Genomic DNA, 138,588 nt, shown 5'->3' on the forward strand with positions numbered 1-138,588 from the left:
TCCAGTTGCATGTGGGGCTGCGTAAAGGCTCCCCTGGGGAGTTCTCTTGTACGCAAAACCTTCCTCTGGGGGCACTTCTGGATGGTCGAATGGGGCTTGAAACGCTTTTTCTGTGGCCCGAGTTTTCAGTCTTCTGCCATGCTGGCTAGGGTTATATTTAGGGTTGCTGTGAAAGAGCGAATACGGAGGGTCCAGTTGCATGTGGGGCTGCGTAAAGGCTCCCCTGGGGAGTTCAGATGTACCCAAAGCCTTCCTTTGGGGGCACTTTTGGATGGGCGAATGGGGCTCGTAACACATTTTCTGTGGCCCGAGCTTTCAGTCGACTGCCAGGCGTGCTAGGGCTATATTTAGGCTTGCGATGAAAGAGTGAACCCGGAGGGTCCAGTTGCATGTGGGGCTGCATAAAGGCTCCCCTGGGGAGTTCACTTGTACCCAAAGCTTTCCTTTGGGGGCACTTCTGGATGGGTGAATGGGGCTTGAAACGCATTTTCTGGAGCCCGAGTTTTCAGTCTTCTGCCATGGTGGCTAGGGGCATATGTAGGGTTGCTCGTAAACAGTGAACAAGGAGGGTCCAGTTGCATGTGGGGCTGCGTAAAGGCTCCCCTGGGGAGTTCAATTGTACCCAAAGCCTTCCTTTGGGGGCACTTTTGTATGGGCGAATTAGGCTTTTAACGCATTTTCTGGGGCCCGAGTTTTCAGTCGACTGCCAGGCGGGCCAGGGCTATATTTAGGGTTGCTGTGAAAGAGTGAACCCGGAGGGTCCAGTTGCATGTGGGGCTGCATAAAGGCTCCCCTGGGGAGTTCACTTGTACCCAAAGCCTTCCTTTGGGGGCACTTCTGGATGGGTGAATGGGGATTGAAACGCTTTTTCTGGAGCCCGAGTTTTCAGTCTTCTGCCATGCTGGCTAAGGTTATATTTAGGGTTGCTGTAAAGAGCGAACACGAACGGTCCAGTTGCATGTGGGGCTGCGTAAAGGCTCCCCTGGGGAGTTCAGATGTACCCAAAGCCTTCCTTTGGGGGCACTTTTGGATGGGCGAATGGGGCTCGTAACACATTTTCTGTGGCCCGAGCTTTCAGTCGACTGCCAGGCGTGCTAGGGCTATATTTAGGCTTGCGGAGAAAGAGTGAACCCGGAGGGTCCAGTTGCATGTGGGGCTGCATAAAGGCTCCCCTGGGGAGTTCACTTGTACCCAAAGCCTTCCTCTGGGGGCACTTTTGGATGGGCGAATTAGGCTTTTAATGCATTTTCAGGGGCCCGAGTTTTCAGTCGACTGCCAGGCGGGCCAGGGCTATATTTAGGGGTGCTGTGAAAGAGCAAATACGGAGGGTCCAGTTGCATGTGGGGCTGCGTAAAGGCTCCCCTGGGGATTCCAGTTGTACCCAAAGCCTTCCTTTGGGGGCACTTTGGGATGGTCCAAGGGGAATTGCAATGCGTTTTCTGAGGCCCGCTTTTTCAGTGTTCTCCCATTGCGCTGAGGGATATATTTAGCCTTGCGGTGAAAGAGTGAACCCGGAGGGTCCAGTTGCATGTGGGGCTGCATAAAGGCTCCCCTGGGGAGTTCACTTGTACCCAAAGCCTTCCTTTGGGGGCACTTCTGGATGGGTGAATGGGGCTTGAAACGCATTTTCTGGAGCCCGAGTTTTCAGTCTTCTGCCATGCTGGCTAGGGGTATATTTAGGGTTGCTCGTAAACAGTGAACAAGGAGGGTCCAGTTGCATGTGGGGCTGCATAAAGGCTCCCCTGGGGAGTTCACTTGTACGCAAAGCTTTCCTCTGGGGGCACTTTTGGATGGGCCAATTAGGCTTTTAACGCATTTTCTGGGGCCCGAGTTTTCAGTCGACTGCCAGGCGGGCCAGGGCTATATTTAGGGTTGCTGTGAAAGAGCGAATACGGAGGGTCCAGTTGCATGTGGGGCTGCATAAAGGCTCCCCTGGGGAGTTCACTTGTACCCAAAGCCTTCCTCTGGGTTCACTTCTGGATGGCGAAAGGGGCTTGAAACGCTTTTTCTGTGGCCCGAGTTTTCGGTCTTCTTCCATGGTCGCTTGGGTTATATTTAGGGTTGCTGTAAAGAGCGAACCCGGAGGGTCCAGTTGCATGTGGGGCTGCGTAAAGGCTCCCCTGGGGAGTTCAGATGTACCCAAACCCTTCCTTTGGGGGCACTTTTGGATGGGCGAATGGGGCTCGTAACACATTTTCTGTGGCCCGAGCTTTCAGTCGACTGCCAGGCGTGCTTGGGCTATATTTAGGCTTGCGGAGAAAGAGTGAACCCGGAGGGTCCAGTTGCATGTGGGGCTGCATAAAAACTCCCCTGGGGAGTTCAGTTGTACCCAAAGCCTTCCTTTGGGGGCACTTTTGGATGGGTGAATGGGGCTTGAAACGCATTTTCTGGGGCCCGAGTTTTCAGTCTTCTGCCATGGTGGCTAGGGGTATATTTAGGGTTGCTTGTAAACAGTGAACAAGGAGGGTCCAGTTGCATGTGGGGCTGCATAAAGGCTCCCCTGGGGAGTTCACTTGTACCCAAAGCCTTCCTTTGGGGGCACTTCTGGATGGGTGAATGGGGCTTGAAACGCATTTTCTGGAGCCCGAGTTTTCAGTCTTCTGCCATGGTGGCTAGGGGCATATGTAGGGTTGCTCGTAAACAGTGAACAAGGAGGGTCCAGTTGCATGTGGGGCTGCGTAAAGGCTCCCCTGGGGAGTTCACTTGTACCCAAAGCCTTCCTCTGGGGGCACTTTTGGATGGGCCAATTAGGCTTTTAATGCATTTTCTGGGGCCCGAGTTTTCAGTCGACTACCAGGCGGGCCAGGGCTATATTTAGGGTTGCTGTGAAAGAGCGAATACGGAGGGTCCAGTTGCATGTGGGGCTGCATAAAGGCTCCCCTGGGGAGTTCACTTGTACCCAAATCCTTCCTCTGGGTTCACTTCTGGATGGCGAAAGGGGCTTGAAACGCTTTTTCTGTGGCCCGAGTTTTCAGTCTTCTGCCATGGTCGCTTGGGTTATATTTAGGGTTGCTGTAAAGAGCGAACCCGGAGGGTCCAGTTGCATGTGGGGCTGCGTAAAGGCTCCCCTGGGGAGTTCAGATGTACCCAAAGCCTTCCTTTGGGGGCACTTTTGGATGGGCGAATGGGGCTCGTAACACATTTTCTGTGGCCCGAGCTTTCAGTCGACTGCCAGGCGTGCTTGGGCTATATTTAGGCTTGCGGAGAAAGAGTGAACCCGGAGGGTCCAGTTGCATGTGGGGCTGCATAAAAACTCCCCTGGGGAGTTCAGTTGTACCCAAAGCCTTCCTTTGGGGGCACTTCTGGATGGGTGAATGGGGCTTGAAACGCATTTTCTGGGGCCCGAGTTTTCACTCTTCTGCCATGGTGGCTAGGGGTATATTTAGGGTTGCTTGTAAACAGTGAACAAGGAGGGTCCAGTTGCATGTGGGGCTGCATAAAGGCTCCCCTGGGGAGTTCACTTGTACCCAAAGCCTTCCTCTGGGGGCACTTTTGGATGGGCGAATTAGGCTTTTAATGCATTTTCAGGGGCCCGAGTTTTCAGTCGACTGCCAGGCGGGCCAGGGCTATATTTAGGGTTGCTGTGAAAGAGCGAATACGGAGGGTCCAGTTGCATGTGGGGCTGCGTAAAGGCTCCCCTGGGGATTCCAGTTGTACCCAAAGCCTTCCTTTGGGGGCACTTTGGGATGGTCCAAGGGGATTTGCAATGCGTTTTCTGAGGCCCGCTTTTCAGTGTTCTCCCATTGCGCCGAGGGATATATTTAGGCTTGCGGTGAAAGAGTGAACCCGGAGAAACCAGTTGCATGTGGGGCTGCATAAAGGCTCCCCTGGGGAGTTCAGTTGTACCCAAAGCCTTCCTTTGGGGGCACTTCTGGATGGGTGAATGGGGCTTGAAACGCATTTTCTGGAGCCCGAGTTTTCAGTCTTCTGCCATGGTGGCTAGGGGTATATTTAGGGTTGCTTGTAAACAGTGAACAAGGAGGGTCCAGTTGCATGTGGGGCTGCATAAAGGCTCCCCTGGGGAGTTCACTTGTACCCAAAGCCTTCCTTTGGGGGCACTTCTGGATGGGTGAATGGGGCTTGAAACGCATTTTCTGGGGCCCGAGTTTTCAGTCTTCTGCCATGCTGGCTAGGGGTATATTTAGGGTTGCTCGTAAACAGTGAACAAGGAGGGTCCAGTTGCATGTGGGGCTGCATAAAGGCTCCCCTGGGGAGTTCACTTGTACGCAAAGCTTTCCTCTGGGGGCACTTTTGGATGGGCCAATTAGGCTTTTAACGCATTTTCTGGGGCCCGAGTTTTCAGTCGACTGCCAGGCAGGCCAGGGCTATATTTAGGGTTGCTGTGAAAGAGCGAATACGGAGGGTCCAGTTGCATGTGGGGCTGCATAAAGGCTCCCCTGGGGAGTTCACTTGTACCCAAAGCCTTCCTCTGGGGGCACTTCTGGATGGGCGAAAGGGGCTTGAAACGCTTTTTCTGTGGCCCGAGTTTTCAGTCTTCTGCCATGGTCTCTTGGGTTATATTTAGGGTTGCTGTAAAGAGCGAACCCGGAGGGTCCAGTTGCATGTGGGGCTGTGTAAAGGCTCCCCTGGGGAGTTCAGATGTACCCAAAGCCTTCCTTTGGGGGCACTTTTGGATGGGCGAATGGGGCTCGTAACACATTTTCTGTGGCCCGAGCTTTCAGTCGACTGCCAGGCGTGCTAGGGCTATATTTAGGCTTGCGGAGAAAGAGTGAACCCAGAGGGTCCAGTTGCATGTGGGGCTGCATAAAAACTCCCCTGGGGAGTTCTGTTGTACCCAAAGCCTTCCTTTGGGGGCACTTTTGGATGGGTGAATGGGGCTTGAAACGCATTTTCTGGGGCCCGAGTTTTCAGTCTTCTGCCATGGTGGCTAGGGGTATATTTAGGGTTGCTTGTAAACAGTGAACAAGGAGGGTCCAGTTGCATGTGGGGCTGCATAAAGGCTCCCCTGGGGAGTTCACTTGTACCCAAAGCCTTCCTTTGGGGGCACTTCTGGATGGGTGAATGGGGCTTGAAACGCATTTTCTGGAGCCCGAGTTTTCAGTCTTCTGCCATGGTGGCTAGGGGCATATGTAGGGTTGCTCGTAAACAGTGAACAAGGAGGGTCCAGTTGCATGTGGGGCTGCGTTAAGGCTCCCCTGGGGAGTTCAGTTGTACCCAAAGCCTTCCTCTGGGGGCACTTTTGGATGGGCCAATTAGGCTTTTAATGCATTTTCTGGGGCCCGAGTTTTCAGTCGACTGCCAGGCGGGCCAGGGCTATATTTAGGGTTGCTGTGAAAGAGCGAATACGGAGGGTCCAGTTGCATGTGGGGCTGCATAAAGGCTCCCCTGGGGAGTTCACTTGTACCCAAAGCCTTCCTTTGGGGGCACTTCTGGATGGGTGAATGGGGCTTTTAACGCATTTTCTGGAGCCCGAGTTTTCAGTCTTCTGCCATGCTGGCTAGGGTTATATTTAGGGTTGCTCGTAAACAGTGAACAAGGAGGGTCCAGTTGCATGTGGGGCTGCATAAAGGCTCCCCTGGGGAGTTCACTTGTACGCAAAGCTTTCCTCTGGGGGCACTTTTGGATGGGCCAATTAGGCTTTTAACGCATTTTCTGGGGCCCGAGTTTTCAGTCGACTGCCAGGCGGGCCAGGGCTATATTTAGTGTTGCTGTGAAAGAGCGAATACGGAGGGTCCAGTTGCATGTGGGGCTGCATAAAGGCTCCCCTGGGGAGTTCACTTGTACCCAAAGCCTTCCTCTGGGTTCACTTCTGGATGGCGAAAGGGGCTTGAAACGCTTTTTCTGTGGCCCGAGTTTTCAGTCTTCTGCCATGGTCGCTTGGGTTATATTTAGGGTTGCTGTAAAGAGCGAATACGGAGGGTCCAGTTGCATGTGGGGCTGCGTAAAGGCTCCCCTGGGGAGTTCAGATGTACCCAAAGCCTTCCTCTGGGGGCACTTTTGGATGGGCGAATGGGGCTCGTAACCCATTTTCTGTGGCCCGAGCTTTCAGTCGACTGCCAGGCGTGCTAGGGCTATATTTAGGCTTGCGGTGAAAGAGTGAACCCGGAGGGTCCAGTTGCATGTGGGGCTGCATAAAAACTCCCCTGGGGAGTTCAGTTGTACCCAAAGCCTTCCTTTGGGGGCACTTTTGGATGGGTGAATGGGGCTTGAAACGCATTTTCTGGGGCCCGAGTTTTCAGTCTTCTGCCATGGTGGCTAGGGGTATATTTAGGGTTGCTCGTAAACAGTGAACAAGGAGGGTCCAGTTGCATGTGGGGCTGCGTAAAGGCTCCCCTGGGGAGTTCACTTGTACCCAAAGCCTTCCTCTGGGGGCACTTTTGGATGGGCGAATTAGGCTTTTAACAGTTTTTCTGGGGCCCGAGTTTTCAGTCGACTGCCAGGCGGGCCAGGGCTATATTTAGGGTTGCTGTGAAAGAGCGAATACGGAGGGTCCAGTTCCATGTGGGGCTGCGTTAATGCTCCCCTGGGGAGTTCAGTTGTACCCAAAGCCTTCCTCTGGGGGCACTTTTGGATTGGCGAATTAGGCTTTTAATGCATTTTCTAGGGCCCGAATTTTCAGTCTTCTGCCATGCTGTCTAGGGATATATTTAGGGTTGCTCGTAAACAGTGAACAAGGAGGGTCCAGTTGCATGTGGGGCTGCGTAAAGGCTCCCCTGGGGAGTTCACTTGTACCCAAAGCCTTCCTCTGGGGGCACTTCTGGATGGCGAAAGGGGCTTGAAACGCTTTTTCTGTGGCCCGAGTTTTCAGTCTTCTGCCATGGTCGCTTGGGTTATATTTAGGGTTGCTGTAAAGAGCGAACCCGGAGGGTCCAGTTGCATGTGGGGCTGCGTAAAGGCTCCCCTGGGGAGTTCAGATGTACCCAAAGCCTTCCTCTGGGGGCACTTTTGGATGGGCGAATGGGGCTCGTAACCCATTTTCTGTGGCCCGAGCTTTCAGTCGACTGCCAGGCGTGCTAGGGCTATATTTAGGCTTGCGGTGAAAGAGTGAACCCGGAGGGTCCAGTTGCATGTGGGGCTGCATAAAAACTCCCCTGGGGAGTTCAGTTGTACCCAAAGCCTTCCTTTGGGGGCACTTTTGGATGGGTGAATGGGGCTTGAAACGCATTTTCTGGGGCCCGAGTTTTCAGTCTTCTGCCATGGTGGCTAGGGGTATATTTAGGGTTGCTCGTAAACAGTGAACAAGGAGGGTCCAGTTGCATGTGGGGCTGCGTAAAGGCTCCCCTGGGGAGTTCACTTGTACCCAAAGCCTTCCTCTGGGGGCACTTTTGGATGGGCGAATTAGGCTTTTAACAGTTTTTCTGGGGCCCGAGTTTTCAGTCGACTGCCAGGCGGGCCAGGGCTATATTTAGGGTTGCTGTGAAAGAGCGAATACGGAGGGTCCAGTTCCATGTGGGGCTGCGTTAATGCTCCCCTGGGGAGTTCAGTTGTACCCAAAGCCTTCCTATGGGGGCACTTTTGGATTGGCGAATTAGGCTTTTAATGCATTTTCTAGGGCCCGAATTTTCAGTCTTCTGCCATGCTGTCTAGGGTTATATTTAGGGTTGCTCGTAAACAGTGAACAAGGAGGGTCCAGTTGCATGTGGGGCTGCGTAAAGGCTCCCCTGGGGAGTTCAGTTGTACCCAAAGCCTTCCTTTGGGGGCACTTTTGGATGGGCGAATGGGGTTCGTAACACATTTTCTGTGGCCCGAGTTTTCAGTCGACTGCCAGGCGTGCTAGGGTAATATTTAGGCTTGCGGTGAAAGAGTGAACCCGGAGGGTCCAGTTGCATGTGGGGCTGCATAAAGGCTCCCCTGGGGAGTTCACTTGTACCCAAAGCCTTCCTTTGGGGGCACTTCTGGATGGGTGAATGGGGCTTGAAACGGTTTTTCTGTGGCCCGAGTTTTCAGTCTTCTGCCATGCTGGCTACGGTTATATTTAGGGTTGCTGTAAAGAGCGAACACGGAGGGTCCAGTTGCATGTAGGGCTGCATAAAGGCTCCCCTGGGGAGTTCACTTGTACCCAAAGCCTTCCTCTGGGGGCACTTTTGGATGGGCGAATTAGGCTTTTAATGCATTTTCAGGGGCCCGAGTTTTCAGTCGACTGCCAGGCGGGCCAGGGCTATATTTAGGGTTGCTGTGAAAGAGCGAATACGGAGGGTCCAGTTGCATGTGGGGCTGCATAAAGGCTCCCCTGGGGAGTCCAGTTGTACCCAAAGCCTTCCTTTGGGGGCACTTTGGTATGGTCCAAGGGGAATCGCAATGCGTTTTCTGAGGCCCGCTTTTTCAGTCTTCTCCCATTGCGCCGAGGGATATATTTAGGCTTGCGGTGAAAGAGTGAACCCGGAGGGTCCAGTTGCATGTGGGGCTGCATAAAGGCTCCCCTGGGGAGTTCAGTTGTACCCAAAGCCTTCCTCTGGGGGCACTTCTGGATGGTGGAATGGGGCTTGAAACGCATTTTCTGGAGCCCGAGTTTTCAGTCTTCTGCCATGGTGGCTAGGGGTATATTTAGGTTTTCTCGTAAACAGTGAACAAGGAGGGTCCAGTTGCATGTGGGGCTGCATAAAGGCTCCCCTGGGGAGTTCACTTGTACGCAAAGCCTTCCTTTGGGGGCACTTCTGGATGGTCGAATGGGGCTTGAAACGCTTTTTCTGTGGCCCGAGTTTTCAGTCTTCTGCCATGCTGGCTACGGTTATATTTAGGGTTGCTGTGAAAGAGCGAATACGGAGGGTCCAGTTGCATGTGGGGCTGCGTAAAGGCTCCCCTGGGGAGTTCAGATGTACCCAAAGCCTTCCTCTGGGGGCACTTTTGGATGGGCGAATTAGGCTTTTAACAGTTTTTCTGGGGCCCGAGTTTTCAGTCGACTGCCAGGCGGGCCAGGGCTATATTTAGGGTTGCTGTGAAAGAGCGAATACGGAGGGTCCAGTTGCATGTGGGGCTGCATAAAAACTCCCCTGGGGAGTTCAGTTGTACGCAAAGCCTTCCTTTGGGGGCACTTCTGGATGGGTGAATGGGGCTTGAAACGCATTTTCTGGAGCCCGAGTTTTCAGTCTTCTGCCATGGTGGCTAGGGGTATATTTAGGGTTGCTTGTAAACAGTGAACAAGGAGGGTCCAGTTGCATGTGGGGCTGCATAAAGGCTCCCCTGTGGAGTTCACTTGTACCCAAAGCCTTCCTTTGGGGGCAATTCTGGATGGGTGAATGGGGCTTGAAACGCATTTTCTGGAGCCCGAGTTTTCAGTCTTCTGCCATGGTGGCTAGGGGCATATGTAGGGTTGCTCGTAAACAGTGAACAAGGAGGGTCCAGTTGCATGTGGGGCTGCGTAAAGGCTCCCCTGGGGAGTTCAGTTGTACCCAAAGCCTTCCTCTGGGGGCACTTTTGGATGGGCCAATTAGGCTTTTAATGCATTTTCTGGGGCCCGAGTTTTCAGTCGACTGCCAGGCGGGCCAGGGCTATATTTAGGGTTGCTGTGAAAGAGCGAATACGGAGGGTCCAGTTGCATGTGGGGCTGCATAAAGGCTCCCCTGGGGAGTTCACTTGTACCCAAAGCCTTCCTTTGGGGGCACTTCTGGATGGGTGAATGGGGCTTTTAACGCATTTTCTGGAGCCCGAGTTTTCAGTCTTCTGCCATGCTGGCTAGGGTTATATTTAGGGTTGCTCGTAAACAGTGAACAAGGAGGGTCCAGTTGCATGTGGGGCTGCATAAAGGCTCCCCTGGGGAGTTCACTTGTACGCAAAGCTTTCCTCTGGGGGCACTTTTGGATGGGCCAATTCGGCTTTTAACGCATTTTCTGGGGCCCGAGTTTTCAGTCGACTGCCAGGCGGGCCAGGGCTATATTAGGGTTGCGGTGAAAGAGCGAATACGGAGGGTCCAGTTGCATGTGGGGCTGCATAAAAACTCCCCTGGGGAGTTCAGTTGTACCCAAAGCCTTCCTTTGGGGCACTTTTGGATGGGTGAATGGGGCTTGAAACGCATTTTCTGGGGCCCGAGTTTTCAGTCTTCTGCCATGGTGGCTAGGGGTATATTTAGGGTTGCTTGTAAACAGTGAACAAGGAGGGTCCAGTTGCATGTGGGGCTGCATAAAGGCTCCCCTGGGGAGTTCACTTGTACCCAAAGCCTTCCTTTGGGGGCACTTCTGGATGGGTGAATGGGGCTTGAAACGCATTTTCTGGAGCCCGAGTTTTCAGTCTTCTGCCATGGTGGCTAGGGGCATATGTAGGGTTGCTCGTAAACAGTGAACAAGGAGGGTCCAGTTGCATGTGGGGCTGCGTAAAGGCTCCCTTGGGGAGTTCAGTTGTACCCAAAGCCTTCCTCTGGGGCACTTCTGGATGGGCGAATTAGGCTTTTAATGCATTTTCTGGGGCCCGAGTTTTCAGTCGACTGCCAGGCGGGCCAGGGCTATATTTAGGGTTGCTGTGAAAGAGCGAATACGGAGGGTCCAGTTGCATGTGGGGCTGCATAAAGGCTCCCCTGGGGAGTTCACTTGTACCCAAAGCCTTCCTTTGGGGGCACTTCTGGATGGGTGAATGGGGCTTTTAACGCATTTTCTGGAGCCCGAGTTTTCAGTCTTCTGCCATGCTGGCTAGGATTATATTTAGGGTTGCTCGTAAACAGTGAACAAGGAGGGTCCAGTTGCATGTGGGGCTGCATAAAGGCTCCCCTGGGGAGTTCACTTGTACGCAAAGCTTTCCTCTGGGGGCACTTTTGGATGGGCCAATTAGGCTTTTAACGCATTTTCTGGGGCCCGAGTTTTCAGTCGACTGCCAGGCGGGCCAGGGCTATATTTAGGGTTGCTGTGAAAGAGCGAATACGGAGGGTCCAGTTGCATGTGGGACTGCATAAAGGCTCCTCTGGGGAGTTCACTTGTACCCAAAGCCTTCCTCTGGGGGCACTTCTGGATGGCGAAAGGGGCTTGAAACGCTTTTTCTGTGGCCCGAGTTTTCAGTCGACTGCCATGCTGGCTAGGGTTATATTTAGGGTTGCTCGTAAACAGTGAACAAGGAGGGTCCAGTTGCATGTGGGGCTGCGTAAAGGCTCTCCTGGGGAGTTCGCTTGTACCCAAAGCCTTCCTTTTGGGGCACTTTGGGATGGTCCAAGGGGAATTGCAATGCGTTTTCTGAGGCCCGTTTTTTCAGTGTTCTCCCATTGCGCCGATGGATATATTTGGGCTTGCGGTGAAAGAGTGAACCCGGAGGGTCCAGTTGCATGTGGGGCTGCATAAAGGCTCCCCTGGGGAGTTCAGTTGTACCCAAAGCCTTCCTTTGGGGGCACTTCTGGATGGGTGAATGGGGCTTGAAACGCATTTTCTGGAGCCCGAGTTTTCAGTCTTCTGCCATGGTGGCTAGGGGAATATTTAGGGTTGCTTGTAAACAGTGAACAAGGAGGGTCCAGTTGCATGTGGGGCTGCATAAAGGCTCCCCTGGGGAGTTCAGTTGTACCCAAAGCCTTCCTTTGGGGGCACTTCTGGATGGGTGAATGGGGCTTGAAACGCATTTTCTGGAGCCCGAGTTTTCAGTCTTCTGCCATGGTGGCTAGGGGTATATTTAGGGTTGCTCGTAAACAGTGAACAAGGAGGGTCCAGTTGCATGTGGGGCTGCATAAAGGCTCCCCTGGGGAGTTCACTTGTACCCAAAGCCTTCCTTTGGGGGCACTTCTGGATGGGTGAATGGGGCTTGAAACGCATTTTCTGGAGCCCGAGTTTTCAGTCTTCTGCCATGGTGGCTAGGGGAATATTTAGGGTTGCTTGTAAACAGTGAACAAGGAGGGTCCAGTTGCATGTGGGGCTGCATAAAGGCTCCCCTGGGGAGTTCAGTTGTACCCAAAGCCTTCCTTTGGGGGCACTTCTGGATGGGCGAAAGGGGCTTGAAACGCTTTTTCTGGAGCCCGAGTTTTCAGTCTTCTGCCATGGTGGCTAGGGGAATATTTAGGGTTGCTTGTAAACAGTGAACAAGGAGGGTCCAGTTGCATGTGGGGCTGCATAAAGGCTCCCCTGGGGAGTTCAGTTGTACCCAAAGCCTTCCTTTGGGGGCACTTCTGGATGGGTGAATGGGGCTTGAAACGCATTTTCTGGAGCCCGAGTTTTCAGTCTTCTGCCATGGTGGCTAGGGGAATATTTAGGGTTGCTTGTAAACAGTGAACAAGGAGGGTCCAGTTGCATGTGGGGCTGCATAAAGGCTCCCCTGGGGAGTTCAGTTGTACCCAAAGCCTTCCTTTGGGGGCACTTCTGGATGGGTGAATGGGGCTTGAAACGCATTTTCTGGAGCCCGAGTTTTCAGTCTTCTGCCATGGTGGCTAGGGGTATATTTAGGGTTGCTTGTAAACAGTGAACAAGGAGGGTCCAGTTGCGTATGGGCCTGCATAAAGGCTCCCCTGGGGAGTTCAGTTTTACCCAAAGCCTTCCTCTGGGGGCACTTTTGGATGGTCGAATGGGGCTTGTAGCACGTTTTCTGTGGCCCGAGTTTTCAGTCGTCTGCCATGCGGGCCAGGGTTATATTTAGGCTTGCGGTGAAAGAGTGAACCCGGAGGGTCCAGTTGCATGTGGGGCTGCATAAAGGCTCCCCTGGGGAGTTCACTTGTACCCAAAGCCTTCCTTTGGGGGCACTTCTGGATGGGCGAAAGGGGCTTGAAACGCTTTTTCTGGAGCCCGAGTTTTCAGTCTTCTGCCATGCTGGCTAGGGTTATATTTAGGGTTGCTGTAAAGAGCGAACACGGAGGGTCCAGTTGCATGTGGGGCTGCATAAAGGCTCCCCTGGGGAGTTCACTTGTACCCAAAGCCTTACTTTGGGGGCACTTTTGGATGGGCGAATGGGGCTCGTAACACATTTTCTGTGGCCCGAGCTTTCAGTCGACTGCTAGGGGTGCTAGGGATATATTTAGGCTTGCGGTGAAAGAGTGAACCCGGAGGGTCCAGTTGCATGTGGGGCTGCATAAAGGCTCCCCTGGGGAGTTCACTTATACCCAAAGCCTTCCTTTGGGGGCACTTCTGGATGGGTGAATGGGGCTGGAAACGCATTTTCTGGGGCCCGAGTTTTCAGTCTTCTGCCATGGTGGCTAGGGGTATATTTAGGGTTGCTCGTAAACAGTGAACAAGGAGGGTCCAGTTGCATGAGGGGCTGCGTAAAGGCTCCCCTGGGGAGTTCACTTGTACCCAAAGCCTTCCTCTGGGGGCACTTTTGGATGGGCGAATTAGGCTTTTAACAGTTTTTCTGGGGCCCGAGTTTTCAGTCGACTGCCAGGCGGGCCAGGGCTATATTTAGGGTTGCTGTGAAAGAGCGAATACGGAGGGTCCAGTTGCATGTGGGGCTGCGTTAAGGCTCCCCTGGGAGTCCAGTTGTACCCAAAGCCTTCCTTTGGGGGCACTTTTGGATGGTCCAAGGGGAATCGCAATGCGTTTTCTGAGGCCCGCTTTTTCAGACTTCTCCCATTGCGCCGAGGGCTATATTTAGGCTTGCGGTGAAAGAGTGAACCCGGAGGGTCCAGTTGCGTATGGGCCTGCATAAAGGCTCCCCTGGGGAGTTCAGTTGTACCCAAAGCCTTCCTCTGGGGGCACTTTTGGATGGGCGAATGGGGCTTGTAGCACGTTTTCTGTGGCCCATGTTTTCAGTCGACTGCCATGCGGGCCAGGGTTATATTTAGGCTTGCGGTGAAAGAGTGAACCCGGAGGGTCCAGTTGCATGTGGGGCTGCATAAAGGCTCCCCTGGGGAGTTCACTTGTACCCAAAGCCTTCCTTTGAGGGCACTTCTGGATGGGCGAAAGGGGCTTGAAACGCTTTTTCTGTGGCCCGAGTTTTCAGTCTTCTGCCATGCTGGCTAGGGTTATATTTAGGGTTGCTGTAAAGAGCGAACACGGAGGGTCCAGTTGCATGTGGGGCTGCGTAAAGGCTCCCCTGGGGAGTTCAGATGTACCCAAAGCCTTCCTTTGGGGGCACTTCTGGATGGGTGAATGGGGCTTTTAAAGCATTTTCTGGGGCCCGAGTTTTCAGTCGACTGCCAGGCGGGCCAGAGCTATATTTAGGGTTGCTGTGAAAGAGCGAATACGGAGGGTCCAGTTGCACGTGTGGCTGCGTTAAGGCTCCCCTGGGGAGTCCAGTTGTACCCAAAGCCTACCTCTGGGGGCACTTTTGGATGAGCGAATTAGGCTTTTAACGCATTTTCTGGGGCCCGAGTTTTCAGTCGACTGCTAGGCGGTCCAGGGCTATATTTAGGGTTGCTGTGAAAGAGCGAATACGGAGGGTCCAGTTGCATGTGGGGCTGCGTTAAGGCTCCCCTGGGGAGTCCAGTTGTACCCAAAGCCTTCCTTTGGGGGCACTTCTGGATGGGTGAATGGGGCTTTTAACGCATTTTCTGGGGCCCGAGTTTTCAGTCGACTGCCAGGCGGGCCAGGACTATATTTAGGGTTGCTGTGAAAGAGCGAATACGGAGGGTCCAGTTGCATGTGGGGCTGCGTTAAGGCTCCCCTGGGGAGTCCAGTTGTACCCAAAGCCTTACTTTGGGGGCACTTTTGTATGGTCCAAGGGGAATCGCAATGCGTTTTCTGAGGCCCGCTTTTCAGTCTTCTCCCATTGCGCCGAGGGCTACATTCAGGCTTGCGGTGAAAGAGCGAATAGGGAGGGTCCAGTTGCATGTGGGGCTGCGTTAAGGCTCCCCTGGGGAGTTCAGTTGTACCCAAAGCATTCCTCTGGGGGCACTTTTGGATGGGCGAATTAGGCTTTTAATGCATTTTCTGTGGCCCGAGTTTTCAGTCTTCTGCCATGCTGGCTAGGGTTTTATTTAGGGTTGCTGTAAAGAGCGAACACGGAGGGTCCAGTTGCATGTGGGGCTGTGTAAAGGCTCCCCTGGGGAGTTCAGATGTACCCAAAGCCTTCCTTTGGAGGCACTTTTGGATGGGCGAATGGGGCTCGTAACACATTTTCTGTGGCCCGAGCTTTCAGTCGACTGCCAGGCCTGCTAGGGCTATATTTAGGCTTGCGGTGAAAGAGTGAACCCGGAGGGTCCAGTTGCATGTGGGGCTGCATAAAGGCTCCCCTGGGGAGTTCAGTTGTACGCAAAGCCTTCCTTTGGGGGCACTTCTGGATGGGTGAATGGGGCTTGAAACGCTTTTTCTGTGGCCCGAGTTTTCAGTCTTCTGCCATGCTGGCTAGGGTTATATTTAGGGTTGCTGTAAAGAGCGAACACGGAGGGTCCAGTTGCATGTGGGGCTGCGTAAAGGCTCCCCTGGGGAGTTCAGTTGTACCCAAAGCCTTCCTCTGGGGGCACTTTTGGATGGGCGAATTAGGCTTTTAATGCATTTTCTGGGGCACGAGTTTTCAGTCGACTGCCAGGCGGGCCAGGGCTATATTTAGGGTTGCTGTGAAAGAGCGAATACGGAGGGTCCAGTTGCATGTGGGGCTGCGTTAAGGCTCCCCTAGGGAGTCCAGTTGTACCCAAAGCCTTACTTTGGGGGAGCTTTTGGATGGTCCAAGGGGAATCGCAATGCGTTTTCTGAGGCCCGCTTTTTCAGTCTTCTCCCATTGCGCCGAGGGCTATATTTAGGCTTGCGGTGAAAGAGCGAATAGGGAGGGTCCAGTTGCATGTGGGGCTGCATAAAGGCTCCCCTGGGGAGATCAGTTGTACCCAAAGCCTTCATTTGGGGGCACTTCTGGATGGGCGAATTAGGCTTTTAACGCATTTTCTGGGGCCCGAGTTTTCAGTCGACTGCCAAGCGGGCCAGGGCTATATTTAGGCTTGCGGTGAAAGAGCGAACCCAGAGGGTCCAGTTGCATGTGGGGCTGCATAAAGCCTCCCCTGGGGAGATCAGTTGTACCCAAAGACTTCCTTTGGTGTCACTTCTGGATGGGTGAATGGATCTTGAAACGCATTTTATAGAGCCCGAGTTTTCAGTCTTCTGCCATGCTGACTAGGGATATATTTACGGTTGCTCGTAAACAGTGAACAAGGAGGGTCCAGTTGCATGTGGGGCTGCGTAAAGGCTCCCCTGGGGAGTTCAGTTGTACCCAAAGCCTTCCTCTGGGGGCACTTTTGGATGGGCGAATTAGGCTTTTAACAGTTTTTCTGGGGCCCGAGTTTTCAGTCGACTGCCAGGCGGGCCAGGGCTATATTTAGGGTTGCTGTGAAAGAGCGAATCAGGAGGGTCCAGTTGCATGTGGGGCTGCGTTAAGGCTCCCCTGGGGAGTTCAGTTGTACCCAAAGCCTTACTTTGGGGGCACTTTTGGATGGTCCAAGGGGAATCGCAATGCGTTTTCTGAGGCCCGCTTTTTCAGTCTTCTCCCATTGCGCCGAGGGCTATATTTAGGCTTGCGGTGAAAGAGTGAACCCGGAGGGTCCAGTTGCGTATGGGCCTGCATAAAGGCTCCCCTGGGGAGTTCAGTTTTACCCAAAGCCTTCCTCTGGGGGCACTTTTGGATGGTCGAATGGGGCTTGTAGCACGTTTTCTGTGGCCCGAGTTTTCAGTCGTCTGCCATGCGGGCCAGGGTTATATTTAGGCTTGCGGTGAAAGAGTGAACCCGGAGGGTCCAGTTGCATGTGGGGCTGCATAAAGGCTCCCCTGGGGAGTTCACTTGTACCCAAAGCCTTCCTTTGGGGGCACTTCTGGATGGGCGAAAGGGGCTTGAAACGCTTTTTCTGGAGCCCGAGTTTTCAGTCTTCTGCCATGGTGGCTAGGGTTATATTTAGGGTTGCTGTAAAGAGCGAACACGGAGGGTCCAGTTGCATGTGGGGCTGCATAAAGGCTCCCCTGGGGAGTTCACTTGTACCCAAAGCCTTCCTTTGGGGGCACTTTTGGATGGGCGAATGGGGCTCGTAACACATTTTCTGTGGCCCGAGCTTTCAGTCGACTGCTAGGGGTGCTAGGGATATATTTAGGCTTGCGGTGAAAGAGTGAACCCGGAGGGTCCAGTTGCATGTGGGGCTGCATAAAGGCTCCCCTGGGGAGTTCACTTGTACCCAAAGCCTTCCTTTGGGGGCACTTCTGGATGGGTGAATGGGGCTGGAAACGCATTTTCTGGGGCCCGAGTTTTCAGTCTTCTGCCATGGTGGCTAGGGGTATATTTAGGGTTGCTCGTAAACAGTGAACAAGGAGGGTCCAGTTGCATGTGGGGCTGCGTTAAGGCTCCCCTGGGGAGTTCAGTTGTACCCAAAGAATTCCTCTGGGGGCACTTTTGGATGGGCGAATTAGGCTTTTAACAGTTTTTCTGGGGCCCGAGTTTTCAGTCGACTGCCAGGCGGGCCAAGGCTATATTTAGGGTTGCTGTGAAAGAGCGAATCAGGAGGGTCCAGTTGCATGTGGGGCTGCGTTAAGGCTCCCCTGGGGAGTCCAGTTGTACCCAAAGACTTCCTTTGGGGGCACTTTTGGATGGTCCAAGGGGAAAAGCAATGCGTTTTCTGAGGCCCGCTTTTTCAGTCTTCTCCCATTGCGCCGAGGGCCATATTTAGGCTTGCGGTGAAAGAGTGAACCCGGAGGGTCCAGTTGCGTATGGGCCTGCATAAAGGCTCCCCTGGGGAGTTCAGTTGTACCCAAAGCCTTCCTCTGGGGGCACTTTTGGATGGGCGAATGGGGCTTGTAGCACGTTTTCTGTGGCCCATGTTTTCAGTCGTCTGCCATGCGGGCCAGGGTTATATTTAGGCTTGCGGTGAAAGAGTGAACCCGGAGGGTCCAGTTGCATGTGGGGCTGCGTAAAGGCTCCCCTGGGGAGTTCACTTGTACCCAAAGCCTTCCTTTGGGGGCACTACTGGATGGGCGAAAGGGGCTTGAAACGCTTTTTCTGGAGCCCGAGTTTTCAGTCTTCTGCCATGCTGGCTAGGGTTATATTTAGGGTTGCTGTAAAGAGCGAACCCGGAGGGTCCAGTTGCATGTGGGGCTGCGTAAAGGCTCCCCTGGGGAGTTCAGATGTACCCAAATCCTTCCTTTGGGGGCACTTTTGGATGGGCGAATGGGGCTCGTAACACATTTTCTGTGGCCCGAGCTTTCAGTCGACTGCCAGGGGTGCTAGGGCTATATTTAGGCTTGCGGTGAAAGAGTGAACCCGGAGGGTCCAGTTGCATGTGGGGCTGCATAAAGGCTCCCCTGGGGAGTTCAGTTGTACCCAAAGCCTTCCTTTGGGGGCACTTCTGGATGGGTGAATGGGGCTTTTAACGCATTTTCTGGGGCCCGAGTTTTCAGTCGACTGCCAGGCGGGCCAGGGCTATATTTAGGGTTGCTGTGAAAGAGCGAATACGGAGGGTCCAGTTGCATGTGGGGCTGCGTTAAGGCTCCCCTGGGGAGTCCAGTTGTACCCAAAGCCTTCCTCTGGGGGCACTTTTGGATGGGCCAATTAGGCTTTTAACGCATTTTCTGGGGCCCGAGTTTTCAGTCGACTGCCAGGCGGGCCAGGGCTATATTTAGGGTTGCTGTGAAAGAGCGAATACGGAGGGTCCAGTTGCATGTGGGGCTGCGTTAAGGCTCCCCTGGGGAGTCCAGTTGTACCCAAAGCCTTCCTTTGGGGGCACTTCTGGATGGGTGAATGGGGCTTTTAACGCATTTTCTGGGGCCCGAGTTTTCAGTCGACTGCCAGGCGGGCCAGGGCTATATTTAGGGTTGCTGTGAAAGAGCGAATACGGAGGGTCCAGTTGCATGTGGGGCTGCGTTAAGGCTCCCCTGGGGAGTCCAGTTGTACCCAAAGCCTTACTTTGGGGGCACTTTTGGATGGTCCAAGGGGAATCGCAATGCGTTTTCTGAGGCCCGCTTTTCAGTCTTCTCCCATTGCGCCGAGGGCTACATTCAGTCTTGCGGTGAAAGAGCGAATAGGGAGGGTCCAGTTGCATGTGGGGCTGCATAAAGGCTCCCCTGGGGAGATCAGTTGTACCCAAAGCCTTCCTTTGGGGGCACTTTTGGATGGGCGAATTAGGCTTTTAACGCATTTTCTGGGGCCCGAGTTTTCAGTCGACTGCCATGCGGGCCAGGGCTATATTTAGGGTTGCTGTGAAAGAGCGAATACGGAGGGTCCAGTTGCATGTGGGGCTGCATAAAGGCTCCCCTGGGGAGTTCACTTGTACCCAAAGCCTTCCTCTGGGGGCACTTCTGGATGGGTGAATGGGGCTTGAAACGCATTTTCTGTGGCCCGAATATTCAGTCGTCTGCCTTGCGGGCCAGGGTTATATTTAGGGTTGCTTGTAAACAGCGAACACGGGGGATCCAGTTGCGTATGGGCCTGCATAAAGGCTCCCCTGGGGAGTTCACTTGTACCCAAAGCCTTCCTTTGGGGGCACTTTTGGATGGTCGAATGGGTCTTGTAGCACGTTTTCTGTGGCCCGAGTTTTCAGTCTTCTGCCATGCTGGCTAGGGTTATATTTAGGGTTGCTGTAAAGAGCGAACATGGATGGTCCAGTTGCATGTGGGGCTGCGTAAAGGCTCCCCTGGGGAGTTCAGATGTACCCAAAGCCTTCCTTTGGGGGCACTTTTGAATGGGCGAATGGGGCTCGTAACACATTTTCTGTGGCCCGAGCTTTCAGTCGACTGCCAGGCGTGCTAGGGCTATATTTAGGCTTGCGGTGAAAGAGTGAACCCGGAGGGTCCAGTTGCATGTGGGGCTGCATAAAGGCTCCCCTGGGGAGTTCACTTGTACCCAAAGCCTTCCTTTGAGGGCACTTCTGGATGGGTGAATGGGGCTTGAAACGCATTTTCTGGAGCCCGAGTTTTCAGTCTTCTGCTATGGTGGCTAGTGGTATATTTAGGGTTGCTCGTAAACAGTGAACAAGGAGGGTCCAGTTGCATGTGGGGCTGTGTAAAGGCTCCCCTGGGGAGTTCACTTGTACCCAAAGCCTTCCTCTGGGGGCACTTTTGGATGGGCGAATTAGGCTTTTAACAGTTTTTCTGTGGCCCGAGTTTTCAGTCGACTGCCAGGCGGGCCAGGGATATATTTAGGGTTGCTGTGAAAGTGCGAATGCGGAGCGTCCAGTTGCATGTGGGGCTGCGTTAAGGCTCCCCTGGGGAGTTCAGTTGTACCCAAAGCATTCCTCTGGGGGCACTTTTGGATGGGCGAATTAGGCTTTTAACGCATTTTCTGGGGCCCGAGTTTTCAGTCGACTGCCAGGCGGGTCAGGGCTATATTTAGGGTTGCTGTGAAAGAGCGAATACGGAGGGTCCAGTTGCATGTGGGGCTGCTTTAAGGCTCCCCTGGGGAGTTCAGATGTACCCAAAGCCTTCCTTTGGAGGCACTTTTGGATGGGCGAATGGGGCTCGTAACACATTTTCTGTGGCCCGAGCTTTCAGTCGACTGCCAGGCCTGCTAGGGCTATATTTAGGCTTGCGGTGAAAGAGTGAACCCGGAGGGTCCAGTTGCATATGGGCCTGCATAAAGGCTCCCCTGGGGAGTTCAGTTGTACCCAAAGCCTTCCTCTGGGGGCACTTTTGGATGGGCGAATTAGGCTTTTAATGCATTTTCTGGGGCACGAGTTTTCAGTCGACTGCCAGGCGGGCCAGGGCTATATTTAGGGTTGCTGTGAAAGAGCGAATACGGAGGGTCCAGTTGCATGTGGGGCTGCGTTAAGGCTCCCCTAGGGAGTCCAGTTGTACCCAAAGCCTTACTTTGGGGGAACTTTTGGATGGTCCAAGGGGAATCTCAATGCGTTTTCTGAGGCCCGCTTTTTCAGTCTTCTCCCATTGCGCCGAGGGCTATATTTAGGCTTGCGGTGAAAGAGCGAATAGGGAGGGTCCAGTTGCATGTGGGGCTGCATAAAGGCTCCCCTGGGGAGATCAGTTGTACCCAAAGCCTTCCTTTGGGGGCACTTCTGGATGGGCGAATTAGGCTTTTAACGCATTTTCTGGGGCCCGAGTTTTCAGTCGACTGCCAAGCGGGCCAGGGCTATATTTAGGCTTGCGGTGAAAGAGCGAACCCAGAGGGTCCAGTTGCATGTGGGGCTGCATAAAGCCTCCCCTGGGGAGTTCAGTTGTACCCAAAGCCTTCCTTTGGGGTCACTTCTGGATGGGTGAATGGATCTTGAAACGCATTTTATAGAGCCCGAGTTTTCAGTCTTCTGCCATGCTGACTAGGGATATATTTACGGATGCTCGTAAACAGTGAACAAGGAGGGTCCAGTTGCATGTGGGGCTGCGTTAAGGCTCCCCTGGGGAGTTCAGTTGTACCCAAAGCCTTCCTCTGGGGGCACTTTTGGATGGGCAAATTAGGCTTTTAACGCATTTTCTGGGGCCCGAGTTTTCAGTCGACTGCCAGGCGGGCCAGGACTATATTTAGGGTTGCTGTGAAAGTGCGAATACGGAGGGTCCAGTTGAATGTGGGGCTGCGTTAAGGCTCCCCTGGGGAGTTCAGTTGTACCCGTAGCCTTCCTCTGGGGGCACTTTTGGATGGGCGAATTAGGCTTTTAACGCATTTTCTGGGGCCCGAGTTTTCAGTCTACTGCCAGGTGGGTCAGGGCTATATTTAGGGTTGCTGTGAAAGAGAGAATACGGAGGGTCCAGTTGCATGTGGGGCTGCATAAAGGCTTCCCTGGGGAGTTCAGTTGTATCCAAAGCCTTCCTCTGGGGGCACTTCTGGATGGGTGAATGGGGCTTGAAACGCTTTTTCTGTGGCCCGAGTTTTCAGTCTTCTGCCATGCTGGCTAGGGTTATATTTAGGGTTGCTGTAAAGAGCGAACACGGAGGGTCCAGTTGCATGTGGGGCTGCGTAAAGGCTCCCCTGGGGAGTTCAGATGTACCCAAAGCCTTCCTTTGGAGGCACTTTTGGATGGGCGAATGGGGCTCGTAACACATTTTCTGTGGCCCGAGCTTTCAGTCGACTGCCAGGCGTGCTAGGGCTATATTTAGGCTTGCGGTGAAAGAGTGAACCCGGAGGGTCCAGTTGCATGTGGGGCTGCATAAAGGCTCCCCTGGGGAGTTCACTTGTACCCAAAGCCTTCCTTTGGGGGCACTTCTGGATGGGTGAATGGGGCTTGAAACGCATTTTCTGGAGCCCGAGTTTTCAGTCTTCTGCCATGGTGGCTAGGGGTATATTTAGGGTTGCTCGTAAACAGTGAACAAGGAGGGTCCAGTTGCATGTGGGGCTGCGTTAAGGCTCCCCTGGGGAGTTCAATTGTACCCAAAGCCTTCCTCTGGGGGCACTTTTGGATGGGCGAATTAGGCTTTTAACGCATTTTCTGGGGCCCGAGTTTTCAGTCGACTGCCAGGCGGGCCAGGGCTATATTTAGGGTTGCTGTGAAAGAGCGAATACGGAGGGTCCAGTTGCATGTGGGGCTGCATAAAGGCTCCCCTGTGGAGATCAGTTCTACCCAAAGCCTTCCTCTGGGGGCACTTTTGGATGGGCGAATTAGGCTTTTAACGCATTTTCTGGGGCCCGAGTTTTCAGTCGACTGCCAGGCGGGCCAGGGCTATATTTAGGGTTGCGGTGAAAGATTGAACCCGGAGGGTCCAGTTGCATGTGGGGCTGCATAAAGGCTCCCCTGGGGAGTTCACTTGTACCCAAAGCCTTCCTTTGGGGGCACTTCTGTATGGGTGAATGGGGCTTGAAACGCTTTTTCTGTGGCCCGAGTTTTCAGTTTTCTGCCATGCTGGCTAGTGTTATATATAGGGTCGCTTGTAAACAGCGAACACGGGGGGTCCAGTTGCGTATGGGCCTACATAAAGGCTCCCCTGGGGAGTTCAGTTGTACCCCAAGCCTTCCTCTGGGGGCACTTTTGGATGGACGAATGGGGCTTGTAGCACGTTTTCTGTGGCCCGAGTTTTCAGTCTTCTGCCATGCTGGCTAGGGTTATATTTAGGGTTGCTGTAAAGAGCGAACATGGAGGGTCCAGTTGCATGTGGGGCTGCGTAAAGGCTCCCCTGGGGAGTTCAGATGTACCCAAAGCCTTCCTTTGGGGGCACTTTTGAATGGGCGAATGGGGCTCGTAACACATTTTCTGTGGCCTGAGCTTTCAGTCGACTGCCAGGCGTGCTAGGGCTATATTTAGGCTTGCGGTGAAAGAGTGAACCCGGAGGGTCCAGTTGCATGTGGGGCTGCATAAAGGCTCCCCTGGGGAGTTCACTTGTACCCAAAGCCTTCCTTTGGGGGCACTTCTGGATGGGTGAATGGGGCTTGAAACGCATTTTCTGGAGCCCGAGTTTTCAGTCTTCTGCTATGGTGGCTAGGGGTATATTTAGGGTTGCTCGTAAACAGTGAACAAGGAGGGTCCAGTTGCATGTGGGGCTGTGTAAAGGCTCCCCTGGGGAGTTCACTTGTACCCAAAGCCTTCCTCTGGGGGCACTTTTGGATGGGCGAATTAGGCTTTTAACAGTTTTTCTGTGGCCCGAGTTTTCAGTCGACTGCCAGGCGGGCCAGGGATATATTTAGGGTTGCTGTGAAAGTGCGAATACGGAGGGTCCAGTTGCATGTGGGGCTGCGTTAAGGCTCCTCTGGGGAGTTCAGTTGTACCCAAAGCCTTCCTCTGGGGGCACTTTTGGATGGGCGAATTAGGCTTTTAACGCATTTTCTGGGGCCCGAGTTTTCAGTCGACTGCCAGGCGGGTCAGGGCTATATTTAGGGTTGCTGTGAAAGAGCGAATACGGAGGGTCCAGTTGCATGTGGGGCTGCATAAAGGATTCCCTGGGGAGTTCAGTTGTACCCAAAGCCTTCCTTTGGGGGCACTTCTGGATGGGTGAATGGATCTTGAAACGCATTTTATAGAGCCCGAGTTTTCAGTCTTCTGCCATGCTGACTAGGGATATATTTACGGATGCTCGTAAACAGTGAACAAGGAGGGTCCAGTTGCATGTGGGGCTGCGTTAAGGCTCCCCTGGGGAGTTCAGTTGTACCCAAAGCCTTCCTCTGGGGGCACTTTTGGATGGGCAAATTAGGCTTTTAACGCATTTTCTGGGGCCCGAGTTTTCAGTCGACTGCCAGGCGGGCCAGGACTATATTTAGGGTTGCTGTGAAAGTGCGAATACGGAGGGTCCAGTTGAATGTGGGGCTGCGTTAAGGCTCCCCTGGGGAGTTCAGTTGTACCCGTAGCCTTCCTCTGGGGGCACTTTTGGATGGGCGAATTAGGCTTTTAACGCATTTTCTGGGGCCCGACTTTTCAGTCTACTGCCAGGCGGGTCAGGGCTATATTTAGGGTTGCTGTGAAAGAGAGAATACGGAGGGTCCAGTTGCATGTGGGGCTGCATAAAGGCTTCCCTGGGGAGTTCAGTTGTATCCAAAGCCTTCCTCTGGGGGCACTTCTGGATGGGTGAATGGGGCTTGAAACGCTTTTTCTGTGGCCCGAGTTTTCAGTCTTCTGCCATGCTGGCTAGGGTTATATTTAGGGTTGCTGTAAAGAGCGAACACGGAGGGTCCAGTTGCATGTGGGGCTGCGTAAAGGCTCCCCTGGGGAGTTCAGATGTACCCAAAGCCTTCCTTTGGAGGCACTTTTGGATGGGCGAATGGGGCTCGTAACACATTTTCTGTGGCCCGAGCTTTCAGTCGACTGCCAGGCGTGCTAGGGCTATATTTAGGCTTGCGGTGAAAGAGTGAACCCGGAGGGTCCAGTTGCATGTGGGGCTGCATAAAGGCTCCCCTGGGGAGTTCACTTGTACCCAAAGCCTTCCTTTGGGGGCACTTCTGGATGGGTGAATGGGGCTTGAAACGCTTTTTCTAAGGCCCGAGTTTTCAGTCTTCTGCCATGGTGGCTAGGGGTATATTTAGGGTTGCTCGTAAACAGTGAACAAGGAGGGTCCAGTTGCATGTGGGGCTGCGTTAAGGCTCCCCTGGGGAGTTCAGTTGTACCCAAAGCCTTCCTCTGGGGGCACTTTTGGATGGGCGAATTAGGCTTTTAACGCATTTTCTGGGGCCCGAGTTTTCAGTCGACTGCCAGGCGGGCCAGGAATATATTTAGGGTTGCTGTGAAAGAGCGAATAGGGAGGGTCCAGTTGCATGTGGGGCTGCATAAAGGCTCCCCTGTGGATATCAGTTCTACCCAAAGCCTTCCTCTGGGGGCACTTTTGGATGGGCGAATTAGGCTTTTAACGCATTTTCTGGGGCCCGAGTTTTCAGTCGACTGCCAGGCGGGCCAGGGCTATATTTAGGGTTGCTGTGAAAGATTGAACCCGGAGGGTCCAGTTGCATGTGGGGCTGCATAAAGGCTCCCCTGGGGAGTTCACTTGTACCCAAAGCCTTCCTTTGGGGGCACTTCTGTATGGGTGAATGGGGCTTGAAACGCTTTTTCTGTGGCCCGAGTTTTCAGTTTTCTGCCATGCTGGCTAGTGTTATATATAGGGTTGCTTGTAAACAGCGAACACGGGGGGTCCAGTTGCGTATGGGCCTACATAAAGGCTCCCCTGGGGAGTTCAGTTGTACCCCAAGCCTTCCTCTGGGGGCACTTTTGGATGGACGAATGGGGCTTGTAGCACGTTTTCTGTGGCCCGAGTTTTCAGTCTTCTGCCATGCTGGCTAGGGTTATATTTAGGGTTGCTGTAAAGAGCGAACATGGAGGGTCCAGTTGCATGTGGGGCTGCGTAAAGGCTCCCCTGGGGAGTTCAGATGTACCCAAAGCCTTCCTTTGGGGGCACTTTTGGATGGGCGAATGGGGCTCGTAACACATTTTCTGTGGCCTGAGCTTTCAGTCGACTGCCAGGCGTGCTAGGGCTATATTTAGGCTTGCGGTGAAAGAGTGAACCCGGAGGGTCCAGTTGCATGTGGGGCTGCATAAAGGCTCCCCTGGGGAGTTCAGTTGTACCCAAAGCCTTCCTTTGGGGGCACTTCTGGATGGGTGAATGGGGCTTGAAACGCATTTTCTGGAGCCCGAGTTTTCAGTCTTCTGCTATGGTGGCTAGGGGTATATTTAGGGTTGCTCGTAAACAGTGAACAAGGAGGGTCCAGTTGCATGTGGGGCTGTGTAAAGGCTCCCCTGGGGAGTTCACTTGTACCCAAAGCCTTCCTCTGGGGGCACTTTTGGATGGGCGAATTAGGCTTTTAACGCATTTTCTGGGGCCCGAGTTTTCAGTCGACTGCCAGGCGGGTCAGGGCTATATTTAGGGTTGCTGTGAAAGAGCGAATACGGAGGGTCCAGTTGCATGTGGGGCTGCATAAAGGATTCCCTGGGGAGTTCACTTGTACCCAAAGCCTTCCTTTGGGGGCACTTCTGGATGGGCGAAAGGGGCTTGAAACGCTTTTTCTGTGGCCCGAGTTTTCAGTCTTCTGCCATGCTGGCTAGGGTTATATTTAGGGTTGCTGTAAAGAGCGAACATGGAGGGTCCAGTTGCATGTGGGGCTGTGTAAATGCTCCCCTGGGGAGTTCAGATGTACCCAAAGCCTTCCTTTGGGGGCACTTTTGGATGGGCGAATGGGGCTCGTAACACATTTTCTGTGGCCCGAGCTTTCAGTCGACTGCCAGGCGGGCCAGGGCTATATTTAGGGTTGCTGTGAAAGATCGAATACGGAGGGTCCAGTTGCATGTGGGGCTGCATAAAGGCTCCCCTGGGGAGTTCACTTGTACCCAAAGCCTTCCCTTGGGGGCACCTTTGGATTGGAGAATTAGGCTTTTAACGCATTTTCTGGGGCCCGAGTTTTCAGTCGACTGCCAGGCGGGCCAGGGCTATATTTAGGGTTGCTGTGAAAGAGCGAATACGGAGGGTCCAGTTGCATGTGGGGCTGCATAAAGGCTCCCCTGGGGAGTTCAGTTGTACCCAAAGCCTTCCTTTGGGGGCACTTCTGGATGGGTGAATGGGGCTTGAAACGCTTTTTCTGTGGCCCGAGTTTTCTGTTTTCTGCCATGGTGGCTAGTGTTATATTTAGGGTTGCTTGTAAACAGCGAACACGGTGGGTCCAGTTGCGTATGGGCCTGCATAAAGGCTCCCCTGGGGAGTTCAGTTGTACCCCAAGCCTTCCTCTGGGGGCACTACTGGATGGTCGAATGGGGCTTGTAGCACGTTTTCTGGGGCCTGATTTTTCAGTCGTCTGCCATGCGGGCCAGGTTTATATTTAGGGTTGCTGTGAAAGAGCGAATACGGAGGGTCCAGTTGCATGTGGGGCTGAATAAAGGCTCCCCTGGGGAGTTCACTTGTACCCAAAGCCTTCCTCTGGGGGCACTTCTGGATGGGCGAAAGGGGCTTGAAACGCTTTTTCTGTGGCCCGAGTTTTCAGTCGACTGCCAGGCGTGCTAGGGAAATATTTAGGCTTGCGGTGAAAGAGTGAACCCGGAGGGTCCAGTTGCATGTGGGGCTGCATAAAGGCTCCCCTGGGGAGTTCACTTGTACCCAAAGCCTTCCTTTGGGGGCACTTAAGCATGGGTGAATGGGGCTTGAAACGCATTTTCTGGAGCCCGAGTTTTCAGTCTTCTGCCATGGTGGCTAGGTTTATATTTAGGGTTGCTCGTAAACAAAGAACAAGGAGGGTCCAGTTGCATGTGGGGCTGCGTAAAGGCTCCCCTGGGGAGTTCACTTGTACCCAAAGCCTTCCTTTGGGGGCACTTTTGGATGGGCGAATTAGGCTTTTAACTCGTTTTCTGGGGCCCGAGTTTTCAGTCGACTGCCAGGCGTGCTAGGGCAATATTTAGCCTTGAGGTGAAAGAGTGAACGCGGAGGGTCCAGTTGCATGTGGGGCTGCATAAAGGCTCCCCTGGGGAGTTCACTTGTATCCAAAGCCTTCCTCTGGGGGCACATTTGGATGGGCGATTTAGGCTTTTAACGCATTTTCTGGGGCCCGAGTTTTCATTTTTCTGCCATGCTGGCTAGTGTTATATATAGGGTTGCTTGTAAACAGCGAACACGGGGGGTCCAGTTGCGTATGGGCCTGCATAAAGGCTCCCCTGGGGAGTTCACTTGTACCCAAATCCTTCCTTTGGGGGCACTTTTGGATGGACGAATGGGGCTTGTAGCACCTTTTCTGTGACCCGAGTTTTCAGTCTTCTGCCATGCTGGTTAGGGTTATATTTAGGGTTGCTGTAAAGAGCGAACCCGGAGGGTCCAGTTGCATGTGGGGCTGCATAAAGGCTCCCCTGGGGAGTTCAGATGTACCCAAAGCCTTCCTTTGGAGGCACTTTTTGATGGGCGAATGGGGCTCGTAACACATTTTCTGTGGCCCGAGCTTTCAGTCGACTGCCAGGCGTGCTAGGGCTATATTTAGGCTTGCGGTGAAAAAGTGAACCCGGAGGGTCCAGTTGCATGTGGGGCTGCATAAAGGCTCCCCTGGGGAGTTCACTTGTACCCAAAGCCTTCCTTTGGGGGCACTTCTGGATGGGTGAATGGGGCTTGAAACGCATTTTCTGGAGCCCGAGTTTTCAGTCTTCTGCCATGGTGGCTAGGGGTATATTTAGGGTTGCTCGTAAACAGTGAACAAGGAGGGTCCAGTTGCATGTGGGGCTGTGTAAAGGCTCCCCTGGGGAGTTCACTTGTACCCAAAGCCTTCCTCTGGGGGCACTTTTGGATGGGCGAATTAGGCTTTTAACGCATTTTCTGGGGCCCGAGTTTTCAGTCGACTGCCAGGCGGGCCAGGGCTATATTTAGGGTTGCTGTGAAAGAGTGAACCCGGAGGGTCCAGTTGCACGTGGGGCTGCATAAAGGCTCACCTGGGGAGTTCAGTTGTACCCAAAGCCTTCCTCTGGGGGCACTTTTGGATGGGCGAATGGGGCTTGTAGCACGTTTTCTGGGGCCCGAATATTCAGTCGTCTGCCTTGCGGGCCAGGGTTATATTTAGGGTTGCTTGTAAACAGCGAACACGGGGGATCCAGTTGCGTATGGGCCTGCATAAAGGCTCCCCTGGGGAGTTCACTTGTACCCAAAGCCTTCCTTTGGGGGCACTTTTGGATGGTCGAATGGGGCTTGTAGCACGTTTTCTGTGGCCCAAGTTTTCAGTCTTCTGCCATGCTGGTTAGGGTTATATTTAGGGTTGCTGTAAAGAGCGAACATGGATGGTCCAGTTGCATGTGGGGCTGCGTAAAGGCTCCCCTGGGGAGTTCAGATGTACCCAAAGCCTTCCTTTGGGGGCACTTTTGAATGGGCGAATGGGGCTCGTAACACATTTTCTGTGGCCCGAGCTTTCAGTCGACTGCCAGGCGTGCTAGGGCTATATTTAGGCTTGCGGTGAAAGAGTGAACCCGGAGGGTCCAGTTGCATGTGGGGCTGCATAAAGGCTCCCCTGGGGAGTTCACTTGTACCCAAAGCCTTCCTTTGAGGGCACTTCTGGATGGGTGAATGGGGCTTGAAACGCATTTTCTGGAGCCCGAGTTTTCAGTTTTCTGCTATGGTGGCTAGGGGTATATTTAGGGTTGCTCGTAAACAGTGAACAAGGAGGGTCCAGTTGCATGTGGGGCTGTGTAAAGGCTCCCCTGGGGAGTTCACTTGTACCCAAAGCCTTCCTCTGGGGGCACTTTTGGATGGGCGAATTAGGCTTTTAACAGTTTTTCTGTGGCCCGAGTTTTCAGTCGACTGCCAGGCAGGCCAGGGCTATATTTAGGGTTACTGTGAAAGTGCGAATACGGAGGGTCCAGTTGCATGTGGGGCTGCATAAAGGATTCCCTGGGGAGTTCACTTGTACCCAAAGCCTTCCTTTGGGGGCACTTCTGGATGGGTGAATGGGGCTTGAAACGCTTTTTCTGTGGCCCGAGTTTTCAGTCTTCTGCCATGCTGGCTAGGGTTATATTTAGGGTTGCTGTAAAGAGCGAACACGGAGGGTCCAGTTGCATGTGGGGCTGTGTAAAGGCTCCCCTGGGGAGTTCAGATGTACCCAAAGCCTTCCTTTGGAGGCACTTTTGGATGGGCGAATGGGGCTCGTAACACATTTTCTGTGGCCCGAGCTTTCAGTCGACTGCCAGGCGTGCTAGGGCTATATTTAGGCTTGCGGTGAAAGAGTGAACCCGGAGGGTCCAGTAGCATGTGGGGCTGCATAAAGGCTCCCCTGGGGAGTTCACTTGTACCCAAAGCCTTCCTTTGGGGGCACTTCTGGATGGGTGAATGGGGCTTGAAACGCTTTTTCTGTGGCCCGAGTTTTCAGTCTTCTGCCATGCTGGCTAGGGTTATATTTAGGGTTGCTGTAAAGAGCGAACACGGAGGGTCCAGTTGCATGTGGGGCTGCGTAAAAGCTCCCCTGGGGAGTTCAGTTGTAACCAAAGCCTTCCTCTGGGGGCACTTTTGGATGGGCGAATTAGGCTTTTAATGCATTTTCTGGGGCACGAGTTTTCAGTCGACTGCCAGGCGGGCCAGGGCTATATTTAGGGTTGCTGTGAAAGAGCGAATACGGAGGGTCCAGTTGCATGTGGGGCTGCGTTAAGGCTCCCCTAGGGAGTCCAGTTGTACCCAAAGCCTTACTTTGGGGGCACTTTTGGATGGTCCAAGGGGAATCGCAATGCGTTTTCTGAGGCCCGCTTTTTCAGTCTTCTCCCATTGCGCCGAGGGCTATATTTAGGCTTGCGGTGAAAGAGCGAATAGGGAGGGTCCAGTTGCATGTGGGGCTGCATAAAGGCTCCCCTGGGGAGATCAGTTGTACCCAAAGCCTTCCTTTGGGGGCACTTCTGGATGGGCGAATTAGGCTTTTAACGCATTTTCTGGGGCCCGAGTTTTCAGTCGACTGCCAAGCGGGCCAGGGCTATATTTAGGCTTGCGGTGAAAGAGCGAACCCAGAGGGTCCAGTTGCATGTGGGGCTGCATAAAGCCTCCCCTGGGGAGTTCAGTTGTACCCAAAGCCTTCCTTTGGGGGCACTTCTGGATGGGTGAATGGATCTTGAAACGCATTTTATAGAGCCCGAGTTTTCAGTCTTCTGCCATGCTGACTAGGGATATATTTACGGTTGCTCGTAAACAGTGAACAAGGAGGGTCCAGTTGCATGTGGGGCTGCGTTAAGGCTCCCCTGGGGAGTTCAGTTGTACCCAAAGCCTTCCTCTGGGGGCACTTTTGGATGGGCGAATTAGGCTTTTAACGCATTTTCTGGGGCCCGAGTTTTCAGTCGACTGCCAGGCGGGCCAGGACTATTATTAGGGTTGCTGTGAAAGTGCGAATACGGAGGGTCCAGTTGCATGTGGGGCTGCATAAAGGCTTCCCTGGGGAGTTCACTTGTATCCAAAGCCTTCCTCTGGGGGCACTTCTGGATGGGTGAATGGGGCTTGAAACACTTTTTCTGTGGCCCGAGTTTTCAGTCTTCAGCCATGGTGGCTAGGGTTATATTTAGGGTTGCTGTAAAGAGCGAACACGGAGGGTCCAGTTGCATGTGGGGCTGCGTAAAGGCTCCCCTGGGGAGTTCAGATGTACCCAAAGCCTTCCTTTGGGGGCACTTTTGGATGGGCGAATGGGGCTCGTAACACATTTTCTGTGGCCCGAGCTTTCAGTCGACTGCCAGGCGTGCTAGGGCTATATTTAGGCTTGCGGTGAAAGAGTGAACCCGGAGGGTCCAGTTGCATGTGGGCCTGCATAAAGGCTCCCCTGGGGAGTTCACTTGTACCCAAAGCCTTCCTTTGGGGGCACTTTTGGATGGACGAATGGGGCTTGTAGCACGTTTTCTGTGACCCGAGTTTTCAGTCTTCTGCCATGCTGGCTAGGGTTATATTTAGGGTTGCTGTAAAGAGCGAACCCGGAGGGTCCAGTTGCATGTGGGGCTGCATAAAGGCTCCCCTGGGGAGTTCAGATGTACCCAAAGCCTTCCTTTGGAGGCACTTTTTGATGGGCGAATGGGGCTCGTAACACATTTTCTGTGGCCCGAGCTTTCAGTCGACTGCCAGGCGTGCTAGGGTTATATTTAGGCTTTCGGTGAAAGAGTGAACCCGGAGGGTCCAGTTGTGTATGGGCCTGCATAAAGGCTCCCATGGGGAGTTCACTTGTACCCAAAGCCTTCCTTTGGGGGCACTTCTGGATGGGTGAATGGGGCTTGAAACGCATTTTCTGGAGCCCGAGTTTTCAGTCTTCTGCCATGGTGGCTAGGGGTATATTTAGGGTTGCTCGTAAACAGTGAACAAGGAGGGTCCAGTTGCATGTGGGGCTGCGTAAAGGCTCCCCTGGGGAGTTCACTTGTACCCAAAGCCTTCCTCTGGGGGCACTTTTGGATGGGCGAATTAGTCTTTTAACGCATTTTCTGGGGCCCGAGTTTTCAGTCGACTGCCAGGCAGGTCAGGGTTATATTTAGGGTTGCTGAGAAAGAGCGAATACGGAGGGTCCAGTTGCATGTGGGGCTGCGTTAAGGCTCCCCTGGGGAGTTCAGTTGTACCCAAAGCTTTCCTCTGGGGGCACTTTTGGATGACCGAATTAGGCTTTTAACGCATTTTCTGTGGCCCGAGTTTTCAGTCGACTGCCAGGCGGGCCAGGGCTATATTTAGGGTTGCTGTGAAAGAGTGAACCCGGAGGGTCCAGTTGCATGTGGGGCTGCATAAAGGCTCCCCTGGGGAGTTCACTTGTACCCAAAGCCTTCCTTTGGGGGCACTTCTGGATGGGTGAATGGGGCTTGAAACGCTTTTTCTGTGGCCCGAGTTCTCAGTTTTCTGCCATGCTGGCAAGTGTTATATTTAGGGTTGCTTATAAACAGCGAACACGGGGGGTCCAGTTGCGTATGGGCCTGCATAAAGGCTCCCCTGGGGAGTTCAGTTGTACCCAAAGCCTTCCTTTGGGGGCACTTTTGGATGGGCGAATTAGGCTTTTAACGCATTTTCTGGGGCACGAGTTTTCAGTCGACTGCCAGGCGGGCCAGGGCTATATTTAGGGTTGCTGTGAAAGAGCGAATACGGAGGGTCCAGTTGCATGTGGGGCTGCGTTAAGGCTCCCCTAGGGAGTCCAGTTGTACCCAAAGCCTTACTTTGGGGGCACTTTTGGATGGTCCAAGGGGAATCGCAATGCGTTTTCTGAGGCCCGCTTTTTCAGTCTTCTCCCATTGCGCCGAGGGCTATATTTAGGCTTGCGGTGAAAGAGCGAATAGGGAGGGTCCAGTTGCATGTGGGGCTGCATAAAGGCTCCCCTGGGGAGATCAGTTGTACCCAAAGCCTTCCTTTGGGGGCACTTCTGGATGGGCGAATTAGGCTTTTAACGCATTTTCTGGGGCCCGAGTTTTCAGTCGACTGCCAAGCGGGCCAGGGCTATATTTAGGCTTGCGGTGAAAGAGCGAACCCAGAGGGTCCAGTTGCATGTGGGGCTGCATAAAGCCTCCCCTGGGGAGTTCAGTTGTACCCAAAGCCTTCCTTTGGGGGCACTTCTGGATGGGTGAATGGATCTTGAAACGCATTTTATAGAGCCCGAGTTTTCAGTCTTCTGCCATGCTGACTAGGGATATATTTACGGTTGCTCGTAAACAGTGAACAAGGAGGGTCCAGTTGCATGTGGGGCTGCGTTAAGGCTCCCCTGGGGAGTTCAGTTGTACCCAAAGCCTTCCTCTGGGGGCACTTTTGGATGGGCGAATTAGGCTTTTAACGCATTTTCTGGGGCCCGAGTTTTCAGTCGACTGCCAGGCGGGCCAGGACTATTATTAGGGTTGCTGTGAAAGTGCGAATACGGAGGGTCCAGTTGCATGTGGGGCTGCGTTAAGGCTCCCCTGGGGAGTTCAGTTGTACCCAAAGCCTTCCTCTGGGGGCACTTTTGGATGGGCGAATTAGGCTTTTAACGCATTTTCTGGGGCCCGAGTTTTCAGTCGACTGCCAGGCGGGTCAGGGATATATTTAGGGTTGCTGTGAAAGAGAGAATACGGAGGGTCCAGTTGCATGTGGGGCTGCATAAAGGCTTCCCTGGGGAGTTCAGTTGTATCCAAAGCCTTCCTCTGGGGGCACTTCTGGATGGGTGAATGGGGCTTGAAACACTTTTTCTGTGGCCCGAGTTTTCAGTCTTCAGCCATGGTGGCTAGGGTTATATTTAGGGTTGCTGTAAAGAGCGAACACGGAGGGTCCAGTTGCATGTGGGGCTGCGTAAAGGCTCCCCTGGGGAGTTCAGATGTACCCAAAGCCTTCCTTTGGGGGCACTTTTGGATGGGCGAATGGGGCTCGTAACACATTTTCTGTGGCCCGAGCTTTCAGTCGACTGCCAGGCGTGCTAGGGCTATATTTAGGCTTGCGGTGAAAGAGTGAACCCGGAGGGTCCAGTTGCATGTGGGGCTGCATAAAGGCTCCCCTGGGGAGTTCACTTGTACCCAAAGCCTTCCTTTGGGGGCACTTCTGGATGGGTGAATGGGGCTTGAAACGCATTTTCTGGAGCCCGAGTTTTCAGTCTTCTGCCATGGTGGCTAGGGGTATATTTAGGGTTGCTCGTAAACAGTGAACAAGGAGGGTCCAGTTGCATGTGGGGCTGCGTTAAGGCTCCCCTGGGGAGTTCAGTTGTACCCAAAGCCTTCCTCTGGGGGCACTTTTGGATGGGCGATTTAGGCTTTTAACGCATTTTCTGGGGCCCGAGTTTTCAGTTTTCTGCCATGCTGGCTAGTGTTATATATAGGGTTGCTTGTAAACAGCGAACACGGGGGGTCCAGTTGCGTATGGGCCTGCATAAAGGCTCCCCTGGGGAGTTCACTTGTACCCAAAGCCTTCCTTTGGGGGCACTTTTGGATGGACGAATGGGGCTTGTAGCACGTTTTCTGTGACCCGAGTTTTCAGTCTTCTGCCATGCTGGCTAGGGTTATATTTAGGGTTGCTGTAAAGAGCGAACCCGGAGGGTCCAGTTGCATGTGGGGCTGCATAAAGGCTCCCCTGGGGAGTTCAGATGTACCCAAAGCCTTCCTTTGGAGGCACTTTTTGATGGGCGAATGGGGCTCGTAACACATTTTCTGTGGCCCGAGCTTTCAGTCGACTGCCAGGCGTGCTAGGGTTATATTTAGGCTTTCGGTGAAAGAGTGAACCCGGAGGGTCCAGTTGTGTATGGGCCTGCATAAAGGCTCCCATGGGGAGTTCACTTGTACCCAAAGCCTTCCTTTGGGGGCACTTCTGGATGGGTGAATGGGGCTTGAAACGCATTTTCTGGAGCCCGAGTTTTCAGTCTTCTGCCATGGTGGCTAGGGGTATATTTAGGGTTGCTCGTAAACAGTGAACAAGGAGGGTCCAGTTGCATGTGGGGCTGCGTAAAGGCTCCCCTGGGGAGTTCACTTGTACCCAAAGCCTTCCTCTGGGGGCACTTTTGGATTGGCGAATTAGGCTTTTAACGCATTTTCTGGGGCCCGAGTTTTCAGTCGACTGCCAGGCGGGCCAGGGCTATATTTAGGGTTGCTGTGAAAGAGTGAACCCGGAGGGTCCAGTTGCACGTGGGGCTGCATAAAGGCTCACCTGGGGAGTTCAGTTGTACCCAAAGCCTTCCTCTGGGGGCACTTTTGGATGGGCGAATGGGGCTTGTAGCACGTTTTCTGGGGCCCGAATATTCAGTCGTCTGCCTTGCGGGCCAGGGTTATATTTAGGGTTGCTTGTAAACAGCGAACACGGGGGATCCAGTTGCGTATGGGCCTGCATAAAGGCTCCCCTGGGGAGTTCACTTGTACCCAAAGCCTTCCTTTGGGGGCACTTTTGGATGGTCGAATGGGGCTTGTAGCACGTTTTCTGTGGCCCAAGTTTTCAGTCTTCTGCCATGCTGGTTAGGGTTATATTTAGGGTTGCTGTAAAGAGCGAACATGGATGGTCCAGTTGCATGTGGGGCTGCGTAAAGGCTCCCCTGGGGAGTTCAGATGTACCCAAAGCCTTCCTTTGGGGGCACTTTTGAATGGGCGAATGGGGCTCGTAACACATTTTCTGTGGCCCGAGCTTTCAGTCGACTGCCAGGCGTGCTAGGGCTATATTTAGGCTTGCGGTGAAAGAGTGAACCCGGAGGGTCCAGTTGCATGTGGGGCTGCATAAAGGCTCCCCTGGGGAGTTCACTTGTACCCAAAGCCTTCCTTTGAGGGCACTTCTGGATGGGTGAATGGGGCTTGAAACGCATTTTCTGGAGCCCGAGTTTTCAGTTTTCTGCTATGGTGGCTAGGGGTATATTTAGGGTTGCTCGTAAACAGTGAACAAGGAGGGTCCAGTTGCATGTGGGGCTGTGTAAAGGCTCCCCTGGGGAGTTCACTTGTACCCAAAGCCTTCCTCTGGGGGCACTTTTGGATGGGCGAATTAGGCTTTTAACAGTTTTTCTGTGGCCCGAGTTTTCAGTCGACTGCCAGGCAGGCCAGGGCTATATTTAGGGTTACTGTGAAAGTGCGAATACGGAGGGTCCAGTTGCATGTGGGGCTGCATAAAGGATTCCCTGGGGAGTTCACTTGTACCCAAAGCCTTCCTTTGGGGGCACTTCTGGATGGGTGAATGGGGCTTGAAACGCTTTTTCTGTGGCCCGAGTTTTCAGTCTTCTGCCATGCTGGCTAGGGTTATATTTAGGGTTGCTGTAAAGAGCGAACACGGAGGGTCCAGTTGCATGTGGGGCTGTGTAAAGGCTCCCCTGGGGAGTTCAGATGTACCCAAAGCCTTCCTTTGGAGGCACTTTTGGATGGGCGAATGGGGCTCGTAACACATTTTCTGTGGCCCGAGCTTTCAGTCGACTGCCAGGCGTGCTAGGGCTATATTTAGGCTTGCGGTGAAAGAGTGAACCCGGAGGGTCCAGTAGCATGTGGGGCTGCATAAAGGCTCCCCTGGGGAGTTCACTTGTACCCAAAGCCTTCCTTTGGGGGCACTTCTGGATGGGTGAATGGGGCTTGAAACGCTTTTTCTGTGGCCCGAGTTTTCAGTCTTCTGCCATGCTGGCTAGGGTTATATTTAGGGTTGCTGTAAAGAGCGAACACGGAGGGTCCAGTTGCATGTGGGGCTGCGTAAAAGCTCCCCTGGGGAGTTCAGTTGTAACCAAAGCCTTCCTCTGGGGGCACTTTTGGATGGGCGAATTAGGCTTTTAATGCATTTTCTGGGGCACGAGTTTTCAGTCGACTGCCAGGCGGGCCAGGGCTATATTTAGGGTTGCTGTGAAAGAGCGAATACGGAGGGTCCAGTTGCATGTGGGGCTGCGTTAAGGCTCCCCTAGGGAGTCCAGTTGTACCCAAAGCCTTACTTTGGGGGCACTTTTGGATGGTCCAAGGGGAATCGCAATGCGTTTTCTGAGGCCCGCTTTTTCAGTCTTCTCCCATTGCGCCGAGGGCTATATTTAGGCTTGCGGTGAAAGAGCGAATAGGGAGGGTCCAGTTGCATGTGGGGCTGCATAAAGGCTCCCCTGGGGAGATCAGTTGTACCCAAAGCCTTCCTTTGGGGGCACTTCTGGATGGGCGAATTAGGCTTTTAACGCATTTTCTGGGGCCCGAGTTTTCAGTCGACTGCCAAGCGGGCCAGGGCTATATTTAGGCTTGCGGTGAAAGAGCGAACCCAGAGGGTCCAGTTGCATGTGGGGCTGCATAAAGCCTCCCCTGGGGAGTTCAGTTGTACCCAAAGCCTTCCTTTGGGGGCACTTCTGGATGGGTGAATGGATCTTGAAACGCATTTTATAGAGCCCGAGTTTTCAGTCTTCTGCCATGCTGACTAGGGATATATTTACGGTTGCTCGTAAACAGTGAACAAGGAGGGTCCAGTTGCATGTGGGGCTGCGTTAAGGCTCCCCTGGGGAGTTCAGTTGTACCCAAAGCCTTCCTCTGGGGGCACTTTTGGATGGGCGAATTAGGCTTTTAACGCATTTTCTGGGGCCCGAGTTTTCAGTCGACTGCCAGGCGGGCCAGGACTATTATTAGGGTTGCTGTGAAAGTGCGAATACGGAGGGTCCAGTTGCATGTGGGGCTGCATAAAGGCTTCCCTGGGGAGTTCACTTGTATCCAAAGCCTTCCTCTGGGGGCACTTCTGGATGGGTGAATGGGGCTTGAAACACTTTTTCTGTGGCCCGAGTTTTCAGTCTTCAGCCATGGTGGCTAGGGTTATATTTAGGGTTGCTGTAAAGAGCGAACACGGAGGGTCCAGTTGCATGTGGGGCTGCGTAAAGGCTCCCCTGGGGAGTTCAGATGTACCCAAAGCCTTCCTTTGGGGGCACTTTTGGATGGGCGAATGGGGCTCGTAACACATTTTCTGTGGCCCGAGCTTTCAGTCGACTGCCAGGCGTGCTAGGGCTATATTTAGGCTTGCGGTGAAAGAGTGAACCCGGAGGGTCCAGTTGCATGTGGGCCTGCATAAAGGCTCCCCTGGGGAGTTCACTTGTACCCAAAGCCTTCCTTTGGGGGCACTTTTGGATGGACGAATGGGGCTTGTAGCACGTTTTCTGTGACCCGAGTTTTCAGTCTTCTGCCATGCTGGCTAGGGTTATATTTAGGGTTGCTGTAAAGAGCGAACCCGGAGGGTCCAGTTGCATGTGGGGCTGCATAAAGGCTCCCCTGGGGAGTTCAGATGTACCCAAAGCCTTCCTTTGGAGGCACTTTTTGATGGGCGAATGGGGCTCGTAACACATTTTCTGTGGCCCGAGCTTTCAGTCGACTGCCAGGCGTGCTAGGGTTATATTTAGGCTTTCGGTGAAAGAGTGAACCCGGAGGGTCCAGTTGTGTATGGGCCTGCATAAAGGCTCCCATGGGGAGTTCACTTGTACCCAAAGCCTTCCTTTGGGGGCACTTCTGGATGGGTGAATGGGGCTTGAAACGCATTTTCTGGAGCCCGAGTTTTCAGTCTTCTGCCATGGTGGCTAGGGGTATATTTAGGGTTGCTCGTAAACAGTGAACAAGGAGGGTCCAGTTGCATGTGGGGCTGCGTAAAGGCTCCCCTGGGGAGTTCACTTGTACCCAAAGCCTTCCTCTGGGGGCACTTTTGGATGGGCGAATTAGTCTTTTAACGCATTTTCTGGGGCCCGAGTTTTCAGTCGACTGCCAGGCAGGTCAGGGTTATATTTAGGGTTGCTGAGAAAGAGCGAATACGGAGGGTCCAGTTGCATGTGGGGCTGCGTTAAGGCTCCCCTGGGGAGTTCAGTTGTACCCAAAGCTTTCCTCTGGGGGCACTTTTGGATGACCGAATTAGGCTTTTAACGCATTTTCTGTGGCCCGAGTTTTCAGTCGACTGCCAGGCGGGCCAGGGCTATATTTAGGGTTGCTGTGAAAGAGTGAACCCGGAGGGTCCAGTTGCATGTGGGGCTGCATAAAGGCTCCCCTGGGGAGTTCACTTGTACCCAAAGCCTTCCTTTGGGGGCACTTCTGGATGGGTGAATGGGGCTTGAAACGCTTTTTCTGTGGCCCGAGTTCTCAGTTTTCTGCCATGCTGGCAAGTGTTATATTTAGGGTTGCTTATAAACAGCGAACACGGGGGGTCCAGTTGCGTATGGGCCTGCATAAAGGCTCCCCTGGGGAGTTCAGTTGTACCCAAAGCCTTCCTTTGGGGGCACTTTTGGATGGGCGAATTAGGCTTTTAACGCATTTTCTGGGGCACGAGTTTTCAGTCGACTGCCAGGCGGGCCAGGGCTATATTTAGGGTTGCTGTGAAAGAGCGAATACGGAGGGTCCAGTTGCATGTGGGGCTGCGTTAAGGCTCCCCTAGGGAGTCCAGTTGTACCCAAAGCCTTACTTTGGGGGCACTTTTGGATGGTCCAAGGGGAATCGCAATGCGTTTTCTGAGGCCCGCTTTTTCAGTCTTCTCCCATTGCGCCGAGGGCTATATTTAGGCTTGCGGTGAAAGAGCGAATAGGGAGGGTCCAGTTGCATGTGGGGCTGCATAAAGGCTCCCCTGGGGAGATCAGTTGTACCCAAAGCCTTCCTTTGGGGGCACTTCTGGATGGGCGAATTAGGCTTTTAACGCATTTTCTGGGGCCCGAGTTTTCAGTCGACTGCCAAGCGGGCCAGGGCTATATTTAGGCTTGCGGTGAAAGAGCGAACCCAGAGGGTCCAGTTGCATGTGGGGCTGCATAAAGCCTCCCCTGGGGAGTTCAGTTGTACCCAAAGCCTTCCTTTGGGGGCACTTCTGGATGGGTGAATGGATCTTGAAACGCATTTTATAGAGCCCGAGTTTTCAGTCTTCTGCCATGCTGACTAGGGATATATTTACGGTTGCTCGTAAACAGTGAACAAGGAGGGTCCAGTTGCATGTGGGGCTGCGTTAAGGCTCCCCTGGGGAGTTCAGTTGTACCCAAAGCCTTCCTCTGGGGGCACTTTTGGATGGGCGAATTAGGCTTTTAACGCATTTTCTGGGGCCCGAGTTTTCAGTCGACTGCCAGGCGGGCCAGGACTATTATTAGGGTTGCTGTGAAAGTGCGAATACGGAGGGTCCAGTTGCATGTGGGGCTGCGTTAAGGCTCCCCTGGGGAGTTCAGTTGTACCCAAAGCCTTCCTCTGGGGGCACTTTTGGATGGGCGAATTAGGCTTTTAACGCATTTTCTGGGGCCCGAGTTTTCAGTCGACTGCCAGGCGGGTCAGGGATATATTTAGGGTTGCTGTGAAAGAGAGAATACGGAGGGTCCAGTTGCATGTGGGGCTGCATAAAGGCTTCCCTGGGGAGTTCAGTTGTATCCAAAGCCTTCCTCTGGGGGCACTTCTGGATGGGTGAATGGGGCTTGAAACACTTTTTCTGTGGCCCGAGTTTTCAGTCTTCAGCCATGGTGGCTAGGGTTATATTTAGGGTTGCTGTAAAGAGCGAACACGGAGGGTCCAGTTGCATGTGGGGCTGCGTAAAGGCTCCCCTGGGGAGTTCAGATGTACCCAAAGCCTTCCTTTGGGGGCACTTTTGGATGGGCGAATGGGGCTCGTAACACATTTTCTGTGGCCCGAGCTTTCAGTCGACTGCCAGGCGTGCTAGGGCTATATTTAGGCTTGCGGTGAAAGAGTGAACCCGGAGGGTCCAGTTGCATGTGGGGCTGCATAAAGGCTCCCCTGGGGAGTTCACTTGTACCCAAAGCCTTCCTTTGGGGGCACTTCTGGATGGGTGAATGGGGCTTGAAACGCATTTTCTGGAGCCCGAGTTTTCAGTCTTCTGCCATGGTGGCTAGGGGTATATTTAGGGTTGCTCGTAAACAGTGAACAAGGAGGGTCCAGTTGCATGTGGGGCTGCGTTAAGGCTCCCCTGGGGAGTTCAGTTGTACCCAAAGCCTTCCTCTGGGGGCACTTTTGGATGGGCGATTTAGGCTTTTAACGCATTTTCTGGGGCCCGAGTTTTCAGTTTTCTGCCATGCTGGCTAGTGTTATATATAGGGTTGCTTGTAAACAGCGAACACGGGGGGTCCAGTTGCGTATGGGCCTGCATAAAGGCTCCCCTGGGGAGTTCACTTGTACCCAAAGCCTTCCTTTGGGGGCACTTTTGGATGGACGAATGGGGCTTGTAGCACGTTTTCTGTGACCCGAGTTTTCAGTCTTCTGCCATGCTGGCTAGGGTTATATTTAGGGTTGCTGTAAAGAGCGAACCCGGAGGGTCCAGTTGCATGTGGGGCTGCATAAAGGCTCCCCTGGGGAGTTCAGATGTACCCAAAGCCTTCCTTTGGAGGCACTTTTTGATGGGCGAATGGGGCTCGTAACACATTTTCTGTGGCCCGAGCTTTCAGTCGACTGCCAGGCGTGCTAGGGTTATATTTAGGCTTTCGGTGAAAGAGTGAACCCGGAGGGTCCAGTTGTGTATGGGCCTGCATAAAGGCTCCCATGGGGAGTTCACTTGTACCCAAAGCCTTCCTTTGGGGGCACTTCTGGATGGGTGAATGGGGCTTGAAACGCATTTTCTGGAGCCCGAGTTTTCAGTCTTCTGCCATGGTGGCTAGGGGTATATTTAGGGTTGCTCGTAAACAGTGAACAAGGAGGGTCCAGTTGCATGTGGGGCTGCGTAAAGGCTCCCCTGGGGAGTTCACTTGTACCCAAAGCCTTCCTCTGGGGGCACTTTTGGATGGGCGAATTAGTCTTTTAACGCATTTTCTGGGGCCCGAGTTTTCAGTCGACTGCCAGGCAGGTCAGGGATATATTTAGGGTTGCTGAGAAAGAGCGAATACGGAGGGTCCAGTTGCATGTGGGGCTGCGTTAAGGCTCCCCTGGGGAGTTCAGTTGTACCCAAAGCTTTCCTCTGGGGGCACTTTTGGATGACCGAATTAGGCTTTTAACGCATTTTCTGTGGCCCGAGTTTTCAGTCGACTGCCAGGCGGGCCAGGGCTATATTTAGGGTTGCTGTGAAAGAGTGAACCCGGAGGGTCCAGTTGCATGTGGGGCTGCATAAAGGCTCCCCTGGGGAGTTCACTTGTACCCAAAGCCTTCCTTTGGGGGCACTTCTGGATGGGTGAATGGGGCTTGAAACGCTTTTTCTGTGGCCCGAGTTCTCAGTTTTCTGCCATGCTGGCTAGGGTTATATTTAGGGTTGCTTATAAACAGCGAACACGGGGGGTCCAGTTGCGTATGGGCCTGCATAAAGGCTCCCCTGGGGAGTTCAGTTGTACCCAAAGCCTTCCTTTGGGGGCACTTCTGGATGGGCGAATGGGGCTTGTAGCACGTTTTCTGTGGCCCGATTTTTCAGTCGTCTGCCATGCGGGCCAGGGTTATATTTAGGGTTGCTGTGAAAGAGCGAATACGGAGGGTCCAGTTGCATGTGGGGCTGCATAAAGGCTCCCCTGGGGAGTTCACTTGTATCCAAAGCCTTCCTTTGGGGGCACTTCTGGATGGCGAAAGGGGCTTGAAACGCATTTTCTGTGGCCCGAGTTTTCAGTCTTCTGCCATGCTGGCTAGGGTTATATTTAGGGTTGCTGTAAAGAGCGAACACGGAGGGTCCAGTTGCATGTGGGGCTGCGTAAAGGCTCCCCTGGGGAGTTCAGATGTACCCAAAGCCTTCCTTTGGGGGAACTTTTGGATGGGCGAATGGGGCTCGTAACACATTTTCTGTGGCCCGAGCTTTCAGTCGACTGCCAGGCGTGCTAGGGCTATATTTAGGCTTGCGGTGAAAGAGTGAACCCGGAGGGTCCAGTTGCATGTGGGGCTGCGTAAAGGCTCCCCTGGGGAGTTCAGTTGTACCCAAAGCCTTCCTTTGGGGGCACTTCTGGATGGGTGAATGGGGCTTGAAACGCATTTTCTGGAGCCCGAGTTTTCAGTCTTCTGCCATGGTGGCTAGGGGTATATTTAGGGTTGCTTGTAAACACTGAACAAGGAGGGTCCAGTTGCATGTGGGGCTGCGTAAAGGCTCCCCTGGGGAGTCCAGTTGTACCCAAAGCCTTCCTTTGGGAGCCCTTTTGGATGGTCCAAGGGGAATCGCAATGCGTTTTCTGAGGCCCGCTTTTTCAGTCTTCTCCCATTGCGCCGAGGGCTACATTTAGGCTTGCGGTGAAAGAGTGAACCCGGAGGGTCCAGTTGCATGTGGGGCTGCATAAAGGCTCCCCTGGGGAGTTCACTTGTACCCAAAGCCTTCCTTTGGGTGCACTTCTGGATGAGCGAATTAGGCTTTTAATGCATTTTCTGTGGCCCGAGTTTTCAGTCGTCTGCCATGTGGGCCAGGGCTATATTTAGGGTTGTTGTGAAAGAGCGAATACGAAGGGTCCAGTTGCATGTGGGGCTGCATAAAGGCTCCCCTGGGGAGTTCACTTGTACCCAAAGCCTTCCTCTGGGGGCACTTTTGGATGGGCGAAAGGGGCTTGAAACGCATTTTCTGTGGCCCGAGTTTTCAGTTTTCTACCATGCTGGCTAGTGTTATATTTAGGTTTGCTCGTAAACAGTGAACAAGGAGGGTCCAGTTGCATGTGGGGCTGCGTAAAGGCTCCCCTGGGGAGCTCACTTGTACCCAAAGCCTTCCTCTGGGGGCACTTTTGGATGGGCAAATTAGGCTTTTAACAGTTTTTCTGGGGCCCGAGTTTTCAGTCTTCTGCCATGCTGGCTAGGGTTATATTTAGGGTTGCTGTAAAGAGCGAACACGGAGGGTCCAGTTGCATGTGGGGCTGCGTAAAGGCTCCCCTGGGGAGTTCAGTTGTACCCAAAGCCTTCCTCTGGGGGCACTTTTGGATGGGCGAATTAGGCTTTTAATGCATTTTCTGGGGCCCGAGTTTTCAGTCGACTGCCAGGCGGGCCAGGGCTATATTTAGGGTTGCTGTGAAAGTGTGAACCCGGAGGGTCCAGTTGCATGTGGGGCTGCATAAAGGCTCCCCTGGGGAGTTCAGTTGTACCCAAAGCCTTCCTTTGGGGGCACTTCTGGATGGGTGAATGGGGCTTGAAACGCATTTTCTGTGGCCCGAGTTTTCAGTGTTCTGCCATGCTGGCTAGTGTTATATTTAGGGTTGCTCGTAAACAGTGAACAAGGAGGGTCCAGTTGCATGTGGGGCTGCGTAAAGGCTCCCCTGGGGAGTCCAGTTGTACCCAAAGCCTTCCTTTGGGAGCCCTTTTGGATGGTCCAAGGGGAATCGCAATGCGTTTTCTGAGGCCCGCTTTTTCAGTCTTCTCCCATTGCGCCGAGGGCAACATTTAGGCTTGCGGTGAAAGAGTGAACCCGGAGGGTCCAGTTGCATGTGGGTCTGCATAAAGGCTCCCCTGGGGAGTTCACTTGTACCCAAAGCCTTCCTTTGGGGGCACTTCTGGATGGGTGAATGGGGCTTGAAACGCATTTTCTGGAGCCCGAATTTTCAGTCTTCTGCCATGGTGGCAAGGAGTATATTTAGGGTTGCTCGTAAACAGTGAACAAGGAGGGTCCAGTTGCATGTGGGGCTGCGTGAAGGCTCCCCTGGGGAGTTCACTTGTACCCAAAGCCTTCCTTTGGGGGCACTTCTGGATGGGCGAATGGGGCTTGTAGCACGTTTTCTGGGGCCCGAGTTTTCAGTCGTCTGCCATGCGGGCCAGGGTTATATTTAGGGTTGCTGTGAAAGAGCGAATACGGAGGGTCCAGTTGCATGTGGGGCTGCATAAAGGCTCCCCTGGGGAGTTCAGTTGTACCCAAAGCCTTCCTCTGGGGGAACTTTTGGATGGGCGAATGGGGCTCGTAACACATTTTCTGTGGCCCGAGTTTTCAGTTTTCTGCCATGCTGGCTAGTGTTCTATTTAGGGTTGCTCGTAAACAGTGTACAAGGAGGGTCCAGTTGCATGTGGTGCTGCGTAAAGGCTCCCCTGGGGAGTCCAGTTGTACCCAAAGCCTTCCTTTGGGAGCCCTTTTGGATGGTCCAAGGGGAATCGCAATGCGTTTTCTCAGGCCCGCTTTTTCAGTCTTCTCCCATTGCGCCGAGGGCTACATTTAGGCTTGCGGTGAAAGAGTGCACCCGGAGGGTCCAGTTGCATGTGGGTCTGCATAAAGGCTCCCCTGGGGAGTTCACTTGTACCCAAAGCCTTCCTTTGGGGGCACTTCTGGATGGGTGAATGGGGCTTGAAACGCTTTTTCTGTGGCCCGAATTTTCAGTTTTCTGCCATGCTGGCTAGGGTTTTATTTAGGGTTGAATGTAAACAGCGAATACGGGGGGTCCAGTTGCGTATGGGCCTGCATAAAGGCTCCCCTGGAGAGTTCAGTTGTACCCAAAGCCTTCCTTTGGGGGCACTTCTGGATGGGTGAATGGGGCTTGAAACGCATTTTCTGGAGCCGGAATTTTCAGTCTTCTGCCATGGTGGCAAGGGGTATATTTAGGGTTGCTCGTAAACAGTGAACAAGGAGGGTCCAGTTGCATGTGGGGCTGCGTGAAGGCTCCCCTGGGGAGTTCAGTTGTACCCAAAGCCTTCCTCTGGGGGCACTTTTGGATGGGCGAATTAGGCTTTTATCGCATCTTCTGGGGCCCGAGTTTTCAGTCGACTGCCAGGCGGGCCAGGGATATATTTAGGGTTGCTGTGAAAGAGCGAATACGGAGGGTCCAGTTGCATGTGGGGCTGCATAAAGGCTCCCCTGGGGAGTTCACTTGTACCCAAAGCCTTCCTCTGGGGGCACTTTTGGATGGGCGAATTAGGCTTTTAATGCATTTTCTGGGGCCCGAGTTTTCAGTCGACTGCCAGGTGGGCCAGGGCTATATTTAGGGTTGCTGTGAAAGAGTGAACCCGGAGGGTCCAGTTGCATGTGGGGCTGCATAAAGGCTCCCCTGGGGAGTTCAGTTGTACCCAAAGCCTTCCTCTGGGGGCACTTCTGGATGGGTGAATGGGGCTTGAAACGCTTTTTCTGTGGCCCGAGTTTTCAGTCTTCTGCCATGGTGGCTAGAGGTATATTTAGGGTTGCTTGTAAACAGCAAACACGGGGGGTCCAGTTGCGTATGGGCCTTCAGAAAGGCTCCCCTGGGGAGTTCACTCGTACCCAAAGCCTTCCTCTGGGGGCACTTTTGGATGGGCGAATGGGGCTTGTATCACGCTTTCTGGGGCCCGATTTTTCAGTCGTCTACCATGCGGGCCAGGGCTATATTAAGGATTGCTGTGAAAGAGTGAACCCTGAGGGTCCAGTTGCATGTGGGGCTGCATAAAGGCTCCCCTGGGGAGTTCAGTTGTACCCAAAGCCTTCCTTTGGGGGCACTTCTGGATGGGTGAATGGGGCTTGAAACGCTTTTTCTTTGGCCCGAATTTTCAGTTTTCTGCCATGCTGGCTAGGGTTATATTTAGGGTTGCTTGTAAACAGCGAACACAGGGGGTCCAGTTGCGTATGAGCCTGCATAAAGGCTCCCCTGGAGAGTTCAGTTGTACCCAAAGCCTTCCTTTGGGGGCACTTCTGGATGGGCGAATGGGGCTTGTAGCACGTTTTCTGGGGCCCGAGTTTTTATTCGTCTGCCATGCGGGCCAGGGTTATATTTAGGGTTGCTGTGAAAGAGCGAATACGGAGGGTCCAGTTGCATGTGGGGCTGCATAAAGGCTCCCCTGGGGAGTCCAATTGTACACAAAGCCTTCCTTTGGGAGCACTTTTGGATGGGCGAATTAGGCTTTTAACGCATTTTCTGGGGCCCGAGTTTTCAGTCGACTCCCAGGCGGGCCAGGGCTATATTTAGGGTTGCTGTGAAAGAGTGAACCCGGAGGGTCCAGTTGCATGTGGGGCTGCATAAAGGCTCCCCTGGGGAGTTCACTTGTACCCAAAGCCTTCCTTTCGGGGCACTTCTGGATGGGTGAATGGGGCTTGAAAGGCTTTTCCTTTGGCCCGAGTTTTCAGTCTTCTGCCATTCTGGCTAGGGTTATATTTAGGGTTGCTTGCAAACAGCGAACACGGGGGTCCAGTTGCGTATGGGCCTGCATAAAGGCTCCCCTGGGGAGTTCACTTGTACCCAAAGCCTTCCTTTGGGGGCACTTTTGGATGGGCGAAAGGGGCTTGAAACGCTTTTTCTGTGGCCCGAGTTTTCAGTCTTCTACCATGGTGGCTAGGGGTATATTTAGGGTTGCTGTGAAAGAGTGAACCCGGAGGGTCCAGTTGCATGTGGGGCTGCATAAAGGCTCCCCTGGGGAGTTCACTTGTACCCAAAGCCTTCCTTTGGGGGCACTTCTGGATGGGTGAATGGGGCTTGAAAGGCTTTTTCTGTGGCCCGAGTTTTCAGTCTTCTGCCATTCTGGCTAGGGTTATATTTAGGGTTGCTTGCAAACAGCGAACACGGGGGTCCAGTTGCGTATGGGCCTGCATAAAGGCTCCCCTGGGGAGTTCACTTGTACCCAAAGCCTTCCTTTGGGGGCACTTTTGGATGGGCGAAAGGGGCTTGAAACGCTTTTTCTGTGGCCCGAGTTTTCAGTCTTCTGCCATGGTGGCTAGGGGTATATTTAGGGTTGCTCGTAAACAGTGAACAAGGAGGGTCCAGTTGCATGTGGGGCTGCGTTAAGGCTCCCCTGGGGAGTTCACTTGTACCCAAAGCCTTCCTCTGGGGGCACTTTTGGATGGGCGAATTAGGCTTTTATCGCATTTTCTGTGGCCCGAGTTTACAGTCGATTGCCAGGCGGGCCAGGGCTATATTTAGGGTTGCTGTGAAAGAGTGAACCCGGAGGGTCCAGTTGCATGTGGGGCTGCCTAAAGGCTCCCCTGGGGAGTTCACTTGTACCCAAAGCCTTCCTCTGGGGGCACTTTGGGATGGTCCAAGGGGAATCGCAATGCGTTTTCTGAGGCCCGCTTTTTCAGTCTTCTCCCATTGTGCCGAGGGTTATATTTAGGATTGCGGTGAAAGATTGAAACCGGAGGGTCCAGTTGCATGTGGGGCTGCATAAAGGCTCCCCTGGGGAGTTCAGTTGTACCCAAAGCCTTCCTCTGGGGGCACTTCTGGATGGGCGAAAGGGGCTTGAAACGCTTTTTCTTTGGCCCGAGTTTTCAGTCTTCTGCCATGCTGGCTAGGGTTATATTTAGGGTTGCTGTAAAGAGCGAACACGGAGGGTCCAGTTGCATGTGGGGCTGCGTAAAGGCTCCCCTGGGGAGTTTAGATGTACCCAAAGCCTTCCTCTGGGGGCACTTTTGGATGGGTGAATTGGGCTTGAAACTCATTTTCTGGAGCCCGAGTTTTCAGTCTTCTGCCATGGTGGCTAGGGGTATATTTAGGGTTGCTGTGAAAGAGTGAACCCGGAGGGTCCAGTTGCATGTGGGGCTGCATAAAGGCTCCCCTGGGGAGTTCACTTGTACCCAAAGCCTTCCTTTGGGGGCACTTCTGGATGGGCGAATGGGGCTTGTAGCACGTTTTCTGGGGCCCGAGTTTTCAGTCGACTGCCATGCGGGCCAGGGTTATATTTAGGGTTGTTGTGAAAGAGCGAATACGGAGGGTCCAGTTGCATGTGGGGCTGCATAAAGGCTCCCCTGGGGAGTTCAGTTGTACCCAAAGCCTTCCTTTGGGGGCACTTCTGGATGGGTGAATGGGGCTTGAAACGTATTTTCTGGAGCCCGAGTTTTCAGTCTTCTGCCATGGTGGCTAGGGGTATATTTAGGGTTGCTCGTAAACAGTGAACAAGGAGGGTCCAGTTGCATGTGGGGCTGCGTAACGGCTCCCCTGGGGAGTTCACTTGTACGCAAAGCTTTCCTCTGGGGGCACTTTTGGATGGGCAAATTAGGCTTTTAACGCATTTTCTGGGGCCCGAGTTTTCAGTCGACTGCCAGGCGGACCAGGGCTATATTTAGGGTTGCTGTGAAAGAGCGAATACGGAGGGTCCAGTTGCATGTGGGGCTGCGTTAAGGCTCCCCTGGGGAGTCCAGTTGTACCCAAAGCCTTCCTCTGGGGGCACTTTAGAATGGGCGAATTAGGCTTTTAATGCATTTTCTGGGGCCCGAGTTTTCAGTCGACTGCCAGGCGGGCCAGGGCTATATTTAGGGTTGCTGTGAAAGAGCGAATACGGAGGGTCCAGTTGCATGTGGGGCTGCATAAAGGCTCCCCTGGGGAGTTCACTTGTACCCAAAGCCTTCCTTTGGAGGCACTTTTGGATGGGCGAATTAGGCTTTTAACGCATTTTCTGGGGCTCGAACTTTCAGTCGACTGCCAGGCCTGCTAGGGCTATATTTAGGCTTGCGGTGAAAGAGTGAACCCGGATGGTCCAGTTGCATGTGGGGCTGCATAAAGGCTCCCCTGGGGAGTTCAGTTGTACCCAAAGCCTTCCTCTGGGGGCACTTCTGGATGGGCGAAAGGGGCTTGAATCGCATTTTCTGGAGCTCGAGTTTTCAGTCTTCTGCCATGGTGGCTAGGGCTATATTTAGGGTTGCTCGTAAACAGTGAACAAGGAGGGTCCAGTTGCATGTGGGGCTGCGTGAAGGCTCCCCTGGGGAGTTCAGTTGTACCCAAAGCCTTCCTTTGGGGGCACTTCAGGATGGGTGAATGGGGCTTGAAACGCATTTTCTGGAGCCCGAGTTTTCAGCCTTCTACCATTCTGGCTAGGGGTATATTTAGGGTTGCTCGTAAACAGTGAACAAGGAGGGTCCAGTTTCATGTGGGGCTGCGTGAAGGCTCCCCTGGGGAGTTCAGTTGTACCCAAAGCCTTCCTCTGGGGGCACTTTTGGATGGGCGAATTAGGCTTTTAACGCATTTTCTGGGGCCCGAGTTTTCAGTCGACTGCCAGGCGGGCCAGGGCTATATTAAGAGTTGCTGTGAAAGAGCGAATACGGAGGGTCCAGTTGCATGTGGGGCTGCATAAAGGCTCCCCTGGGGAGTTCACTTGTACCCAAAGCCTTCCTCTGGGGGCACTTTTGGATGGGCGAATTAGGCTTTTAATGCATTTTCTGGGGCCCGAGTTTTCAGTCGACTGCCTGGCGGGCCAGGGCTATATTTAGGCTTGCTGTGAAAGAGCGAACACGGAGGGTCCAGTTGCATGTGGGGCTGCATAAAGGCTCCCCTGGGGAGTTCACTTGTACCCAAAGCCTTCCTTTGGGGGCACTTCTGGATGGGTGAATGGGGCTTGAAACGCTTTTTCTGTGGCCCAAGTTTTCAGTCTTCTTCCATGCTGGCTAGGGTTATATTTAGGGTTGCTTGTAAACAGCGAACACGGGGGGTCCAGTTGCTTATGGGCCTGCATAAAGGCTCCCCTGGGGAGTTCAGTTGTACCCAAAGCCTTCCTTTGGGGGCACTTCAGGATGGGCGAATGGGGCTTGTAGCACGTTTTCTGGGGCCCGAGTTTTCAGTCGTCTGCCATGCGGGCCAGGGTTATATTTAGGGTTGCTTTAAAGAGCGAACATGGAGGGTCCAGTTGCATGTGGGGCTGCGTAAAGGCTCCCCTGGGGAGTTCACTTGTACCCAAAGCCTTCCTCTGGGGGCACTTTTGGATGGGCGAATTAGGCTTTTAATGCATTTTCTGGGGCCCGAGTTTTCAGTCGACTGCCAGGTGGGTCAGGGCTATATTTAGGGTTGTTGTCAAAGAGTGAACCCGGATGGTCCAGTTGCATGTGGGGCTGCATAAAGGCTCCCCTGGGGAGTCCAGTTGTACCGAAAGCCTTCCTTTGGGGCACTTTTGGATGGGCGAAAGGGGCTTGAAACGCTTTTTCTTTGGCCCGAGTTTTCAGTTTTCTGCCATGCTGGCTAGTGTTATATTTAGGGTTGCTCGTAAACAGTGAACAAGGAGGGTCCAGTTGCATGTGGTGCTGCGTAAAGGCTCCCCTGGGGAGTCCAGTTGTACCCAAAGCCTTCCTTTGGGAGCCCTTTTGGATGGTCCAAGGGGAATCGCAATGCGTTTTCTCAGGCCCGCTTTTTCAGTCTTCTCCCATTGCGCCGAGGGCTACATTTAGGCTTGAGGTGAAAGAGTGCACCCGGAGGGTCCAGTTGCATGTGGGGCTGCATAAAGGCTCCCCTGGGGAGTTCACTTGTACCCAAAGCCTTCCTTTGGGGGCACTTCTGGATGGGTGAATGGGGCTTGAAACGCATTTTCTGGAGCCCGAATTTTCAGTCTTCTGCCATGGTGGCAAGGGGTATATTTAGGGTTGCTCGTAAACAGTGAACAAGGAGGGTCCAGTTGCATGTGGGGCTGCGTGAAGGCTCCCCTGGGGAGTTCAGTTGTACCCAAAGCCTTCCTCTGGGGGCACTTTTGGATGGGCGAATTAGGCTTTTATCGCATCTTCTGGGGCCCGAGTTTTCAGTCGACTGCCAGGCGGGCCAGGGCTATATTTAGGGTTGCTGTGAAAGAGCGAATACGGAGGGTCCAGTTGCATGTGGGGCTGCATAAAGGCTCCCCTGGGGAGTTCACATGTACCCAAAGCCTTCCTCTGGGGGCACTTTTGGATGGGCGAATTAGGCTTTTAATGCATTTTCTGGGGCCCGAGTTTTCAGTTGACTGCCAGGCGGGCCAGGGCTATATTTAGGGTTGCTGTGAAAGAGTGAACCCGGAGGGTCCAGTTGCATGTGGGGCTGCATAAAGGCTCCCCTGGGGAGTTCAGTTGTACCCAAAGCCTTCCTCTGGGGGCACTTCTGGATGGGTGAATGGGGCTTGAAACGCTTTTTCTGTGGCCCGAGTTTTCAGTCTTCTGCCATGGTGGCTAGAGGTATATTTAGGGTTGCTTGTAAACAGCAAACACGGGGGGTCCAGTTGCGTATGGGCCTTCAGAAAGGCTCCCCTGGGGAGTTCACTCGTACCCAAAGCCTTCCTCTGGGGGCACTTTTGGATGGGCGAATGGGGCTTGTATCACGCTTTCTGGGGCCCGATTTTTCAGTCATCTGCCATGCGGGCCAGGGTTATATTTAGGGTTGCTGTGAAAGAGCGAATACGGAGGGTCCAGTTGCATGTGGGGCTGCATAAAGGCTCCCCTGGGGAGTTCACTTGTACCCAAAGCCTTCCTCTGGGGGCACTTTTGGATGGGCGAATTAGGCTTTTAATGCATTTTCTGGGGCCCGAGTTTTCAGTCGACTGCCATGCGGGCCAGGGTTATATTTAGGGTTGCTGTGAAAGAGCGAATACGGAGGGTCCAGTTGCATGTGGGGCTGCATAAAGGCTCCCCTGGGGAGTTCAGTTGTACCCAAAGCCTTCCTCTGGGGGCACTTTTGGATGGGCGAATTAGGCTTTTAATGCATTTTCTGGGGCACGAGTTTTCAGTCGACTGCCAGGCGGGCCAGGGCTATATTTAGGGTTGCTGTGAAAGAGCGAATACGGAGGGTCCAGTTGCATGTGGGGCTGCGTAAAGGCTCCCCTGGGGAGTCCAATTGTACCCAAAGCCTTCCTCTGGGGGCACTTTTGGATGGGCGAATTAGGCTTTTATCGCATTTTCTGGGGCCCGAGTTTTCAGTCGACTCCCAGGCGGGCCAGGGCTATATTTAGGGTTGCTGTGAAAGAGTGAACCCGGAGGGTCCAGTTGCATGTGGGGCTGCATAAAGGCTCCCCTGGGGAGTTCACTTGTACCCAAAGCCTTCCTCTGGGGGCACTTTGGGATGGTCCAAGGGGAATCGCAATGCGTTTTCTAAGGCCCGCTTTTTCAGAGTTCTCCCATTGCGCCGAGGGCTATAATTAGGCTTGCAGTGAAAGAGTGAACCCGGAGGGTCCAGTTGCATGTGGGGCTGCCTAAAGGCTCCCCTGGGGAGTTCACTTGTACCCAAAGCCTTCCTCTGGGGGCACTTTGGGATGGTCCAAGGGGAATCGCAATGCGTTTTCTGAGGCCCGCTTTTTCAGTCTTCTCCCATTGTGCCGAGGGTTATATTTAGGATTGCGGTGAAAGATTGAAACCGGAGGGTCCAGTTGCATGTGGGGCTGCATAAAGGCTCCCCTGGGGAGTTCAGTTGTACCCAAAGCCTTTCTCTGGGGGCACTTCTGGATGGGCGAAAGGGGCTTGAAACGCTTTTTCTTTGGCCCGAGTTTTCAGTCTTCTGCCATGCTGGCTAGGGTTATATTTAGGGTTGCTGTAAAGAGCGAACACGGAGGGTCCAGTTGCATGTGGGGCTGCGTAAAGGCTCCCCTGGGGAGTTTAGATGTACCCAAAGCCTTCCTCTGGGGGCACTTTTGGATGGGTGAATTGGGCTTGAAACTCATTTTCTGGAGCCCGAGTTTTCAGTCTTCTGCCATGGTGGCTAGGGGTATATTTAGGGTTGCTGTGAAAGAGTGAACCCGGAGGGTCCAGTTGCATGTGGGGCTGCATAAAGGCTCCCCTGGGGAGTTCACTTGTACCCAAAGCCTTCCTTTGGGGGCACTTCTGGATGGGCGAATGGGGCTTGTAGCACGTTTTCTGGGGCCCGAGTTTTCAGTCGACTGCAATGCGGGCCAGGGTTATATTTAGGGTTGTTGTGAAAGAGCGAATACGGAGGGTCCAGTTGCATGTGGGGCTGCATAAAGGCTCCCCTGGGGAGTTCAGTTGTACCCAAAGCCTTCCTTTGGGGGCACTTCTGGATGGGTGAATGGGGCTTGAAACGTATTTTCTGGAGCCCGAGTTTTCAGTCTTCTGCCATGGTGGCTAGGGGTATATTTAGGGTTGCTCGTAAACAGTGAACAAGGAGGGTCCAGTTGCATGTGGGGCTGCGTTAAGGCTCCCCTGGGGAGTTCAGTTGTACCCAAAGCCTTCCTCTGGGGGCACTTTTGGATGGGCGAATTAGGCTTTTATCGCATTTTCTGTGGCCCGAGTTTACAGTCGATTGCCAGGCGGGCCAGGGCTATATTTAGGGTTGCTGTGAAAGAGTGAACCCGGAGGGTCCAGTTGCATGTGGGGCTGCATAAAGGCTCCCCTGGGGAGTTCACTTGTACCCAAAGCCTTCCTCTGGGGGCACTTTGGGATGGTCCAAGGGGAATCGCAATGCGTTTTCTAAGGCCCGCTTTTTCAGACTTCTCCCATTGCGCCGAGGGCTATAATTAGGCTTGCAGTGAAAGAGTGAACCCGGAGGGTCCAGTTGCATGTGGGGCTGCCTAAAGGCTCCCCTGGGGAGTTCACTTGTACCCAAAGCCTTCCTCTGGGGGCACTTTGGGATGGTTCAAGGGGAATCGCAATGCGTTTTCTGAGGCCCGCTTTTTCAGTCTTCTCCCATTGTGCCGAGGGTTATATTTAGGATTGCGGTGAAAGATTGAAACCGGAGGGTCCAGTTGCATGTGGGGCTGCATAAAGGCTCCCCTGGGGAGTTCAGTTGTACCCAAAGCCTTCCTCTGGGGGCACTTCTGGATGGGCGAAAGGGGCTTGAAACGCTTTTTCTTTGGCCCGAGTTTTCAGTCTTCTGCCATGCTGGCTAGGGTTATATTTAGGGTTGCTGTAAAGAGCGAACACGGAGGGTCCAGTTGCATGTGGGGCTGCGTAAAGGCTCCCCTGGGGAGTTTAGATGTACCCAAAGCCTTCCTCTGGGGGCACTTTTGGATGGGTGAATTGGGCTTGAAACTCATTTTCTGGAGCCCGAGTTTTCAGTCTTCTGCCATGGTGGCTAGGGGTATATTTAGGGTTGCTGTGAAAGAGTGAACCCGGAGGGTCCAGTTGCATGTGGGGCTGCATAAAGGCTCCCCTGGGGAGTTCAGTTGTACCCAAAGCCTTCCTCTGGGGGCACTTTTGGATGGGCGAATTAGGCTTTTAATGCATTTTCTGGGGCCCGAGTTTTCAGTCGACTGCCAGGCGGGCCAGGGCTATATTTAGGGTTGCTGTGAAAGTGTGAACCCGGAGGGTCCAGTTGCATGTGGGGCTGCATAAAGGCTCCCCTGGGGAGTTCAGTTGTACCCAAAGCCTTCCTTTGGGGGCACTTCTGGATGGGTGAATGGGGCTTGAAACGCATTTTCTGTGGCCCGAGTTTTCAGTGTTCTGCCATGCTGGCTAGTGTTATATTTAGGGTTGCTCGTAAACAGTGAACAAGGAGGGTCCAGTTGCATGTGGGGCTGCGTAAAGGCTCCCCTGGGGAGTCCAGTTGTACCCAAAGCCTTCCTTTGGGAGCCCTTTTGGATGGTCCAAGGGGAATCGCAATGCGTTTTCTGAGGCCCGCTTTTTCAGTCTTCTCCCATTGCGCCGAGGGCAACATTTAGGCTTGCGGTGAAAGAGTGAACCCGGAGGGTCCAGTTGCATGTGGGTCTGCATAAAGGCTCCCCTGGGGAGTTCACTTGTACCCAAAGCCTTCCTTTGGGGGCACTTCTGGATGGGTGAATGGGGCTTGAAACGCATTTTCTGGAGCCCGAATTTTCAGTCTTCTGCCATGGTGGCAAGGAGTATATTTAGGGTTGCTCGTAAACAGTGAACAAGGAGGGTCCAGTTGCATGTGGGGCTGCGTGAAGGCTCCCCTGGGGAGTTCACTTGTACCCAAAGCCTTCCTTTGGGGGCACTTCTGGATGGGCGAATGGGGCTTGTAGCACGTTTTCTGGGGCCCGAGTTTTCAGTCGTCTGCCATGCGGGCCAGGGTTATATTTAGGGTTGCTGTGAAAGAGCGAATACGGAGGGTCCAGTTGCATGTGGGGCTGCATAAAGGCTCCCCTGGGGAGTTCAGTTGTACCCAAAGCCTTCCTCTGGGGGAACTTTTGGATGGGCGAATGGGGCTCGTAACACATTTTCTGTGGCCCGAGTTTTCAGTTTTCTGCCATGCTGGCTAGTGTTCTATTTAGGGTTGCTCGTAAACAGTGTACAAGGAGGGTCCAGTTGCATGTGGTGCTGCGTAAAGGCTCCCCTGGGGAGTCCAGTTGTACCCAAAGCCTTCCTTTGGGAGCCCTTTTGGATGGTCCAAGGGGAATCGCAATGCGTTTTCTCAGGCCCGCTTTTTCAGTCTTCTCCCATTGCGCCGAGGGCTACATTTAGGCTTGCGGTGAAAGAGTGCACCCGGAGGGTCCAGTTGCATGTGGGGCTGCATAAAGGCTCCCCTGGGGAGTTCACTTGTACCCAAAGCCTTCCTTTGGGGGCACTTCTGGATGGGTGAATGGGGCTTGAAACGCTTTTTCTGTGGCCCGAATTTTCAGTTTTCTGCCATGCTGGCTAGGGTTTTATTTAGGGTTGAATGTAAACAGCGAATACGGGGGGTCCAGTTGCGTATGGGCCTGCATAAAGGCTCCCCTGGGGAGTTCACTTGTACCCAAAGCCTTCCTTTGGGGGCACTTCTGGATGGGTGAATGGGGCTTGAAACGCATTTTCTGGAGCCGGAATTTTCAGTCTTCTGCCATGGTGGCAAGGGGTATATTTAGGGTTGCTCGTAAACAGTGAACAAGGAGGGTCCAGTTGCATGTGGGGCTGCATAAAGGCTCCCCTGGGGAGTTCAGTTGTACCCAAAGCCTTCCTCTGGGGGCACTTTTGGATGGGCGAATTAGGCTTTTATCGCATCTTCTGGGGCCCGAGTTTTCAGTCGACTGCCAGGCGGGCCAGGGATATATTTAGGGTTGCTGTGAAAGAGCGAATACGGAGGGTCCAGTTGCATGTGGGGCTGCATAAAGGCTCCCCTGGGGAGTTCACTTGTACCCAAAGCCTTCCTCTGGGGGCACTTTTGGATGGGCGAATTAGGCTTTTAATGCATTTTCTGGGGCCCGAGTTTTCAGTCGACTGCCAGGTGGGCCAGGGCTATATTTAGGGTTGCTGTGAAAGAGTGAACCCGGAGGGTCCAGTTGCATGTGGGGCTGCATAAAGGCTCCCCTGGGGAGTTCACTTGTACCCAAAGCCTTCCTCTGGGGGCACTTCTGGATGGGTGAATGGGGCTTGAAACGCTTTTTCTGTGGCCCGAGTTTTCAGTCTTCTGCCATGGTGGCTAGAGGTATATTTAGGGTTGCTTGTAAACAGCAAACACGGGGGGTCCAGTTGCGTATGGGCCTTCAGAAAGGCTCCCCTGGGGAGTTCACTCGTACCCAAAGCCTTCCTCTGGGGGCACTTTTGGATGGGCGAATGGGGCTTGTATCACGCTTTCTGGGGCCCGATTTTTCAGTCGTCTGCCATGCGGGCCAGGGCTATATTAAGGATTGCTGTGAAAGAGTGAATACGGAGGGTCCAGTTGCATGTGGGGCTGCATAAAGGCTCCCCTGGGGAGTTCAGTTGTACCCAAAGCCTTCCTTTGGGGGCACTTCTGGATGGGTGAATGGGGCTTGAAACGCTTTTTCTTTGGCCCGAATTTTCAGTTTTCTGCCATGCTGGCTAGGGTTATATTTAGGGTTGCTTGTAAACAGCGAACACAGGGGGTCCAGTTGCGTATGAGCCTGCATAAAGGCTCCCCTGGAGAGTTCAGTTGTACCCAAAGCCTTCCTTTGGGGGCACTTCTGGATGGGCGAATGGGGCTTGTAGCACGTTTTCTGGGGCCCGAGTTTTTATTCGTCTGCCATGCGGGCCAGGGTTATATTTAGGGTTGCTGTGAAAGAGCGAATACGGAGGGTCCAGTTGCATGTGGGGCTGCATAAAGGCACCCCTGGGGAGTTCAGTTGTACCCAAAGCCTTCCTCTGGGGGCACTTTTGGATGGGCGAATTAGGCTTTTAATGCATTTTCTGGGGCCCGAGTTTTCAGTCGACTGCCAGGCGGGCCAGGGCTATATTTAGGGTTGCTGTGAAAGAGCGAATACGGAGGGTCCAGTTGCATGTGGGGCTGCGTAAAGGCTCCCCTGGGGAGTCCAATTGTACCCAAAGCCTTCCTTTGGGAGCACTTTTGGATGGGCGAATTAGGCTTTTAACGCATTTTCTGGGGCCCGAGTTTTCAGTCGACTCCCAGGCGGGCCAGGGCTATATTTAGGGTTGCTGTGAAAGAGTGAACCCGGAGGGTCCAGTTGCATGTGGGGCTGCATAAAGGCTCCCCTGGGGAGTTCACTTGTACCCAAAGCCTTCCTTTCGGGGCACTTCTGGATGGGTGAATGGGGCTTGAAAGGCTTTTCCTTTGGCCCGAGTTTTCAGTCTTCTGCCATTCTGGCTAGGGTTATATTTAGGGTTGCTTGCAAACAGCGAACACGGGGGTCCAGTTGCGTATGGGCCTGCATAAAGGCTCCCCTGAGGAGTTCACTTGTACCCAAAGCCTTCCTTTGGGGGCACTTTTGGATGGGCGAAAGGGGCTTGAAACGCTTTTTCTGTGGCCCGAGTTTTCAGTCTTCTACCATGGTGGCTAGGGGTATATTTAGGGTTGCTGTGAAAGAGTGAACCCGGAGGGTCCAGTTGCATGTGGGGCTGCATAAAGGCTCCCCTGGGGAGTTCACTTGTACCCAAAGCCTTCCTTTGGGGGCACTTCTGGATGGGTGAATGGGGCTTGAAAGGCTTTTTCTGTGGCCCGAGTTTTCAGTCTTCTGCCATTCTGGCTAGGGTTATATTTAGGGTTGCTTGCAAACAGCGAGCACGGGGGTCCAGTTGCGTATGGGCCTGCATAAAGGCTCCCCTGGGGAGTTCACTTGTACCCAAAGCCTTCCTTTGGGGGCACTTTTGGATGGGCGAAAGGGGCTTGAAACGCTTTTTCTGTGGCCCGAGTTTTCAGTCTTCTGCCATGGTGGCTAGGGGTATATTTAGGGTTGCTCGTAAACAGTGAACAAGGAGGGTCCAGTTGCATGTGGGGCTGCGTTAAGGCTCCCCTGGGGAGTTCACTTGTACCCAAAGCCTTCCTCTGGGGGCACTTTTGGATGGGCGAATTAGGCTTTTATCGCATTTTCTGTGGCCCGAGTTTACAGTCGATTGCCAGGCGGGCCAGGGCTATATTTAGGGTTGCTGTGAAAGAGTGAACCCGGAGGGTCCAGTTGCATGTGGGGCTGCATAAAGGCTCCCCTGGGGAGTTCACTTGTACCCAAAGCCTTCCTCTGGGGGCACTTTTGGATGGTCCAAGGGGAATCGCAATGCGTTTTCTAAGGCCCGCTTTTTCAGACTTCTCCCATTGCGCCGAGGGCTATAATTAGGCTTGCAGTGAAAGAGTGAACCCGGAGGGTCCAGTTGCATGTGGGGCTGCCTAAAGGCTCCCCTGGGGAGTTCACTTGTACCCAAAGCCTTCCTCTGGGGGCACTTTGGGATGGTCCAAGGGGAATCGCAATGCGTTTTCTGAGGCCCGCTTTTTCAGTCTTCTCCCATTGTGCCGAGGGTTATATTTAGGATTGCGGTGAAAGATTGAAACCGGAGGGTCCAGTTGCATGTGGGGCTGCATAAAGGCTCCCCTGGGGAGTTCAGTTGTACCCAAAGCCTTCCTCTGGGGGCACTTCTGGATGGGCGAAAGGGGCTTGAAACGCTTTTTCTTTGGCCCGAGTTTTCAGTCTTCTGCCATGCTGGCTAGGGTTATATTTAGGGTTGCTGTAAAGAGCGAACACGGAGGGTCCAGTTGCATGTGGGGCTGCGTAAAGGCTCCCCTGGGGAGTTTAGATGTACCCAAAGCCTTCCTCTGGGGGCACTTTTGGATGGGTGAATGGGGCTTGAAACTCATTTTCTGGAGCCCGAGTTTTCAGTCTTCTGCCATGGTGGCTAGGGGTATATTTAGGGTTGCTGTGAAAGAGTGAACCCGGAGGGTCCAGTTGCATGTGGGGCTGCATAAAGGCTCCCCTGGGGAGTTCACTTGTACCCAAAGCCTTCCTTTGGGGGCACTTCTGGATGGGCGAATGGGGCTTGTAGCACGTTTTCTGGGGCCCGAGTTTTCAGTCGACTGCCATGCGGGCCAGGGTTATATTTAGGGTTGTTGTGAAAGAGCGAATACGGAGGGTCCAGTTGCATGTGGGGCTGCATAAAGGCTCCCCTGGGGAGTTCAGTTGTACCCAAAGCCTTCCTTTGGGGGCACTTCTGGATGGGTGAATGGGGCTTGAAACGTATTTTCTGGAGCCCGAGTTTTCAGTCTTCTGCCATGGTGGCTAGGGGTATATTTAGGGTTGCTCGTAAACAGTGAACAAGGAGGGTCCAGTTGCATGTGGGGCTACGTAAAGGCTCCCCTGGGGAGTTCAGTTGTACCCAAAGCCTTCCTCTGGGGGCACTTTTGGATGGGCAAATTAGGCTTTTAACGCATTTTCTGGGGCCCGAGTTTTCAGTCGACTGCCAGGCGGACCAGGGCTATATTTAGGGTTGCTGTGAAAGAGCGAATACGGAGGGTCCAGTTGCATGTGGGGCTGCGTTAAGGCTCCCCTGGGGAGTCCAGTTGTACCCAAAGCCTTCCTCTGGGGGCACTTTAGAATGGGCGAATTAGGCTTTTAATGCATTTTCTGGGGCCCGAGTTTTCAGTCGACTGCCAGGCGGGCCAGGGCTATATTTAGGGTTGCTGTGAAAGAGCGAATACGGAGGGTCCAGTTGCATGTGGGGCTGCATAAAGGCTCCCCTGGGGAGTTCACTTGTACCCAAAGCCTTCCTTTGGAGGCACTTTTGGATGGGCGAATTAGGCTTTTAACGCATTTTCTGGGGCTCGAACTTTCAGTCGACTGCCAGGCCTGCTAGGGCTATATTTAGGCTTGCGGTGAAAGAGTGAACCCGGATGGTCCAGTTGCATGTGGGGCTGCATAAAGGCTCCCCTGGGGAGTTCAGTTGTACCCAAAGCCTTCCTTTGGGGGCACTTCTGGATGGGCGAAAGGGGCTTGAATCGCATTTTCTGGAGCTCGAGTTTTCAGTCTTCTGCCATGGTGGCTAGGGATATATTTAGGGTTGCTCGTAAACAGTGAACAAGGAGGGTCCAGTTGCATGTGGGGCTGCGTGAAGGCTCCCCTGGGGAGTTCAGTTGTACCCAAAGCCTTCCTTTGGGGGCACTTCAGGATGGGTGAATGGGGCTTGAAACGCATTTTCTGGAGCCCGAGTTTTCAGCCTTCTACCATTCTGGCTAGGGGTATATTTAGGGTTGCTCGTAAACAGTGAACAAGGAGGGTCCAGTTTCATGTGGGGCTGCGTGAAGGCTCCCCTGGGGAGTTCAGTTGTACCCAAAGCCTTCCTCTGGGGGCACTTTTGGATGGGCGAATTAGGCTTTTAACGCATTTTCTGGGGCCCGAGTTTTCAGTCGACTGCCAGGCGGGCCAGGGCTATATTAAGAGTTGCTGTGAAAGAGCGAATACGGAGGGTCCAGTTGCATGTGGGGCTGCATAAAGGCTCCCCTGGGGAGTTCACTTGTACCCAAAGCCTTCCTCTGGGGGCACTTTTGGATGGGCGAATTAGGCTTTTAACGCATTTTCTGTGGCCCGAGTTTTCAGTCGACTGCCTGGCGGGCCAGGGCTATATTTAGGGTTGCTGTGAAAGAGCGAACACGGAGGGTCCAGTTGCATGTGGGGCTGCATAAAGGCTCCCCTGGGGAGTTCACTTGTACCCAAAGCCTTCCTTTGGGGGCACTTCTGGATGGGTGAATGGGGCTTGAAACGCTTTTTCTGTGGCCCAAGTTTTCAGTCTTCTTCCATGCTGGCTAGGGTTATATTTAGGGTTGCTTGTAAACAGCGAACACGGGGGGTCCAGTTGCTTATGGGCCTGCATAAAGGCTCCCCTGGGGAGTTCAGTTGTACCCAAAGCCTTCCTTTGGGGGCACTTCAGGATGGGCGAATGGGGCTTGTAGCACGTTTTCTGGGGCCCGAGTTTTCAGTCGTCTGCCATGCGGGCCAGGGTTATATTTAGGGTTGCTTTAAAGAGCGAACATGGAGGGTCCAGTTGCATGTGGGGCTGCGTAAAGGCTCCCCTGGGGAGTTCACTTGTACCCAAAGCCTTCCTCTGGGGGCACTTTTGGATGGGCGAATTAGGCTTTTAATGCATTTTCTGGGGCCCGAGTTTTCAGTCGACTGCCAGGTGGGTCAGGGCTATATTTAGGGTTGCTCGTAAACAGTGAACAAGGAGGGTCCAGTTGCATGTGGTGCTGCGTAAAGGCTCCCCTGGGGAGTCCAGTTGTACCCAAAGCCTTCCTTTGGGAGCCCTTTTGGATGGTCCAAGGGGAATCGCAATGCGTTTTCTCAGGCCCGCTTTTTCAGTCTTCTCCCATTGCGCCGAGGGCTACATTTAGGCTTGAGGTGAAAGAGTGCACCCGGAGGGTCCAGTTGCATGTGGGGCTGCATAAAGGCTCCCCTGGGGAGTTCACTTGTACCCAAAGCCTTCCTTTGGGGGCACTTCTGGATGGGTGAATGGGGCTTGAAACGCATTTTCTGGAGCCCGAATTTTCAGTCTTCTGCCATGGTGGCAAGGGGTATATTTAGGGTTGCTCGTAAACAGTGAACAAGGAGGGTCCAGTTGCATGTGGGGCTGCGTGAAGGCTCCCCTGGGGAGTTCAGTTGTACCCAAAGCCTTCCTCTGGGGGCACTTTTGGATGGGCGAATTAGGCTTTTATCGCATCTTCTGGGGCCCGAGTTTTCAGTCGACTGCCAGGCGGGCCAGGGCTATATTTAGGGTTGCTGTGAAAGAGCGAATACGGAGGGTCCAGTTGCATGTGGGGCTGCATAAAGGCTCCCCTGGGGAGTTCACATGTACCCAAAGCCTTCCTCTGGGGGCACTTTTGGATGGGCGAATTAGGCTTTTAATGCATTTTCTGGGGCCCGAGTTTTCAGTTGACTGCCAGGCGGGCCAGGGCTATATTTAGGGTTGCTGTGAAAGAGTGAACCCGGAGGGTCCAGTTGCATGTGGGGCTGCATAAAGGCTCCCCTGGGGAGTTCAGTTGTACCCAAAGCCTTCCTCTGGGGGCACTTCTGGATGGGTGAATGGGGCTTGAAACGCTTTTTCTGTGGCCCGAGTTTTCAGTCTTCTGCCATGGTGGCTAGAGGTATATTTAGGGTTGCTTGTAAACAGCAAACACGGGGGGTCCAGTTGCGTATGGGCCTTCAGAAAGGCTCCCCTGGGGAGTTCACTCGTACCCAAAGCCTTCCTCTGGGGGCACTTTTGGATGGGCGAATGGGGCTTGTATCACGCTTTCTGGGGCCCGATTTTTCAGTCATCTGCCATGCGGGCCAGGGTTATATTTAGGGTTGCTGTGAAAGAGCGAATACGGAGGGTCCAGTTGCATGTGGGGCTGCATAAAGGCTCCCCTGGGGAGTTCACTTGTACCCAAAGCCTTCCTCTGGGGGCACTTTTGGATGGGCGAATTAGGCTTTTAATGCATTTTCTGGGGCCCGAGTTTTCAGTCGACTGCCATGCGGGCCAGGGTTATATTTAGGGTTGCTGTGAAAGAGCGAATACGGAGGGTCCAGTTGCATGTGGGGCTGCATAAAGGCTCCCCTGGGGAGTTCACTTGTACCCAAAGCCTTCCTCTGGGGGCACTTTTGGATGGGCGAATTAGGCTTTTAATGCATTTTCTGGGGCACGAGTTTTCAGTCGACTGCCAGGCGGGCCAGGGCTATATTTAGGGTTGCTGTGAAAGAGCGAATACGGAGGGTCCAGTTGCATGTGGGGCTGCGTAAAGGCTCCCCTGGGGAGTCCAATTGTACCCAAAGCCTTCCTCTGGGGGCACTTTTGGATGGGCGAATTAGGCTTTTATCGCATTTTCTGGGGCCCGAGTTTTCAGTCGACTCCCAGGCGGGCCAGGGCTATATTTAGGGTTGCTGTGAAAGAGTGAACCCGGAGGGTCCAGTTGCATGTGGGGCTGCATAAAGGCTCCCCTGGGGAGTTCACTTGTACCCAAAGCCTTCCTCTGGGGGCACTTTGGGATGGTCCAAGGGGAATCGCAATGCGTTTTCTAAGGCCCGCTTTTTCAGAGTTCTCCCATTGCGCCGAGGGCTATAATTAGGCTTGCAGTGAAAGAGTGAACCCGGAGGGTCCAGTTGCATGTGGGGCTGCCTAAAGGCTCCCCTGGGGAGTTCACTTGTACCCAAAGCCTTCCTCTGGGGGCACTTTGGGATGGTCCAAGGGGAATCGCAATGCGTTTTCTGAGGCCCGCTTTTTCAGTCTTCTCCCATTGTGCCGAGGGTTATATTTAGGATTGCGGTGAAAGATTGAAACCGGAGGGTCCAGTTGCATGTGGGGCTGCATAAAGGCTCCCCTGGGGAGTTCAGTTGTACCCAAAGCCTTTCTCTGGGGGCACTTCTGGATGGGCGAAAGGGGCTTGAAACGCTTTTTCTTTGGCCCGAGTTTTCAGTCTTCTGCCATGCTGGCTAGGGTTATATTTAGGGTTGCTGTAAAGAGCGAACACGGAGGGTCCAGTTGCATGTGGGGCTGCGTAAAGGCTCCCCTGGGGAGTTTAGATGTACCCAAAGCCTTCCTCTGGGGGCACTTTTGGATGGGTGAATTGGGCTTGAAACTCATTTTCTGGAGCCCGAGTTTTCAGTCTTCTGCCATGGTGGCTAGGGGTATATTTAGGGTTGCTGTGAAAGAGTGAACCCGGAGGGTCCAGTTGCATGTGGGGCTGCATAAAGGCTCCCCTGGGGAGTTCACTTGTACCCAAAGCCTTCCTTTGGGGGCACTTCTGGATGGGCGAATGGGGCTTGTAGCACGTTTTCTGGGGCCCGAGTTTTCAGTCGACTGCAATGCGGGCCAGGGTTATATTTAGGGTTGTTGTGAAAGAGCGAATACGGAGGGTCCAGTTGCATGTGGGGCTGCATAAAGGCTCCCCTGGGGAGTTCAGTTGTACCCAAAGCCTTCCTTTGGGGGCACTTCTGGATGGGTGAATGGGGCTTGAAACGTATTTTCTGGAGCCCGAGTTTTCAGTCTTCTGCCATGGTGGCTAGGGGTATATTTAGGGTTGCTCGTAAACAGTGAACAAGGAGGGTCCAGTTGCATGTGGGGCTGCGTTAAGGCTCCCCTGGGGAGTTCAGTTGTACCCAAAGCCTTCCTCTGGGGGCACTTTTGGATGGGCGAATTAGGCTTTTATCGCATTTTCTGTGGCCCGAGTTTACAGTCGATTGCCAGGCGGGCCAGGGCTATATTTAGGGTTGCTGTGAAAGAGTGAACCCGGAGGGTCCAGTTGCATGTGGGGCTGCATAAAGGCTCCCCTGGGGAGTTCACTTGTACCCAAAGCCTTCCTCTGGGGGCACTTTGGGATGGTCCAAGGGGAATCGCAATGCGTTTTCTAAGGCCCGCTTTTTCAGACTTCTCCCATTGCGCCGAGGGCTATAATTAGGCTTGCAGTGAAAGAGTGAACCCGGAGGGTCCAGTTGCATGTGGGGCTGCCTAAAGGCTCCCCTGGGGAGTTCACTTGTACCCAAAGCCTTCCTCTGGGGGCACTTTGGGATGGTTCAAGGGGAATCGCAATGCGTTTTCTGAGGCCCGCTTTTTCAGTCTTCTCCCATTGTGCCGAGGGTTATATTTAGGATTGCGGTGAAAGATTGAAACCGGAGGGTCCAGTTGCATGTGGGGCTGCATAAAGGCTCCCCTGGGGAGTTCAGTTGTACCCAAAGCCTTCCTCTGGGGGCACTTCTGGATGGGCGAAAGGGGCTTGAAACGCTTTTTCTTTGGCCCGAGTTTTCAGTCTTCTGCCATGCTGGCTAGGGTTATATTTAGGGTTGCTGTAAAGAGCGAACACGGAGGGTCCAGTTGCATGTGGGGCTGCGTAAAGGCTCCCCTGGGGAGTTTAGATGTACCCAAAGCCTTCCTCTGGGGGCACTTTTGGATGGGTGAATTGGGCTTGAAACTCATTTTCTGGAGCCCGAGTTTTCAGTCTTCTGCCATGGTGGCTAGGGGTATATTTAGGGTTGCTGTGAAAGAGTGAACCCGGAGGGTCCAGTTGCATGTGGGGCTGCATAAAGGCTCCCCTGGGGAGTTCACTTGTACTCAAAGCCTTCCTTTGGGGGCACTTCTGGATGGGCGAATGGGGCTTGTAGCACGTTTTCTGGGGCCCGAGTTTTCAGTCGACTGCCATGCGGGCCAGGGTTATATTTAGGGTTGTTGTGAAAGAGCGAATACGGAGGGTCCAGTTGCATGTGGGGCTGCATAAAGGCTCCCCTGGGGAGTTCAGTTGTACCCAAAGCCTTCCTTTGGGGGCACTTCTGGATGGGTGAATGGGGCTTGAAACGTATTTTCTGGAGCCCGAGTTTTCAGTCTTCTGCCATGGTGGCTAGGGGTATATTTAGGGTTGCTCGTAAACAGTGAACAAGGAGGGTCCAGTTGCATGTGGGGCTACGTAAAGGCTCCCCTGGGGAGTTCACTTGTATTCAAAGCCTTCCTCTGGGGGCACTTTTGGATGGGCGAATTAGGCTTTTAACGCATTTTCTGGGGCCCGAGTTTTCAGTCGACTGCCAGGCGCACCAGGGCTATATTTAGGGTTGCTGTGAAAGAGCGAATACGGAGGGTCCAGTTGCATGTGGGGCTGCGTTAAGGCTCCCCTGGGGAGTCCAGTTGTACCCAAAGCCTTCCTCTGGGGGCACTTTAGAATGGGCGAATTAGGCTTTTAATGCATTTTCTGGGGCCCGAGTTTTCAGTCGACTGCCAGGCGGGCCAGGGCTATATTTAGGGTTGCTGTGAAAGAGTGAACCCGGAGGGTCCAGTTGCATGTGGGGCTGCATAAAGGCTCCCCTGGGGAGTTCAGTTGTACCCAAAGCCTTCCTTTGGAGGCACTTTTGGATGGGCGAATTAGGCTTTTAACGCATTTTCTGGGGCTCGAACTTTCAGTCGACTGCCAGGCGTGCTAGGGCTATATTTAGGCTTGCGGTGAAAGAGTGAACCCGGAGGGTCCAGTTGCATGTGGGGCTGCATAAAGGCTCCCCTGGGGAGTTCAGTTGTACCCAAAGCCTTCCTCTGGGGGCACTTCTGGATGGGCGAATGGGGCTTGAATCGCATTTTCTGGAGCTCGAGTTTTCAGTCTTCTGCCATGGTGGCTAGGGCTATATTTAGGGTTGCTCGTAAACAGTGAACAAGGAGGGTCCAGTTGCATGTGGGGCTGCGTGAAGGCTCCCCTGGGGAGTTCAGTTGTACCCAAAGCCTTCCTTTGGGGGCACTTCAGGATGGGTGAATGGGGCTTGAAACGCATTTTCTGGAGCCCGAGTTTTCAGCCTTCTACCATTCTGGCTAGGGGTATATTTAGGGTTGCTCGTAAACAGTGAACAAGGAGGGTCCAGTTTCATGTGGGGCTGCATAAAGGCTCCCCTGGGGAGTTCACTTGTACCCAAAGCCTTCCTCTGGGGGCACTTTTGGATGGGCGAATTAGGCTTTTAATGCATTTTCTGGGGCCCGAGTTTTCAGTCTTCTGCCATGCTGGCTAGCGTTATATTTAGGGTTGCTGTAAAGAGTGAATACGGAGGGTCCAGTTGCATGTGGGGCTGCGTAAAGGCTCCCCTGGGGAGTCCAGTTGTACCCAAAGCCTTCCTTTGGGAGCACTTTTGGATGGTCCAAGGGGAATCGCAATGCGTTTTCTGAGGCCCGCTTTTTCAGTATTTTCCCATTGCGCCGAGGGCTATATTTAGGCTTGCGGTGAAAGAATGAACCCGGAGGGTCCAGTTGCATGTGGGGCTGCATAAAGGCTCCCCTGGGGAGTTCAGTTGTACCCAAAGCCTTCCTTTGGGGGCACTTCTGGATGGGTGAATGGGGCTTGAAACGCTTTTTCTGTGGCCCGAGTTTTCAGTTTTCTTCCATGCTGGCTAGTGTTATATTTAGGGTTGCTTGTAAACAGCGAACACGGTGGGTCCAGTTGTGTATGGGCCTGCATAAAGGCTCCCCTGGGGAGTTCACTTGTACCCAAAGCCTTCCTCTGGGGGCACTTGTGGAAGGTCGAATGGGGCTTGTAGAACGTTTTCTGGGGCCCGATTTTTCAGTCGACTGCCAGGCGGGCCAGGGCTATATTTAGGGTTGCTGTGAAAGAGTGAATACGGAGGGTCCAGTTGCATGTGGGGCTGCATAAAGGCTCCCCTGGGGAGTTCACTTGTACCCAAAGCCTTCCTTTGGAGGCACTTTTGGATGGGCGAAAGGGGCTTGAAACGTATTTTCTGAAGCCCGAGTTTTCAGTCTTCTGCCATGCTGGCTAGGGTTATATTTAGGGTGGCTGTAAAGAGCGAACCCGGAGGGTCCAGTTGCATGTGGGGCTGCGTAAAGGCTCCCCTGGGGAGTTCAGTTGTACCCAAAGCCTTCCTCTGGGGGCACTTTTGGATGGGCGAATTAGGCTTTTAACGCATTTTCTGGGGCTCGAACTTTCAGTCGACTGCCAGGCGTGCTACGGCTATATTTAGGCTTGCGGTGAAAGAGTGAACCCGGAGGGTCCAGTTGCATGTGGGGCTGCATAAAGGCTCCCCTGGGGAGTTCACTTGTACCCAAAGCCTTCCTTTGGGGGCACTTTTGGATGGGCGAAAGGGGCTTGAAACGCTTTTTCTGTGGCCCGAGTTTTCAGTCTTCTGCCATGGTGGCTAGGGGTATATTTAGGGTTGCTCGTAAACAGTGAACAAGGAGGGTCCAGTTGCATGTGGGGCTGCGTTAAGGCTCCCCTGGGGAGTTCAGTTGTACCCAAAGCCTTCCTCTGGGGGCACTTTTGGATGGGCGAATTAGGCTTTTATCGCATTTTCTGTGGCCCGAGTTTACAGTCGATTGCCAGGCGGGCCAGGGCTATATTTAGGGTTGCTGTGAAAGAGTGAACCCGGAGGGTCCAGTTGCATGTGGGGCTGCATAAAGGCTCCCCTGGGGAGTTCACTTGTACCCAAAGCCTTCCTCTGGGGGCACTTTGGGATGGTCCAAGGGGAATCGCAATGCGTTTTCTAAGGCCCGCTTTTTCAGACTTCTCCCATTGCGCCGAGGGCTATAATTAGGCTTGCAGTGAAAGAGTGAACCCGGAGGGTCCAGTTGCATGTGGGGCTGCCTAAAGGCTCCCCTGGGGAGTTCACTTGTACCCAAAGCCTTCCTTTTGGGGCACTTTGGGATGGTCCAAGGGGAATCGCAATGCGTTTTCTGAGGCCCGCTTTTTCAGTCTTCTCCCATTGTGCCGAGGGTTATATTTAGGATTGCGGTGAAAGATTGAAACCGGAGGGTCCAGTTGCATGTGGGGCTGCATAAAGGCTCCCCTGGGGAGTTCAGTTGTACCCAAAGCCTTCCTCTGGGGGCACTTCTGGATGGGCGAAAGGGGCTTGAAACGCTTTTTCTGTGGCCCGAGTTTTCAGTCTTCTGCCATGCTGGCTAGGGTTATATTTAGGGTTGCTGTAAAGAGCGAACACGGAGGGTCCAGTTGCATGTGGGGCTGCGTAAAGGCTCCCCTGGGGAGTTTAGATGTACCCAAAGCCTTCCTCTGGGGGCACTTTTGGATGGGTGAATTGGGCTTGAAACTCATTTTCTGGAGCCCGAGTTTTCAGTCTTCTGCCATGGTGGCTAGGGGTATATTTAGGGTTGCTGTGAAAGAGTGAACCCGGAGGGTCCAGTTGCATGTGGGGCTGCATAAAGGCTCCCCTGGGGAGTTCACTTGTACCCAAAGCCTTCCTTTGGGGGCACTTCTGGATGGGCGAATGGGGCTTGTAGCACGTTTTCTGGGGCCCGAGTTTTCAGTCGACTGCCATGCGGGCAAGGGGTTATATTTAGGGTTGTTGTGAAAGAGCGAATACGGAGGGTCCAGCTGCATGTGGGGCTGCATAAAGGCTCCCCTGGGGAGTTCAGTTGTACCCAAAGCCTTCCTTTGGGGGCACTTCTGGATGGGTGAATGGGGCTTGAAACGTATTTTCTGGAGCCCGAGTTTTCAGTCTTCTGCCATGGTGGCTAGGGGTATATTTAGGGTTGCTCGTAAACAGTGAACAAGGAGGGTCCAGTTGCATGTGGGGCTACGTAAAGGCTCCCCTGGGGAGTTCACTTGTACCCAAAGCCTTCCTCTGGGGGCACTTTTGGATGGGCGAATTAGGCTTTTAACGCATTTTCTGGGGCCCGAGTTTTCAGTCGACTGCCAGGCGGACCAGGGCTATATTTAGGGTTGCTGTGAAACAGCGAATACAGAGGGTCCAGTTGCATGTGGGGCTGCGTTAAGGCTCCCCTGGGGAGTCCAGTTGTACCCAAAGCCTTCCTCTGGGGGCACTTTAGAATGGGCGAATTAGGCTTTTAATGCATTTTCTGGGGCCCGAGTTTTCAGTCGACTGCCAGGCGGGCCAGGGCTATATTTAGGGTTGCTGTGAAAGAGTGAACCCGGAGGGTCCAGTTGCATGTGGGGCTGCATAAAGGCTCCCCTGGGGAGTTCACTTGTACCCAAAGCCTTCCTTTGGAGGCACTTTTGGATGGGCGAATTAGGCTTTTAACGCATTTTCTGGGGCTCGAACTTTCAGTCGACTGCCAGGCGTGCTAGGGCTATATTTAGGCTTGCGGTGAAAGAGTGAACCCGGAGGGTCCAGTTGCATGTGGGGCTGCATAAAGGCTCCCCTGGGGAGTTCAGTTGTACCCAAAGCCTTCCTCTGGGGGCACTTCTGGATGGGCGAAAGGGGCTTGAATCGCATTTTCTGGAGCTCGAGTTTTCAGTCTTCTGCCATGGTGGCTAGGGCTATATTTAGGGTTGCTCGTAAACAGTGAACAAGGAGGGTCCAGTTGCATGTGGGGCTGCGTGAAGGCTCCCCTGGGGAGTTCAGTTGTACCCAAAGCCTTCCTTTGGGGGCACTTCAGGATGGGTGAATGGGGCTTGAAACGCATTTTCTGGAGCCCGAGTTTTCAGCCTTCTACCATTCTGGCTAGGGGTATATTTAGGGTTGCTCGTAAACAGTGAACAAGGAGGGTCCAGTTTCATGTGGGGCTGCATAAAGGCTCCCCTGGGGAGTTCAGTTGTACCCAAAGCCTTCCTCTGGGGGCACTTTTGGATGGGCGAATTAGGCTTTTAATGCATTTTCTGGGGCCCGAGTTTTCAGTCTTCTGCCATGCTGGCTAGCGTTATATTTAGGGTTGCTGTAAAGAGTGAATATGGAGGGTCCAGTTGCATGTGGGGCTGCGTAAAGGCTCCCCTGGGGAGTCCAGTTGTACCCAAAGCCTTCCTTTGGGAGCACTTTTGGATGGTCCAAGGGGAATCGCAATGCGTTTTCTGAGGCCCGCTTTTTCAGTATTATCCCATTGCGCCGAGGGCTATATTTAGGCTTGCGGTGAAAGAATGAACCCGGAGGGTCCAGTTGCATGTGGGGCTGCATAAAGGCTCCCCTGGGGAGTTCAGTTGTACCCAAAGCCTTCCTTTGGGGGCACTTCTGGATGGGTGAATGGGGCTTGAAACGCTTTTTCTGTGGCCCGAGTTTTCAGTTTTCTTCCATGCTGGCTAGTGTTATATTTAGGGTTGCTTGTAAACAGCGAACACGGTGGGTCCAGTTGTGTATGGGCCTGCATAAAGGCTCCCCTGGGGAGTTCACTTGTACCCAAAGCCTTCCTCTGGGGGCACTTGTGGAAGGTCGAATGGGGCTTGTAGAACGTTTTCTGGGGCCCGATTTTTCAGTCGACTGCCAGGCGGGCCAGGGCTATATTTAGGGTTGCTGTGAAAGAGCGAATACGGAGGGTCCAGTTGCATGTGGGGCTGCATAAAGGCTCCCCTGGGGAGTTCACTTGTACCCAAAGCCTTCCTTTGGGGGCACTTTTGGATGGGCGAAAGGGGCTTGAAACGTATTTTCTGAAGCCCGAGTTTTCAGTCTTCTGCCATGCTGGCTAGGGTTATATTTAGGGTGGCTGTAAAGAGCGAACACGGAGGGTCCAGTTGCATGTGGGGCTGCGTAAAGGCTCCCCTGGGGAGTTCAGTTGTACCCAAAGCCTTCCTCTGGGGGCACTTTTGGACGGGCGAATTAGGCTTTAAACGCATTTTCTGGGGCTCGAACTTTCAGTCGACTGCCAGGCGTGCTACGGCTATATTTAGGCTTGCGGTGAAAGAGTGAACCCGGAGGGTCCAGTTGCATGTGGGGCTGCATAAAGGCTCCCCTGGGGAGTTCACTTGTACCCAAAGCCTTCCTCTGGGGGCACTTCTGGATGGGCGAATTACGCTTTTAACGCTTTTTCTGTGGCCCGAGTTTTCAGTCGACTGCCAGACGGGTCAGGGCTATATTTAGGGTTGCTGTGAAAGAGCGAATACGGAGGGTCCAGTTGCATGTGGGGCTGCATAAAGGCTCCCCTGGGGAGTTCAGTTGTACCCAAAGCCTTCCTCTGGGGGCACTTCTGGATGGGCGAATGGGGCTTGAAACGCTTTTTCTGTGGCCCGAGTTTTCAGTCTTCTGCCATGCTGGCTAGGGTTATATTTAGGGTTGCTGTAAAGAGCGAACACGGAGGGTCCAGTTGCATGTGGGGCTGCGTAAAGGCTCCCCTGGGGAGTTTAGATGTACCCAAAGCCTTCCTCTGGGGGCACTTTTGGATGGGTGAATTGGGCTTGAAACTCATTTTCTGGAGCCCGAGTTTTCAGTCTTCTGCCATGGTGGCTAGGGGTATATTTAGGGTTGCTGTGAAAGAGTGAACCCGGAGGGTCCAGTTGCATGTGGGGCTGCATAAAGGCTCCCCTGGGGAGTTCACTTGTACCCAAAGCCTTCCTTTGGGGGCACTTCTGGATGGGCGAATGGGGCTTGTAGCACGTTTTCTGGGGCCCGAGTTTTCAGTCGACTGCCATGCGGGCCAGGGTTATATTTAGGGTTGTTGTGAAAGAGCGAATACGGAGGGTCCAGTTGCATGTGGGGCTGCATAAAGGCTCCCCTGGGGAGTTCAGTTGTACCCAAAGCCTTCCTTTGGGGGCACTTCTGGATGGGTGAATGGGGCTTGAAACGTAGTTTCTGGAGCCCGAGTTTTCAGTCTTCTGCCATGGTGGCTAGGGGTATATTTAGGGTTGCTCGTAAACAGTGAACAAGGAGGGTCCAGTTGCATGTGGGGCTGCATAAAGGCTCCCCTGGGGAGTTCAGTTGTACCCAAAGCCTTCCTCTGGGGGCACTTTTGGATGGGCGAATTAGGCTTTTAACGCATTTTCTGGGGCCCGAATTTTCAGTCGACTGCCAGGCGGACCAGGGCTATATTTAGGGTTGCTGTGAAAGAGCGAATACGGAGGGTCCAGTTGCATGTGGGGCTGCGTTAAGGCTCCCCTGGGGAGTCCAGTTGTACCCAAAGCCTTCCTCTGGGGGCACTTTAGAATGGGCGAATTAGGCTTTTAATGCATTTTCTGGGGCCCGAGTTTTCAGTCGACTGCCAGGCGGGCCAGGGCTATATTTAGGGTTGCTGTGAAAGAGTGAACCCGGAGGGTCCAGTTGCATGTGGGGCTGCATAAAGGCTCCCCTGGGGAGTTCAGTTGTTCCCAAAGCCTTCCTTTTGGGGCACTTTTGGATGAGCGAAAGGGGCTTGAAACGCATTTTCTGGAGCCCGAGTTTTCAGTCTTCTGCCATGGTGGCTAGGGGTATATTTAGGGTTGCTCGTAAACAGTGAACAAGGAGGGTCCAGTTGCATGTGGGGCTGCGTAAAGGCTCCCCTGGGGAGTTCACTTGTACCCAAAGCCTTCCTTTGGAGGCACTATTGGATGGGCGAATTAGGCTTTTAACGCATTTTCTGGGGCTCGAACTTTCAGTCGACTGCCAGGCGTGCTAGGGCTATATTTAGGCTTGCGGTGAAAGAGTGAACCCGGAGGGTCCAGTTGCATGTGGGGCTGCATAAAGGCTCCCCTGGGGAGTTCAGTTGTACCCAAAGCCTTCCTCTGGGGGCACTTCTGGATGGGCGAAAGGGGCTTGAATCGCATTTTCTGGAGCTCGAGTTTTCAGTCTTCTGCCATGGTGGCTAGGGCTATATTTAGGGTTGCTCGTAAACAGTGAACAAGGAGGGTCCAGTTGCATGTGGGGCTGCATAAAGGCTCCCCTGGGGAGTTCAGTTGTACCCAAAGCCTTCCTCTGGGGGCACTTTTGGATGGGCGAATTAGGCTTTTAACGCATTTTCTGGGGCCCGAGTTTTCAGTCGACTGCCAGGCGGACCAGGGCTATATTTAGGGTTGCTGTGAAACAGCGAATACAGAGGGTCCAGTTGCATGTGGGGCTGCGTTAAGGCTCCCCTGGGGAGTCCAGTTGTACCCAAAGCCTTCCTCTGGGGGCACTTTAGAATGGGCGAATTAGGCTTTTAATGCGTTTTCTGGGGCCCGAGTTTTCAGTCGACTGCCAGGCGGGCCAGGGCTATATTTAGGGTTGCTGTGAAAGAGTGAACCCGGAGGGTCCAGTTGCATGTGGGGCTGCATAAAGGCTCCCCTGGGGAGTTCACTTGTACCCAAAGCCTTCCTTTGGAGGCACTTTTGGATGGGCGAATTAGGCTTTTAACGCATTTTCTGGGGCTCGAACTTTCAGTCGACTGCCAGGCGTGCTAGGGCTATATTTAGGCTTGCGGTGAAAGAGTGAACCCGGAGGGTCCAGTTGCATGTGGGGCTGCATAAAGGCTCCCCTGGGGAGTTCAGTTGTACCCAAAGCCTTCCTCTGGGGGCACTTCTGGATGGGCGAAAGGGGCTTGAATCGCATTTTCTGGAGCTCGAGTTTTCAGTCTTCTGCCATGGTGGCTAGGGCTATATTTAGGGTTGCTCGTAAACAGTGAACAAGGAGGGTCCAGTTGCATGTGGGGCTGCGTGAAGGCTCCCCTGGGGAGTTCAGTTGTACCCAAAGCCTTCCTTTGGGGGCACTTCAGGATGGGTGAATGGGGCTTGAAACGCATTTTCTGGAGCCCGAGTTTTCAGCCTTCTACCATTCTGGCTAGGGGTATATTTAGGGTTGCTCGTAAACAGTGAACAAGGAGGGTCCAGTTTCATGTGGGGCTGCATAAAGGCTCCCCTGGGGAGTTCACTTGTACCCAAAGCCTTCCTCTGGGGGCACTTTTGGATGGGCGAATTAGGCTTTTAATGCATTTTCTGGGGCCCGAGTTTTCAGTCTTCTGCCATGCTGGCTAGCGTTATATTTAGGGTTGCTGTAAAGAGTGAATATGGAGGGTCCAGTTTCATGTGGGGCTGCGTAAAGGCTCCCCTGGGGAGTCCAGTTGTACCCAAAGCCTTCCTTTGGGAGCACTTTTGGATGGTCCAAGGGGAATCGCAATGCGTTTTCTGAGGCCCGCTTTTTCAGTATTATCCCATTGCGCCGAGGGCTATATTTAGGCTTGCGGTGAAAGAATGAACCCGGAGGGTCCAGTTACATGTGGGGCTGCATAAAGGCTCCCCTGGGGAGTTCAGTTGTACCCAAAGCCTTCCTTTGGGGGCACTTCTGGATGGGTGAATGGGGCTTGAAACGCTTTTTCTGTGGCCCGAGTTTTCAGTTTTCTGCCATGCTGGCTAGTGTTATATTTAGGGTTGCTTGTAAACAGCGAACACGGGGGGTCCAGTTGTGTATGGGCCTGCATAAAGGCTCCCCTGGGGAGTTCACTTGTACCCAAAGCCTTCCTCTGGGGGCACTTGTGGAAGGTCGAATGGGGCTTGTAGAACGTTTTCTGGGGCCCGATTTTTCAGTCGACTGCCAGGCGGACCAGGGCTATATTTAGGGTTGCTGTGAAAGAGCGAATACGGAGGGTCCAGTTGCATGTGGGGCTGCATAAAGGCTCCCCTGGGGAGTTCACTTGTACCCAAAGCCTTCCTTTGGAGGCACTTTTGGATGGGCGAAAGGGGCTTGAAACGTATTTTCTGAAGCCCGAGTTTTCAGTCTTCTGCCATGCTGGCTAGGGTTATATTTAGGGTGGCTGTAAAGAGCGAACACGGAGGGTCCAGTTGCATGTGGGGCTGCGTAAAGGCTCCCCTGGGGAGTTCAGTTGTACCCAAAGCCTTCCTCTGGGGGCACTTTTGGATGGGCGAATTAGGCTTTTAACGCATTTTCTGGGGCTCGAACTTTCAGTCGACTGCCAGGCGTGCTACGGCTATATTTAGGCTTGCGGTGAAAGAGTGAACCCGGAGGGTCCAGTTGCATGTGGGGCTGCATAAAGGCTCCCCTGGGGAGTTCACTTGTACCCAAAGCCTTCCTCTGGGGGCACTTCTGGATGGGCGAATTAGGCTTTTAACGCTTTTTCTGTGGCCCGAGTTTTCAGTCGACTGCCAGACGGGTCAGGGCTATATTTAGGGTTGCTGTGAAAGAGCGAATACGGAGGGTCCAGTTGCATGTGGGGCTGCATAAAGGCTCCCCTGGGGAGTTCAGTTGTACCCAAAGCCTTCCTCTGGGGGCACTTCTGGATGGGCGAATGGGGCTTGAAACGCTTTTTCTGTGGCCCGAGTTTTCAGTCTTCTGCCATGCTGGCTAGGGTTATATTTAGGGTTGCTGTAAAGAGCGAACACGGAGGGTCCAGTTGCATGTGGGGCTGCGTAAAGGCTCCCCTGGGGAGTTTAGATGTACCCAAAGCCTTCCTCTGGGGGCACTTTTGGATGGGTGAATTGGGCTTGAAACTCATTTTCTGGAGCCCGAGTTTTCAGTCTTCTGCCATGGTGGCTAGGGGTATATTTAGGGTTGCTGTGAAAGAGTGAACCCGGAGGGTCCAGTTGCATGTGGGGCTGCATAAAGGCTCCCCTGGGGAGTTCACTTGTACCCAAAGCCTTCCTTTGGGGGCACTTCTGGATGGGCGAATGGTGCTTGTAGCACGTTTTCTGGGGCCCGAGTTTTCAGTCGACTGCCATGCGGGCCAGGGTTATATTTAGGGTTGTTGTGAAAGAGCGAATACTGAGGGTCCAGTTGCATGTGGGGCTGCATAAAGGCTCCCCTGGGGAGTTCAGTTGTACCCAAAGCCTTCCTTTGGGGGCACTTCTGGATGGGTGAATGGGGCTTGAAACGTAGTTTCTGGAGCCCGAGTTTTCAGTCTTCTGCCATGGTGGCTAGGGGTATATTTAGGGTTGCTCGTAAACAGTGAACAAGGAGGGTCCAGTTGCATGTGGGGCTACGTAAAGGCTCCCCTGGGGAGTTCAGTTGTACCCAAAGCCTTCCTCTGGGGGCACTTTTGGATGGGCGAATTAGGCTTTTAACGCATTTTCTGGGGCCCGAATTTTCAGTCGACTGCCAGGCGGACCAGGGCTATATTTAGGGTTGCTGTGAAAGAGCGAATACGGAGGGTCCAGTTGCATGTGGGGCTGCGTTAAGGCTCCCCTGGGGAGTCCAGTTGTACCCAAAGCCTTCCTCTGGGGGCACTTTAGAATGGGCGAATTAGGCTTTTAATGCATTTTCTGGGGCCCGAGTTTTCAGTCGACTGCCAGGCGGGCCAGGGCTATATTTAGGGTTGCTGTGAAAGAGTGAACCCGGAGGGTCCAGTTGCATGTGGGGCTGCATAAAGGCTCCCCTGGGGAGTTCAGTTGTACCCAAAGCCTTCCTTTTGGGGCACTTTTGGATGAGCGAAAGGGGCTTGAAACGCATTTTCTGGAGCCCGAGTTTTCAGTCGACTGCCATGGTGGCTAGGGGTATATTTAGGGTTGCTCGTAAACAGTGAACAAGGAGGGTCCAGTTGCATGTGGGGCTGCGTAAAGGCTCCCCTGGGGAGTTCACTTGTACCCAAAGCCTTCCTTTGGAGGCACTTTTGGATGGGCGAATTAGGCTTTTAACGCATTTTCTGGGGCTCGAACTTTCAGTCGACTGCCAGGCGTGCTACGGCTATATTTAGGCTTGCGGTGAAAGAGTGAACCCGGAGGGTCCAGTTGCATGTGGGGCTGCATAAAGGCTCCCCTGGGGAGTTCACTTGTACCCAAAGCCTTCCTCTGGGGGCACTTCTGGATGGGCGAAAGGGGCTTGAATCGCATTTTCTGGAGCTCGAGTTTTCAGTCTTCTGCCATGGTGGCTAGGGCTATATTTAGGGTTGCTCGTAAACAGTGAACAAGGAGGGTCCAGTTGCATGTGGGGCTGCGTGAAGGCTCCCCTGGGGAGTTCAGTTGTACCCAAAGCCTTCCTTTGGGGGCACTTCAGGATGGGTGAATGGGGCTTGAAACGCATTTTCTGGAGCCCGAGTTTTCAGCCTTCTACCATTCTGGCTAGGGGTATATTTAGGGTTGCTCGTAAACAGTGAACAAGGAGGGTCCAGTTTCATGTGGGGCTGCATAAAGGCTCCCCTGGGGAGTTCACTTGTACCCAAAGCCTTCCTCTGGGGGCACTTTTGGATGGGCGAATTAGGCTTTTAATGCATTTTCTGGGGCCCGAGTTTTCAGTCTTCTGCCATGCTGGCTACCGTTATATTTAGGGTTGCTGTAAAGAGTGAATACGGAGGGTCCAGTTGCATGTGGGGCTGCGTAAAGGCTCCCCTGGGGAGTCCAGTTGTACCCAAAGCCTTCCTTTGGGAGCACTTTTGGATGGTCCAAGGGGAATCGCAATGCGTTTTCTGAGGCCCGCTTTTTCAGTATTATCCCATTGCGCCGAGGGCTATATTTAGGCTTGCGGTGAAAGAATGAACCCGGAGGGTCCAGTTGCATGTGGGGCTGCATAAAGGCTCCCCTGGGGAGTTCAGTTGTACCCAAAGCCTTCCTTTGGGGGCACTTCTGGATGGGTGAATGGGGCTTGAAACGCTTTTTCTGTGGCCCGAGTTTTCAGTTTTCTGCCATGCTGGCTAGTGTTATATTTAGGGTTGCTTGTAAACAGCGAACACGGGGGGTCCAGTTGTGTATGGGCCTGCATAAAGGCTCCCCTGGGGAGTTCACTTGTACCCAAAGCCTTCCTCTGGGGGCACTTGTGGAAGGTCGAATGGGGCTTGTAGAACGTTTTCTGGGGCCCGATTTTTCAGTCGACTGCCAGGCGGGCCAGGGCTATATTTAGGGTTGCTGTGAAAGAGCGAATACGGAGGGTCCAGTTGCATGTGGGGCTGCATAAAGGCTCCCCTGGGGAGTTCACTTGTACCCAAAGCCTTCCTTTGGAGGCACTTTTGGATGGGCGAAAGGGGCTTGAAACGTATTTTCTGAAGCCCGAGTTTTCAGTCTTCTGCCATGCTGGCTAGGGTTATATTTAGGGTGGCTGTAAAGAGCGAACACGGAGGGTCCAGTTGCATGTGGGGCTGCGTAAAGGCTCCCCTGGGGAGTTCAGTTGTACCCAAAGCCTTCCTCTGGGGGCACTTTTGGATGGGCGAATTAGGCTTTTAACGCATTTTCTGGGGCTCGAACTTTCAGTCGACTGCCAGGCGTGCTACGGCTATATTTAGGCTTGCGGTGAAAGAGTGAACCCGGAGGGTCCAGTTGCATGTGGGGCTGCATAAAGGCTCCCCTGGGGAGTTCACTTGTACCCAAAGCCTTCCTCTGGGGGCACTTCTGGAGGGGCGAATTAGGCTTTTAACGCATTTTCTGGGGCCCGAGTTTTCAGTCGACTGCCAGGCGGGTCAGGGCTATATTTAGGGTTGCTGTGAAAGAGCGAATACGGAGGGTCCAGTTGCATGTGGGGCTGCATAAAGGCTCCCCTGGGGAGTTCAGTTGTACCCAAAGCCTTCCTCTGGGGGCACTTCTGGATGGGCGAAAGGGGCTTGAAACGCTTTTTCTGTGGCCCGAGTTTTCAGTCTTCTGCCATGCTGGCTAGGGTTATATTTAGGGTTGCTGTGAAAGAGCGAACACGGAGGGTCCAGTTGCATGTGGGGCTGCGTAAAGGCTCCCCTGGGGAGTTCACTTGTACCCAAAGCCTTCCTCTGGGGTCACTTTTGGATGGGTGAATTGGGCTTGAAACGCATTTTCTGGAGCCCGAGTTTTCAGTCTTCTGCCATGGTGGCTAGGGGTATATTTAGGGTTGCTGTGAAAGAGTGAACCCGGAGGGTCCAGTTGCATGTGGGGCTGCATAAAGGCTCCCCTGGGGAGTTCACTTGTACCCAAAGCCTTCCTTTGGGGGCACTTCTGGATGGGCGAATGGTGCTTGTAGCACGTTTTCTGGGGCCCGAGTTTTCAGTCGACTGCCATGCGGGCCAGGGTTATATTTAGGGTTGTTGTGAAAGAGCGACTACGGAGGGTCCAGTTGCATGTGGGGCTGCATAAAGGCTCCCCTGGGGAGTTCAGTTGTACCCAAAGCCTTCCTTTGGGGGCACTTCTGGATTGGTGAATGGGGCTTGAAACGCATTTTCTGGAGCCCGAGTTTTCAGTCTTCTGCCATGGTGGCTAGGGGTATATTTAGGGTTGCTCGTAAACAGTGAACAAGGAGGGTCCAGTTGCATGTGGGGCTGCATAAAGGCTCCCCTGGGGAGTTCAGTTGTACCCAAAGCCTTCCTCTGGGGGCACTTTTGGATGGGCGAATTAGGCTTTTAACGCATTTTCTGGGGCCCGAATTTTCAGTCGACTGCCAGGCGGACCAGGGCTATATTTAGGGTTGCTGTGAAAGAGCGAATACGGAGGGTCCAGATGCATGTGGGGCTGCATAAAGGCTCCCCTGGGGAGTTCACTTGTACCCAAAGCCTTCCTCTGGGGGCACTTTGGGATGGTCCAAGGGGAATCGCAATGCGTTTTCTGAGGCCCGCTTTTTCAGTATTATCCCATTGCGCCGAGGGCTATATTTAGGCTTGCGGTGAAAGAATGAACCCGGACGGTCCAGTTGCATGTGGGGGCTGCATAAAGGCTCCCCTGGGGAGTTCAGTTGTACCCAAAGCCTTCCTTTGGGGGCACTTCTGGATGGGTGAATGGGGCTTGAAACGTATTTTCTGGAGCCCGAGTTTTCAGTCTTCTGCCATGGTGGCTAGGGGTATATTTAGGGTTGCTCGTAAACAGTGAACAAGGAGGGTCCAGTTGCATGTGGGGCTACGTAAAGGCTCCCCTGGGGAGTTCAGATGTACCCAAAGCCTTCCTCTGGGGGCACTTTTGGATGGGCGAATTAGGCTTTTAACGCATTTTCAGGGGCCCGAGTTTTCAGTCGACTGCCAGGCCTACCAGGGCTATATTTAGGGTTGCTGTGAAAGAGCGAATACGGAGGGTCCAGTTGCATGTGGGGCTGCGTTTAGGCTCCCCTGGGGAGTCCAGTTGTACCCAAAGCCTTCCTCTGGGGGCATTTTTGGATGGGCGAATGGGGCTCGTAACACATTTTCTGTGGCTCGAACTTTCAGTCGACTGCCAGGCGTGCTACGGCTATATTTAGGCTTGCGGTGAAAGAGTGAACCCGGAGGGTCCAGTTGCATGTGGGGCTTCATAAAGGCTCCCCTGTGGAGTTCAGTTGTACCCAAAGCCTTCCTTTGGGGGCATTTTTGGATGGGCGAATTAGGCTTTTAACGCATTTTCTGGGGCCCGAGTTTTCAGTGGACTGCCAGGCGGGCCAGGGCTATATTTAGGCTTGCGGTGAAAGAGTGAACCCGGAGGGTCCAGTTGCATGTGGGGCTTCATAAAGGCTCCCCTGTGGAGTTCAGTTGTACCCAAAGCCTTCCTTTGGGGGCACTTTGGGATGGGCGAATTAGGCTTTTAATGCATTTTTTGGGGCCCGAGTTTTCAGTCTTCTGCCATGCTGGCTACCGTTATATTTAGGGTTGCTGTAAAGAGTGAATACGGAGGGTCCAGTTGCATGTGGGGCTGCGTAAAGGCTCCCCTGGGGAGTCCAGTTGTACCCAAAGCCTTCCTTTGGGAGCACTTTTGGATGGTCCAAGGGGAATCGCAATGCGTTTTCTGAGGCCCGCTTTTTCAGTATTATCCCATTGCGCCGAGGGCTATATTTAGGCTTGCGGTGAAAGAATGAACCCGGAGGGTCCAGTTGCATGTGGGGCTGCATAAAGGCTCCCCTGGGGAGTTCAGTTGTACCCAAAGCCTTCCTTTGGGGGCACTTCTGGATGGGTGAATGGGGCTTGAAACGCTTTTTCTGTGGCCCGAGTTTTCAGTTTTCTGCCATGCTGGCTAGGGGTATATTTAGGGTTGCTTGTAAACAGCGAACACGGGGGGTCCAGTTGTGTATGGGCCTGCATAAAGGCTCCCCTGGGGAGTTCACTTGTACCCAAAGCCTTCCTCTGGAGGCACTTGTGGAAGGTCGAATGGGGCTTGTAGAACGTTTTCTGGGGCCCGATTTTTCAGTCGACTGCCAGGCGGGCCAGGGCTATATTTAGGGTTGCTGTGAAAGAGCGAATACGGAGGGTCCAGTTGCATGTGGGGCTGCATAAAGGCTCCCCTGGGGAGTTCACTTGTACCCAAAGCCTTCCTTTGGAGGCACTTTTGGATGGGCGAAAGGGGCTTGAAACGTATTTTCTGAAGCCCGAGTTTTCAGTCTTCTGCCATGCTGGCTAGGGTTATATTTAGGGTGGCTGTAAAGAGCGAACACGGAGGGTCCAGTTGCATGTGGGGCTGCGTAAAGGCTCCCCTGGGGAGTTCAGTTGTACCCAAAGCCTTCCTCTGGGGGCACTTTTGGATGGGCGAATTAGGCTTTTAACGCATTTTCTGGGGCTCGAACTTTCAGTCGACTGCCAGGCGTGCTACGGCTATATTTAGGCTTGCGGTGAAAGAGTGAACCCGGAGGGTCCAGTTGCATGTGGGGCTTCATAAAGGCTCCCCTGTGGAGTTCAGTTGTACCCAAAGCCTTCCTTTGGGGGCATTTTTGGATGGGCGAATTAGGCTTTTAACGCATTTTCTGGGGCCCGAGTTTTCAGTGGACTGCCAGGCGGGCCAGGGCTATATTTAGGGTTGCTGTAAAGAGCGATCACGGAGGGTCCAGTTGCATGTGGGGCTGCGTAAAGGCTCCCCTGGGGAGTTCAGATGTACCCAAAGCCTTCCTTTGGGGGCACTTGGATTCTGTCTTGGGCGAATCGGGGAAGGAGGTCCCACGACACAGTGGTCCAGCCACGAGCTGCATGCGTAGCAGCCGTGTCGTGAAACAAGAGGCTGTCATCCTCTGGCTCGGGGGCTGGCTGTCCCCGAGAAGAAAGCTTCTGTCCTGTCCGGAGCGGCGGCCGTCCTTCCCGAAGAGCCACGCTCCGGTCCTGGGCGAAGTGTGCGCTAGTTGCACTAGGACCCGGTCGAACCTCTGTCGGCTCCGCTATTTCGATAGCAGGAAACGTGTGTCCCTCCACGGGCTGCGTGGGTCCGGCTTCCCGAGCCCCTAGGCTCCGGTCCTGCGCGACGTGTGTGCTAGCCGCGCCGGGGTCCGGGTCCCGCCTTGGGCGGCTCGACGAAAGTGATCGCAAGACACGGTTGTCCGGCCACAAGCGGTGTGGGTGCCAGCCTTGCCGCGAAGAAGGAGGCTGTGTTCCGTTCTCTCGGCAACTATTCGTCCCGGAGTGGCCGCCGGCTTTCCCGAACGCCAAGACTCCGGTCCTGGGAGACGTGTATGCTAGCCGCGCAAGGGTAAGAATCCCGTTTCGGGCGGACTGGGGACAACGATCCCATGACACGGTTGTCCGGCCACGAGCGGCATGGGAGCCAGACTTGCCGCGAAGCGTGCGGCTGTCCACTGCCGGCTCTTGGGCTGGCAGTCGGGGGGCCAAGGGGTTCTGTCCTCTACGGAGCGGCAGCCGTCCGTCCCGAACAACCACGCTCCTATCCTGGGCGACGTGTGTGCTAGCCGCACTGGGGTCCGGGTGGGACCTCGGTCGGCTCCGCTCTTTCGATCGCAGGACACGAGTGACCCTCCACGGGCAGCGTGGGTCCGGCTTCCCGAGCCCTTTGACTCCATCCTGGGTGTCGTGTTTGCTCGCCGCACCGGGGTCCGGATCCCATTTCGGGCGCCTCGGGGAAGGAGATCCTACGACACGGTTGTCCGGCCACAAGCGCTGTGGCTGCCAGCCGTGTCGAGAAGTGGAGGCTGTCGTTCAGCGGCTCGGAGTTACGCAGTGCCGGGGACCGGGGATTCAGACAGTCCAGAACGGAAGGCGTCCGGATATGGACCCTGGGCTTCGGTCCTGGGCGACGTGTGTGCTAGCCGCACCGGGGTCCGGGTCCCGCCTTGGGCGGCTCGACTAAAATGATCGCAAGATACGGGTGACCCGCCACAAGCGGTGTGGCTGCCAGCCTTGCCGCGAAGCGTGTGGCTGTCCTCCGCCGGCTCGTGGGCTGGCAGTCGCGGGGACATGGGGTTCTGTCCTGTACGGAGCGGCAGCCGTCCGTCCCGAACAACCACGCTCCTATCCTGGGCGACGTGTGTGCTAGCCGCACTGGGTTCCGGGTTCTGTCTTGGGCGGCTCGGGGAAGGAGATCCCACGACACAGTGGTCCGGCCACGAGCTGCATGCGTAGCAGCCGTGTCGTGAAACAAGAGGCTGTCATCCTCTGGCTCGGGGGCTGGCTGTCCCCGAGACGAAAGCTTCTGTCCTGTCCGCAGCGGCGGCCGTCCTTCCCGAACAGCCACGCTCCGGTCCCGGGCGATGCATGTGATGGCCGCACTAGGACCCGGTCGAACCTCTGTCGGCTCCGCTATTTCGATCGCAGGAAACGTGTGTCCCTCCACGGGCTGCGTGGGTCCGGCTTCCCGAGCCCCTAGGCTCCGGTCCTGCGCGACGTGTGTGCTAGCCGCACCGGGGTCCGGGTCCCGCCTTGGGCGGCTCGACGAAAGTGATCGCAAGACACGGGTAACCGGCCACAAGCGGTGTGGGTGCCAGCCTTGCCGCGAAGAAGGAGGCTGTGTTCCGTTCTCTCGGCAACTATTCGTCCCGGAGCGGCCGCCGTCTTTCCCGAACGCCAAGACTCCGGTCCTGGGAGACGTGTATGCAAGCCGCGCAAGGGTAAGAATCCCGTTTCGGGCGGACTGGGGACAACGATCCCAAGACACGGTTGTCCGGCCACGAGCGGCATGAAAGCCAGACTTGCCGCGAAGCGTCAGGCTTTCGTTCACCGGCTAGGAGTTACGCCGTCCCTGGGACCGGGGATTCAGACAGTCCAGAGCGGCAGGCGTCCGGATGTGGACCCTGGGCTTCGGTCCTGGGCGACGTGTATGCTAGCCGCGCCGGGGTCCGGGTCCCGCCTTGGGCGGCTGGACTAAAGTGATCGCAAGACACGGTTGTCCGGCCACAAGCGCTGTGGCTGCCAGCCGTGTCGAGAAGTGGAGGCTGTCGTTCAGCGGCTCGGAGTTACGCAGTGCCGGGGACCGGGGATTCAGACAATCCAGAGCGGAGGCGTCCGGATGTGGACCCTGGGCTTCGGTCCTGGGCGACGTGTGTGCTAGCCGCACTGGGGTCCGGGTTCTGTCTTGGGCGGCTCGGGGAAGGAGATCCCACGACACCGTGGTCCGGCCACGAGCTGCATGCGTAGAAGCCGTGTCGTGAAACAAGAGGCTGTCATCCTCTGGCTCGGGGGCTGCTTGTCCCCGAGAAGAAAGCTTCTGTCCTGTCCGGAGCGGCGGCCGTCCTTCCCGAACAGCCACGCTCCGGTCCCGGGCGATGTGTGTGCTAGCCGCACTAGGACCCGGTCGAACCTCTGTCGGCTCCGCTATTTCGATCGCAGGAAACGTGTGTCCCTCCACGGGCTGCGTGGGTCCGGCTTCCCGAGCCCCTAGGCTCCGGTCCTGCGCGACGTGTGTGCTAGCCGCGCCGGGGTCCGGGTCCCGCCTTGGGCGGCTCGACGAAAGTGATCGCAAGAAACGGGTAACCGGCCACAAGCGGTGTGGGTGCCAGCCTTGCCGCGAAGAAGGAGGCTGTGTTCCGTTCTCTCGGCAACTATTCGTCCCGGAGTGGCCGCCGGCTTTCCCGAACGCCAAGACTCCGGTCCTGGGAGATGTGTATGCTAGCCGCGCAAGGGTAAGAATCCCGTTTCGGGCGGACTGGGGACAACGATCCCAAGACACGGTTGTCCGGCCACGAGCGGCATGGGAGCCAGACTTGCCGCGAAGCGTGCGGCTGTCCACTGCCGGCTCATGGGCTGGCAGTCGGGGGGCCAAGGGGTTCTGTCCTCTACGGAGCGGCAGCCGTCCGTCCCGAACAACCACGCTCCTATCCTGGGCGACGTGTGTGCTAGCCGCACTGGGGTCCGGGTGGGACCTCGGTCGGCTCCGCTCTTTCGATCGCAGGACACAAGTGTCCCTCCACGGGCAGCGTGGGTCCGGCTTCCCGAGCCCTTTGACTCCATCCTGGGTGTCGTGTTTGCTCGCCGCACCGGGGTCCGGATCCCATTTCGGGCGCCTCGGGGAAGGAGATCCTACGACACGGTTGTCCGGCCACAAGCGCTGTGGCTGCCAGCCGTGTCGAGAAGTGGAGGCTGTCGTTCAGCGGCTCGGAGTTACGCAGTGCCGGGGACCGGGGATTCAGACAATCCAGAACGGAAGGCGTCCGGATGTGGACCCTGGGCTTCGGTCCTGGGCGACGTGTGTGCTAGCCGCACCGGGGTCCGGGTCCCGCCTTGGGCGGCTCGACTAAAATGATCGCAAGATACGGGTGACCCGCCACAAGCGGTGTGGCTGCCAGCCTTGCCGCGAAGCGTGTGGCTGTCCTCCGCCGGCTCGTGGGCTGGCAGTCGCGGGGACATGGGGTTCTGTCCTGTACGGAGCGGCAGCCGTCCGTCCCGAACAACCACGCTCCTATCCTGGGCGACGTGTGTGCTAGCCGCACTGGGGTCCGGGTTCTGTCTTGAGCGGCTCGGGGAAGGAGATCCCACGACACCGTGGTCCGGCCACGAGCTGCATGCGTAGCAGCCGTGTCGTGAAACAAGAGGCTGTCATCCTCTGGCTCGGGGGCTGGCTGTCCCCGAGACGAAAGCTTCTGTCCTGTCCGGAGCGGCGGCCGTCCTTCCCGAACAGCCACGCTCCGGTCCCGGGCGATGTGTGTGCTAGCCGCACTAGGACCCGGTCGAACCTCTGTCGGCTCCGCTATTTCGATCGCAGGAAACGTGTGTCCCTCCACGGGCTGCGTGGGTCCGGCTTCCCGAGCCCCTAGGCTCCGGTCCTGCGCGACGTGTGTGCTAGCCGCGCCGGGGTCCGGGTCCCGCCTTGGGCGGCTCGACGAAAGTGATCGCAAGAAACGGGTAACCGGCCACAAGCGGTGTGGGTGCCAGCCTTGCCGCGAAGAAGGAGGCTGTGTTCCGTTCTCTCGGCAACTATTCGTCCCGGAGTGGCTGCCGGCTTTCCCGAACGCCAAGACTCCGGTCCTGGGAGACGTGTATGCTAGCCGCGCAAGGGTAAGAATCCCGTTTCGGGCGGACTGGGGACAACGATCCCAAGACACGGTTGTCCGGCCACGAGCGGCATGGGAGCCAGACTTGCCGCGAAGCGTGCGGCTGTCCACTGCCGGCTCATGGGCTGGCAGTCGGGGGGCCAAGGGGTTCTGTCCTCTACGGAGCGGCAGCCGTCCGTCCCGAACAACCACGCTCCTATCCTGTGCGACGTGTGTGCTAGCCGCACTGGGGTCCGGGTGGGACCTCGGTCGGCTCCGCTCTTTCGATCGCAGGACACGAGTGACCCTCCACGGGCAGCGTGGGTCCGGCTTCCCGAGCCCCTAGGCTCCGGTCCTGCGCGACGTGTGTGCTAGCCGCACCGGGGTCCGGGTCCCGTCTCGGGCGGACTGGGGACAACGATCCCAAGACACGGTTGTCCGGCCACGAGCGGCATGAAAGCCAGACTTGCCGCGAAGCGTCAGGCTTTCGTTCACCGGCTAGGAGTTACGCCGTCCCTGGGACCGGGGATTCAGAGAGTCCAGAGCGGCAGGCGTCCGGATGTGGACCCTGGGCTTCGGTCCTAGGTGACGTGTATGCTAGCCGCGCCGGGGTCCGGGTCCCGCCTTGGGCGGCTGGACTAAAGTGATCGCAAGACACGGTTGTCCGGCCACAAGCGCTGTGGCTGCCAGCCGTGTCGAGAAGTGGAGGCTGTCGTTCAGCGGCTCGGAGTTACGCAGTGCCGGGGACCGGGGATTCAGACAGTCCAGAGCGACAGGCGTCCGGATATGGACCCTGGGCTTCGGTCCTGGGCGACGTGTGTGCTAGCCGCACTGGGTTCCGGGTTCTGTCTTGGGCGAATCGGGGAAGGAGATCCCACGACACAGTGGTCCGGCCACGAGCTGCATGCGTAGCAGCCGTGTCGTGAAACAAGAGGCTGTCATCCTCTGGCTCGGGGGCTGGCTGTCCCCGAGACGAAAGCTTCTGTCCTGTCCGCAGCGGCGGCCGTCCTTCCCGAACAGCCACGCTCCGGTCCCGGGCGATGCATGTGATGGCCGCACTAGGACCCGGTCGAACCTCTGTCGGCTCCGCTATTTCGATCGCAGGAAACGTGTGTCCCTCCACGGGCTGCGTGGGTCCGGCTTCCCGAGCCCCTAGGCTCCGGTCCTGCGCGACGTGTGTGCTAGCCGCACCGGGGTCCGGGTCCCGCCTTGGGCGGCTCGACGAAAGTGATCGCAAGACACGGGTAACCGGCCACAAGCGGTGTGGGTGCCAGCCTTGCCGCGAAGAAGGAGGCTGTGTTCCGTTCTCTCGGCAACTATTCGTCCCGGAGCGGCCGCCGTCTTTCCCGAACGCCAAGACTCCGGTCCTGGGAGACGTGTATGCAAGCCGCGCAAGGGTAAGAATCCCGTTTCGGGCGGACTGGGGACAACGATCCCAAGACACGGTTGTCCGGCCACGAGCGGCATGAAAGCCAGACTTGCCGCGAAGCGTCAGGCTTTCGTTCACCGGCTAGGAGTTACGCCGTCCCTGGGACCGGGGATTCAGACAGTCCAGAGCGGCAGGCGTCCGGATGTGGACCCTGGGCTTCGGTCCTGGGCGACGTGTATGCTAGCCGCGCCGGGGTCCGGGTCCCGCCTTGGGCGGCTGGACTAAAGTGATCGCAAGACACGGTTGTCCGGCCACAAGCGCTGTGGCTGCCAGCCGTGTCGAGAAGTGGAGGCTGTCGTTCAGCGGCTCGGAGTTACGCAGTGCCGGGGACCGGGGATTCAGACAATCCAGAGCGGAGGCGTCCGGATGTGGACCCTGGGCTTCGGTCCTGGGCGACGTGTGTGCTAGCCGCACTGGGGTCCAGGTTCTGTCTTGGGCGGCTCGGGGAAGGAGATCCCACGACACCGTGGTCCGGCCACGAGCTGCATGCGTAGAAGCCGTGTCGTGAAACAAGAGGCTGTCATCCTCTGGCTCGGGGGCTGCTTGTCCCCGAGAAGAAAGCTTCTGTCCTGTCCGGAGCGGCGGCCGTCCTTCCCGAACAGCCACGCTCCGGTCCCGGGCGATGTGTGTGCTAGCCGCACTAGGACCCGGTCGAACCTCTGTCGGCTCCGCTGTTTCGATCGCAGGAAACGTGTGTCCCTCTACGGGCTGCGTGGTTCCGGCTTCCCGAGCCCCTAGGCTCCGGTCCTGCGCGACGTGTGTGCTAGCCGCGCCGGGGTCCGGGTCCCGCCTTGGGCGGCTCGACGAAAGTGATCGCAAGAAACGGGTAACCGGCCACAAGCGGTGTGGGTGCCAGCCTTGCCGCGAAGAAGGAGGCTGTGTTCCGTTCTCTCGGCAACTATTCGTCCCGGAGTGGCCGCCGGCTTTCCCGAACGCCAAGACTCCGGTCCTGGGAGACGTGTATGCTAGCCGCGCAAGGGTAAGAATCCCGTTTCGGGCGTTTTGGGGACAACGATCCCATGACACGGTTGTCCGGCCACGAGCGGCATGGGAGCCAGACTTGCCGCGAAGCGTGCGGCTGTCCACTGCCGGCTCATGGGCTGGCAGTCGGGGGGCCAAGGGGTTCTGTCCTCTACGGAGCGGCAGCCGTCCGTCCCGAACAACCACGCTCCTATCCTGGGCGACGTGTGTGCTAGCCGCACTGGGGTCCGGGTGGGACCTCGGTCGGCTCCGCTCTTTCGATCGCAGGACACAAGTGTCCCTCCACGGGCAGCGTGGGTCCGGCTTCCCGAGCCCTTTGACTCCATCCTGGGTGTCGTGTTTGCTCGCCGCACCGGGGTCCGGATCCCATTTCGGGCGCCTCGGGGAAGGAGATCCTACGACACGGTTGTCCGGCCACAAGCGCTGTGGCTGCCAGCCGTGTCGAGAAGTGGAGGCTGTCGTTCAGCGGCTCGGAGTTACGCAGTGCCGGGGACCGGGGATTCAGACAATCCAGAACGGAAGGCGTCCGGATGTGGACCCTGGGCTTCGGTCCTGGGCGACGTGTGTGCTAGCCGCACCGGGGTCCGGGTCCCGCCTTGGGCGGCTCGACTAAAATGATCGCAAGATACGGGTGACCCGCCACAAGCGGTGTGGCTGCCAGCCTTGCCGCGAAGCGTGTGGCTGTCCTCCGCCGGCTCGTGGGCTGGCAGTCGCGGGGACATGGGGTTCTGTCCTGTACGGAGCGGCAGCCGTCCGTCCCGAACAACCACGCTCCTATCCTGGGCGACGTGTGTGCTAGCCGCACTGGGGTCCGGGTTCTGTCTTGAGCGGCTCGGGGAAGGAGATCCCACGACACCGTGGTCCGGCCACGAGCTGCATGCGTAGCAGCCGTGTCGTGAAACAAGAGGCTGTCATCCTCTGGCTCGGGGGCTGGCTGTCCCCGAGACGAAAGCTTCTGTCCTGTCCGGAGCGGCGGCCGTCCTTCCCGAACAGCCACGCTCCGGTCCCGGGCGATGTGTGTGCTAGCCGCACTAGGACCCGGTCGAACCTCTGTCGGCTCCGCTATTTCGATCGCAGGAAACGTGTGTCCCTCCACGGGCTGCGTGGGTCCGGCTTCCCGAGCCCCTAGGCTCCGGTCCTGCGCGACGTGTGTGCTAGCCGCGCCGGGGTCCGGGTCCCGCCTTGGGCGGCTCGACGAAAGTGATCGCAAGAAACGGGTAACCGGCCACAAGCGGTGTGGGTGCCAGCCTTGCCGCGAAGAAGGAGGCTGTGTTCCGTTCTCTCGGCAACTATTCGTCCCGGAGTGGCCGCCGGCTTTCCCGAACGCCAAGACTCCGGTCCTGGGAGACGTGTATGCTAGCCGCGCAAGGGTAAGAATCCCGTTTCGGGCGGACTGGGGACAACGATCCCAAGACACGGTTGTCCGGCCACGAGCGGCATGGGAGCCAGACTTGCCGCGAAGCGTGCGGCTGTCCACTGCCGGCTCATGGGCTGGCAGTCGGGGGGCCAAGGGGTTCTGTCCTCTACGGAGCGGCAGCCGTCCGTCCCGAACAACCACGCTCCTATCCTGGGCGACGTGTGTGCTAGCCGCACTGGGGTCCGGGTGGGACCTCGGTCGGCTCCGCTCTTTCGATCGCAGGACACAAGTGTCCCTCCACGGGCAGCGTGGGTCCGGCTTCCCGAGCCCTTTGACTCCATCCTGGGTGTCGTGTTTGCTCGCCGCACCGGGGTCCGGATCCCATTTCGGGCGCCTCGGGGAAGGAGATCCTACGACACGGTTGTCCGGCCACAAGCGCTGTGGCTGCCAGCCGTGTCGAGAAGTGGAGGCTGTCGTTCAGCGGCTCGGAGTTACGCAGTGCCGGGGACCGGGGATTCAGACAATCCAGAACGGAAGGCGTCCGGATGTGGACCCTGGGCTTCGGTCCTGGGCGACGTGTGTGCTAGCCGCACCGGGGTCCGGGTCCCGCCTTGGGCGGCTCGACTAAAATGATCGCAAGATACGGGTGACCCGCCACAAGCGGTGTGGCTGCCAGCCTTGCCGCGAAGCGTGTGGCTGTCCTCCGCCGGCTCGTGGGCTGGCAGTCGCGGGGACATGGGGTTCTGTCCTGTACGGAGCGGCAGCCGTCCGTCCCGAACAACCACGCTCCTATCCTGGGCGACGTGTGTGCTAGCCGCACTGGGGTCCGGGTTCTGTCTTGAGCGGCTCGGGGAAGGAGATCCCACGACACAGTGGTCCGGCCACGAGCTGCATGCGTAGAAGCCGTGTCGTGAAACAAGAGGCTGTCATCCTCTGGCTCGGGGGCTGGCTGTCCCCGAGACGAAAGCTTCTGTCCTGTCCGGAGCGGCGGCCGTCCTTCCCGAACAGCCACGCTCCGGTCCCGGGCGATGTGTGTGCTAGCCGCACTAGGACCCGGTCGAACCTCTGTCGGCTCCGCTATTTCGATCGCAGGAAACGTGTGTCCCTCCACGGGCTGCGTGGGTCCGGCTTCCCGAGCCCCTAGGCTCCGGTCCTGCGCGACGTGTGTGCTAGCCGCGCCGGGGTCCGGGTCCCGCCTTGGGCGGCTCGACGAAAGTGATCGCAAGAAACGGGTAACCGGCCACAAGCGGTGTGGGTGCCAGCCTTGCCGCGAAGAAGGAGGCTGTGTTCCGTTCTCTCGGCAACTATTCGTCCCGGAGTGGCTGCCGGCTTTCCCGAACGCCAAGACTCCGGTCCTGGGAGACGTGTATGCAAGCCGCGCAAGGGTAAGAATCCCGTTTCGGGCGGACTGGGGACAACGATCCCAAGACACGGTTGTCCGGCCACGAGCGGCATGGGAGCCAGACTTGCCGCGAAGCGTGCGGCTGTCCACTGCCGGCTCATGGGCTGGCAGTCGGGGGGCCAAGGGGTTCTGTCCTCTACGGAGCGGCAGCCGTCCGTCCCGAACAACCACGCTCCTATCCTGTGCGACGTGTGTGCTAGCCGCACTGGGGTCCGGGTGGGACCTCGGTCGGCTCCGCTCTTTCGATCGCAGGACACGAGTGACCCTCCACGGGCAGCGTGGGTCCGGCTTCCCGAGCCCCTAGGCTCCGGTCCTGCGCGACGTGTGTGCTAGCCGCACCGGGGTCCGGGTCCCGTCTCGGGCGGACTGGGGACAACGATCCCAAGACACGGTTGTCCGGCCACGAGCGGCATGAAAGCCAGACTTGCCGCGAAGCGTCAGGCTTTCGTTCACCGGCTAGGAGTTACGCCGTCCCTGGGACCGGGGATTCAGAGAGTCCAGAGCGGCAGGCGTCCGGATGTGGACCCTGGGCTTCGGTCCTAGGTGACGTGTATGCTAGCCGCGCCGGGGTCCGGGTCCCGCCTTGGGCGGCTGGACTAAAGTGATCGCAAGACACGGTTGTCCGGCCACAAGCGCTGTGGCTGCCAGCCGTGTCGAGAAGTGGAGGCTGTCGTTCAGCGGCTCGGAGTTACGCAGTGCCGGGGACCGGGGATTCAGACAGTCCAGAGCGACAGGCGTCCGGATATGGACCCTGGGCTTCGGTCCTGGGCGACGTGTGTGCTAGCCGCACTGGGTTCCGGGTTCTGTCTTGGGCGAATCGGGGAAGGAGATCCCACGACACAGTGGTCCGGCCACGAGCTGCATGCGTAGCAGCCGTGTCGTGAAACAAGAGGCTGTCATCCTCTGGCTCGGGGGCTGGCTGTCCCCGAGACGAAAGCTTCTGTCCTGTCCGCAGCGGCGGCCGTCCTTCCCGAACAGCCACGCTCCGGTCCCGGGCGATGTGTGTGCTAGCCGCACTAGGACCCGGTCGAACCTCTGTCGGCTCCGCTATTTCGATCGCAGGAAACGTGTGTCCCTCCACGGGCTGCGTGGGTCCGGCTTCCCGAGCCCCTAGGCTCCGGTCCTGCGCGACGTGTGTGCTAGCCGCACCGGGGTCCGGGTCCCGCCTTGGGCGGCTCGACGAAAGTGATCGCAAGACACGGGTAACCGGCCACAAGCGGTGTGGGTGCCAGCCTTGCCGCGAAGAAGGAGGCTGTGTTCCGTTCTCTCGGCAACTATTCGTCCCGGAGCGGCCGCCGTCTTTCCCGAACGCCAAGACTCCGGTCCTGGGAGACGTGTATGCAAGCCGCGCAAGGGTAAGAATCCCGTTTCGGGCGGACTGGGGACAACGATCCCAAGACACGGTTGTCCGGCCACGAGCGGCATGAAAGCCAGACTTGCCGCGAAGCGTCAGGCTTTCGTTCACCGGCTAGGAGTTACGCCGTCCCTGGGACCGGGGATTCAGACAGTCCAGAGCGGCAGGCGTCCGGATGTGGACCCTGGGCTTCGGTCCTGGGCGACGTGTATGCTAGCCGCGCCGGGGTCCGGGTCCCGCCTTGGGCGGCTGGACTAAAGTGATCGCAAGACACGGTTGTCCGGCCACAAGCGCTGTGGCTGCCAGCCGTGTCGAGAAGTGGAGGCTGTCGTTCAGCGGCTCGGAGTTACGCAGTGCCGGGGACCGGGGATTCAGACAATCCAGAGCGGAGGCGTCCGGATGTGGACCCTGGGCTTCGGTCCTGGGCGACGTGTGTGCTAGCCGCACTGGGGTCCGGGTTCTGTCTTGGGCGGCTCGGGGAAGGAGATCCCACGACACCGTGGTCCGGCCACGAGCTGCATGCGTAGAAGCCGTGTCGTGAAACAAGAGGCTGTCATCCTCTGGCTCGGGGGCTGCTTGTCCCCGAGAAGAAAGCTTCTGTCCTGTCCGGAGCGGCGGCCGTCCTTCCCGAACAGCCACGCTCCGGTCCCGGGCGATGTGTGTGCTAGCCGCACTAGGACCCGGTCGAACCTCTGTCGGCTCCGCTGTTTCGATCGCAGGAAACGTGTGTCCCTCTACGGGCTGCGTGGTTCCGGCTTCCCGAGCCCCTAGGCTCCGGTCCTGCGCGACGTGTGTGCTAGCCGCGCCGGGGTCCGGGTCCCGCCTTGGGCGGCTCGACGAAAGTGATCGCAAGAAACGGGTAACCGGCCACAAGCGGTGTGGGTGCCAGCCTTGCCGCGAAGAAGGAGGCTGTGTTCCGTTCTCTCGGCAACTATTCGTCCCGGAGTGGCCGCCGGCTTTCCCGAACGCCAAGACTCCGGTCCTGGGAGACGTGTATGCTAGCCGCGCAAGGGTAAGAATCCCGTTTCGGGCGGACTGGGGACAACGATCCCATGACACGGTTGTCCGGCCACGAGCGGCATGGGAGCCAGACTTGCCGCGAAGCGTGCGGCTGTCCACTGCCGGCTCTTGGGCTGGCAGTCGGGGGGCCAAGGGGTTCTGTCCTCTACGGAGCGGCAGCCGTCCGTCCCGAACAACCACGCTCCTATCCTGGGCGACGTGTGTGCTAGCCGCACTGGGGTCCGGGTGGGACCTCGGTCGGCTCCGCTCTTTCGATCGCAGGACACAAGTGTCCCTCCACGGGCAGCGTGGGTCCGGCTTCCCGAGCCCTTTGACTCCATCCTGGGTGTCGTGTTTGCTCGCCGCACCGGGGTCCGGATCCCATTTCGGGCGCCTCGGGGAAGGAGATCCTACGACACGGTTGTCCGGCCACAAGCGCTGTGGCTGCCAGCCGTGTCGAGAAGTGGAGGCTGTCGTTCAGCGGCTCGGAGTTACGCAGTGCCGGGGACCGGGGATTCAGACAATCCAGAACGGAAGGCGTCCGGATGTGGACCCTGGGCTTCGGTCCTGGGCGACGTGTGTGCTAGCCGCACCGGGGTCCGGGTCCCGCCTTGGGCGGCTCGACTAAAATGATCGCAAGATACGGGTGACCCGCCACAAGCGGTGTGGCTGCCAGCCTTGCCGCGAAGCGTGTGGCTGTCCTCCGCCGGCTCGTGGGCTGGCAGTCGCGGGGACATGGGGTTCTGTCCTGTACGGAGCGGCAGCCGTCCGTCCCGAACAACCACGCTCCTATCCTGGGCGACGTGTGTGCTAGCCGCACTGGGGTCCGGGTTCTGTCTTGAGCGGCTCGGGGAAGGAGATCCCACGACACAGTGGTCCGGCCACGAGCTGCATGCGTAGCAGCCGTGTCGTGAAACAAGAGGCTGTCATCCTCTGGCTCGGGGGCTGGCTGTCCCCGAGACGAAAGCTTCTGTCCTGTCCGGAGCGGCGGCCGTCCTTCCCGAACAGCCACGCTCCGGTCCCGGGCGATGTGTGTGCTAGCCGCACTAGGACCCGGTCGAACCTCTGTCGGCTCCGCTATTTCGATCGCAGGAAACGTGTGTCCCTCCACGGGCTGCGTGGGTCCGGCTTCCCGAGCCCCTAGGCTCCGGTCCTGCGCGACGTGTGTGCTAGCCGCGCCGGGGTCCGGGTCCCGCCTTGGGCGGCTCGACGAAAGTGATCGCAAGAAACGGGTAACCGGCCACAAGCGGTGTGGGTGCCAGCCTTGCCGCGAAGAAGGAGGCTGTGTTCCGTTCTCTCGGCAACTATTCGTCCCGGAGTGGCCGCCGGCTTTCCCGAACGCCAAGACTCCGGTCCTGGGAGACGTGTATGCTAGCCGCGCAAGGGTAAGAATCCCGTTTCGGGCGGACTGGGGACAACGATCCCATGACACGGTTGTCCGGCCACGAGCGGCATGGGAGCCAGACTTGCCGCGAAGCGTGCGGCTGTCCACTGCCGGCTCATGGGCTGGCAGTCGGGGGGCCAAGGGGTTCTGTCCTCTACGGAGCGGCAGCCGTCCGTCCCGAACAACCACGCTCCTATCCTGGGCGACGTGTGTGCTAGCCGCACTGGGGTCCGGGTGGGACCTCGGTCGGCTCCGCTCTTTCGATCGCAGGACACGAGTGACCCTCCACGGGCAGCGTGGGTCCGGCTTCCCGAGCCCCTAGGCTCCGGTCCTGCGCGACGTGTGTGCTAGCCGCACCGGGGTCCGGGTCCCGTCTCGGGCGGACTGGGGACAACGATCCCAAGACACGGTTGTCCGGCCACGAGCGGCATGAAAGCCAGACTTGCCGCGAAGCGTCAGGCTTTCGTTCACCGGCTAGGAGTTACGCCGTCCCTGGGACCGGGGATTCAGAGAGTCCAGAGCGGCAGGCGTCCGGATGTGGACCCTGGGCTTCGGTCCTGGGCGACGTGTATGCTAGCCGCGCCGGGGTCCGGGTCCCGCCTTGGGCGGCTGGACTAAAGTGATCGCAAGACACGGTTGTCCGGCCACAAGCGCTGTGGCTGCCAGCCGTGTCGAGAAGTGGAGGCTGTCGTTCAGCGGCTCGGAGTTACGCAGTGCCGGGGACCGGGGATTCAGACAGTCCAGAGCGACAGGCGTCCGGATATGGACCCTGGGCTTCGGTCCTGGGCGACGTGTGTGCTAGCCGCACTGGGTTCCGGGTTCTGTCTTGGGCGAATCGGGGAAGGAGATCCCACGACACAGTGGTCCGGCCACGAGCTGCATGCGTAGCAGCCGTGTCGTGAAACAAGAGGCTGTCATCCTCTGGCTCGGGGGCTGCTTGTCCCCGAGAAGAAAGCTTCTGTCCTGTCCGGAGCGGCGGCCGTCCTTCCCGAAGAGCCACGCTCCGGTCCTGGGCGAAGTGTGCGCTAGTTGCACTAGGACCCGGTCGAACCTCTGTCGGCTCCGCTGTTTCGATAGCAGGAAACGTGTGTCCCTCCACGGGCTGCGTGGGTCCGGCTTCCCGAGCCCCTAGGCTCCGGTCCTGCGCGACGTGTGTGCTAGCCGCACCGGGGTCCGGGTCCCGCCTTGGGCGGCTCGACGAAAGTGATCGCAAGACACGGTTGTCCGGCCACAAGCGGTGTGGGTGCCAGCCTTGCCGCGAAGAAGGAGGCTGTGTTCCGTTCTCTCGGCAACTATTCGTCCCGGAGTGGCCGCCGGCTTTCCCGAACGCCAAGACTCCGGTCCTGGGAGACGTGTATGCTAGCCGCGCAAGGGTAAGAATCCCGTTTCGGGCGGACTGGGGACAACGATCCCATGACACGGTTGTCCGGCCACGAGCGGCATGGGAGCCAGACTTGCCGCGAAGCGTGCGGCTGTCCACTGCCGGCTCTTGGGCTGGCAGTCGGGGGGCCAAGGGGTTCTGTCCTCTACGGAGCGGCAGCCGTCCGTCCCGAACAACCACGCTCCTATCCTGGGCGACGTGTGTGCTAGCCGCACTGGGGTCCGGGTGGGACCTCGGTCGGCTCCGCTCTTTCGATCGCAGGACACGAGTGTCCCTCCACGGGCAGCGTGGGTCCGGCTTCCCGAGCCCTTTGACTCCATCCTGGGTGTCGTGTTTGCTCGCCGCACCGGGGTCCGGATCCCATTTCGGGCGCCTCGGGGAAGGAGATCCTACGACACGGTTGTCCGGCCACAAGCGCTGTGGCTGCCAGCCGTGTCGAGAAGTGGAGGCTGTCGTTCAGCGGCTCGGAGTTACGCAGTGCCGGGGACCGGGGATTCAGACAATCCAGAGCGGAGGCGTCCGGATGTGGACCCTGGGCTTCGGTCCTGGGCGACGTGTGTGCTAGCCGCACTGGGGTCCGGGTTCTGTCTTGGGCGGCTCGGGGAAGGAGATCCCACGACACCGTGGTCCGGCCACGAGCTGCATGCGTAGAAGCCGTGTCGTGAAACAAGAGGCTGTCATCCTCTGGCTCGGGGGCTGGTTGTCCCCGAGAAGAAAGCTTCTGTCCTGTCCGGAGCGGCGGCCGTCCTTCCCGAACAGCCACGCTCCGGTCCCGGGCGATGTGTGTGCTAGCCGCACTAGGACCCGGTCGAACCTCTGTCGGCTCCGCTGTTTCGATCGCAGGAAACGTGTGTCCCTCTACGGGCTGCGTGGTTCCGGCTTCCCGAGCCCCTAGGCTCCGGTCCTGCGCGACGTGTGTGCTAGCCGCGCCGGGGTCCGGGTCCCGCCTTGGGCGGCTCGACGAAAGTGATCGCAAGAAACGGGTAACCGGCCACAAGCGGTGTGGGTGCCAGCCTTGCCGCGAAGAAGGAGGCTGTGTTCCGTTCTCTCGGCAACTATTCGTCCCGGAGTGGCCGCCGGCTTTCCCGAACGCCAAGACTCCGGTCCTGGGAGACGTGTATGCTAGCCGCGCAAGGGTAAGAATCCCGTTTCGGGCGGACTGGGGACAACGATCCCATGACACGGTTGTCCGGCCACGAGCGGCATGGGAGCCAGACTTGCCGCGAAGCGTGCGGCTGTCCACTGCCGGCTCATGGGCTGGCAGTCGGGGGGCCAAGGGGTTCTGTCCTCTACGGAGCGGCAGCCGTCCGTCCCGAACAACCACGCTCCTATCCTGGGCGACGTGTGTGCTAGCCGCACTGGGGTCCGGGTGGGACCTCGGTCGGCTCCGCTCTTTCGATCGCAGGACACAAGTGTCCCTCCACGGGCAGCGTGGGTCCGGCTTCCCGAGCCCTTTGACTCCATCCTGGGTGTCGTGTTTGCTCGCCGCACCGGGGTCCGGATCCCATTTCGGGCGCCTCGGGGAAGGAGATCCTACGACACGGTTGTCCGGCCACAAGCGCTGTGGCTGCCAGCCGTGTCGAGAAGTGGAGGCTGTCGTTCAGCGGCTCGGAGTTACGCAGTGCCGGGGACCGGGGATTCAGACAATCCAGAACGGCAGGCGTCCGGATGTGGACCCTGGGCTTCGGTCCTGGGCGACGTGTGTGCTAGCCGCACCGGGGTCCGGGTCCCGCCTTGGGCGGCTCGACTAAAATGATCGCAAGATACGGGTGACCCGCCACAAGCGGTGTGGCTGCCAGCCTTGCCGCGAAGCGTGTGGCTGTCCTCCGCCGGCTCGTGGGCTGGCAGTCGCGGGGACATGGGGTTCTGTCCTGTACGGAGCGGCAGCCGTCCGTCCCGAACAACCACGCTCCTATCCTGGGCGACGTGTGTGCTAGCCGCACTGGGGTCCGGGTTCTGTCTTGAGCGGCTCGGGGAAGGAGATCCCACGACACAGTGGTCCGGCCACGAGCTGCATGCGTAGCAGCCGTGTCGTGAAACAAGAGGCTGTCATCCTCTGGCTCGGGGGCTGGCTGTCCCCGAGACGAAAGCTTCTGTCCTGTCCGGAGCGGCGGCCGTCCTTCCCGAACAGCCACGCTCCGGTCCCGGGCGATGTGTGTGCTAGCCGCACTAGGACCCGGTCGAACCTCTGTCGGCTCCGCTATTTCGATCGCAGGAAACGTGTGTCCCTCCACGGGCTGCGTGGGTCCGGCTTCCCGAGCCCCTAGGCTCCGGTCCTGCGCGACGTGTGTGCTAGCCGCGCCGGGGTCCGGGTCCCGCCTTGGGCGGCTCGACGAAAGTGATCGCAAGAAACGGGTAACCGGCCACAAGCGGTGTGGGTGCCAGCCTTGCCGCGAAGAAGGAGGCTGTGTTCCGTTCTCTCGGCAACTATTCGTCCCGGAGTGGCCGCCGGCTTTCCCGAACGCCAAGACTCCGGTCCTGGGAGACGTGTATGCTAGCCGCGCAAGGGTAAGAATCCCGTTTCGGGCGTTTTGGGGACAACGATCCCATGACACGGTTGTCCGGCCACGAGCGGCATGGGAGCCAGACTTGCCGCGAAGCGTGCGGCTGTCCACTGCCGGCTCATGGGCTGGCAGTCGGGGGGCCAAGGGGTTCTGTCCTCTACGGAGCGGCAGCCGTCCGTCCCGAACAACCACGCTCCTATCCTGGGCGACGTGTGTGCTAGCCGCACTGGGGTCCGGGTGGGACCTCGGTCGGCTCCGCTCTTTCGATCGCAGGACACGAGTGACCCTCCACGGGCAGCGTGGGTCCGGCTTCCCGAGCCCCTAGGCTCCGGTCCTGCGCGACGTGTGTGCTAGCCGCACCGGGGTCCGGGTCCCGTCTCGGGCGGACTGGGGACAACGATCCCAAGACACGGTTGTCCGGCCACGAGCGGCATGAAAGCCAGACTTGCCGCGAAGCGTCAGGCTTTCGTTCACCGGCTAGGAGTTACGCCGTCCCTGGGACCGGGGATTCAGACAGTCCAGAGCGGCAGGCGTCCGGATGTGGACCCTGGGCTTCGGTCCTGGGCGACGTGTATGCTAGCCGCGCCGGGGTCCGGGTCCCGCCTTGGGCGGCTGGACTAAAGTGATCGCAAGACACGGTTGTCCGGCCACAAGCGCTGTGGCTGCCAGCCGTGTCGAGAAGTGGAGGCTGTCGTTCAGCGGCTCGGAGTTACGCAGTGCCGGGGACCGGGGATTCAGACAATCCAGAGCGGAGGCGTCCGGATGTGGACCCTGGGCTTCGGTCCTGGGCGACGTGTGTGCTAGCCGCACTGGGGTCCGGGTTCTGTCTTGGGCGGCTCGGGGAAGGAGATCCCACGACACCGTGGTCCGGCCACGAGCTGCATGCGTAGAAGCCGTGTCGTGAAACAAGAGGCTGTCATCCTCTGGCTCGGGGGCTGGTTGTCCCCGAGACGAAAGCTTCTGTCCTGTCCGGAGCGGCGGCCGTCCTTCCCGAACAGCCACGCTCCGGTCCCGGGCGATGTGTGTGCTAGCCGCACTAGGACCCGGTCGAACCTCTGTCGGCTCCGCTATTTCGATCGCAGGAAACGTGTGTCCCTCTACGGGCTGCGTGGGTCCGGCTTGCCGAGCCCCTAGGCTCCGGTCCTGCGCGACGTGTGTGCTAGCCGCACCGGGGTCCGGGTCCCGCCTTGGGCGGCTCGACGAAAGTGATCGCAAGACAGGGATGAACGGCAACAAATGGTGTGGCTGCCAGCGTTGGGGCTTGAAACGCTTTTTCTGTGGCCCGAGTTTTCAGTTTTCTGCCATGCTGGCTAGTGTTATATTTAGGGTTGCTTGTAAACAGCGAACACGGGGGGTCCAGTTGCGTATGGGCCTGCATAAAGGCTCCCCTGGGGAGTTCACTTGTACCCAAAGCCTTCCTTTGGGGGCACTTCTGGTTGGGTGAATGGGGCTTGAAACGCATTTTCTGGAGCCCGAGTTTTCAGTCTTCTGCCATGGTGGCTAGGGGTATATTTAGGGTTGCTCGTAAACAGTGAACAAGGAGGGTCCAGTTGCATGTGGGGCTGCGTAAAGGCTCCCCTGGGGAGTTCAGATGTACCCAAAGCCTTCCTTTGGGGGCACTTTTGGATGGGCGAATGGGGCTCATAACACATTTTCTGTGGCCCGAGCTTTCAGTCGACTGCCAGGCGTGCTAGGGCTATATTTAGGCTTGCGGTGAAAGAGTAAACCGGAGGGTCCAGTTGCATGTGGGGCTGCATAAAGGCTCCCCTGGGGAGTTCAGTTGTACGCAAAGCCTTCCTTTGGGGGCACTTTTGTATGGGTGAATGGGGCTTGAAACGCATTTTCTGGAGCCCGAGTTTTCAGTTTTCTGCCATGCTGGTTAGGGTTATATTTAGGGTTGCTGTAAAGAGCGAACACGGAGGGTCCAGTTGCATGTAGGGCTGCGTAAAGGCTCCCCTGGGGAGTTCAGATGTACCCAAAGCCTTCCTCTGGGGGCACTTTTGGATGGGCGAATTAGGCTTTTAACAGTTTTTCTGTGGCCTGATTTTTCAGTCGTCTGCCATGCGGGCCAGGGTTATATTTAGGGTTGCTTTGAAAGAGGGAACCCGGAGGGTCCAGGTGCATGTGGGGCTGCATAAAGGCTCCCCTGGGGAGTTCACTTGTACCCAAAGCCCTTTGGGGGCACTTCTGGATGGGCGAAAGGGGCTTGAAACGCTTTTTCTGTGGCCCGAGTTTTCAGTCTTCAGCCATGCTGGTTAGGGTTATATTTAGGGTTGCTGTAAAGAGCGAACACGGAGGGTCCAGTTGCATGTAGGGCTGCATAAAGGCTCCCCTGGGGAGTTCAGATGTACCCAAAGCCTTCCTTTGGGGGCACTTTTGGATGGGCGAATGGGGCTCGTAACACATTTTCTGTGGCCCGAGCTTTCAGTCGACTGCCAGGCGTGCTAGGGATATATTTAGGCTTGCGGTGAAAGAGTGAACCCGGAGGGTCCAGTTGCATGTGGGGCTGCATAAAGGCTCCCCTGGGGAGTTCAGTTGTACCCAAAGCCTTCCTCTGGGGGCACTTCTGGATGGGCGAATTAGGCTTTTAACAGTTTTTCTGGGGCCCGAGTTTTCAGTCGACTGCCAGGCGGGCCAGGGCTATATTTAGGGTTGCTGTGAAAGAGCGAATACGGAGGGTCCAGTTGCATGTGGGGCTGCATAAAGGCTCCCCTGGGGAGTTCACTTGTACCCAAAGCCTTCCTTTGGGGGCACTTCTGGGTGGGCGAAAAGGGCTTGAAATGCTTTTTCTGTGGCCCGAGTTTTCAGTCTTCTGCCATGCTGGCTAGGGTTATATTTAGGGTTGCTGTAAAGAGTGAACACGGAGGGTCCAGTTGCATGTAGGGCTGCGTAAAGGCTCCCCTGGGGAGTTCAGATGTACCCAAAGCCTTCCTTTGGGGGCACTTCTGGATGGGCGAATGGGGCTCATAACACATTTTCTGGAGCCCGAGCTTTCAGTCGACTGCCAGGCGTGCTAGGGCTATATTTAGGCTTGCGGTGAAAGAGTGAACCCGGAGGGTCCAGTTGCATGTGGGGCTGCATAAAGGCTCCCCTGGGGTGTTCAGTTGTACGCAAAGCCTTCCTTTGGGGGCACTTTTGTATGGGTGAATGGGGCTTGAAACGCATTTTCTGGAGCCCGAGTTTTCAGTTTTCGGCCATGCTGGTTAGGGTTATATTTAGGGTTGCTGTAAAGAGCGAAAACGGAGGGTCCAGTTGCATGTAGGGCTGCGTTAAGGCTCCCCTGGGGAGTTCAGATGTACCCAAAGCCTTCCTCTGGGGGCACTTTTGGATGGGCGAATTAGGCTTTTAACAGTTTTTCTGTGGCCCGATTTTTCAGTCGTCTGCCATGCGGGCCAGGGTTATATTTAGGGTTGCTTTGAAAGAGGGAACCCGGAGGGTCCAGTTGCATGTGGGGCTGCATAAAGGCTCCCCTGGGGAGTTCACTTGTACCCAAAGCCCTTTGGGGGCACTTCTGGATGGGCGAAAGGGGCTTGAAACGCTTTTTCTGTGGCCCGAGTTTTCAGTCTTCAGCCATGCTGGTTAGGGTTATATTTAGGGTTGCTGTAAAGAGCGAACACGGAGGGTCCAGTTGCATGTAGGGCTGCGAAAAGGCTCCCCTGGGGAGTTCAGATGTACCCAAAGCCTTCCTTTGGGGGCACTTTTGGATGGGCGAATGGGGCTCGTAACACATTTTCTGTGGCCCGAGCTTTCAGTCGGCTGCCAGGCGTGCTAGGGCTATATTTAGGCTTGCGGTGAAAGAGTGAACCCGGAGGGTCCAGTTGCATGTGGGGCTGCATAAAGGCTCCCCTGGGAAGTTCAGTTGTACCCAAAGCCTTCCTTTGGGGGCACTTCTGGATGGGTGAATGGGGCTTGAAACGCATTTTCTGGAGCCCGAGTTTTCAGTCTTCTGCCATGGTGGCTAGGGGTATATTTAGGGTTGCTCGTAAACAGTGAACCCGGAGGGTCCAGTTGCATGTGGGGCTGCATAAAGGCTCCCCTGGGGAGTTCACTTGTACCCAAAGCCTTCCTTTGGGGGCACTTCTGGATGGGGGAATGGGGCTTGAAACGCATTTTCTGGAGCCCGAGTTTTCAGTCTTCTGCCATGGTGGCTAGGGGTATATTTAGGGTTGCTCGTAAACAGTGAACACGGAGGGTCCAGTTGCATGTGGGGCTGCGTTAAGGCTCCCCTGGGGAGTTCAGTTGTACCCAAAGCCTTCCTTTGGGGGCACTTCTGGATGGGTGAATGGGGCTTGAAACGCTTTTTCTGTGGACCGAGTTTTAAGTTTTCTGCCATGCTGGCTAGGGTTATATTTAGGGTTGCTTGTAAACAGCGAACACGGGGGGTCCAGTTGCGTATGGGCCTGCATAAAGGCTCCCCTGGGGAGTTCACTTGTACCCAAAGCCTTCCTTTGGGGGCACTTTTGGATGGTCGAATGGTGCTTGTAGCACGTTTTCTGTGGCCCGATTTTTCAGTCGTCTACCATGCGGGCCAGGGTTATATTTAGGGTTGCTGTGAAAGAACGAATACGGAGGGTCCAGTTGCATGTGGGGCTGCATAAAGGCTCCCCTGGGGAGTTCACTTGTACCCAAAGCCTTCCTTTGGAGGCACTTTTGGGTGGGTGAATGGGGCTCCTAACACATTTTCTGTGGCCCGAGTTTTCAGTCGACTGCCAGGCGTGCTAGGGATATATTTAGGACTGCGGTGAAAGAGTGAACCCGGAGGGTCCAGTTGCATGTGGGGCTGCATAAAGGATCCCCTGGGGAGTTCACTTGTACCCAAAGCCTTCCTTTGGGGGCACTTCTGGATGGGGGAATGGGGCTTGAAACGCTTTTTCTTTGGCCCGAGTTTTCAGTTTTCTGCCATGCTGGCTAGTGTTATATTTAGGGTTGCTTGTAAACATCGAACACGGGGGGTCCAGTTGCGCATGGGCCTGCATAAAGGCTCCCCTGGGGAGTTCACTTGTACCCAAAGCTTTCCTTTGGGGGCACTTCTGGATGGGCGAATTAGGCTTTTAATGCATTTTCTGGGGCACGAGTTTTCAGTCGACTGCCAGGCGGGCCAGGGCTATATTTAGGGTTGCTGTGAAAGAGCGAATACGGAGGGTCCAGTTGCATGTGGGTCTGCGTTAAGGCTCCCCTGGGGAGTTCAGTTGTACCCAAAGCCTTCCTTTGGAGGCACTTTTGGATGGTCCAAGGGGATTCGCAATGCGATTTCTGAGGCCCGCTTTTTCAGTCTTCTCCCATTGCGCCGAGGGCTATATTTAGGCTTGCGGTGAAAGAGTGAACCCGGAGGGTCCAGTTGCATGTGGGGCTGCATAAAGGCTCCCCTGGGGAGTTCAGTTGGACCCAAAGCCTTCCTTTGGGGGCACTTCTGGATGGGTGAATGGGGCTTGAAACGCATTTTCTGGAGCCCGAGTTTTCAGTCTTCTGCCATGGTGGCTAGGGGTATATTTAGGGTTGCTCGTAAACAGTGAACAAGGAGGGTCCAGTTGCATGTGGGGCTGCATAAAGGCTCCCCTGGGGAGTTCTCTTGTACGCAAAGCCTTCCTCTGGGGGCACTTTTGGATGGTCGAATGGGGCTTGTAGCACGTTTTCTGGGGCCCGATTTTTCAGTCGTCCGCCATGCAGGCCAGGGTTATTTTTAGGGTTGCTGTGAAAGAGCAAACACGGAGGGTCCAGTTGCATGTAGGGCTGCGTAAAGGCTCCCCTGGGGAGTTCACTTGTACCCAAAGCCTTCCTCTGGGGGCACTTCTGGATGGGTGAATGGGGCTTGAAACGCTTTTTCTGTGGCCCGAGTTTTCAGTTTTCTGCCATGCTGGCTAGTTTTATATTTAGGATTGCTTGTAAACAGCGAACACGAGGGGTCCAGTTGCGTATGGGCCTGCATAAAGGCTCCCCTGGGGAGTTCAGTTGTACCCAAAGCCTTCCTTTGGGGGCACTTTTGGATGGTGTAATGGGGCTTGTAGCACGTTTTCTGGGGCCTGAGTTTTCAGTCGTCTGCCGTGCGGGCCAGGGTTATATTTAGGGTTGCTGTGAAAGAGCGAATACGGAGGGTCCAGTTGCATGTGGGGCGGAATAAAGGCTCCCCTGGGGAGTTCACTTGTACCCAAAGCCTTCCTTTGGGGGCACTTTTGGATGGGCGAATGGGGCTCGTAACACATTTTCTGTGGCCCGAGCTTTCAGTCGACTGCCAGGCGTGCTAGGGCTATATTTAGGCTTGCGGTGAAAGAGTGAACCCGGAGGGTCCAGTTGCATGTAGGGCTGCATAAAGGCTCCCTTGGGGAGTTCAGTTGTACCCAAAGCCTTCCTTTGGGGGCACTTCTGGATGGGTGAATGGGGCTTGAAACGCATTTTCTGGAGCCCGAGTTTTCAGTCTTCTGCCATGCTGGCTAGGGTTATATTTAGGGTTGTTGTAAAGAGCGAACACGGAGGGTCCAGTTGCATGTGGGGCTGCGTAAAGGATCCCCTGGGGAGTTCAGTTGTACCCAAAGCCTTCCTCTGGGGGCACTTTTGGATGGGCGAATTAGGCTTTTAATGCATTTTCTGGGGCCCGAGTTTTCAGTCGACTGCCAGGCGGGCCAGGGTTATATTTAGGGTTGCTGTGAAAGAGCGAATACGGAGGGTCCAGTTGCATGTGGGGCTGCATAAAGGCTCCCCTGGGGAGTTCACTTGTACCCAAAGCCTTCCTTTGGGGGCACTTTTGGATGGTCCAAGGGGAATCGCAGTGCGTTTTCTGAGGCCCGCTTTTTCAGTCTTCTCCCATTGCGCCGAGGGCTATATTTAGGCTTGCGGTGAAAGAGTGAACCCGGAGGGTCCAGTTGCATGTGGGGCTGCATAAAGGCTCCCCTGGGGAGTTCACTTGTACCCAAAGCCTTCCTTTGGGGGCACTTCTGGATGGGTGAATGGGGCTTGAAACGCATTTTCTGGAGCCCGAGTTTTCAGTCTTCTGCCATGGTGGCTAGGGGTATATTTAGGGTTGCTCGTAAACAGTGAACACGGAGGGTCCAGTTGCATGTGGGGCTGCATAAAGGCTCCCCTGGGGAGTTCACTTGTACCCAAAGCCTTCCTCTGGGGGCACTTTTGGATGGGCGAATTAGGCTTTTAACGCATTTTCTGGGACCCGAGTTTTCAGTCGACTGCCAGGCGGGCCAGGGCTATATTTAGGGTTGCTGTGAAAGAGTGAACCCGGAGGGTCCAGTTGCATGTGGGGCTGCGTTAAGGCTCCCCTGGGGAGTTCACTTGTACCCAAAGCCTTCCTTTGGGGGCACTTCTGGATGGGTGAATGGGGCTTGAAACGCTTTTTCTGTGGCCCGAGTTTTCAGTTTTCTGCCATGCTGGCTAGTGTTATATTTAGGGTTGCTTGTAAACAGCGAACACGGGAGGTCCAGTTGCGTATGGGCCTGCATAAAGGCTCCCCTGGGGAGTTCACTTGTACCCAAAGCCTTCCTTTGGGGGCACTTTTGGATGGTCGAATGGTGCTTGTAGCACGTTTTCTGTGGCCCGATTTTTCAGTCGTCTACCATGCGGGCCAGGGTTATATTTAGGGTTGCTGTGAAAGAACGAATACGGAGGGTCCAGTTGCATGTGGGGCTGCATAAAGGCTCCCCTGGGGAGTTCAGATGTACCCAAAGCCTTCCTTTGGAGGCACTTTTGGGTGGGCGAATGGGGCTCCTAACACATTTTCTGTGGCCCGAGTTTTCAGTCGACTGCCAGGCGTGCTAGGGATATATTTAGGATTGCGGTGAAAGAGTGAACCCGGAGGGTCCAGTTGCATGTGGGGCTGCATAAAGGCTCCCCTGGGGAGTTCACTTGTACCCAAAGCCTTCCTTTGGGGGCACTTCTGGATGGGGGAATGGGGCTTGAAACGCTTTTTCTTTGGCCCGAGTTTTCAGTTTTCTGCCATGCTGGCTAGTGTTATATTTAGGGTTGCTTGTAAACATCGAACACGGGGGGTCCAGTTGCGCATGGGCCTGCATAAAGGCTCCCCTGGGGAGTTCACTTGTACCCAAAGCCTTCCTTTGGGGGCACTTCTGGATTGGCGAATTAGGCTTTTAATGCATTTTCTGGGGCACGAGTTTTCAGTCGACTGCCAGGCGGGCCAGGGCTATATTTAGGGTTGCTGTGAAAGAGCGAATACGGAGGGTCCAGTTGCATGTGGGGCTGCGTTAAGGCTCCCCTGGGGTGTTCAGTTGTACCCAAAGCCTTCCTTTGGAGGCACTTTTGGATGGTCCAAGGGGATTCGCAATGCGATTTCTGAGGCCCGCTTTTTCAGTCTTCTCCCATTGCGCCGAGGGCTATATTTAGGCTTGCGGTGAAAGAGTGAACCCGGAGGGTCCAGTTGCATGTGGGGCTGCATAAAGGCTCCCCTGGGGAGTTCAGTTGGACCCAAAGCCTTCCTTTGGGGGCACTTCTGGATGGGTGAATTGGGGCTTGAAACGCATTTTCTGGAGCCCGAGTTTTCAGTCTTCTGCCATGGTGGCTAGGGGTATATTTAGGGTTGCTCGTAAACAGTGAACAAGGAGGGTCCAGTTGCATGTGGGGCTGCATAAAGGCTCCCCTGGGGAGTTCTCTTGTACGCAAAGCCTTCCTCTGGGGGCACTTTTGGATGGTCGAATGGGGCTTGTAGCACGTTTTCTGGGGCCCGATTTTTCAGTCGTCCGCCATGCAGGCCAGGGTTATTTTTAGGGTTGCTGTGAAAGAGCAAACACGGAGGGTCCAGTTGCATGTAGGGCTGCGTAAAGGCTCCCCTGGGGAGTTCACTTGTACCCAAAGCCTTCCTCTGGGGGCACTTCTGGATGGGTGAATGGGGCTTGAAACGCTTTTTCTGTGGCCCGAGTTTTCAGTTTTCTGCCATGCTGGCTAGTTTTATATTTAGGATTGCTTGTAAACAGCGAACACGGGGGGTCCAGTTGCGTATGGGCCTGCATAAAGGCTCCCCTGGGGAGTTCAGTTGTACCCAAAGCCTTCCTCTGGGGGCACTTTTGGATGGTGTAATGGGGCTTGTAGCACGTTTTCTGGGGCCTGAGTTTTCAGTCGTCTGCCGTGCGGGCCGGGGTTATATTTAGGGTTGCTGTGAAAGAGCGAATACGGAGGGTCCAGTTGCATGTGGGGCGGAATAAAGGCTCCCCTGGGGAGTTCACTTGTACCCAAAGCCTTCCTTTGGGGGCACTTTTGGATGGGCGAATGGGGCTCGTAACACATTTTCTGTGGCCCGAGCTTTCAGTCGACTGCCAGGCGTGCTAGGGCTATATTTAGGCTTGCGGTGAAAGAGTGAACCCGGAGGATCCAGTTGCATGTAGGGCTGCATAAAGGCTCCCCTGGGGAGTTCACTTGTACCCAAAGCCTTCCTTTGGGGGCACTTCTGAATGGGGGAATGGGGCTTGAAACGCTTTTTCTTTGGCCCGAGTTTTCAGTTTTCTGCCATGCTGGCTAGTGTTATATTTAGGGTTGCTTGTAAACATCGAACACGGGGGGTCCAGTTGCGCATGGGCCTGCGTAAAGGCTCCCCTGGGGAGTTCACTTGTACCCAAAGCCTTCCTTTGGGGGCACTTCTGGATGGGCGAATTAGGCTTTTAATGCATTTTCTGGGGCACGAGTTTTCAGTCGACTGCCAGGCGGGCCAGGGCTATATTTAGGGTTGCTGTGAAAGAGCGAATACGGAGGGTCCAGTTGCATGTGGGTCTGCGTTAAGGCTCCCCTGGGGAGTTCAGTTGTACCCAAAGCCTTCCTTTGGAGGCACTTTTGGATGGTCCAAGGGGATTCGCAATGCGATTTCTGAGGCCCGCTTTTTCAGTCTTCTCCCATTGCGCCGAGGGCTATATTTAGGCTTGCGGTGAAAGAGTGAACCCGGAGGGTCCAGTTGCATGTGGGGCTGCATAAAGGCTCCCCTGGGGAGTTCAGTTGGACCCAAAGCCTTCCTTTGGGGGCACTTCTGGATGGGTGAATGGGGCTTGAAACGCATTTTCTGGAGCCCGAGTTTTCAGTCTTCTGCCATGGTGGCTAGGGGTATATTTAGGGTTGCTCGTAAACAGTGAACAAGGAGGGTCCAGTTGCATGTGGGGCTGCATAAAGGCTCCCCTGGGGAGTTCTCTTGTACGCAAAGCCTTCCTCTGGGGGCACTTTTGGATGGTCGAATGGGGCTTGTAGCACGTTTTCTGGGGCCCGATTTTTCAGTCGTCCGCCATGCAGGCCAGGGTTATTTTTAGGGTTGCTGTGAAAGAGCAAACACGGAGGGTCCAGTTGCATGTAGGGCTGCGTAAAGGCTCCCCTGGGGAGTTCACTTGTACCCAAAGCCTTCCTCTGGGGGCACTTCTGGATGGGTGAATGGGGCTTGAAACGCTTTTTCTGTGGCCCGAGTTTTCAGTTTTCTGCCATGCTGGCTAGTTTTATATTTAGGATTGCTTGTAAACAGCGAACACGGGGGGTCCAGTTGCGTATGGGCCTGCATAAAGGCTCCCCTGGGGAGTTCAGTTGTACCCAAAGCCTTCCTCTGGGGGCACTTTTGGATGGTGTAATGGGGCTTGTAGCACGTTTTCTGGGGCCTGAGTTTTCAGTCGTCTGCCGTGCGGGCCGGGGTTATATTTAGGGTTGCTGTGAAAGAGCGAATACGGAGGGTCCAGTTGCATGTGGGGCTGCATAAAGGCTCCCCTGGGGAGTTCACTTGTACCCAAAGCCTTCCTTTGGGGGCACTTTTGGATGGGCGAATGGGGCTCGTAACACATTTTCTGTGGCCCGAGCTTTCAGTCGACTGCCAGGCGTGCTAGGGCTATATTTAGGCTTGCGGTGAAAGAGTGAACCCGGAGGATCCAGTTGCATGTAGGGCTGCGTAAAGGATCCCCTGGGGAGTTCAGTTGTACCCAAAGCCTTCCTCTGGGGGCACTTTTGGATGGGCGAATTAGGCTTTTAATGCATTTTCTTTGGCCCGAGTTTTCAGTCGACTGCCAGGCGGGCCAGGGTTATATTTAGGGTTGCTTTGAAAGAGTGAACCCGGAGGGTCCAGTTGCATGTGGGGCTGCATAAAGGCTCCCCTGGGGAGTTCACTTGTACCCAAAGCCTTCCTTTGGGGGCACTTTTGGATGGTCCAAGGGGAATCGCAATGCGTTTTCTGAGGCCCGCTTTTTCAGTCTTCTCCCAAAGCGCCGAGGGATATATTTAGGCTTGCGGTGAAAGAGTGAACGCGGAGGGTCCAGTTGCATGTGGGGCTGCATAAAGGCTCCCCTGGGGAGTTCAGTTGTACCCAAAGCCTTCCTTTGGAGGCACTTTTGGATGGTCCAAGGGGATTCGCAATGCGATTTCTGAGGCCCGCTTTTTCAGTCTTCTCCCATTGCGCCGAGGGATATATTTAGGCTTGCGGTGAAAGAGTGAACCCGGAGGGTCCAGTTGCATGTGGGGCTGCGTTAAGGCTCCCCTGGGGAGTTCAGTTGGACCCAAAGCCTTCCTTTGGGGGCACTTCTGGATGGGTGAATGGGGCTTGAAACGCATTTTCTGGAGCCCGAGTTTTCAGTCTTCTGCCATGGTGGCTAGGGGTATATTTAGGGTTGCTCGTAAACAGTGAACAAGGAGGGTCCAGTTGCATGTGGGGCTGCATAAAGGCTCCCCTGGGGAGTTCTCTTGTACGCAAAGCCTTCCTCTGGGGGCACTTTTGGATGGTCGAATGGGGCTTGTAGCACGTTTTCTGGGGCCCGATTTTTCAGTCGTCCGCCATGCAGGCCAGGGTTATTTTTAGGGTTGCTGTGAAAGAGCAAACACGGAGGGTCCAGTTGCATGTGGGGCTGCGTAAAGGCTCCCCTGGGGAGTTCACTTGTACCCAAAGCCTTCCTCTGGGGGCACTTCTGGATGGGTGAATGGGGCTTGAAACGCTTTTTCTGTGGCCCGAGTTTTCAGTTTTCTGCCATGCTGGCTAGTTTTATATTTAGGATTGCTTGTAAACAGCGAACACGGGGGGTCCAGTTGCGTATGGGCCTGCATAAAGGCTCCCCTGGGGAGTTCAGTTGTACCCAAAGCCTTCCTCTGGGGGCACTTTTGGATGGTGTAATGGGGCTTGTAGCACGTTTTCTGGGGCCTGAGTTTTCAGTCGTCTGCCGTGCGGGCCAGGGTTATATTTAGGGTTGCTGTGAAAGAGCGAATACGGAGGGTCCAGTTGCATGTGGGGCGGAATAAAGGCTCCCCTGGGGAGTTCACTTGTACCCAAAGCCTTCCTTTGGGGGCACTTTTGGATGGGCGAATGGGGCTCGTAACACATTTTCTGTGGCCCGAGCTTTCAGTCGACTGCCAGGCGTGCTAGGGCTATATTTAGGCTTGCGGTGAAAGAGTGAACGCGGAGGGTCCAGTTGCATGTGGGGCTGCATAAAGGCTCCCCTGGGGAGTTCAGTTGTACCCAAAGCCTTCCTTTGGAGGCACTTTTGGATGGTCCAAGGGGATTCGCAATGCGATTTCTGAGGCCCGCTTTTTCAGTCTTCTCCCATTGCGCCGAGGGCTATATTTAGGCTTGCGGTGAAAGAGTGAACCCGGAGGGTCCAGTTGCATGTGGGGCTGCATAAAGGCTCCCCTGGGGAGTTCAGTTGGACCCAAAGCCTTCCTTTGGGGGCACTTCTGGATGGGTGAATGGGGCTTGAAACGCATTTTCTGGAGCCCGAGTTTTCAGTCTTCTGCCATGGTGGCTAGGGGTATATTTAGGGTTGCTCGTAAACAGTGAACAAGGAGGGTCCAGTTGCATGTGGGGCTGCATAAAGGCTCCCCTGGGGAGTTCTCTTGTACGCAAAGCCTTCCTCTGGGGGCACTTTTGGATGGTCGAATGGGGCTTGTAGCACGTTTTCTGGGGCCCGATTTTTCAGTCGTCCGCCATGCAGGCCAGGGTTATTTTTAGGGTTGCTGTGAAAGAGCAAACACGGAGGGTCCAGTTGCATGTAGGGCTGCGTAAAGGCTCCCCTGGGGAGTTCACTTGTACCCAAAGCCTTCCTCTGGGGGCACTTCTGGATGGGTGAATGGGGCTTGAAACGCTTTTTCTGTGGCCCGAGTTTTCAGTTTTCTGCCATGCTGGCTAGTTTTATATTTAGGATTGCTTGTAAACAGCGAACACGGGGGGTCCAGCTGCGTGTGGGCCTGCATAAAGGCTCCCCTGGGGAGTTCAGTTGTACCCAAAGCCTTCCTCTGGGGGCACTTTTGGATGGTGTAATGGGGCTTGTAGCACGTTTTCTGGGGCCTGAGTTTTCAGTCGTCTGCCGTGCGGGCCGGGGTTATATTTAGGGTTGCTGTGAAAGAGCGAATACGGAGGGTCCAGTTGCATGTGGGGCGGAATAAAGGCTCCCCTGGGGAGTTCACTTGTACCCAAAGCCTTCCTTTGGGGGCACTTTTGGATGGGCGAATGGGGCTCGTAACACATTTTCTGTGGCCCGAGCTTTCAGTCGACTGCCAGGCGTGCTAGGGCTATATTTAGGCTTGCGGTGAAAGAGTGAACCCGGAGGATCCAGTTGCATGTAGGGCTGCATAAAGGCTCCCCTGGGGAGTTCAGTTGTACCCAAAGCCTTCCTTTGGGGGCACTTTTGGATGGGCGAATTAGGCTTTTAATGCATTTTCTGGGGCCCGAGTTTTCAGTCGACTGCCAGGCGGGCCAGGGTTATATTTAGGGTTGCTGTGAAAGAGCGAATACGGAGGGTCCAGTTGCATGTGGGGCTGCATAAAGGCTCCCCTGGGGAGTTCACTTGTACCCAAAGCCTTCCTTTGGGGGCACTTTTGGATGGTCCAAGGGGAATCGCAATGCGTTTTCTGAGGCCCGCTTTTTCAGTCTTCTCCCAAAGCGCCGAGGGATATATTTAGGCTTGCGGTGAAAGAGTGAACGCGGAGGGTCCAGTTGCATGTGGGGCTGCATAAAGGCTCCCCTGGGGAGTTCAGTTGTACCCAAAGCCTTCCTTTGGAGGCACTTTTGGATGGTCCAAGGGGATTCGCAATGCGATTTCTGAGGCCCGCTTTTTCAGTCTTCTCCCATTGCGCCGAGGGATATATTTAGGCTTGCGGTGAAAGAGTGAACCCGGAGGGTCCAGTTGCATGTGGGGCTGCATAAAGGCTCCCCTGGGGAGTTCAGTTGGACCCAAAGCCTTCCTTTGGGGGCACTTCTGGATGGGTGAATGGGGCTTGAAACGCATTTTCTGGAGCCCGAGTTTTCAGTCTTCTGCCATGGTGGCTAGGGGTATATTTAGGGTTGCTCGTAAACAGTGAACAAGGAGGGTCCAGTTGCATGTGGGGCTGCATAAAGGCTCCCCTGGGGAGTTCTCTTGTACGCAAAGCCTTCCTCTGGGGGCACTTTTGGATGGTCGAATGGGGCTTGTAGCACGTTTTCTGGGGCCCGATTTTTCAGTCGTCCGCCATGCAGGCCAGGGTTATTTTTAGGGTTGCTGTGAAAGAGCAAACACGGAGGGTCCAGTTGCATGTAGGGCTGCGTAAATGCTCCCCTGGGGAGTTCACTTGTACCCAAAGCCTTCCTCTGGGGGCACTTCTGGATGGGTGAATGGGGCTTGAAACGCTTTTTCTGTGGCCCGAGTTTTCAGTTTTCTGCCATGCTGGCTAGTTTTATATTTAGGATTGCTTGTAAACAGCGAACACGGGGGGTCCAGTTGCGTATGGGCCTGCATAAAGGCTCCCCTGGGGAGTTCAGTTGTACCCAAAGCCTTCCTCTGGGGGCACTTTTGGATGGTGTAATGGGGCTTGTAGCACGTTTTCTGGGGCCTGAGTTTTCAGTCGTCTGCCGTGCGGGCCAGGGTTATATTTAGGGTTGCTGTGAAAGAGCGAATACGGAGGGTCCAGTTGCATGTGGGGCGGAATAAAGGCTCCCCTGGGGAGTTCACTTGTACCCAAAGCCTTCCTTTGGGGGCACTTTTGGATGGGCGAATGGGGCTCGTAACACATTTTCTGTGGCCCGAGCTTTCAGTCGACTGCCAGGCGTGCTAGGGCTATATTTAGGCTTGCGGTGAAAGAGTGAACCCGGAGGGTCCAGTTGCATGTAGGGCTGCATAAAGGCTCCCCTGGGGAGTTCAGTTGTACCCAAAGCCTTCCTTTGGGGGCACTTCTGGATGGGTGAATGGGGCTTGAAACGCATTTTCTGGAGCCCGAGTTTTCAGTCTTCTGCCATGCTGGCTAGGGTTATATTTAGGGTTGCTTGTAAACATCGAACACGGGGGGTCCAGTTGCGCATGGGCCTGCGTAAAGGCTCCCCTGGGGAGTTCAGTTGTACCCAAAGCCTTCCTTTGGGGGCACTTCTGGATGGGCGAATTAGGCTTTTAATGCATTTTCTGGGGCACGAGTTTTCAGTCGACTGCCAGGCGGGCCAGGGTTATATTTAGGGTTGCTGTGAAAGAGCGAATACGGAGGGTCCAGTTGCATGTGGGGCTGCATAAAGGCTCCCCTGGGGAGTTCACTTGTACCCAAAGCCTTCCTTTGGGGGCACTTTTGGATGGTCCAAGGGGAATCGCAATGCGTTTTCTGAGGCCCGCTTTTTCAGTCTTCTCCCAAAGCGCCGAGGGATATATTTAGGCTTGCGGTGAAAGAGTGAACGCGGAGGGTCCAGTTGCATGTGGGGCTGCATAAAGGCTCCCCTGGGGAGTTCAGTTGTACCCAAAGCCTTCCTTTGGAGGCACTTTTGGATGGTCCAAGGGGATTCGCAATGCGATTTCTGAGGCCCGCTTTTTCAGTCTTCTGCCATTGCGCCGAGGGATATATTTAGGCTTGCGGTGAAAGAGTGAACCCGGAGGGTCCAGTTGCATGTGGGGCTGCATAAAGGCTCCCCTGGGGAGTTCAGTTGGACCCAAAGCCTTCCTTTGGGGGCACTTCTGGATGGGTGAATGGGGCTTGAAACGCATTTTCTGGAGCCCGAGTTTTCAGTCTTCTGCCATGGTGGCTAGGGGTATATTTAGGGTTGCTCGTAAACAGTGAACAAGGAGGGTCCAGTTGCATGTGGGGCTGCATAAAGGCTCCCCTGGGGAGTTCTCTTGTATGCAAAGCCTTCCTCTGGGGGCACTTTTGGATGGTCGAATGGGGCTTGTAGCACGTTTTCTGGGGCCCGATTTTTCAGTCGTCCGCCATGCAGGCCAGGGTTATTTTTAGGGTTGCTGTGAAAGAGCAAACACGGAGGGTCCAGTTGCATGTAGGGCTGCGTAAAGGCTCCCCTGGGGAGTTCACTTGTACCCAAAGCCTTCCTCTGGGGGCACTTCTGGATGGGTGAATGGGGCTTGAAACGCTTTTTCTGTGGCCCGAGTTTTCAGTTTTCTGCCATGCTGGCTAGTTTTATATTTAGGATTGCTTGTAAACAGCGAACACGGGGGGTCCAGTTGCGTATGGGCCTGCATAAAGGCTCCCCTGGGGAGTTCAGTTGTACCCAAAGCCTTCCTCTGGGGGCACTTTTGGATGGTGTAATGGGGCTTGTAGCACGTTTTCTGGGGCCTGAGTTTTCAGTCGTCTGCCGTGCGGGCCGGGGTTATATTTAGGGTTGCTGTGAAAGAGCGAATACGGAGGGTCCAGTTGCATGTGGGGCGGAATAAAGGCTCCCCTGGGGAGTTCACTTGTACCCAAAGCCTTCCTCTGGGGGCACTTTTGGATGGGCGAATTAGGCTTTTAATGCATTTTCTGGGGCCCGAGTTTTCAGTCGACTGCCAGGCGGGCCAGGGCTATATTTAGGGTTGCTGTGAAAGAGCGAATACGGAGGGTCCATTTGCATGTGGGGTTGCATAAAGGCTCCCCTGGGGAGTTCAGTTGTACCCAAAGCCTTCCTTTGGGGGCACTTTTGGATGGGCGAATGGGGCTCGTAACACTTTTTCTGTGGCCCGAGCTTTCAGTCGACTGCCAGGCGTGCTAGGGCTCTATTTAGGCTTGCGGTGAAAGAGTGAACCCGGAGGGTCCAGTTGCATGTGGGGCTGCGTTAAGGCTCCCCTGGGGAGTTCACTTGTACCCAAAGCCTTCCTTTGGGGGCACTTTTGGATGGTCCAAGGGGAATCGCAATGCGTTTTCTGAGGCCCGCTTTTTCAGTCTTCTCCCATTGCGCCGAGGGCTATATTTAGGCTTGCGGTGAAAGAGTGAACCCGGAGGGTCCAGTTGCATGTGGGGCTGCATAAAGGCTCCCCTGGGGAGTTCACTTGTACCCAAAGCCTTCCTTTGGGGGCACTTCTGGATGGGTGAATGGGGCTTGAAACGCATTTTCTGGAGCCTGAGTTTTCAGTCTTCTGCCATGGTGGCTAGGGGTATATTTAGGGTTGCTCGTAAACAGTGAACAAGGAGGGTCCAGTTGCATGTGGGGCTGCATAAAGGCTCCCCTGGGGAGTTCAGTTGTACCCAAAGCCTTCCTTTGGGGGCACTTCTGGATGGGCGAAAGGGGCTTGAAACGCTTTTTCTGGGGCCCGAGTTTTCAGTCGACTGCCAGGCGGGCCAGGGCTATGTTTAGGGTTGCTGTGAAAGAGTGAACCCGGAGGGTCCAGTTGCATGTGGGGCTGCATAAAGGCTCCCCTGGGGAGTTCAGTTGTACCCAAAGCCTTCCTCTGGGGGCACTTTTGGATGGGCGAATTAGGCTTTTAATGCATTTTCTGGGGCCCGAGTTTTCAGTCGACTGCCAGGCGGGCCAGGGCTATATTTAGGGTTGCTGTGAAAGAGTGAATAGGGAGGCTCCAGTTGCATGTGGGGCTGCGTTAAGGCTCCCCTGGGGAGTCCAGTTGTACCCAAAGCCTTCCTTTGGGGGCACTTTTGGATGGTCCAAGGGGAATCGCAATGCGTTTTCTGAGGCCCGCTTTTTCAGTCTTCTCCCATTGCGCCGAGGGCTATATTTAGGCTTGCGGTGAAAGAGTGAACCCGGAGGGTCCAGTTGCATGTGGGGCTGCATAAAAGCTCCCCTGGGGAGTTCTGTTGTACCCAAAGCCTTCCTTTGGGGGCACTTCTGGATGGGTGAATGGGGCTTGAAACGCATTTTCTGGAGCCCGAGTTTTCAGTCTTCTGCCATGGTGGCTAGGGGTATATTTAGGGTTGCTCGTAAACAGTGAACAAGGAGGGTCCAGTTGCATGTGGGGCTGCGTAAAGGCTCCCCTGGGGAGTTCAGATGTTCCCAAAGCCTTCCTTTGGGGGCACTTCTGGATGGGCGAATGGGGCTCGTAACACATTTTCTGTGGCCCGAGCTTTCAGTCGACTGCCAGGCGTGCTAGGGCTATATTTAGGCTTGCTGTGAAAGAGCGAATACGGAGGGTCCAGTTGCATGTGGGGATGCGTTAAGGCTCCCCTGGGGAGTTCAGTTGTACCCAAAGCCTTCCTCTGGGGGCACTTTTGGATGGGCGAATTAGGCTTTTAACGCATTTTCTGGGGCCCGAGTTTTCAGTCGACTGCCAGGCGGGCCAGGGCTATATTTAGGGTTGCTGTGAAAGAGTGAACCCGGAGGGTCCAGTTGCATGTGGGGCTGCATAAAGGCTCCCCTGGGGAGTTCTCTTGTACCCAAAGCCTTCCTTTGGAGGCACTTCTGGATGGGTGAATGGGGCTTGAAACGCATTTTCTGTGGCCCGAGTTTTCAGTTTTCTGCCATGCTGGCTAGTGTTATATTTAGGGTTGCTCGTAAACAGTGAACAAGGAGGGTCCAGTTGCATGTGGGGCTGCATAAAGGCTCCCCTGGGGAGTTCACTTGTACCCAAAGCCTTCCTTTGGGGGCACTTTTGGATGGGCGAATTAGGATTTTAATGCATTTTCTGGGGCCCGAGTTTTCAGTCGACTGCCAGGCGGGCCACGGCTATATATAGGGTTGCTTTGAAAGAGCGAATACGGAGGGTCCAGTTGCATGTGGGGCTGCGTTAAGGCTCCCCTGGGGAGTCCAGTTGTACCCAAAGCCTTCCTTTGGGGGCACTTTGGGATGGTCCAAGGGGAATCGCAATGCGTTTTCTGAGGCCCGCTTTTTCAGTCTTCTCCCATTGCGCCGAGGGCTATATTTAGGGTTGCTGTAAATGAGTGAATACGGAGGGTGCAGTTGCATGTGGGGCTGCATAAAGGCTCCCCTGGGGAGTTCACTTGTACCCAAAGCCTTCCTTTGGGGGCACTTCTGGATGGGTGAATGGGGCTTGAAACGCATTTTCTGGAGCCCGAGTTTTCAGTCTTCTGCCATGGTGGCTAGGGGTATATTTAGGGTAGCTCGTAAAAACTGAACAAGGAGGGTCCAGTTGCATGTGGGGCTGCATAAAGGCTCCCCTGGGGAGTTCACTTGTACCCAAAGCCTTCCTTTGGGGGCACTTTTGGATGGGCGAATTAGGCTTTTAACAGTTTTTCTGTGGCCCGAGGTTTCAGTCTTCTGCCATGCTGGCTAGGGGTATATTTAGGGTTGCTGTAAAGAGCGAACCCGGAGGGTCCAGTTGCATGTGGGGCTGCGTAAAGGCTCCCCTGGGGAGTTCAGATGTACCCAAAGCCTTCCTTCGTGGGCACTTTTGGATGATCGAATGGGGCTCGTAACACATTTTCTGTGGCCCAAGCTTTCAGTCGACTGCCAGGAGTGCTAGGGCTATATTTAGGCTTGCGGTGAAAGAGTGAACCCGGAGAGTCCAGTTGCATGTGGGGCTGCATAAAGGCTCCCCTGGGGAGTTCACTTGTACCCAAAGCCTTCCTTTGGGGACACTTCTGGATGGGTGAATGGGGCTTGAAACGCATTTTCTGGAGCCCGAATTTTCAGTCTTCTGCCATGGTGGCTAGGGGTATATTTAGGGTTGCTCGTAAACCGTGAACAAGGAGGGTCCAGTTGCATGTGGGGCTGCGTAAAGGCTCCCCTGGGGAGTTCAGTTGTACCCAAAGCCTTCCTCTGGGGGCACTTTTGGATGGGCGAATTAGGCTTTTAACTGTTTATCTGGGGCCCGAGTTTTCAGTCGACTGCCAGGCGGGCCAGGGCTATATTTAGGGTTGCTGTGAAAGAGCGAATACGGAGGGTCCAGTTGCATGTGGGGCTGCGTAAAGGCTCCCCTGGGGAGTTCAGTTGTACCCAAAGCCTTCCTCTGGGGGCACTTTTGGATGGGCGAATTAGGCTTTTAACGCATTTTCTGGGGCCCGAGTTTTCAGTCGACTGCCAGGCGGGCCAGGGCTATATTTAGGGTTGCTGTGAAAGAGCGAATACGGAGGGTCCAGTTGCATGTGGGGCTGCGTTAAGGCTCCCCTGGGGAGTCCAGTTGTACCCAAAGCCTTCCTTTGGGGGCACTTTTGGATGGTCCAAGGGGAATCGCAATGCGTTTTCTGAGGCCCGCTTTTTCAGTCTTCTCCCATTGCGCCGAGGGCTATATTTAGGGTTGCTGTGAAAGAGTGAACCCGGAGGGTCCAGTTGCATGTGGGGCTGCATAAAGGCTCCCCTGGGGAGTTCACTTGTACCCAAAGCCTTCCTTTGGGGGCACTTCTGGATGGGTGAATGGGGCTTGAAACGCATTTTCTGGAGCCCGAATTTTCAGTCTTCTGCCATGGTGGCTAGGGGTATATTTAGGGTTGCTCGTAAACGGTGAACAAGGAGGGTCCAGTTGCATGTGGGGCTGCGTAAAGGCTCCCCTGGGGAGTTCAGTTGTACCCAAAGCCTTCCTTTGGGGGCACTTTTGGATGGTCCAAGAGGAATCGCAATGCGTTTTCTGAGGCTCGAGCTTTCAGTCTTCTCCCATTGCGCCGAGGGCTATATTTAGGCTTGCGGTGAAAGAGTGAACCCGGAGGGTCCAGTTGCATGTGGGGCTGCATAAAGGCTCCCCTGGGGAGTTCACTTGTACCCAAAGCCTTCCTTTGGGGGCACTTCTGGATGGGTGAATGGGGCTTGAAACGCATTTTCTGGGGACCGAATTTTCAGTCTTCTGCCATGGTGGCTAGGGTATATTTAGGGTTGCTCGTAAACAGTGAACAAGGAGGGTCCAGTTGCATGTGGGGCTGCGTAAAGGCTCCCCTGGGGAGTTCAGATGTACCCAAAGCTTTCCTTTGGGGGCACTTTTGGATGGGCGAATGGGGCTCGTAACACATTTTCTGTGGCCCGAGCTTTCAGTTGACTGCCAGGCGTGCTAGGGATATATTTAGGCTTGCGGTGAAAGAGTGAACCCGGAGGGTCCAGTTGCATGTGGGGCTGCATAAAGGCTCCCCTGGGGAGTTCAGTTGTACCCAAAGCCTTCCTTTGGGGGCACTTCTGGATGGGTGAATGGGGCTTGAAACGCATTTTCTGGAGCCCAAGTTTTCAGTCTTCTGCCATGGTGGCTAGGGGTATATTTAGGGTTGCTCGTAAACAGTGAACAAGGAGGGTCCAGTTGCATGTGGGGCTGCGTAAAGGCTCCCCTGGGGAGTTCAGTTGTACCCAAAGCCTTCCTCTGGGGGCACTTTTGGATGGGCGAATTAGGCTTTTAACTGTTTATCTGGGGCCCGAGTTTTCAGTCGACTGCCAGGCGGGCCAGGGCTATATTTAGGGTTGCTGTGAAAGAGCGAATACGGAGGGTCCAGTTGCATGTGGGGCTGCGTAAAGGCTCCCCTGGGGAGTTCAGTTGTACCCAAAGCCTTCCTTTGGGGGCACTTTTGGATGGGCGAATTAGGCTTTTAACAGTTTTTCTGGGGCCCGAGTTTTCAGTCGACTGCCAGGCGGGCCAGGGCTATATTTAGGGTTGCTGTGAAAGAGCGAATACGGAGGGTCCAGTTGCATGTGGGGCTGCGTTAAGGCTCCCCTGGGGAGTCCAGTTGTACCCAAAGCCTTCCTTTGGGGGCACTTTGGGATGGTCCAAGCGGAATCGCAATGCGTTTTCTGAGGCCCGCTTTTTCAGTCTTCTCCCATTGCGCCGAGGGCTATATTTAGGGTTGCTGTAAATGAGCGAATACGGAGGGTGCAGTTGCATGTGGGGCTGCATAAAGGCTCCCCTGGGGAGTTCACTTGTACCCAAAGCCTTCCTTTGGGGGCACTTCTGGATGGGTGAATGGGGCTTGAAACGCATTTTCTGGAGCCCGAGTTTTCAGTCTTCTGCCATGGTGGCTAGGGGTATATTTAGGGTAGCTCGTAAAAACTGAACAAGGAGGGTCCAGTTGCATGTGGGGCTGCATAAAGGCTCCCCTGGGGAGTTCACTTGTACCCAAAGCCTTCCTTTGGGGGCACTTTTGGATGGGCGAATTAGGCTTTTAACAGTTTTTCTGTGGCCCGAGGTTTCAGTCTTCTGCCATGCTGGCTAGGGGTATATTTAGGGTTGCTGTAAAGAGCGAACCCGGAGGGTCCAGTTGCATGTGGGGCTGCGTAAAGGCTCCCCTGGGGAGTTCAGATGTACCCAAAGCCTTCCTTCGTGGGCACTTTTGGATGATCGAATGGGGCTCGTAACACATTTTCTGTGGCCCAAGCTTTCAGTCGACTGCCAGGAGTGCTAGGGCTATATTTAGGCTTGCGGTGAAAGAGTGAACCCGGAGAGTCCAGTTGCATGTGGGGCTGCATAAAGGCTCCCCTGGGGAGTTCACTTGTACCCAAAGCCTTCCTTTGGGGACACTTCTGGATGGGTGAATGGGGCTTGAAACGCATTTTCTGGAGCCCGAATTTTCAGTCTTCTGCCATGGTGGCTAGGGGTATATTTAGGGTTGCTCGTAAACCGTGAACAAGGAGGGTCCAGTTGCATGTGGGGCTGCGTAAAGGCTCCCCTGGGGAGTTCAGTTGTACCCAAAGCCTTCCTCTGGGGGCACTTTTGGATGGGCGAATTAGGCTTTTAACTGTTTATCTGGGGCCCGAGTTTTCAGTCGACTGCCAGGCGGGCCAGGGCTATATTTAGGGTTGCTGTGAAAGAGCGAATACGGAGGGTCCAGTTGCATGTGGGGCTGCGTAAAGGCTCCCCTGGGGAGTTCAGTTGTACCCAAAGCCTTCCTCTGGGGGCACTTTTGGATGGGCGAATTAGGCTTTTAACAGTTTTTCTGGGGCCCGAGTTTTCAGTCGACTGCCAGGCGGGCCAGGGCTATATTTAGGGTTGCTGTGAAAGAGCGAATACGGAGGGTCCAGTTGTATGTGGGGCTGCGTTAAGGCTCCCCTGGGGAGTCCAGTTGTACCCAAAGCCTTCCTTTGGGGGCACTTTTGGATGGTCCAAGGGGAATCGCAATGCGTTTTCTGAGGCCCGCTTTTTCAGTCTTCTCCCATTGCGCCGAGGGCTATATTTAGGGTTGCTGTGAAAGAGTGAACCCGGAGGGTCCAGTTGCATGTGGGGCTGCATAAAGGCTCCCCTGGGGAGTTCAGTTGTACCCAAAGCCTTCCTTTGGGGGCACTTCTGGATGGGTGAATGTGGCTTGAAACGCATTTTCTGGAGCCCGAATTTTCAGTCTTCTGCCATGGTGGCTAGGGGTATATTTAGGGTTGCTCGTAAACGGTGAACAAGGAGGGTCCAGTTGCATGTGGGGCTGCGTAAAGGCTCCCCTGGGGAGTTCAGTTGTACCCAAAGCCTTCCTTTGGGGGCACTTTTGGATGGTCCAAGAGGAATCGCAATGCGTTTTCTGAGGCTCGAGCTTTCAGTCTTCTCCCATTGCGCCGAGGGCTATATTTAGGCTTGCGGTGAAAGAGTGAACCCGGAGGGTCCAGTTGCATGTGGGGCTGCATAAAGGCTCCCCTGGGGAGTTCACTTGTACCCAAAGCCTTCCTTTGGGGGCACTTCTGGATGGGTGAATGGGGCTTGAAACGCATTTTCTGGAGCCCGAGTTTTCAGTCTTCTGCCACGGTGGCTAGGGGTATATTTAGGGTTGCTCGTAAACAGTGAACAAGGAGGGTTCAGTTGCATGTGGGGCTGCATAAAGGCTCCCCTGGGGAGTTCACTTGTACCCAAAGCCTTCCTTTGGGGGCACTTCTGGATGGGCGAAAGGGGCTTGAAACGCTTTTTCTGTGGCCCGAGTTTTCAGTCTTCTGCCATGCTGGCTAGGGGTATATTTAGGGTTGCTGTAAAGAGCAAACATGGAGGGTCCAGTTGCATGTGGGGCTGTGTAAAGGCTCCCCTGGGGAGTTCAGATGTACCCAAAGCCTTCCTTTGGGGGCACTTTGGGATGGGCGAATGGGGCTCGTAACACATTTTCTGTGGCCCGAGCTTTCAGTCGACTGCCAGGCGTGCTAGGGCTATATTTAGGGTTGCTGTGAAAGAGTGAACCCGGAGGGTCCAGTTGCATGTGGGGCTGCATAAAGGCTCCCCTGGGGAGTTCACTTGTACCCAAAGCCTTCCTTTGGGGGCACTTCTGGATGGGTGAATGGGGCTTGAAACGCATTTTCTGGGGACCGAATTTTCAGTCTTCTGCCATGGTGGCTAGGGTATATTTAGGGTTGCTCGTAAACAGTGAACAAGGAGGGTCCAGTTGCATGTGGGGCTGCGTAAAGGCTCCCCTGGGGAGTTCAGATGTACCCAAAGCTTTCCTTTGGGGGCACTTTTGGATGGGCGAATGGGGCTCGTAACACATTTTCTGTGGCCCGAGCTTTCAGTTGACTGCCAGGCGTGCTAGGGATATATTTAGGCTTGCGGTGAAAGAGTGAACCCGGAGGGTCCAGTTGCATGTGGGGCTGCATAAAGGCTCCCCTGGGGAGTTCAGTTGGACCCAAAGCCTTCCTTTGGGGGCACTTCTGGATGGGTGAATGGGGCTTGAAACGCATTTTCTGGAGCCCGAGTTTTCAGTCTTCTGCCATGGTGGCTAGGGGTATATTTAGGGTTGCTCGTAAACAGTGAACAAGGAGGGTCCAGTTGCATGTGGGGCTGCGTAAAGGCTCCCCTGGGGAGTTCAGTTGTACCCAAAGCCTTCCTCTGGGGGCACTTTTGGATGGGCGAATTAGGCTTTTAACTGTTTATCTGGGGCCCGAGTTTTCAGTCGACTGCCAGGCGGGCCAGGGCTATATTTAGGGTTGCTGTGAAAGAGCGAATACGGAGGGTCCAGTTGCATGTGGGGCTGCGTAAAGGCTCCCCTGGGGAGTTCAGTTGTACCCAAAGCCTTCCTTTGGGGGCACTTTTGGATGGGCGAATTAGGCTTTTAACAGTTTTTCTGGGGCCCGAGTTTTCAGTCGACTGCCAGGCGGGCCAGGGCTATATTTAGGGTTGCTGTGAAAGAGCGAATACGGAGGGTCCAGTTGCATGTGGGGCTGCGTTAAGGCTCCCCTGGGGAGTTCAGTTGTACCCAAAGCCTTCCTTTGGGGGCACTTTTGGATGGGCGAATTAGGCTTTTAACAGTTTTTCTGGGGCCCGAGTTTTCAGTCGACTGCCAGGCGGGCCAGGGCTATATTTAGGGTTGCTGTGAAAGAGCGAATACGGAGGGTCCAGTTGCATGTGGGGCTGCGTTAAGGCTCCCCTGGGGAGTCCAGTTGTACCCAAAGCCTTCCTTTGGGGGCACTTTTGGATGGTCCAAGGGGAATCGCAATGCGTTTTCTGAGGCCCGCTTTTTCAGTCTTCTCCCATTGCGCCGAGGGCTATATTTAGGCTTGCGGTGAAAGAGTGAACCCGGAGGGTCCAGTTGCATGTGGGGCTGCATAAAGGCTCCCCTGGGGAGTTCACTTGTACCCAAAGCCTTCCTTTGGGGGCACTTCTGGATGGGTGAATGTGGCTTGAAACGCATTTTCTGGAGCCCGAATTTTCAGTCTTCTGCCATGGTGGCTAGGGGTATATTTAGGGTTGCTCGTAAACGGTGAACAAGGAGGGTCCAGTTGCATGTGGGGCTGCGTAAAGGCTCCCCTGGGGAGTTCAGTTGTACGCAAAGCCTTCCTTTGGGGGCACTTTTGGATGGTCCAAGAGGAATCGCAATGCGTTTTCTGAGGCTCGAGCTTTCAGTCTTCTCCCATTGCGCCGAGGGCTATATTTAGGCTTGCGGTGAAAGAGTGAACCCGGAGGGTCCAGTTGCATGTGGGGCTGTAAAAGGCTCCCCTGGGGAGTTCACTTGTACCCAAAGCCTTCCTTTGGGGGCACTTCTGGATGGGTGAATGGGGCTTGAAACGCATTTTCTGGAGCCCGAGTTTTCAGTCTTCTGCCATGGTGGCTAGGGGTATATTTAGGGTTGCTCGTAAACAGTGAACAAGGAGGGTTCAGTTGCATGTGGGGCTGCATAAAGGCTCCCCTGGGGAGTTCACTTGTACCCAAAGCCTTCCTTTGGGGGCACTTCTGGATGGGCGAAAGGGGCTTGAAACGCTTTTTCTGGGGCCCGAGTTTTCAGTCTTCTGCCATGCTGGCTAGGGGTATATTTAGGGTTGCTGTAAAGAGCAAACACGGAGGGTCCAGTTGCATGTGGGGCTGTGTAAAGACTCCCCTGGGGAGTTCAGATGTACCCAAAGCCTTCCTTTGGGGGCACTTTGGGATGGGCGAATGGGGCTCGTAACACATTTTCTGTGGCCCGAGCTTTCAGTCGACTGCCAGGCGTGCTAGGGCTATATTTAGGGTTGCTGTGAAAGAGTGAACCCGGAGGGTCCAGTTGCATGTGGGGCTGCATAAAGGCTCCCCTGGGGAGTTCAGTTGTACCCAAAGCCTTCCTTTGGGGGCACTTCTGGATGGGTGAATGGGGCTTGAAACGCATTTTCTGGAGCCCGAATTTTCAGTCTTCTGCCATGGTGGCTAGGGTATATTTAGGGTTGCTCGTAAACCGTGAACAAGGAGGGTCCAGTTGCATGTGGGGCTGCGTAAAGGCTCCCCTGGGGAGTTCAGATGTACCCAAAGCCTTCCTTTGGGGGCACTTTTGGATGGTCCAAGAGGAATCGCAATGCATTTTCTGAGGCCCGCTTTTTCTTTCTTCTCCCATTGCGCCGAGGGCTATATTTAGGCTTGCGGTGAAAGAGTGAACCCGGAGGGTCCAGTTGCATGTGGGGCTGCATAAAGGCTCCCCTGGGGAGTTCAGTTGTACCCAAAGCCTTCCTTTGGGGGCACTTCTGGATGGGTGAATGGGGCTTGAAACGCATTTTCTGGAGCCCGAGTTTTCAGTCTTCTGCCATGGTGGCTAGGGGTATATTTAGGGTTGCTCGTAAACAGTGAACAAGGAGGGTCCAGTTGCATGTGGGGCTGCATAAAGGCTCCCCTGGGGAGTTCACTTGTACCCAAAGCCTTCCTTTGGGGGCACTTTTGGATGGGCGAATTAGGCTTTTAACAGTTTTTCTGGGGCCCAAGTTTTCAGGCGACTGACAGGCGGGCCAGGGCTATATTTAGGGTTGCTGTGAAAGAGCAAATACGGAAGGTCCAGTTGCATGTGTGGCTGCATAAATGCTCCCCTGGGGAGTTCAGTTGTACCCAAAGCCTTCCTCTGGGGGCACTTTTGGATGGGCGAATTAGGCTTTTAACGCATTTTCTGGGGCCCGAGTTTTCAGTCGACTGCCAGGCGGGCCAGGGCTATATTTAGGGTTGCTGTGAAAGAGTGAACCCGGAGGGTCCAGTTGCATGTGGGGCTGCATAAAGGCTCCCCTGGGGAGTTCACTTGTACCCAAAGCCTTCCTCTGGGGGCACTTCTGGATGGGTGAATGGGGCTTGAAACGCTTTTTCTGTGGTCCGAGTTTTCAGTTTTCTGCCTTGCGGGCCAGGGTTATATTTAGGGTTGCTGTGAAAGAGCGAATGCGGAGGGTCCAGTTGCATGTGGGGCTGCATAAAGGCTCCCCTGGGGAGTTCAGTTGTACCCAAAGCCTTCCTTTGGGGGCACTTCTGGATGGGCGAAAGGGGCTTGAAACGCTTTTTCTGGAGCCCGAGTTTTCAGTCTTCTGCCATGCTGGCTAGTGTTATATTTAGGGATGCTGTAAAGAGCGAACACGGAGGGTCCAGTTGCATGTGGGGCTGCATAAAGGCTCCCCTGGGGAGTTCACTTGTACCCAAAGCCTTCCTTTGGGGGCACTTCTGGATGGGTGAATGGGGCTTGAAACGCATTTTCTGGAGCTCGAGTTTTCAGTCTTCTGCCATGGTGGCTAGGGGTATATTTAGGGTTGCTCGTAAACAGTGAACAAGGAGGGTCCAGTTGCATGTGGGGCTGCATAAAGGCTCCCCTGGGGAGTTCAGTTGTACCCAAAGCCTTCCTCTGGGGGCACTTTTAGATGGGCGAATTAGGCTTTTAACGCATTTTCTGTGGCCCGAGTTTTCAGTCGACTGCCAGGCGGGCCAGGGCTATATTTAGGGTTGCTGTGAAAGAGTGAATCCGGAGGGTCCAGTTGCATGTGGGGCTGCGTTAAGGCTCCCCTGGGGAGTCCAGTTATACCCAAAGCCTTCCTCTGGGGGCACTTTTGGATGGGCGAATTAGGCTTTTAACGCATTTTCTGGGGCCCGAGTTTTCATTCGACTGCCAGGCGGGCCAGGGCTATATTTAGGGTTGCTGTGAAAGAGTGAACCCGGAGGGTCCAGTTGCATGTGGTGCTGCATAAAGGCTCCCCTGGGGAGTTCAGTTGTACCCAAAGCCTTCCTTTGGGGGCACTTTTGTATGTTCGAATTGGGCTTGTAGCACGTTTTCTGGGGCCCGAGCTTTCAGTCGTCTGCCATGCGGGCCAGAGTTATATTTAGCGTTGCTGTAAAAGAGCGAATACGGAGGGTGCAGTTGCATGTGGGGCTGCATAAAGGCTCCCCTGGGGAGTTCAGTTGTACCCAAAGCCTTCCTTTGGGGGCACTTCTGGATGGGCGAAAGTGGCTTAAAACGCATTTTCTGGAGCCCGAGTTTTCAGTCTTCTGCCATGGTGGCTAGGGGTATATTTAGGGTTGCTGTAAAGAGCGAAAACGGAGGGTCCAGTTGCATGTGGGGCTGCGTAAAGGCTCCCCTGGGGAGTTCAGTTGTACCCAAAGCCTTCCTCTGGGGGCACTTTTGGATTGGCGAATTAGGCTTTTAATGCATTTTCTGGGGCCCGAGTTTTCAGTCGACTGCCAGGCGGGCCAGGGCTATATTTAGGGTTGCTGTGAAAGAGCGAATACGGAGGGTCCAGTTGCATGTGGGGCTGCGTTAAGGCTCCCCTGGGGAGTCCAGTTGTACCCAAAGCCTTCCTTTGGGGGCACTTTTGCATGGTCCAAGGGGAATCGCAATGCGTTTTCTGAGGCCCGCTTTTTCAGTCTTCTCACATTGCGCCGAGGGCTATATTTAGGGTTGCTGTGAAAGAGTGAACCCGGAGGGTCCAGTTACATGTGGGGCTGCATAAAGGCTCCCCTGGGGAGTTCACTTGTACCCAAAGCCTTCCTTTGGGGGCACTTCTGGATGGGTGAATGGGGCTTGAAACGCATTTTCTGGAGCTCGAGTTTTCAGTCTTCTGCCATGGTGGCTAGGGGTATATTTAGGGTTGCTCGTAAACCGTGAACAAGGAGGGTCCAGTTGCATGTCGGGCTGCATAAAGGCTCCCCTGGGGAGTTCAGTTGTACCCAAAGCCTTCCTCTGGGGGCACTTTTAGATGGGCGAATTAGGCTTTTAACGCATTTTCTGTGGGCCGAGTTTTCAGTCGACTGCCAGGCGGGCCAGGGCTATATTTAGGGTTGCTGTGAAAGAGCGAATACGGAGGGTCCAGTTGCATGTGGGGCTGCGTTAAGGCTCCCCTGGGGAGTCCAGTTGTACCCAAAGCCTTCCTCTGGGGGCACTTTTGGATGGGCGAATTAGGCTTTTAACGCATTTTCTGGGGCCCGAGTTTTCAGTCGACTGCCAGGCGGGCCAGGGCTATATTTAGGGTTGCTGTGAAAGAGTGAACCCAGAGGGTCCAGTTGCATGTGGTGCTGCATAAAGGCTCCCCTGGGGAGTTCACTTGTACCCAAAGCCTTCCTTTGGGGGCACTTTTGGATGGTCGAATTGGGCTTGTAGCACGTTTTCTGGGGCCCGAGCTTTCAGTCGTCTGCCATGCGGGCCAGAGTTATATTTAGGGTTGCTGTAAATGAGCGAATACGGAGGGTGCAGTTGCATGTGGGGCTGCATAAAGGCTCCCCTGGGGAGTTCAGTTGTACCCAAAGCCTTCCTTTGGGGGCACTTCTGGATGGGCGAAAGTGGCTTAAAACGCATTTTCTGGAGCCCGAGTTTTCAGTCGACTGCCAGGCGGGCCAGGGCTATATTTAGGGTTGCTGTGAAAGAGCGAATACGGAGGGTCCAGTTGCATGTGGGGCTGCGTTAAGGCTCCCCTGGGGAGTCCAGTTGTACCCAAAGCCTTCCTCTGGGGGCACTTTTGGATGGGCGAATTAGGCTTTTAACGCATTTTCTGGGGCCCGAGTTTTCAGTCGACTGCCAGGCGGGCCAGGGCTATATTTAGGGTTGCTGTGAAAGAGTGAACCCGGAGGGTCCAGTTGCATGTGGTGCTGCATAAAGGCTCCCCTGGGGAGTTCACTTGTACCCAAAGCCTTCCTTTGGGGGCACTTTTGTATGTTCGAATTGGGCTTGTAGCACGTTTTCTGGGGCCCGAGCTTTCAGTCGTCTGCCATGCGGGCCAGAGTTATATTTAGGGTTGCTGTAAAAGAGCGAATACGGAGGGTGCAGTTGCATGTGGGGCTGCATAAAGGCTCCCCTGGGGAGTTCAGTTGTACCCAAAGCCTTCCTTTGGGGGCACTTCTGGATGGGCGAAAGTGGCTTAAAACGCATTTTCTGGAGCCCGAGTTTTCAGTCTTCTGCCATGGTGGCTAGGGGTATATTTAGGGTTGCTGTAAAGAGCGAAAACGGAGGGTCCAGTTGCATGTGTGGCTGCATAAATGCTCCCCTGGGGAGTTCAGTTGTACCCAAAGCCTTCCTCTGGGGGCACTTTTGGATTGGCGAATTAGGCTTTTAATGCATTTTCTGGGGCCCGAGTTTTCAGTCGACTGCCAGGCGGGCCAGGGCTATATTTAGGGTTGCTGTGAAAGAGCGAATACGGAGGGTCCAGTTGCATGTGGGGCTGCGTTAAGGCTCCCCTGGGGAGTCCAGTTGTACCCAAAGCCTTCCTTTGGGGGCACTTTTGCATGGTCCAAGGGGAATCGCAATGCGTTTTCTGAGGCCCGCTTTTTCAGTCTTCTCCCATTGCGCCGAGGGCTATATTTAGGCTTGCGGTGAAAGAGTGAAGCCGGAGGGTCCAGTTGCATGTGGGGCTGCATAAAGGCTCCCCTGGGGAGTTCAGATGTACCCAAAGCCTTCCTTTGGGGGCACTTTTGGATGGTCCAAGAGGAATCGCAATTCATTTTCTGAGGCCCGATTTTTCAGTCTTCTCCCATTGCGCCGAGGGCTATATTTAGGCTTGCGGTGAAAGAGTGAACCCGGAGGGTCCAGTTGCATGTGGGGCTGCATAAAGGCTCCCCTGGGGAGTTCAGTTGTACCCAAAGCCTTCCTTTGGGGGCACTTCTGGATGGGTGAATGGGGCTTGAAACGCATTTTCTGGAGCCCGAATTTTCAGTCTTCTGCCATGGTGGCTAGTGGTATATTTAGGGTTGCTCGTAAACAGTGAACAAGGAGGGTCCAGTTGCATGTGGGGCTGCGTAAAGGCTCCCCTGGGGAGTTCACTTGTACCCAAAGCCTTCCTTTGGGGGCACTTTTGGATGGGCGAATTAGGCTTTTAACAGTTTTTCTGGGGCCCAAGTTTTCAGGCGACTGACAGGCGGGCCAGGGCTATATTTAGGGTTGCTGTGAAAGAGCAAATACGGAAGGTCCAGTTGCATGTGTGGCTGCATAAAGGCTCCCCTGGGGAGTTCAGTTGTACCCAAAGCCTTCCTCTGGGGGCACTTTTGGATGGGCGAATTAGGCTTTTAACGCATTTTCTGGGGCCCGAGTTTTCAGTCGACTGCCAGGCGGGCCAGGGCTATATTTAGGGTTGCTGTGAAAGAGTGAACCCGGAGGGTCCAGTTGCATGTGGGGCTGCATAAAGGCTCCCCTGGGGAGTTCAGTTGTACCCAAAGCCTTCTTCTGGGGGCACTTCTGGATGGGTGAATGGGGCTTGAAACACTTTTTCTGTGGCCCGAGTTTTCAGTTTTCTGCTATGGTGGCTAGTGTTATATTTAGGGTTGCTTGTAAACAGCGAACACGGGGGGTCCAGTTGCGTATGGGCCTGCATAACGGCTCCCCTGGGGAGTTCACTTGTACCCAAAGCCTTCCTTTGGGGGCACTTTTGGATGGGCGAATGGGCTTGTAGCACGTTTTCTGGGGCCTGATTTTTCAGTCGTCTGCCTTGCGGGCCAAGGTTATATTTAGGGTTGCTGTGAAAGTGTGAACTCGGAGGGTCCAGTTGCATGTGGGGCTGCATAAAGGCTCCCCTGGGGAGTTCAGTTGTACCCAAAGCCTTCCTTTGGGGGCACTTCTGGATGGGCGAAAGGGGCTTGAAACGCTTTTTCTGTGGCCCGAGTTTTCAGTCTTCTGCCATGCTGGCTAGTGTTATATTTAGGGATGCTGTAAAGAGCGAACACGGAGGGTCCAGTTGCATGTGGGGCTGCATAAAGGCTCCCCTGGGGAGTTCAGTTGTACCCAAAGCCTTCCTTTGGGGCACTTTTGGATGGGCGAATGGGGCTTGTAGCACGTTTTCTGGGGCCCGAGTTTTCAGTCTTCTGCCATGCTGGCTAGGGTTATATTTAGGGTTGCTGTAAAGAGCGAACACGGAGGGTCCAGTTGCATGTGGGGCTGCGTAAAGGCTCCCCTGGGGAGTTCACTTGTACCCAAAGCCTTCCTTTGGGGGCACTTTTAGATGGGCGAATGGGGCTTGTAGCACGTTTTCTGTGGCCCGAGTTTTCAGTCGTCTGCCATGCTTTCTAGGGTTATATTTAGGGTTGCTGTAAAGAGCGAACACGGAGGGTCCAGTTGCATGTGGGGCTGCGTAAAGGCTCCCCTGGGGAGTTCACTTGTACCCAAAGCCTTCCTTTGGAGGCCCTTTTGGATGGGCGAATGGGGCTCGTAACACATTTTCTGTGGCCCGAGCTTTCAGTCGACTGCCAGGCGTGCTAGGGCTATATTTAGGGTTGTTGTGAAAGAGTGAACCCGGAGGGTCCAGTTGCATGTGGGGCTGCATAAAGGCTCCCATGGGGAGTTCACTTGTACCCAAAGCCTTCCTTTGGGGGCACTTCTGGATGGGTGAATGGGGCTTGAAACGCATTTTCTGGAGCTCGAGTTTTCAGTCTTCTGCAATGGTGGCTAGGGGTATATTTAGAGTTGCTCGTAAACAGTGAACAAGGAGGGTCCAGTTGCATGTGGGGCTGCATAAAGGCTCCCCTGGGGAGTTCAGTTGTACCCAAAGCCTTCCTCTGGGGGCACTTTTAGATGGGCGAATTAGGCTTTTAACGCATTTTCTGTGGCCCGAGTTTTCAGTCGACTGCCAGGCGGACCAGGGTTATATTTAGGGTTGCTGTGAAAGAGTGAACCCGGAGGGTCCAGTTGCATGTGGGGCTGCGTTAAGGCTCCCCTGGGGAGTCCAGTTGTACCCAAAGCCTTCCTCTGGGGGCACTTTTGGATTGGCGAATTAGGCTTTTAACGCATTTTCTGGGGCCCGAGTTTTCAATCGACTGCCAGGCGGGCCAGGGATATATTTAGGGTTGCTGTGAAAGAGTGAACCCGGAGGGTCCAGTTGCATGTGGTGCTGCATAAAGGCTCCCCTGGGGAGTTCACTTGTACCCAAAGCCTTCCTTTGGGGGCACTTTTGTATGTTCGAATTGGGATTGTAGCACGTTTTCTGGGGCCCGAGCTTTCAGTCATCTGCCATGCGGGCCAGAGTTATATTTAGGGTTGCTGTAAAAGAGCGAATACGGAGGGTGCAGTTGCATGTGGGGCTGCATAAAGGCTCCCCTGGGGAGTTCAGTTGTACCCAAAGCCTTCCTTTGGGGGCACTTCTGGATGGGCGAAAGTGGCTTAAAACGCATTTTCTGGATCCCGAGTTTTCAGTCTTCTGCCATGGTGGCTAGGGGTATATTTAGGGTTGCTGTAAAGAGCGAAAACGGAGGGTCCAGTTGCATGTGGGGCTGCGTAAAGGCTCCCCTGGGGAGGTCAGTTGTACCCAAAGCCTTCCTCTGGGGGCACTTTTGGATTGGCGAATTAGGCTTTTAATGCATTTTCTGGGGCCCGAGTTTTCAGTCGACTGCCAGGCGGGCCAGGGCTATATTTAGGGTTGCTGTGAAAGAGCGAATACGGAGGGTCCAGTTGCATGTGGGGCTGCGTAAAGGCTCCCCTGGGGAGTCCAGTTGTACCCAAAGCCTTCCTTTGGGGGCACTTCTGGATGGGTGAATGGGGCTTGAAACGCATTTTCTGGAGCCCGAGTTTTCAGTCTTCTGCCATGGTGGCTAGGGGTATATTTAGGGTTGCTCGTAAACAGTGAACAAGGAGGGTCCAGTTGCATGTGGGGCTGCATAAAGGCTCCCCTGGGGAGTTCAGTTGTACCCAAAGCCTTCCTCTGGGGGCACTTTTGGATGGGCGAATTAGGCTTTTAACGCATTTTCTGGGGCCCGAATTTTCAGTCGACTGCCAGGCGGGCCAGGGCTATATTTAGGGTTGCTGTGAAAGAGTGAACCCGGAGGGTCCAGTTGCATGTGGGGCTGCATAAAGGCTCCCCTGGGGAGTTCACTTGTACCCAAAGCCTTCCTCTGGGGGCACTTTTGGTTGGGTGAATTAGGCTTTTAACAGTTTTTCTGGGGCCCGAGTTTTCAGTCGACTGCCAGGCGGGCCAGGGCTATATTTAGGGTTGCTGTGAAAGAGCGAATACGGAGGGTCCAGTTGCATGTGGGGCTGCGTTAAGGCTCCCCTGGGGAGTCCAGTTGTACCCAAAGCCTTCCTTTGGGGGCACTTTTGCATGGTCCAAGGGGAATCGCAATGCGTTTTCTGAGGCCCGCTTTTTCAGTCTTCTCCCATTGCGCCGAGGGCTGTATTTAGGCTTGCGGTGAAAGAGTGAACCCGGAGGGTCCAGTTGCATGTGGGGCTGCATAAAGGCTCCCCTGGGGAGTTCAGTTGGACCCAAAGCCTTCCTTTGGGGGCACTTCTGGATGGGTGAATGGGGCTTGAAACGCATTTTCTGGAGCCCGAGTTTTCAGTCTTCTGCCATGGTGGCTAGGGGTATATTTAGGGTTGCTCGTAAACAGTGAACAAGGAGGGTCCAGTTGCATGTGGGGCTGCATAAAGGCTCCCCTGGGGAGTTCACTTGTACCCAAAGCCTTCCTCTGGGGGCACTTTTGGATGGGCGAATTAGGCTTTTAACGCATTTTCTGGGGCCCCAGTTTTCAGTCGACTGCCAGGCGGGCCAGGGCTATATTTAGGGTTGCTGTGAAAGAGTGAACCCGGAGGGTCCAGTTGCATGTGGGGCTGCATAAAGGCTCCCCTGGGGAGTTCAGTTGTACCCAAAGCCTTCCTTTGGGGGCACTTCTGGATGGGTGAATGGGGCTTGAAACGCATTTTCTAGAGCCCTAGTTTTCAGTCTTCTGCCATGGTGGATAGGGGTATATTTAGGGTTGCTCGTCAACAGTGAACAAGGAGGGTCCAGTTGCATGTGGGGCTGCATAAAGGCTCCCCTGGGGAGTTCACTTGTACCCAAAGCCTTCCTTTGGGGGCACTTCTGGATGGGCGAAAGGGGCTTGAAACGCTTTTTCTGTGGCCCGAGTTTTCAGTCTTCTGCCATGCTGGCTAGGGTTATATTTAGGGTTGCTGTAAAGAGCGAACACGGAGGGTCCAGTTGCATGTGGGGCTGCGTAAAGGCTCCCCTGGGGAGTTCACTTGTACCCAAAGCCTTCCTTTGGGGGCACTTTTGGATGGGCGAATGGGGCTTGTAGCACGTTTTCTGTGGCCCGAGTTTTCAGTCGTCTGCCATGCTTTCTAGGGTTATATTTAGGGTTGCTGTAAAGAGCGAACACGGAGGGTCCAGTTGCATGTGGGGCTGCGTAAAGGCTCCCCTGGGGAGTTCACTTGTACCCAAAGCCTTCCTTTGGAGGCCCTTTTGGATGGGCGAATGGGGCTCGTAACACATTTTCTGTGGCCCGAGCTTTCAGTCGACTGCCAGGCGTGCTACGGCTATATTTAGGCTTGCGGTGAAAGAGTGAACCCGGAGGGTCCAGTTGCATGTGGGGCTGCATAAAGGCTCCCCTGGGGAGTTCACTTGTACCCAAAGCCTTCCTCTGGGGGCACTTTTGGTTGGGTGAATTAGGCTTTTAACAGTTTTTCTGGGGCCCGAGTTTTCAGTCGACTGCCAGGCGGGCCAGGGCTATATTTAGGGTTGCTGTGAAAGAGCGAATACGGAGGGTCCAGTTGCATGTGGGGCTGCGTTAAGGCTCCCCTGGGGAGTCCAGTTGTACCCAAAGCCTTCCTTTGGGGGCACTCTTGCATGGTCCAAGGGGAATCGCAATGCGTTTTCTGAGGCCCGCTTTTTCAGTCTTCTCCCATTGCGCCGAGGGCTGTATTTAGGCTTGCGGTGAAAGAGTGAACCCGGAGGGTCCAGTTGCATGTGGGGCTGCATAAAGGCTCCCCTGGGGAGTTCAGTTGGACCCAAAGCCTTCCTTTGGGGGCACTTCTGGATGGGTGAATGGGGCTTGAAACGCATTTTCTGGAGCCCGAGTTTTCAGTCTTCTGCCATGGTGGCTAGGGGTATATTTAGGGTTGCTCGTAAACAGTGAACAAGGAGGGTCCAGTTGCATGTGGGGCTGTGTAAAGGCTCCCCTGGGGAGTTCACTTGTACCCAAAGCCTTCCTCTGGGGGCACTTTTGGATGGGCGAATTAGGCTTTTAACGCATTTTCTGTGGCCCGAATTTTCAGTCGACTGCCAGGCGGGCCAGGGCTATATTTAGGGTTGCTGTGAAAGAGTGAACCCGGAGGGTCCAGTTGCATGTGGGGCTGCATAAAGGCTCCCCTGGGGAGTTCACTTGTACCCAAAGCCTTCCTCTGGGGGCACTTTTGGATGGGCGAATTAGGCTTTTAACGCATTTTCTGGGGCCCCAGTTTTCAGTCGACTGCCAGGCGGGCCAGGGCTATATTTAGGGTTGCTGTGAAAGAGTGAACCCGGAGGGTCCAGTTGCATGTGGGGCTGCGTTAAGGCTCCCCTGGGGAGTTCAGTTGTACCCAAAGCCTTCCTTTGGGGGCACTTCTGGATGGGTGAATGGGGCTTGAAACGCATTTTCTAGAGCCCTAGTTTTCAGTCTTCTGCCATGGTGGATAGGGGTATATTTAGGGTTGCTCGTCAACAGTGAACAAGGAGGGTCCAGTTGCATGTGGGGCTGCATAAAGGCTCCCCTGGGGAGTTCACTTGTACCCAAAGCCTTCCTTTGGGGGCACTTCTGGATGGGCGAAAGGGGCTTGAAACGCTTTTTCTGTGGCCCGAGTTTTCAGTCTTCTGCCATGCTGGCTAGGGTTATATTTAGGGTTGCTGTAAAGAGCGAACACGGAGGGTCCAGTTGCATGTGGGGCTGCGTAAAGGCTCCCCTGGGGAGTTCACTTGTACCCAAAGCCTTCCTTTGGGGGCACTTTTGGATGGGCGAATGGGGCTTGTAGCACGTTTTCTGTGGCCCGAGTTTTCAGTCGTCTGCCATGCTTTCTAGGGTTATATTTAGGGTTGCTGTAAAGAGCGAACACGGAGGGTCCAGTTGCATGTGGGGCTGCGTAAAGGCTCCCCTGGGGAGTTCACTTGTACCCAAAGCCTTCCTTTGGAGGCCCTTTTGGATGGACGAATGGGGCTCGTAACACATTTTCTGTGGCCCGAGCTTTCAGTCGACTGCCAGGCGTGCTACGGCTATATTTAGGCTTGCGGTGAAAGAGTGAACCCGGAGGGTCCAGTTGCATGTGGGGCTGCATAAAGGCTCCCCTGGGGAGTTCACTTGTACCCAAAGCCTTCCTTTGGGGGCACTTCTGGATGGGTGAATGGGGCTTCAAACGCTTTTTCTGTGGCTCGAGTTTTCAGTCTTCTGCCATGCTGGCTAGGGTTATATTTAGGGTTGCTGTAAAGACCGAACACGGAGGGTCCAGTTGCATGTCGGGCTGCGTAAAGGCTCCCCTGGGGAGTTCACTTGTACCCAAAGCCTTCCTCTGGGGGCACTTTTGGATGGGCGAATTAGGCTTTTAATGCATTTTCTGGGGCCCGAGTTTTCAGTCGACTGCCTGGCGGGCCAGGGCTATATTTAGGGTTGCTGTGAAAGAGCGAATACGGAGGGTCCAGTTGCATGTGGGGCTGCGTTAAGGCTCCCCTGGGGAGTCCAGTTGTACCCAAAGCCTTCCTTTGGGGGCACTTTTGGATGGTCCAAGGGGAATCGCAATGCGTTTTCTGAGGCCCGATTTTTCAGTCTTCTCCCATTGCGCTGAGGGTTATTTTTAGGCTTGCGGTGAAAGAGTGATCGCGGAGGGTCCAGTTGCATGTGGGGCTGCATAAAGGCTCCCCTGGGGAGTTCACTTGTACCCAAAGCCTTCCTTTGGGGGCACTTCTGGATGGGTGAATGGGGCTTGAAACGCATTTTCTGGAGCCCGAGTTTTCAGTCTTCTGCCATGGTGGCTAGGGGTATATTTAGGGTTGCTCGTAAACAGTGAACAAGAAGGGTCCTGTTGCCTGTGGGGCTGCGTAAAGGCTCCCCTGGGGAGTTCACTTGTACCCAAAGCCTTCCTCTGGGGGCACTTTTAGATGGGCGAATTAGGCTTTTAATGCGTTTTCTGGTGCACAAGTTTTCAGTCGACTGCCAGGCGGGCCAGGACTATATTTAGGGTTGCTGTGAAAGAGCGAATACGGAGGGTCCAGTTGCATGTGGGGATGCGTTAAGGCTCCCCTGGGGAGTCCAGTTGTACCCAAAGCCTTCCTTTGGGGGCACTTTTGGATGGTCCAAGGGGAATCGCAATGCGTTTTCTGAGGCCCGATTTTTCAGTCTTCTCCCATTGCGCCGAGGGCTATATTTAGGCTTGCGGTGAAAGAGTGAAGCCGGAGGGTCCAGTTGCATGTGGGGCTGCATAAAGGCTCCCCTGGGGAGTTCAGTTGTACCCAAAGCCTTCCTTTGGGGGCACTTCTGGATGGGTGAATGGGGCTTGAAACGCATTTTCTGGAGCCCGAATTTTCAGTCTTCTGCCATGGTGGCTAGGGGTATATTTAGGGTTGCTCGTAAACAGTGAACAAGGAGGGTCCAGTTGCATGTGGGGCTGCATAAAGGCTCCCCTGGGGAGTTCAGTTGTACCCAAAGCCTTCCTCTGGGGGCACTTTTGGATGGGCGAATTAGGCTTTTAACGCATTTTCTGGGGCCTGAGTTTTCAGTCGACTGCCAGGCGGGCCAGGGCTATATTTAGGGTTGCTGTGAAAGAGTGAACCCGGAGGGTCCAGTTGCATGTGGGGCTGCATAAAGGCTCCCCTGGGGAGTTCACTTGTACCCAAAGCCTTCCTCTGGGGGCACTTTTGGATGGGCGAATTAGGCTTTTAACGCA

This window comes from Anas acuta, chromosome 18 (assembly GCF_963932015.1).
Source record: "Anas acuta chromosome 18, bAnaAcu1.1, whole genome shotgun sequence".
In the NCBI taxonomy this organism is placed as follows: domain Eukaryota; kingdom Metazoa; phylum Chordata; class Aves; order Anseriformes; family Anatidae; genus Anas; species Anas acuta.